This window comes from Lepidochelys kempii, chromosome 9 (assembly GCF_965140285.1).
Source record: "Lepidochelys kempii isolate rLepKem1 chromosome 9, rLepKem1.hap1, whole genome shotgun sequence".
Taxonomy (NCBI): Eukaryota; Metazoa; Chordata; order Testudines; family Cheloniidae; genus Lepidochelys; species Lepidochelys kempii.
The window spans coordinates 53,186,713-53,330,891 of NC_136388.1; the positions used below are offsets into that span (position 1 = coordinate 53,186,713).

Sequence of the window (144,179 nt, forward strand, 5' to 3'; positions counted from 1 at the left end):
GCAGCCGTGCCTTCAGAAGGTCAATGTAAATAAACTGTCTTGCAGCCTGCCAGCAGATTACCCTGTCGGGCCGTGGGGGGGGCCGCAGGTTGCCCACCACCACTTAGCAGGTGCAAAGTGCTGCTGAGCAGGGAAGGAGTTAAAATAGGTGTGTTTAAGCATGACAAGACAGTCTATTATAATCAGTGTGATCTCTAGTCATCAGCAATGCCCAAGAAAACCAAGTTGAGGGCCTTGTGTGAGAGTTGTGCGCTAAGGTGAGACTGGAAAAGAATCACTCTGTCCCAGGGAGAGGATCAGGGATGGAAAGTAAAGCAGAAAAAAACATTCTTTGGATAACAATCCAAACACTGTTCTTTTTCCCTGGTGCTCAGGAGCTCGCAGGAACAGAGCCCAATCACATTTCCAGTAGGCGATGCTGACTGTTTCAATGACACAGCACACTCTGCCACAGAGATGAGAGGGGCGAATGGAAATTCTCCAGCTGAGAACAATGATGGTGAAAATAGAGAAGTGACAATTAATTACTTGGACTGCTCACGACATGTCCTGAGGGCTCGCTAACCTTTCCTGGGTTGCTTTAAGCCTTTATGCCCAGCCCAGAACTCATCCTCATATTCTGGCATTGAATACACTTCCCCGTCCTATCAGAACCACATCTTTCTCATGCAGACGTGCAGTGTTATACCAGTCAGCACTCGGGGGCTTAAAACCATGAGGCCGAGACAGCAGAAGGCAGAGTGTAATGTGACAGTGATCATCTGCTTTAGGAGTGACATCAATAACAGTTGCTCATGTTTCCAACAGCTCACGTGGAGGCAGGAAAGACAGTTGAAACACAGAAACACTCTAGCTTCACAGGTGAGACTTTTGTATCCTGAATCGGAGACTCTCTCATGCATTTTACTGTCCTGGGTCCCCAGGCCCCTGAGCAGAGGGGTATATTTCTGCATTGTAGAAGTATTGTTCACTGTGATGCAACAGTATCCTGCTGGTCTGTGAGAAGTTGGAGATGCCCACCTGTCATCCCCATGGCAACCAAGGGATGCACATTCCAGGCAAGCTCTGGATGGAATTTAACAGCTTGCTGAGTTCATTCTAGAGATGGAAGTCTATGTGGCTGCACATTAATTGGCTGTTCAGAGCTGAAATCTGAATCAAGATGTCTGATTACTCTGATTCACGGGCTGTAAGTCTGTAGGTGGAATTAGCACCAAAAGAGTGAGTGGTTGCTCTGACACGTTGGCTGCTGAACCAGCTGACTGGGTGTTCCAATGTGGTAACAACATGTCTGAGAATATGCACAGGTTTGGTTGGAGCAAAATGCTTCAGAGTTTTGGACTAAGCCCATGAACCTTGACAAACACCACTGATGTAGGAAGAGTTAGATACACCATGTTTGGCAGGTAGGGATTGTTTGGTTATCTGTTGGTATTTTGAGTACACCAGCAGTGTTCCACATGAGGGAAGCGGAGATGTTGGAAGGAATTGATGATGCTACAGGTTCTGATGATGATGTTCTGGTCTGAAGTGAAACCTGAGAGTATCATGCTATTAGTCTATGAGAGGTTCTGACTGGCACTAGAAAAGAATTTTAAATGTAATAAGGAAAAATGCTGTCAAGGCTAATTCCCCACTCTGGCACTTTGAGTGCAGAAGGTGGGGGCCTGCGAGGATTCTAAAAATGAATACCAGCCACTCCAGGCTTGCATTAAACTCCCAAAGTTACAGCTTTTCTCTGACCTTGGATTGGTAGATGCTGCCACCACTCAAGTGCAGAACCCCTTTGAGAGCCCAGGAAGGCGCAATTGAGAATTCCTTCCTGTGCGGTACCCTCAAGCCCTTTCACCCGCCTCCGGGGAAGAGCTGAGAAAGAAAAAAAAAAAAGGAAATCAGCTGTTGCCACCAGCTAATTAAACAACATGTGCACAAACCTCTTAGGACACAAAAATCCAATTCTGTTCTTAAAGAAGGTAAATTTTATTAATAAAAAAAAGAAAGAAAATACATCTGGAAACTTAGGATATTGCTAGATTTTAAAAGAGCAACTACAAGGATTAAGCACCAAGAATAGCTTTCTTGAGGTTCAGCTTAAAGGTTACAAGCAAAACAAAAGCACCTGGGTTAGCACAGATGAATCCACAAGCCATAACGAAATAAAAGGGATAAACCTAATTGCGTCTTCCTAGACATTTCCTGATCTACTTACATGTCTGGGGTTTTAAATGAGTAGTTTCTAGGTATGATACTGATGATTTTTTCATGCCTGGCCCAAGCTTCTTACAGCATAGCTGCTGCCCTGTCTGCCTCTCCTCGGGAGAACAACAACAGACAGACAAAAGGGAAGTCTTATTTCAATTTTAAAAAGTTCTAGTCGTCCCATTGGCTCTTTTGGCCAGGTGCCGACTCCCTTCCTTTTACCTATGCACAGCAATGAGACTTTTTAACCCTTTACAGGTAGAGCAATTAGAAAACAGCTACTAAGAGAGATTTTATAGTCACTGGCTGGCTGGGTGTCCATAAAAGGGAGCTACCCACCTCCCTTCATTTACCACAAATGCCATTTAGCAAAATTAAAAGGCTCAGATGCTTGGGGCAGGATTGTGCCTTTAGGTCCTGGCCTGCAGTGGGACAGTGCAGAGCCGGACTACCCATAAGAAGAGCTCAGGGAGGGATTCCCCTTCAGGAGGCTCTTATTTCCCCAGCTCCCTGGCACCAACAGGACTTCAAGGGCTGTGCTTTGGGATGATGCGGCCTGTTTCCTCCTTCTCACCCTGTGTGCCCTTCCAGCCACAGGGGTCTGTGTGTGTGTGGAGGCAGGCAGTAAATACCGTGCTGCCGTTCTGCCTCTCATGGATAAATATCCCTTTCTGCTCCCTTTGGAATAAATACCGTCCCACCTTTCTGCCCCCTTGGGTGATGTGTGAGCCAACAACATTTTCTCTTGCCTTGAAAAACATAACTGTGTTTGGTTGGATTAGCAGGTGCAAAGTGCTGCTGAGCAGGGAAGGAGTTAAAAATATGTGTTGTGTTCAAGCATCACAAATCAGTTATAAGAACGTAAGAATAGCCCTTCTGGGTCAGACCAAAGGTCCATCTAGCTCAGTATCCTGTCTTCTGACAGTGGCCAGTACCAGGTGCCCCAGAGGGAATGAACAAAACAGGTAATCATCAAGTGATCCATCCCCTATCGCTCATTCCCAGCTTTTGGCAAACAGAGGCTAGGGACACCATTCCTGCCCGTCCTGGCTAATAGCCATTGATGGACTTATCCTCCATGAATTTATCTAGTACTTTTTTTAACTCTGTTATGGTCTTGGCCTTCACAACATCCTCCAGCAAGGAGTTCCACAGGTTGACTGTGCCCTGTGTGAAGAAATACATCCTTTTATTTCTTTTAAATCTGCTGCCTATTAATTTCATTTGGTGACCCCTAGTTCTTGTGTTATAAGAAGTAGTAAACAACACTTCCTTATCTCCTTTCTCTACACCAGTCATGATTTAATAGACCTCAATCATATCTCCCCTTAGCCGTCTCTTTTCCAAACTGAAAAGTCCCAGTCTTATTAATCTCTCCACATACAGAAGCCATTCCATACCCCTAAACTTTTGATGCCCTTTTCTGAACCTTTTCCAATTCAAATATATCTTTTTTGTGATGGGGCGACCACATCTGCACACAGTATTCAAGATGTGGGTGTACATGGATTTATATAGAGGCATCATGATATTTTCTGTCCTATTATCTATCCCTTTCTTAAATATTCCCAGCATTCTGTTCATTTTTTTGACTGCCGCTGCACATTGAGTGGTTTCTTTCAGAGAACTATCCACAATGACTCCAAGATCTCTTTCTTGAGTGGTTACAGCTAATGTAGACCCCCATAATTTTATATGTATAGTTGGGATTATGCTTTCCACTGTGCATTACTTTGCATTTATCAACATTGAATTTCATCTGCCATTTTGTTGCCCAGTCACCCAGTTTTGTGAGATCCTTTTGTAGCTCTTCACAGTCTGCCTAGGACGTAACTATCTTTAGTAATTTTTTATCATCTGCAAATTTTGCCAAGTCACTGTTTACCCCTTTTTCCAGATCATTTATGAATATGTTGAATAGGACTAGTGCCTGAACAGACCCCTGGGGGACACCACTATTTACCTCACTCCATTCTGAAAACTGACCATTTATACTTACCCTTTGTTTCCTATCTTTTAACCAGTTACCAGTCCATGAGAGCATCTTCCCTCTTATCCCATGGCAGTTTACTTTGCGTAAGAGCCTTTGGTGAGGGAACTGGGAGAAGAGGTAAATACGCTGGAGGATAGGGATAGGATACAGAGGGACCTAGACAAATTAGAGGATTGGGCCAAAAGAAATCTGATGAGGTTCAACAAGGACAAGTGCAGAGTCCTGCACTTAGGATGGAAGAGTCCAATGCACCACTATAGACTAGGGACCGAATGGCTCGGAAGCAGTTCTGCACAAAAGGACCTAGGGTTACAGTGGACAAGAAGCTGGATATGAGTCAACAGTGTGCCCTTGTTGCCAAGAAGGCCAATGGCATTTTGGGATGTATAAGTAGGGACATTGCCAGCAGATCGAGGGACGTGATCATTCCTCCCTATTCGACACTGGTGAGGCCTCATCTGGAGTACTGTGTCCAGTTTTGGGCCCCACACTAGAAGAAGGATGTGGAAAAATTGGAAAGAGTCCAGCGGAGGGCAACAAAAATGATTAGGGGACTGGAACACATGAGTTATGAGGAGAGGCTGAGGGAACTGGGGATGTTTAGTCTACGGAAGAGAAGAATGAGGGGGGATTTGATAGCTGCTTTCAACTACCTGAAAGGGGGTTCCAAAGAGGATGGCTCTAGACTGTTCTCAGTGGTAGCAGATGACAGAACGAGGAGTAATGGTCTCAAGTTGCAGTGGGGGAGATTTAGGTTGGATATTAGGAAAGACTTTTTCACTGGGAGGGTGGTGAAACACTGGAATGCGTTACCTAGGGAGGTGGTGGAATCTCCTTCCTTAGAAGTTTTTAAGGTCAGGCTTGACAAAGCCCTGGCTGGGATGATTTAATTGGGGATCGGTCCTGCTTTGAGCAGGGGGTTGAACTAAATGACCTCCTGAGGTCCCTTCCAACCCTGATATTCTATGATCTTGTCAAAGGCTTTCTGAAAATCTAAGTACACTATATCCACTGGATCCCTTGGTCCACATGCTTGTTGACCCCCTCAAAGAATTCTAGTAGATTGGTGAGGCATGATTTCCCTTTTACTAAAACCATGTTGACTCTTCTTCAACAAATTATGTTCATCTATATGTCTGACAATATTGTTCTTTATTATAGTTTCAACCAGTTTGCCCAGTACTGAAGTCAAGCTTACAGGCCTGTAATTTCCGGGATCACCTCTGGAGCCCTTTTTAAAAATCAGCGTCACATTAGCTATCCTCCAGTCATCTGGTACAGAAGCTGACTTAAATGATAGGTTACAGACTACAGTTAGTAGTTCTGCAATTTCACATTTATAATCAGTGTGATCTGTAATAGGTATGATCTCTAGCATCAGCAATGCCCAAGAAAACCAAGTTGAGGACCCTGTGGGTGATGTGTGTCCCTGGGGACACTTGGAGTGTGCAGTCCTTGCGTGCTTGAATACCAATTTGTACCAAAAGTGGTGTCTCATTTCCACCTGAATTAGGTCATCAAGCTTTCCATGGTGTCCTGAAACCTCATTCTCACCTGGGAGATAGTAGATTTTATATACTAAAGTTTAAAGGATTGCAAGATCGTACCTGGGCAGGACTTAGACATATAGGAATTCATCTAGACCAGTGGTGGGCAACCTGCGGCATGTGGGCCGCACGTGGCCTGTCAGGGTGTTCCGCTGGTGGGCCGCAAGACAGTTTGTTTACATTGACCTTCCACAGGCATGGCCGCCCACAACTTCCAGTGGCCACAGTTCACTGTTCGCGGCCAGTGGGAACCATGGGAAGCAGTGGCCAGCATATCCCTGCAGCCTGTACTGCTTCCTGCAGTTCCCATTGGCTGGGAACAGTGAACCATGGCCACTGGGAGCTGCGGGCAGCTGTGCCTTCAGACAGTCAATGTAAACAAACTGCCTCGCAGCACACCAGTGGATCACCCTGACGGGCTGAAGCTTGCCCATGACTGATCTAGAACCTGTAACCTTTCAGGGTTCAGTACATGGTGACTGCCATTTCCACTCATCTCTCAAAGAGACCATGCTGTGCATTGCCACAAGCTATGGGTTAGTGAGGGTGACAATACCTGAGAGTTCCCTCTACTAGAGCTAATGAGGCACTGACAACATGCCTCAGGAAAATCTCCATTTTGGAGATCCACAGGGCTGCGTCCTGGAGTTCTGTTCACACACCACTGCTCTCTCAGCTTGGCATCCAGATCTTATGTTTGCCCTGGGAGAACGTTTAGTTGGAACTGCTCAACCCACATTCCTGGGTTTATATTTCTTGCTGTACTCCAGTAAGTGGGAGCTACGCAAAGAGCAGCTCAAAGAAGAAAGTCAGGTTCCTTACTGGTCACTAGTGCTTCCAGAATGTTACTTCTGCAGCTCATAAAGTGTGCTCAAAGAGCAGCCCATCCAATGGTCTGGGTGCCCTGGACCGACTTACAAAGATACCCTGAAATAAGCAGATCTGTCTTCACGCTACCCACCCTCCTCCTCAGATTTCTATTCTCACAGGAATCTTGGCTCAGTTCTACTAAACCCAAATTGACTCCACAAAGCCCTTTCATAACCTGAGCATTCAGTGCCATGGCGGAACACTAGGGCAATCCCAGCAGCCACTGGTCTTCCTGATGGTCTGGCCTGGGAAAGCACCTCTGACAAGTGCAAATGTCCAGAGGCAATGCTCTTAAAAAACGACAGTTGTTGGGGAGTAACCTTCCCTTCGTGTCCAAGCTGCATTGTAGGGATAAAGAAAAGGAGTACTTGTGGCACCTTAGAGACTAACCAATTTATTAGAGCATAAGCTTTCGTGAGCTACAGCTCACTTCATCAGATGCATATCGTGGAAACTGCAGCAGGCTTTATATATACACAGAGAATATGAACCAATACCTCCTCCCACCCCACTGTCCTGCTGGTAATAGCTTATCTAAAGTGATCATCAAGTTGGGCCATTTCCAGCACAAATCCAGGTTTTCTCACCCTCCACCCCCCCACACAAATTCACTCTCCTTCACCAGCAGGAGAGTGAATTTGTGTGGGGGGGTGGAGGGTGAGAAAACCTGGATTTGTGCTGGAAATGGCCCACCTGATGATCACTTTAGATAAGCTATTACCAGCAGGACAGTGGGGTGGGAGGAGGTATTGGTTCATATTCTCTGTGTATATATAAAGCCTGCTGCAGTTTCCACGATATGCATCTGATGAAGTGAGCTGTAGCTCACGAAAGCTTATGCTCTAATAAATTGGTTAGTCTCTAAGGTGCCACAAGTACTCCTTTTCTTTTTGCGAATACAGACTAACACGGCTGTTACTCTGAAACCTGAATTGTAGGGATAAGTTCCCTTCCCCAGTGATTATAAAGGACTAGTAACATAGGCCAATGAGACAAGAAAAGCTTTGCAGAGTGTCCTGAAGGTCAACAGATCCACTCTTTGGCACACAAGGGGGAAGAAAATCCAAATGCTGACAACCATTCATGGCAAATGTCCTGCCAACAGACCCCTCCCTCGCTTTTATAGAAAGAGGTCTCGAGTTGCAGCCACCTGAGTATGAGCTCTGGAGAAAAGAGATCCCTCATGTGGGAACCGCTGTCCCTGTGCTAGTCATCCTGCACACTTAGTAACCAGCTGCTTCTGCACAAAGAGGAGAAATAACATCTATCATAAAGCAACAAAAATGGCAGGGGGTGGGTAGAATGGATGTGTTTTAAAAGAAAAATCATATGCCCCATATCCCAGCTCTTTGCCTCAGGAAGGTTCCTCTACTGATGCTGTACTTTGAATTCTCCCTTTGTCAAGACACACAGGATTTGCCCTAGCTGATCAGACAACACCACAGTGAAGTCAGTGAGTTAGGTGCCTTCATAACTTTAAGAATCTGAGCCCCTGTTACTAGCGATTTTCATTGCCCTTTTTTGGGCCTTCTCAGTCTTGACTGTATGTCCCTACAGGTGACAGCTGAGGGCATTACCAGCACTTTGTATAATGTCATGTTATGTTTGATTCCGGTAAAGTCTATGCCCATCGCTGTGTTTATTTGTGGTGTTTCGGCCATTTCATTTAGCTCAGTGTAAATGAACAATCCTCATTGTCTTTCTGCAACCTAAATATGGCCTGATCGCTTTTCACAATAATATCCCAGCCATCAATTAGATCCCTGGTTGCGTGGATACCAGGAAACTGAATACAGGAGTTTATAGTTCAGTGGCAAGTTCTGCTGCGTCTTAAATCATAAAGCACAGCTGCTGACACAGCAGAAGCTGCAAAATGAATGAAACATTTGACCAATCCATGGAGTGGTAGCTTATGAAAGGGGAATAAATTCAATGTGTTGCAATTCAGTTAGAGGGCGAAAGAAAGGACAAGCAGGCCAAAGGACTCCATTACAGTATCATAGAATCTCAGGGTTGGAAGGGACCGAGGTCATCTAGTCCAACCAACCCCCTGCTCAAAGCAAGACCAATCCCCAATTTTTGCCCCAAATGGCCCCCTCAAGGATTGAACTCACAACCCTGGGTTTAGCAGACCAATGCTCAAACCACTGAGCTATCCCTTCCTCATTGGAATGTCTAATGCAGTGGGAACACACTTGGAAGCTTTAACTGCCCAAAATCAGACAGCTACCACAATTTCAATGAGCTGCTGAATGCAGCAGCTAACAAGAGGGGAATTCAAGATCCAGAGCCTGGATTTCCAAACGTGAGTAGTGATTTCCAGTGCTGTGATTTTGGGGTCTGACTTTTCAGAGGGCAGGTACACAACAGCACTTTCTGAAAGTCAAGCCCCTCTAAGGTCTCTCACAGTGAGCCCCCAAAAACTGAGGGCTCAAAGTCATCAGGGTCAGATTTTAAAAAGTATTCAGATGCCTAAAGGTTCAGATAGGCACCTCGTGGGATTTTCAAAAACATGGCAGCACTGAATTCCCACTGATTTCAGTCTTTTATCAATGTCTCAGATCTGTGGCAGAATGGATCTTCCCACCATGCGTAATGCCAGTACCATCACATACTTGCTAGAGCCAGAAGTCTTGTAGAGGGCCCAGATTATTCTGCATTTTCTTCAAAAACACTGGTCTGTAGTTTTATTTTATATTTAGTGGGATTTAATAATATAATTCTCACTATGTATATATTCTCTCTCTCTCTCTCTCTCTCTCTCTCACACTCAATGGTACAGTCTTACTTGTACCCTGGCCACTGATCCATCACCCTGAGACTTATTCTTACATTTTAAACCCTTGATCAACTTCAAAGAGTTGCTTTATTTTTAAATCAACCTGGCAGTAACCTCCTCCTCCCCCAAGATGTGAAAGTTCTGCCTCCAGATAACACCTGCCTGTGGCCCAGGATAAGGGGCTGGAATTAGTCCTGGGCCAGTGCCAGGTTTTTTATGCATAAAAGTGTCATGGCCTAAAGATCTCCCAACCCTACCGGACTAGAGACAGGCACTTTACACCAATGGGAAGAAGAAAAGATGTGGTTCTTAAATGAGTTAAATTGCTACATGCTCATACATTAGGAAGCCAGAAGGGACCGTTTTGATCTTCCAGTCTGCTCTCCTGCATAGCACAGGCCAGAGAACTTCACACAGGGATTACTACCTCAAGCCCATCTCTGGTGACTGAGCCAGAACATCTGTTTTAGATAGACAGCCCATCCTGATTTAAAGATTCCAGGTGATGAAGAGACCAACACATCTCTTGGTAAGTTCTTCCATTGAGCATGGGCTGCTGCCCCAGTGCTACATGGGGGAGTGCACATAAAAGCAAAGGGGATGGACAGGGAGGCACAAATGTGTTGAGCTGCCCGGATACACAAGAAGAGGCAAGCAACTCTGCCCTATATGACGGTCCAAAAATGAGTGGGGAGGGTTCCATGGAACTTTTCACTGGAAAGCCTGACAACCAACATTTTCTGTCTGAAAACGGAAACATTTGAATTTGACCATTTTGAAGGAATGCAGACACTTCCCACGAATATATTCATTTAGTCAAAAGCCCAAATTTTCTGTTGAAAATACATTTGGATGGAAACATTTCGAATATCCCTATTCAAGATGTCAGAGAGGAGCTGTAGTGATAATTCTGCCGACTGATAGGAAGAGGTCAGTGACAATGGGAGACGACAACAGCCAGCTCAGACGTATCAAAGTCACTGCTTGAAGGAATAAAAACTACCACTAACCTCGCCACGCGCAGAGCCAAAACCCCAGCTCTTCTCCCAGCCTTCCCCACAATAGAGTTCGCATTCCCACAGACTCATTCGTTAAAAAGAGAAAATCCTGAACCCCATTCTTCTGGAAAGGAAGGAATGGAGAGAGAGAACACTGTTGTTTTTCCAGAGACAGGAGGTGCTTACATATTACAGTGAGGAGGGCCTTCTCTGGATTTAGATAGATGGGTATAGAACTCCCCTTGGGATAGTGCAACTCCAGTGCCCACTTCTGAGGCTAGAGTCTGAATCTTACAATCTAGCCCTAAGAAGATGAGGGTCAGCAGCAACTGAAAAACAAAAAGCACCAGGACACCAGGTGGTGGAGGCTTTTAGGAAGGGTGCATGGGGTTTAACTTAAATTTGTATTGCAGGTTAGCTATCTCAATCAACTTAAACTATACTGAAAAAAGCAACTCCTAAACTAAAATGGGTGCCACACAGGGGTTTGCACCAGATTAACTAGATCGGTTTAAATCCATACCTTAGTTTAAATCAGTGCAACTTTCTAATGTAGACAAAGCCTTAATCTAGTACCAAAAGGGGTTTCCCCTCTAATTATTAATGAATCATTGCCCATTCAGTTGGGGCTGTCTAATGGGATTGCCAGAAGAAGGCTGTTTGGAGGAGGGATTTGAAGGAGAGGTTTGTGTCACTAGAATATGGAGGTCCAAGCGTCAGGTGCAGTGTGGAAGAAAGCATGGAGATAAGAATGTGAGAGAGTGAGGAGGCTTGAGATGCTGACGGAGTGAAGGGAGCTGTTGGGGAGGAGTATAGGCCAGAGCCAAGTTTTATGCAGTATAGAAGGCAAGAACGAGGAGCTTCAGACGGCCCAGATAAGGGGTATAGATGTGGAGAGCCAGGGGATGCAAGAAGTGGGGTGAGATATGCAGAGTAGATGGTGAGGAAGATGATGATTATACCAGGTGTATTTTGCCTGGGCAGTAGGGGGACATGGTGATGTTCAAGAAGGCCAGAGAGGAGAATTCTGTTATAGTCTAGAGGAGAAAGGACCAAGGCTTGGGTGAGGGATTTAGACAGCAAAATGGAGAAGAAAGGGTGCTTGCAGGGATGCTGTGCAGGAAAAAAGCACTGGGACCGACAGCCTAGATGTGGTGGCAGAGGGGAGAGTGGAGAAGGGCTCCAAAATGGTGGCACCAGCTGAGAGGAGGACAATGGAGCTGCTAGAATGATGGACACAGGAGAGTTTCATTAACTCAGGGGACCTGACACACAGATGGGTGAGCCCCTGAAGAACTGGAGGCTCTGTTTGCCTGAGCCTCCAGAACTTTGAGTTCTTTTATGAATCCCCCATGCCCTTCTTCTCCTTCCTTCCAGCCGTAACGCCTCACTGGATAGGTCATCAGCAGGGACTGCATTTAAGACCTCTGAATCTAAAACCAATGCTGCTGCTGCTTGAGCTAAAGAGCTGATTCCCCCAGGGGGAAACGATAGCATACTTATGTGGTCCAGACACCAGAGCAGGCAAAGACCCACATAGCATACTGTGTTAAGGTGGGTTACAAAGCAATAGCCCTAAAACCATCTGTTCCTTCCCATGAGACCCCTTGCCCTGACCCATGACTGCTCCTCTGCTAGCAGGGAGGCTCCAAATTGGAACTGAAGTATTGAGCATGGGAGTGTGGGCATCAGAACAGCTCAGGAATATTGCAAGCAGTGTACATGTGGATTACGAAGGGGGCAGCGGCAAAGCTGGGCAGAGGCAGCATGCACAGAGCCACGCATGCTGTTTCTGGATCTGCTGAGCAGAGGCATCCCGCTGGGTTCGCAGGGAAGGTTGGCTGCCTATTGGCTACCTGTGCCTTGGCAGAAGCTCACAGTAGGGGCTGTAGATCAGGGGGGTGGGAGGTGTACCTGTGTGCACTCCGCCAACACCAGTCAGCAGTACTAGCTCCCTGTCTATAGATTAAGGAGCAGTAAATTTACCCCAGAATCATTGGAGGGGAAAAAACCACTTGGCAAAAATTCCAACAGCAATTAGAGCTAGTGACACCAAAAAGTAAACACCATTAGACATAGCTTTATCCCCTGTGTCAGTAGCATGGGCTGGCGTCAGCATGATGAATGAGTACTGCAAGCGCGCAAAACTGTGTAACTGTGCCGGAGAGAGTCCGTCAACCCACAGGTGTTAACATTCCCCTGAGGCCACCAGCCAAACATCCCTCAGCTGGCAGCTCTGTGACAGGATGGAAGCCCAAGATAAAATTAGAAAGGATTTCTAATCCAGCATCTTGTACAAATGGTAGGGGCCAGCTAAACTGGGTTGCTGTTAATTGCTAAACCAGACCGCTGTACTCCCTCTCCTACCCTCTTTGTGTGCTATGAAACTTTCAGCTGAGGCAGGATTTTTGCTGCTAGTGTTTTCTGTCACCTACAGATTTCAGAGACCATGTCCTTCATGCCGATTGGTGGGGAGATCCATTTGTTGCCTCTCAAGGAGTGTCTGTTTTTTTCAGGGCAGACCTCTCTTTATTTATTTATTAGTGTTATTTATTAATTTGTTCGCGTTATTTATTAATCAGTTTTGGAAGCGCTATTCCCCCTGAAAATGGCTGTTATGGCCCACTTTACACCTTCATCCCAGGACACAAAGTCACAGGCTTTTGTTCACAATTGCACACCTTCCTCATCGCTCCTTTTGTTAGTTTTTATTTCTAAGCCATTGATTTGGGGTTTTTTTAGCCATGTTTTAAAGTTTCCACTTTGGGTGTGGCAGAGGAGAATCAGAGAGGCATCCTTTTAAAGAACCTGCAAGTGTTGCAGAATGAATTCCCTCTAGCGTAAGAGTGCTGGTAGGGGGATTTGAGGGTAGACAAGTGCTTAAATCTGAAAGGGCAGAGAGAGGTGAAGGGGGAGAGGAACGCTTGTCCTGAAACTAGAACTCTCCTTCTGAAATGTGGCTCCTTACTCAGATTTAGGAAGTGGATCCCTGCTGGGATTTCCTTTCAAAGGTGACTTGTAATCTGTTCATTAGGTTAGATTTTGGCAGGGTAGTAATGGTGCATTTGAGCAGGGTCGGGCACATGTTATTTGTGTGTGTGCAGAGTTCGTTTTGGGTGAGGGGGAGCATTTGCCTTTCCAAGATTGGAAAATAAACACTGCCAGTTCTGCAGCAGCAGCAGCAGCAGGTCTGGGTGAGGAAGGAAGCGGTGGCAATGCTCTGATGGGTACCATGGAGTTTAAAAAAGACGCCAGTGCAGTAACAATTGAGATGCTTCTCATAGTTCGCCCTCAGAAGAGGAAGACAGTGCACAGGGTGCAGACAGACAGACAGATGGAAATCAGTGCCTCGCACCACATCCAAGGTAAAGCAATATCTGCAGTTGTTCAAGTGGAGGGGTGCAGCTGCAATGCATGCAGAGCCAAGCTGCAAGTGATTTGTAGAATGAGAGGTGAACCATCAGCTCTCAGGAAAGAACAACGGGTTTTTTGGCTTTCTTTTGTGCCCCCCTAACTTAAAGACATGCAATGAAAACCCAAACCTGCAAACTCCCCTCTAAAATTTTCCAGTTTTAACTTAGTTTCGTTGATCCTGTCTAACGAACAAGAGCCTCTGCATGTTGCATACCACACACTGCAGGTGACTCAGGGTGCAGCACCTGTGTGGCACACCCATGGAGCGGCATGTGGCTATTATTCCGAGGACCGTGTTTAAACAAGCCCTATTACAATGGAACATTTTATATAGTGTGAGACACTGCCAAAGGGTTTCCAAAAATGCATTAGATTTACAAGGCAAAGCAGTGAGCAGGTTAAACTGACTGTGCTTCAGTTATTTAATCCCAAATTGGTGGCTATCACAAAACGATACATAGGGCAACATGGTTTTATTTTAGTGTGTGTGTGTGTGAGCATGTGCATACTTTGTCTGCAAAGAATATCACCATGAGCCATTTATAGCTACAGTTTGTGACAATCCCCTTGGCCTATCTCCTGTCCCTTCAGGGGATCTTCCATGCTCTTTTTGGAACCCTGGAAATCATGGGCTATTTGCAGACAACGGAGAGAACCCCCCTCTCACTGCAAAACTGAAAAGAGAAAACACTCCATTGCTGCAATCTGGTTTAATCCCAGATTTTAACTGTATTTCAGATGCTGGTGATTGGGGCTATATAGATACAGAAAAAAAGACAGGAAAAGGTGGATGATCTGGCTAATCTAATCTTTAGCTATAGTTGATTTCTGTCTACTTCATGCCTACACCAGCACCAATGTCTCCAACTCCTTTTCAGCCTTCTCCTACAGAGCTGGTGGGGGTGAGATGAGTTTGGACATTTTGAAAACATTTTCATTTGAATGTTTCAAAAAGGACCAAATTTCAAAAAAATTTACTGCTTTTTTACTGAGAAGTCTCAATTTTCCAAAGATCTTTGGTTCTGAAATTGTTTTCCCAGTTTGCTTTCTTCTTTCTTCCCCCTTTTTTCCTCACTAAAACAATAACTGAAAATGTTTTCAGTTTTCATTGCGGGGAGATGGAAGATATTGAAAAATGAAACCATTTCATTTTATTTAAAAGGGCCATTTTTGACTAAAACATTTTCCGGCAAGTACAATTACCCCTGAATTGTCTGCCCACCTCAAGCAGCAATGCTATGCCCCAGAAGGATTTGCTCTGCAAAATTACAGCAAAATCAGCTCTCCAAGCCATTTTGGCTTGAACCATTGTAGGCAGGCAAAGGGAGTTAGAAAGGCTCAGGAGTTCTGGGGACACAAACAGGAGGAGGGGAGACTGAGCATGGAAAGCAGTGTTATGTGGAGGAACAGGGGTCAATGGATAGGTGGCAGGAAGAGGGGGAAGGGATAGGTATCAACTGTTCAGGGTAGAAATTCCGGGAGCTAATTACTCCTGGCTCTAGCTGTCTCCCATGAGAGGGTAATAGCTGGATAACTTCTTTCTATGGACTCTCTTGTATTTAGATTAATGGTGCTACTGGAGGGAGTATTTGGGTAGTGGATAGACCTGGTAGAAAATGCCCATTTATTTTTTGTTGGCTATTTAAAAATTGAGTGTGGTTTATTTCTCCAAATAACCCTAAAAATGGGGAAAAAAATTCAATGAAAACTTGCCATAGAAAGCTGAAAAGTTTCAGGGCTTTGAACATTCATTCTGGTAAAACTTTTGTTTTTGAAAACTACATTTTTGCCGAAACCCAAAACATTTTACCAACATTATTTCAGTTTTCAATTTTCATTTTTTGTTGATAAACTGCAAATTTTCGATCCAAATGAAAATCTTTCTTTTTTTGTTGAAAATATTAAAAAATGTTGACCAACTCTACTGGCATATCTCTCCTTCATAAACAATGTCATAGCCTCTAAGAAGCAGTGTTGCCTAAGAGATACAGCTCTGGGCTGGAACTCAGGAGACCTAGATTCCATTCCTGGCTCTGCCCCTGGCCTGCTAGGTGACCTTGGGCAAGTTGCTTCATCACTCCGTGACTCAGTTTCCCCAGTCTCTAAAATGGGGATAATGATACTGACCTCCTTTGTAAAGTACTTTGGGGTCTATGGATGAAGAGCTAGTTAGTATCAGTAGTAGTGTTCCCCTGCTGCTGATCTCTAAAGTGCTTTAAAACTTACTTTCAGGGTGAGCCACCATGAACCATCATGATTTTCAAACTTTTCCAGTGAGAGATTCTCCTTGGACAGCCTTGCAACATGTTACTTTGGGAGGGGATTTGTCTAATATTTAAATGAAAACACAGCGTAATCAGGAAGAGTTTGGGAACTAAAATAGGGCCATGGCTGGGAAAAATAGACTTCCTCTTGAAGTCAGTGGATTTACATCAGGGATGAATATAGTCCAAAATATTAAAAATGTGATTCACCATTCCCATTGCAATTGACTGTGATGTCATAAATTACTCTTTGATTGCAGGAGTAAGTAGAAAAGGAGTCTGAGTTTGGAGGACAAAAGCAGAAATAGCAAAGGAAAATTTTGGACTGGCATTTTTCAAAGAAACTTTTTCCATTCTCATGGGTCAACAGTTATTCTTTGAATCCTCCTGGGTAAATAATGCCTAGCTGAGTGATGTGTCATCATCATGGAGTTGGTCCTGTCTCAGCTAAGTCTACAGAAATTTTATTTTTGTCTTCAGTGGGAACAGGAGTGGGTCTGATGTGATCTTCCCACTAGCTGGTATCGAACATGCTGCCCAGTACCCATGAATTATATTGTCTGACTCTCATGCCCATGCTTGTCATTATGTAGGTTTTCAAAGTGATGGAAATGAAAGTGACAGATCGCAGCAACCCAGAGGGAATGGCCTTCCTGGTACGTTGTCTTCTCTGCCGTCCATTTTGTATGTGAGAACGTAGGGCAAGTGATAGTGAGGGCATCGTAGAGCTGGCTGGAGCCAGGCAGAGTGCGTGGAGATGCTTTGCAGGCTGCCAATGCACAGCTATGGCTCTGCACACTAACAATGTGCTTGTCACAGCCCGTTCCGTTCCAGGCCTTATTGTGTCTGGCTGATGTGCACAGGGAGGCTCCATTCAGACATGGGTCTCCCTGTGCTCACGCATAATGGGGGAGAATACCACTTTCCTATCTCTAGCTATCAGCAGGAGCCAGTGGAGGTCAGGGTGTGTGTGTGCATGCGCCGGGAATATGGTGGGATGGCTAGGTGCTGGGCACACTACTGCATACATACATCATAGTTATCATATATGTAACCCTGCCTCAGCATGGGGGGATGGACTAGGCGAGCTCTGGAGGTCCCCTCCAGCCCTACATTTCTCTGATTGTATTATCATAACCAATAAAGAATCCTCCTGAAAGCTAACACAGCCTGAGGCAGTATTAACAGTCACACAGAGCTCTTAGCTTACCCAGGATCCGTGTAGTTCATGGTGCGTGGAGGTAGAAAACGCTGTCCTATTAAGAAGGTGACTCCCTCCTCACTTCAACCCCTAATGGAACAGTTGGGTGCAAATCCAAACTTTCCAGTCCGGTGCACAATTGTTTTTGGCATGAGGAACAATCTGTCCCCTAGTCCTGAGCTTCCTTATAGCTCAGCCAATCCACTTCTTATCTGACCTATGCCCCCTCCCACTAATCCGACTCAAAGCCTTTCTTAAGAGGATACCACCAGCTGTACAAAACCATGCCCTGGATTTGTTAGGGAACATAAGCAGCCCCTAGGGAATGAGCTCAGGCCACCAACCTCATTTTTCCTGTATGAAAACATAATTTGGTCTCTAGTGAAGAAAGGCAAGTGAAAGAAACAGAGTTTTGCTTCCACAGAATTACTAATAACCCCTATATGAAAATCCTGTATGTTACTGATGCATTGCTTAATGTGAGTCCTGATCCAGCTCCCACTGCAATCAATGGGAGCAGATTCAGCCTATAGACAGTAAGCAAGCAAGCAATATCTTGTGGCAAGGTACTGTCAGTAAGTGTCTTTGACTATACCAGACACACAGATGGCAAATAAGAAAAGCAGATAAATATTAATATCTTTAGAGCCTTAACATGCTCTTCCTTCATGCCTGAGAGGGTTTTCAACGACAGCTACGTAGTGGAGATCAGGCAATTCACCAGGACTAGAAGGGTGAATTAATTACCCAACACACAGAGTTAACTGAAGTACCTCTAATAGTTCAGTGCAAATCTGAGTATCAATACATTTTCCTCTAGCCCTGCCTTCAGGACACAAGATGAGTCCTCTTGAAGATAATTTAGAGCTTGGCTACACTTGCGAGTTAGAGCGCATTAAAGCAGCCCCGGGCACCCTAGCTCACTCCCCGTCTACACTGGCAAGGCATGTAGAGCGCTCTGACTCCACATCTAGAGCGCTCCTGGTACTCCACCTTGGCGAGAAAATTAACACTTGTTGCGTGGTGGCTGAAACGCCCGGGTGTCAGTGTGAACAAGGTGTTGCATTACTGCACTCTGATCAGCCTCCAGAAATGTCCCGTAATCCCCTTAAGTCAAGCGGCCACTCTTGTCATTGTTTTGAACTCACCTAGGAATGCAGATATGCTCTTTGAAAGCTCCATTTCTGACAGCCTACTCCGAGACAAAGCAAGCCGTTACTGTGGAATGCTGTGTGAGAGAGAGAGAGAGAGGCGGGGAGGAGGGGGAGGTCTGCTGCTGTCTGAACTTACAAGACAGCACGCTGACATACTTTCAGCCCCCCCAAAAACCCACTCTCTCTCCCCCCACATACACAGAACACACTCCCTGTCACACTCCATCCCCCGCCCCTATTTGAAAAGCACGTTGCAGTCAATTGTATACTGGTATAGCTGCCCATAATGCACCGCTCCCAATGCCACTGCAAGTGTCGCAAATGTGGCCACGCCAGTGCGCTTGAACCTGTCAGTGTGGACAGATTGCAGCGCTTTCCCGACTGCGCTCTACGAAGGCTGGTTTAACTCAAAGCACTCTAAATCTGCAAGTATAGCCATATGCTCAGACTGATGCCCTCAGACGGATGCCAAAAGGAATAGCCAGCTCTTAATGCACCAGCACCAAAGGGGTTAATAAATTCCCTTTAATCAGCCACATTCCTGTCTTTATGAGGACTCTGACACCATGGAGCAGCTGGTGCTGCTGCAATATTTACAAACGGTATGACATTAACTGAGATTGAGCCACATTAAAAAAACCCACACTGCTGCCGCATACAGTGCATCAAAATCTCATAATTCACGGGCCTGATCCATGTCAGCTGTGAATTACAAAAAGTATCTGCAAAAAGAAAAGGAGTACTTGTGGCACCTTAGAGACTAACCAATTTATTTGAGCATGAGCTTTTGTGAGCTACAGCTCTGATGTAGCTTCTCTCACCCAGCTTCTCTGGGACACAGATCCCATGACACTTTCTGAAAAAAAGTAAGGGATAACCCCAGCGTCATGGCCAACGTTCATCCTCAGTGAATCGGGTTCTAATGTCCAAGTCTATATGCGAGATATTGCTCAGTGTTAAATGGCATTTGCTGACTGTGCTAGCTTAATGTCATTGCAGCCCTGTGGGATAGATTAATGTTATTTAGTACCATGTGTATGACCACATCACCTAGGGGCTGCAACTGAGATCAGGGTCTATTCTGCTCAGTGCTGTATACACACACGATGAGAGACAGTCCCTGCCCCACAGAATTTATAATCTACACAAACAAAAGGAAAAGAGGTTACTCAACGTTATACAGCTGGGAACAGAATGCAGGTCTCCTGACACCCAGTCCAGGTCCTTACCACTAAACTAATGTTTTTCAAGAGATGGGGTGTGGCCCTCAGAGAGCTCATGAAAGGCAATCGGGGTCACAAGACATTCAAAACTTTATCTCAATCTGAAGCAAAGAAAATCTCACTCCCCACTCCCTGCACACCTTTTCCATTTCAAGGTCACGTATTTTCTGTCAACCTACTGAAACACTCACATACTAATTACTGATAAATGTTTTACTCATATAGTAAATGTAAGAGGGTAGTGCAAATTTTTGACTTCAAATATGAGGTTGCCAATCTGAAAAGGTTGAGAAACACTGAACTAGACTATTTATGCAAGTATGATACATTTCAGTAAAACGGAATTCAGTTGATGCCAGCCATGCCTCTCCAGAGAGTTCTCCCTCCTTCCTTACTTCCTCAGCCAGGGTCTTGCCACCAATGCCTGAATTGCATGGACTATTCCCAACTAGTACTCCCTTGTTCACTCCGCTTGCATTTGAAGCCCAGGAACTGCTTCACACAGCACATATTGAGCTCTGCTGTATCAATTTGCTTTACAAGCTATAAAAGCTATAGAATAGAATCTCAGTGCCATTTAGCTCATTGGTGCTCCACATTTATAGATTTAACCTGGTTCTGTGGTTGGTGCTCCGTTGCTGTAGGATGAGAAAATTCCATTTTATTCTAATCACGGGGATGTTTTCTTCATATGAACAGGCCAGCCAGTTCAGATGCAGCCTGACGAGCAGGCACCAGTCATTACTTCCTACACCAACGAAGGTAGGTGGTAAGCCATTGAACACTGATTTTCTGTAGCAATGCAGCATTCATCTCTTATTTATGCTCGTATGAGAGAAAACTTGCCCAGAACATCACCACAGCAAGAGACAAATCTGAGATTTTTTTATAATCTGACTGCAAAGGATGAAGAGTCACTGGACAATTCTTTCAAGAATCTTGGGCCTGGTCTACAATTTAAAGTTTTACCAGTATTGCTGTTGATTAAGGGTGTGGCTTTTTTTTTTAACCTGACATAGCTAAGCTGGTGTAGATGGCTTTATACTGACATAGTATAGATGACTTTATATTGACATAACTGTACTTATACCAATATGGCTAATGCTGCTTCCCCAAACCAGCATAAGCTATACTGGTATAAGCCCTTTCATACCATTTTAACTGCATCCCCACGAGAGGCTTTTGTCGGTAGAACTATATTGGCAAAACTCCACCAGCAGAACCCTCCTAGTGTAGAGCAGACCTTGAGAGAACATGGAAAGTAACAAGAGTTTGTCCGTTGGTTCAAATTATTTCTTTACATTTTATAATGGGGCCATCTTAGGTTTGATTCATCCTGTATATCTGTACTATACTAAAATTGATATTTAAAGCCTTCTTGGTCCTTAAAAAAGTAGGTCTTGATTAGGGATGATGATGTTAATAAATAATGCATAATAGTAGTAATAATAATAATAATAAATCACAAAAACTTCAGAGACTTTCATTCCATTGGTTTTCAAAATTGATTTTTTGCTTTTTAAAACTTTCTGTGGAATTTTTGTATCAACTTTTTTTTGGTTTCCAAAGTGGGTTATTTTTGCAAATAAGCATTTCTAGTATAGCTATGCTAGCACAGTGCTCCTAGTGAGGACACTGCTCAGACCAACCAAGTGCAGCTTTGCTGGTAGAATTCATTCCACCACATGCCACCTTCCAAGCAAAATAAGCTATACTGGCAAAAGTACAGCTGTCTACACGAAGGGCTTTTGTTGCCACACCTCTTCACACCCCTGATGGACAAAATAAGCTATGTCAGCAACGTTTCTAGTGTAACTCTGGCCTAAATTTTGAGTGTTGAGCCCCGAGGTCACAATATTGCATGAACAGTACAGTATAATACCCACGTTGCAGATAAATGCTTTCCTGCAAGGTCATTATTGTAACATTATTGATTTTCATAGATCCCAAGGCCAGAGGGGACCATTGTGATCATCTTGTTTGACTTTCTGTTCAGCACAGGCCAGAGAACTTCCCCCAAATAATTCCTAGAACAGAGCTTTTAGAAAAACATCCAATCTTGATATAAAAATTGGCAGTGATGGACAGGCCACCATAACCTTGGTAAATTGTTCCAATGGTTAATTACTCTCATTGTTAACATTTACACCATATTTCCAGTCTGAATGTGTCTAGCTTCAACTTCCAGCCATTGGATCATCTTAGACCTTTCTCTGCTAGACAGAAGATTCCATTATTAAAATATTTGTTCCCCATGTAGCTACTTACAGACTGTGATCCAGTTACCCCTAAATCTTCTCTTTGTTAAGCTAAATAGATTGAGCTCCTTGAGTCTATCATCAAGGCATGTTTTCTACTCCTTTAATCATTCTCATGGCTCTTCTCTGAACCCTCTCCAGTTTATCAACATCCTTCTTGAATAGTGAGCACCAGAACTGGGCACAGTATTCCAGCAGCAGTCACACCAGTGCCAAATACAGACGTAAAATTAGCTCTCCGCTCCCACTTGAGATTCCCCTGTTTATGCCTCCCAGGATTGCATTAGCTCTTTTGGCGAGTCTCATATTGGTGGCTCATGTCCTTTTCAGTCACTGCTTCCCAGACAGTTTCCCCCATCCTGTAAGTATGGCCTACATTCTTTTTTCCCAGATGTATACTTTTGCATTTAGCTGTATGGAAACATATTGTTTGCTTGTGCCCAGTTTACCAAGCATTCCAGATCGCTCTAAGTCAGTGACCTGCCCTCTTCATTATTTACCACTCCCCCAATTTTTGTGTCATCCGCAAATTTTATCAGCGACGATTTTAATGTTTTCTTCCAGGTCATTGATAAAAACGTTAAACAGAGTAGAGTCACGACCTGATCCCTGTGGGACCCTTCTAGGAACACACCCGTTCGATGATGATTCCCTTTTCACAACTACATTCTGAGTCCTTAGTTAGCCAGTTTTTAATCCATTTAATCCTGAAGAAGAGCTCTGTGTAGCTCAAAAGTTTGTCTCTTTCACCACCAGAAGATGGTCCAATAAAAGATATTACCTCACCCACTTCGTCTTTCTAATATCCTGGGACCAACATGGCTACAACAACCCTGCAGATGTTAATTTAATATAATTCTAGTTTTTTAATCAAAATGTTGTGCGGTATCAAGTCAAACACACAACAATATTTTCAAACCAAGCTATGCACTCTTAGAATTCTGACTCAGTTTCCAATTCATTGTTAAGGGGAGAGAGGCTGGGGAATGTTTTAATATCTGTTGCACAGGAATCTGAAGTGCATAAGATCATTTTTTATTTGCTTATTTCACTGTTTTGCCACTTATTCTGTCCATAGTGCTGCAAACCCGTACACTTCATTTAAAAATAACAGAACAAATATATCTTCATGGAAGGCATGTGGACAAATCGTTTGCACTGAGGCACCAGCCCACTAAAGATATTCTGGTTTTCAAACAGAGAAGAAACAGGCAGAGGAAGGAAAGTTAGACAAGGGGGATGTTAAGGTAGAAAGGAAGAAATGGAGGCCCTATGAGTTAGTTTAGTATTGGTACAATATTAATGAATGTGGTTTGCACTTGGAAAAGTAATTTTTGATATTTTCAGTCTTATATGTTTTCACTTGCTAGTTGCTTTTTCATTCCTTGCCCACTTCTGACTCTTTGTTCATTGCAGGAACTCATGTGACTGTCGAGGTACATCCTAGAAATACCACCCCACAGCTGTTCAAGAAATTCTCCCTTGGGAAAGGTACATCACTTTTTTAAAACATTTGGGCCAGCTAAAATATGGCATATCAGCTGCACTAGAGAGCAGGGAGAAGAGGAGCTCATTTGGTTACCACAGTGTTAAACCTGTTAGCTTGTTGTCTGTGTATATCAATGATGAAAGTAACGGAAAGGTGACACTGCTCAAAGTGTGATTTTCCAAAGTTCATAACTCAGTCAAATCCAAACTAATGGTCACAGGAACACCCAATGACTGTTCCCCTCAATAACCACTACTTCCATGCCACATTTAAGCTTCCAACCACCAGCTGCTTTATAACTTAAAAAATAATTTTTAAAAAGATATTATAAGTGTATGGTTCCCTTTTCAAATCCCTCCTTCTTAAAAATGGATTAACCTAAACCATTTTTACTTACATTTAAAACAAAACAAAGTTTCAGCTTTGAAGACCAAATGGGAAATTGCAGCCCAATAGTTGAAAGTTTCAGAAAGTTATACATAACCCAGAACAGGAGGATTGAAGTGGAAAGGCCTATACAAATGTAGCTAGATCAGCCACTCCCACTACAATCAATCTCAAGCATTCCTATGTGATTCCTATGCATTCCCCTTGGCAGGACTGTTGCGTAGTGCTGCTGGTGCAGAATGGCATCTGTGTTTTGGCCCCAGAGGTGGCTGCATTTTAGTAGTGGGCAAAGTGATTTCTGTAGTCAGACACTATCACATTTTACCCTTATTTACACTCTTTGAAGCCAGCAGATCATTGAGGCTGGAAGGGTGTACATGAATTTTGAACACTCCGGATAAACCATTTTGGAATTCTTCAAGAAAAGAACTATTGAAACGTAAGGCACCATTCCTGTTGTAGTACCCAATAGCAAATAAAATGGTAATCCAAGTCCATCTGTTCAATATTTTCCCAGCTCACAGAACAGACACAGGCTGACCTAGACTCAGTTAAAGAGAGGAACAGATGCACTTTTTCCTGACTGGAAGTAGCCTTGATAGAGAGAAAGCTACAGTGTCCAGCACCCTCTACATTCTGATCAATGTAACAGCATTAACTGGGCTGTTCAGGACAGTGTGCCTGGGTGGCAGCCTCCATGAGGAAAGGAGAAAATGCACAGTGTGTCTGTGGCTTGAACCCACTGAGTACAAATTAAGACATTCCATGGGCTTTAATAGGAATGGGATGGAGCCCGTGGTGCTCGCAGAGCTGTTTAGGCACAGGGAGAGGTTGCTGGGATGACGAGTAGAGTTTTCTTCCACTGGTAACTCTTGACTAATTCTGTCTGGGGGTTATTGCAGGAGTCTGCAAGCTGCCCAGTCTGACAGGCCTGGATAACAAAGGTGAGGCTGCTTGGTTACAGCGTATTTTGTGAGAGTGGAAACACTAGTCCAGCTTCAGTGGAGTTGCTCCAGCCATAAGTTTGGCCCAACATCTACCATGATGGGGCCTGCCTTCTTGGGGCAATGGAGAGGCTGCCAGCAGCTGAGTTCAGATGATGACTGCGCTACTCAGAGGTGGACGTGTGCCCAGACTCCCTGCTGTGCAGATGATGGTTGTGCTCTGCCAGCTCTTGAGTCTTGTATCAAGAGGAGCAGTTGGTAGTGAGAACAAAATCCTTTTCTTTGTGGAGGTGGGGCCTCGTCCAGAACTACAGATATCTCACATTTGGTGACCTTCTGGAGGCTGCATCACCCCTAAAACATGCTCCAGCTGATCTGTAGCTCACTCTGGGAAGATATCATTTAATAACTGTGCTGCAGGTGTTAACACAAGATAAGATCTCTCTGGAACACAGACTTGAATTTCTTCTATACAGTAAGTGATTTGGCTGGCTCACTGGCAAGATGGAGCACAATGTTCCCAGCCTTCAGCCTACAATAGAAGATATCTGACTGTGAATGTGCTGTCTGGTACCTTCATGATCATAGGACTGGTGGGAGGGGAAGCTCTCTTTACTCATCTCTATCTTGTGCTGCTTCCATCTACCTCCCTCATGGGCTGTATGCAACATGATATGAACCATAGTGCTAAGGACAAGGAAATAAAAGCCTGTCTTTCAACCCTCCATGTATTTCACATAGACACACTACCTTTCTCTACCCTTTTGTACTTCTCTGCTGTTTATCTTACCTCAATTTTGGCAACCTTCTAGGTTTTCAAGAGAACAGGAAGAGCAGAATGCCCCTGCCTGGTGGAAAAGACCTGCATGGTAACTATCCGCTGTATTGCGGCTTTCTTTGCTTAGCACAGCATAGTTTCCTCACTGCAGTGAGCACCCCCAACGGGACACAGATTCACTTTTAGAAATAGGACTCATGCTGATCACAAAAATGATGTGGCACTGGCTAAAAACAACTATATCTAAGTACATTGACAGCAAATGAATGATTTCATTTCTGTCACTCTAAATATGCTTTGTACGCTGTATTGTCTGGGATTCAAAGTCAGGATGGTTTGGTGGATGTCAAGCGTGTTTTAGACAGACTGCATGTGCAACATAACTGAGAAGTCTGCTTTGCAAATGGGCCTGCTACACATTTCTAACTGCCAACGTAGTAGTTTCAGACTACATGAGTTATTGTGGATTTGGTGTCTGTGGGGAGCCTTTGCAGCTATAACCTGACAAAGACGAAAACTGATAACCAATTTTAAAAACCCATTTGGCTCCCAAAAGGCAAGAAGTAATTTTCAGAGCTGAATAGAATAAGAACCTTTCAAATGTGTAAATCTGCTTTATCTCTCTTTAGGTCACTGTAATAGCCCCTTTTCAGTGAAAACCTAGATAAACAAACAAGCCTGTTAGAGAAACAGATGTTGTTCCCTCCCACACTGTTTTAGGCAAATCTGGCCCAGTAGGTAACAGAAGATGCCTGTTGCTTGTGATTGGATTGGCTGGCTGGCTCTCCCATTACAATGAAGGCTGTTGAACTAAATCTGGGGGAATATTGAGGAATCCAGGCTCAGAGATTTCTGCTCACTTAACTGGCCAGTGACGGCGGGGCTTCTGAGAACAGAGATGCTTCCATTAACCAGATCCAGCGTGGGAGCACACTTTCCACTAAGGATGAGGAAACCAATTTACTTCTTAGCCTTAAACCAGAGCCAAAGAGGAGACCCGCCCCAGTTCCCCAAAGGACTAGAGACTAGTCCACTAAGGGGTCTCACTGAGTTCTACTTGGGGCCATCCTTTTGAAGGGTGGTCTTATGGCCTATGCAGGAGTCAAAGGTTGCAGCAAACAAGCCAATGTCTGAGATAGCAGCTGTCCCAACCTTAGGAGTGTCGATACTAGGACCTGAACAGAGCACTTTAGCAGCAGGTGAAGCTGTATCTCCTCACTATCTCCTAATGCAGGAGAGGTTGTACTCACACATCACCTCACAGAAGGCAGCCTGTTCTGGCAGCCCCTGCATGTCTGGGATGGCCTGGGGACTGTCATTCCTGCCTCCCGTTGATGGTGCTCCTGCAGATGGGAGCTAATAAATGCTCTGTATGTAACCACTCTTGTCTGCTCAATGTGGTGCTCTATCCCCCTCTAGTGGTGCCTAGGCCACAGATAGCGATTGATCAGACTGCTTCAGGCAGGCTTTAAGAGCTGCGTATTGCAGTAAAGGCTCATGCTTCTGTGATCCTGAGTCACAGGTTCAATCCTTGCTATTGACAGATGACCCTCACCTCCAGCGGCATAGCAGTACATATAGTGTAACAGTTCCACATCCCTGGTTCTCCACTTGGTTGGTAACATAACTTAGTCTTTCTTCATGCCACTGCAGCTGGGTGCCGTGAGGTTACCAACCCTTACACTTTAAGCAGTTCCCTTGCTATTTATTGGCACTCAGAATTCAAACAATAAAAATTTAAACTCTAATTATCTTTTTTATTCCCCCTTCCCTCTTGCCTCCCTGCAATTTAACAGCCATAAAGCAATATCTGGAAGAATCTCTTAATCCCAGCATCGCAAAGGGCATGATTCTTGTAGCTCTGACTTGCTAGAATGGCCTGCTAAGTGGTGGTTGCAGGAAAAAAAAAGATTTTTGTTCACTATTCAAATGAATTTTGGGGTGCTATCCATTGAATAAGTGATTATGTGTGGAATATGCAATCAGATATATATACTTGGTGAAATAAGGGGGGAAATATTAGAATAATTCATTTGAAAGTATTACAGTATTCATCACATAAATTTAGGGCAATTTTATTTCCTTTTCCCTGCTGAGTAGAATCTTAAATCTCAGTCCTGCAAAGCTTATATGTATCAGTGAATTTACTCACAGCAGTAACCTCATTGATTTCACTGGCACTGCTTCCATGAGTAAAGTTACTCCTGTGCTTTGCAGGATCAGAGCCTTTATCAGTCAAATAGTGCCATATATTTTACTGAGACTACTTGAGGACTATGGAGCTTGCTCTTGGTGAATACTATTTGACCAGCTCTAGGTCTGATATTCTAGTGTTATCAGTTTGGCACCTGTTGGAGATCAGACCCTATTTTTACTGTCAGATTTTTCTGTGCAGTTTACGTTGTGCAAAATATGCAAAGAGGAACTCCCAGCTCAGACATGCACAGTGCAGATCTGACTGTCTTGGATGGGAGGAACTGATAAAGCAGATACCTACAGACCAGAAGGGTCCTATTCAAATGTCATCTGATGCACAAACATCAAATTCAGTCACCGGATGGGAAACTCTGCTGATAGCTCTTGCTCTGATGTTTGGCCAGTTACAAAGCCTCTCCTTTCTGGAATGATTGTTCCATGTTTGTTTCCAGCATATCCATGGGACAAATCCAGTCTGAAATCCATGACATTAGACCTGCAGCAATTTGAGAAACTGGATGCCTATGCATCAAAGGTACGTCTCATTTAACTCAGTCTTCCTACAAGACCACACTGTCTTCAGTCATTCAGGAGTTCGCTCCCTCCCTGGAAGACTGAGGTGCTCCATAGGGGAATGAGGTGATGATGTCCTTCATTTTGACCTAGGCTTTCAGAATGTCTGCCCCAAAACTACACTGAAAATACCTTTCCCTGGCCATTTCAACTGGGAAATAGCCTATTCAGGAAAAAAGCATGACCAAAAATATCTGTCACTATCAATGTGGACTTACAGCTTTGAATTTCCACTGATGACTCATCTGAAGCTCAAGTTTAAAAAAAAACACACAGCTGCTTTGTTAAGAGATAATAGAAATCAGAGTGTGTGCAGGGGATGATGGGGAATACTAGTGGTGATATATGACTATTGGCTCTTGCAACAAACAGTGACATCGATGAAGATTTTGTGTGTGTGTGTGTAGATCTAAAAGCAAAATATGCTTTGTGAAGGAGGTGATAAGCATAGATGCATCAATACTGTACTTTGGTTGGTAAGGGTAGCTATTCTGTGATGAAAAGGTGATCTTTGCCTTGAAGATTAAACATGTCTGGCCCACAATAATCCTAATCTGTGTTGCCTTTAAAAGGAACTAGTCTCATGAGCATTGGAGTCCCTCACCAAGACAGCTTCCAGTAAGTTGGGGAATGAGCAAACTCAAAAGGCAGTTGTTACAGAGCAGGTACTGGTACTGCCCATCAAGAAACGCAGAAATGATCAGAGGCGCTGCCAAACATGCAGAAACAAAAGAAATGTCATAGAGGGGCCCCTATTACTTCAACAGGAAGGTAGAAACCCTTTAGTATTTTCTCACTTGAACCCTCTAATCTTACTCTGTACAAAAACAGGTGAGTGTTAAGAACAGCATAGAGGAACTGGTGAAAGCCCTGCTCCGAGAAGCCCGGACTGATCTGGAGAAGGTCAGAGCTGTTTGGATGTGGATATGCCATCACATAGGTAGGCCGAGGTCCTGGACTCCCACAGCATTTGGCAGACAATGCTGCTGCTGTCACTCTCATTATATTGTGATTGCATGTTGTGAGTAGGTTTGTAGGGGGCACATGGGGCAGGGGAGGAGAAGGGGAGCCCACAATTCATTCTGGATAAATAAAGTCTGCTGTCAGTATCCAGAACTTTATTGAGAGGTTATCTTGCTATCTATACGTCTGTACTTCCTCTCCCATCCCTGCCAGTTTCCACCAGGGTGGTGTGTCAATGATTTCCTCCTATGTGACAAGCCTGAGTTTCCACCTGATTTGTTCAGACATGCCACAGCACAAGTCCCCACCATGCCAGTGACTGCAGCGTCAAAAATGCTAGGTTGTAACATCAATAAGACCATGATTGTGACATGTAGCCTCTCCCCTGTTGCCAGCCAGCTCTGCTAGCTCACACACATTTATTTTGAGGGGCAGGGGGAAAAGGGAGAGAGAAAAGCCATGATCTCACACTGTGCCTGCCCCACCCTACTAGGGGCTGCAGTTCTGCCTGACCTTTACGTGGACCACACAAGTGGGTTTGTGTGGGGCTGGAAGCTCTTTACACACTGCACCACCAGGTATGGGCTGGGCAGACTCTGGCCTTGAACAAATAAGGCAGATGACTGCCATTTACAAGCAATGGGCTCCTCTGTTTTTTCATATGCACAAGTGGGTAGAGACATGCAGAAGAGAGCATGCATGCTCAGCAAGGTGTGATAAATATTCTTTTTCAGCTACTTTCTATAACATGCGTGTGATTCTTTAAGTGTTTAATTTGCCAGGAAGCTAAGTCCTGAGTCTGCAAACCATCTCTGACCCTGCAAAGCACACAAACGATCCTTACCTGCACAACTTCATTGAAGTCAGTGGCACTAGTTGCCTGCAAGATTACGCATATGCAGGATCAGGGCCCAAGAGAAGGGCATGTTTAACTCCCTCTCTCTCACCCAGACTTATAGACCGAATGTATTCTTCTACCGAAAGCATGTAACTAAAAACCTCAGCGTGAAGCCTGTTCATACTGGAACACAGAATTTCCAGTAAAAGTCTGTTTCTGGCAACAAATGAGCTGCAGCTACCCATGCCAAGAAGTGAACGTTCCCAGAGCGGGAGTTTCCCAGTCCTCAGAGGTGCAAAGTAGATTTACCACTGGTACAAAAAAACTGCCCAATACAGTGGAACCTCAGAGTTACAAACACCAGAGTTATAAGCTGACCAGTCAACCACACACCTCATTTTGAACTGGAAGTACACAATTAGGTAGCAGGACACAAACACACACACACGAGCAAATACAGTATTGTATTAAACTACTAAAAAAAAATTAAAGGGAAAGCAGCATTTTTCTTCTATATAGTAAAGTTTCAAAGCTGTATTAAATCAATGTTCAGTTGTAAATTTTTAAAACCACCACCATAACATTTTGTTCGGCGTTATGAACAACCTTCATTCCCAAGGTGTTCGTAACTCTGAGGTTCGACTGGACTGAACATGCCTTAAAACAAGGAAAAACATTTTCCTCAACTCCACCTGAATTACATTTTAAAATATACATTGTAGATTTGTGCAGTCAACCACCACCATGATAAATAATGGAGCTGCCAACCCCACTTGTTCAAAAATTATGAGTCAAACCCTAGAAAGACATGAGATTGGCTTACAAATCAAGACATTTAAAATAGAGAGGGGGAGGCCCCCCTAGTTTGTGAAGTTTTAGGGCATGGCTACACTGGAAACTTCAAAGTGCTGTCAAGGCAGCGCTCCCATGGCAGCACTTTGAAGTGCGAGTGTGGTTGCGTGCGAGGTCTGGGAGAGAGGTCTCCCAGCGCTCCTGGTAATCCACCTCTGGTAATCCACCTCCGAGCGCAGCTCCCTAGTGCTTGGAGCTTGTCTACACTAGCGCTTTAAACGCTCTGACTTGCTGCGCTCAGGGGGGTGATTTTTCACACCCCTGAGACAGCAAGTTAGAAGACTATAAAATGTAAGTGTAGACAAGCCCTTACAGGGCCAGCTCCTCTGCCATCTATTATCTAGAGAGGCACTACAGGGTTCTTTTTCATCTCTCTCTGCAGCCTCTCAAACTTCAATCCAAGTGGCTTTAGGTTTTACCAGTACTGCCTCTGGGGCTTCAACTGCCTCGGGCTTCCCCCAGCTCAGGACAACCTAGCTCTGGCCCCAGGCTTCCATGTCCCCATCATCCCAGGCTTTTTCCTGGCTCAGAACCCTCTGGTTCTGGCTCAAGGCCTCCCAGACTTCTTGCTGCCTTTGGTCCAAAAGATAAAACTCCCAGCTACCTCTCCAGGGTCTCATCCCTGGCCTTTTCCCCACTGCCCTGTGCTCCTTCCCAGGTGCATTTGATCACCAATTATGCTGCCACCCTGTTGCCTAATTGGGCTCAGTCTCCTAGAGACCCCAGTGAATCAGTGTGGGGTTCATACACCCCCATTATATTCACTCTTAGATGACATGCCTGTTATTTATTCATGAAATGCTTAAAATAAGCAATGTAACAGAGAAACTGAGTCATGCTACCACAACGCATTCCAGTGGGCCTCTAATAATTCAGGCACCTATTTAATTGACGTTTATGTTTATACATACCTATGCCAATTAAAAACATACAGTATGGAGATGGAATAGTTGTATTTGATCATAAAGTCTATCCTCCTAAAAGTGTATGAAAACATATCACATGTTGAACAAATACCATAATTTAGTAAAAGATGAGGATTCTTCTGTATAACAAGGAGGCCGCTGGGAAGAGAAGGATTATAAGGTTTTGCATTAATCTCTCTGTTCTGAGGTTCATTGTAGGACAAAACTAAAAAATGCTCTTATAACTGAAGATCCCATCAGAACAACTTGCTTGATTTATAATACCTGGGAATCCATTTATTCCCATTCACATTCTTAGGATATCTCTGATGCACTGTTATGTGCTATTCCCACCACCCTGTTTCACAGCTCTTTGTTCCAGTTCCCTTTCCATCCTCCCTGGTGATGGGCATGCAGGAGGGCAGACACTCTGACTTCCCCTTTGCAAACAATGGATTACAATTTGGAACCAGGAATTTAAGTTCTGGCTAGTAGATGACCTTTGGATTGGCACATTTCATTCCTCTAAAGGAGATCTTTAGAGCAGCTGTTACAAACTGTGTCATGGTCTGGGCCACATTTTAAAAAAGAGAACGTCTCCTGAACATCTCGCCTCCCATCCATGTGTATCATCCCTCTAGAAAAAAGCACTGCATGTATTTTTAGCTGTGTCATCTCATGCACTTCAGCAGCTGGAAACAAGGAGCCAGCACCATGTGACCATCTTTCTCTATGTATCCCAACAGCCAGTGCTCCGCAGATCACTAAGGGGCCTTTGGAAATCACTACTCTAGAGCTTCCCTTCTCTCATGCCCTCAGGAGCAGACTTAAAGGCAATTATATTAATGGAGTCTTTCAGATGAAAGTCAAGTTGCAGCATTTCATCACTCTGTGCAGGACTCACAGGCTCTCTTCTCCTGAACAACATTCAAGGAAGGAGGAATGTTACATGAGTGCTGATGGCACCCTTAACCCTTTGTCAGAAAAATATGTTCATATTTTATAAAGACTTATGGCCATAGTCAAGGTTACTAGGTATTCAAATTAACTTTCCTGGGCCACTTTCTCTAGCTCTGCCTGGAATAAACCCTGGTTTGTTTCATTTTTTGTATTTATTTTGAAAATAATATTTCCTGCAGCTCAAACTATAAAGTCCCCGCCCACATTTAGCTCTGAGCGAATCATTGATTTTACAGTTGGGTGACTGAAGCAAAACGAAAAAAAATGGTTCATTTTGAACCAAAACTAACATTTTTCAGGCTGAAAAGAAAACAAAAAAACAAAAGGGAAAAAAAACCAAATGAAACAAAATAATTTAAAAAATGTTGGGGGGAGGGATTAGTTTATTTTTTGTTTTTTGATCCCTAACTAATTGGTTTCAGTGTTTCATTTCTTTTGAGTGTTTTTTAAATTATATATAAACTTCTAAACAAAACATCTTTCAACACATTTGTTTCAAAATGATTCAAATGAACTATTTTGACTTTTTAAAAAAATTATTTTGGGAGGGCAAAAATTTGCCAAATTTGACCCAAATTCATTAATAGTTTTGGTGCCATGGAAAGGTGACAATTACCCAGTTCTACCCACATTGATGTGTGATGCACTCACAACAAACTGTTCCATGTTTTTCATTGATTAGATACTTTCAAGGATTTTTCTCTGATATTGAGGACTTTACATTTTACCCTTTACTGCCATGATCCTGCAATTGGGGATGGATCCTTAAGGAGACACACTGGCTCTGCACAGAAATAAGTGTCTGCCCATTTGGATCTGACTGAAGAATCAGAGCCTAGGTTTGCAACTTAGTTCCTTAGGAGATGCATGCAGAGAGAACCCAAAGCAGACATTTACAGAGGAAACATCTTCGTACAGCTCCTAATACAGATCATTTCTCTTTGTTTGTGCTTCTTGGAGATGAAAATGATCCAAACATTTTCTATTGCTCGTCAATCCCTTTGCCCCAGGCTTTTGGAGGACCTTTATTTTGTCTTCATTTCTCTAGAATACGATGTTGTGGGCTTCCATAACAAAGCCCAGAGGTCTTGTGAGCCAAAGGACGTCCTTCGCACTGGGAAGAGCGTTTGTGCAGGGTACGCTGGGCTCTTTCAACAAATGTGCAGGTAAATAAGATCACAAACGTTCAACCCCCGGGAGAGTTAATACTGTCATCTCTGTGCCTACTCTATCTCCCTTTACATCACCTAAAATGACTTTAAACAGGACTTGAAACTTTCTCTTTCAGACTATGCTGTGGAACAACAGCAAGTCCTCAAAAGGTCAATTTTGATTTCCCTACCCCCCACCCCCCACCATAATTTACTTTGTGCCATCTGCTGAGCTTCGCATTGCATTAACATAATGGCAGATGAATACATGGAGATAATTTAGTTAGAAGAGGCTGTGGTTTTTTTTCTTGGAGTAGCTGTGTATCTGAAGGTTAAAAGAATGGCAAGGCTGAAATACTGAAGAACATTATCTGCAACCAACTCACATGCAAGAGGTAGTCATTGAAGCCCAGGCTTAAGCTTTTCCAATATTCTCTGCAAAACGCCCCACACCTAAACCAGAATAATAATACCCAGCTCTTATATAATGCTTTTCATCAGTAGATCTCGAAGCACTTTACAAAGGAGGTCAGTATCATTACCCCATTTTGCAGATGTGTTGTAATTTCATGACCACATCTGTTCACCTTCCGCATGCCAGTAGCCCTGTTGACTTCAATGAGTGAGCAGGGTTTGGCTCTCAAAGGATTTAGAATAGGGCTTGACAACCAATTATATATCCAGCTCATGTAAAAGGAGGCTCATTTCATTGCAGAAACTATAAATTCCTTTAGTATGAATGAAGCACAAATTGCTTCTCCAGTGCACTTCTCCATCCCCAGTAGAGAAAGGATACAGCTCTTGTATAAAGTAAACCCTGGGAATCACTGCTGATGCCCCAAATGTTTGTAATAGTTTGGTTTCATGAACTAATGATGGTGATAAGAAATTAATTTTGCACTTAGCAGAAACCTGGGCTACCAAGGTCCCTTTCCAAATGGAGCCCCTTCCATCAACTTCTTGACACACTGACTCCCATTTTATATAAGCCTGGGAAAATCAGATTTTAATTGGCACATATCAGTAATTACTGACTTCTCTCCCCACCCAAGAGCCACCGGAAGCATATTCCCATTAGTAACTGAAGTTTACTGTGAGGGAAACTGACATTTTAAAAATATTCTGTAAGATGCTTATGTGGAGAATGCCTGTAGCCAACAACTCAGTGTTCCGGGTATCTATTCTGCTTTTTAAAAGAAAATATTAAAATTACGAATTGATAATCAACTATGATTTTATAATTGCATTTTATGTAACAGTTATTGCTAGATTTTCCAAATGTAATTAGAAAAATGTACTGAGAAACAAACCCTTTTGTTTATTAATAATTAATATTCCCAAGGGTATTTGTATTATTCACACTCTCCACTCATCTACTCACTACTGAAACATTTCCACACAGATTCCTCATTCTGTGATTTTACAAAACCCCCAGGCATCCAGTCTGTTTTGTCTTTATCAAATACCAACCAGATATTGGCCCAGTACACTCTCCTCCTGACAGACAATTGTTACCTCCTTTCACTCACGTGGCTAGCCAAAAATTTGGTGTTTTATAGATTGTTCCAGTTAGGAGAAATTGGTAATAGGTATTTTTTGATGCAATTTTGTTTATTTACAAAGAATGTACGAGGTCCCATTTCCTTGAACACAGCTGAGGGAAAGAAAAAATAAATAAAACAAAACCAGTTTCTTTGCTGGCTGTTCCAAGCCTAAAAGCTTTTTCTCTTAGCTTTCTTAGTCTCAAGGTCACATTATCAGCCTTCTGTTACTGTCTGCTTGGCTTTCTCTCCCTGCTTCAGCTTGTGCCCTCTCTCAGACACACACACACACACACACACGCAAAACCATACTCTTGGGGGAATTCTGCGCTACTGCATGTGCGCATAATTAGTGAGCCACATATATTTTAAATTTTTTGCACAGAAAAAAAGCTTCTGCCAAAATGTTGCTGCAGTTCCGCCCTTTGCCCACCAGGTGGCGATAGAACAAAGCAGCCCCACCCGGCCAGCCAGGGAAGAGAAAGAGCCTGCCGTCTTTGCAGCCCGTGTCAGGCCAGGTCAGGGGCTATGGGGAGACAGACAGTATGGGGCTGCTGGAGGGTGGAGGTCAGACAGGGGCTCATAAGGGCTAGTGGGAGAAGACAGACTGGGGCAGGGGATGAATGGGAGTTGAGGCGCAAGGCCATGGGGGGGGGAAGAGAGGCGCAGGGCCACATGGTGATGGATGCAGAGCTACATAGGGACACGAGAGTGGCTGGTGGGGGCTCAGAGACACATGGAGACAGGAGGAAGGGGTACAGGGACACATAGGGACAGGGGGAGGGGTACAGGGCCAAATGGGGATGGGGGGAGTGGGTGTCTTAGTGGGGGTGGAGGGACACATGTGGATGGGGAAGATATGCCTGACTGAATGGGCGAGGCTAGGGGTCAGCCAGGGTCTGCATGGGGGAAGCTCCCTAACCATCCCTTCCCGCCCCTGAAAAAAACCTGTTCCATACTTTTCCCACCCATAACCAACAAACCGCAAAGTTCACACCCAGGCTCATTCCCAGCAATTTACTTCCCTCTCCCTCAGCTCCTTCATTACCCCTGACTCCCCCAAGCCCTTGCTCTGCTTCTCAGGGGTGCGGGAAATACAGCTGCATATTGTAGTTTAAATGAATTATCACTCACCGTTCTGTATTAATATGCCTAGTAAAGAATCTATTTGTCAAAAAAACATTTCCCGAATCTTTTTTGTTGTCTGTATTGTTACAGACATATTTGCTGATAGATATTTTGAAATAAATGACCAAAAATAATTGAAACTGGTGTGATTATATTGTGTTATTTTGACAAATAAAATATGCAGAATTTTAAAATATTGTGCGCAGAATTTTTAATTTAATTTTTATTGCAGAATTTTTAGTTTTTTGGCGCAGAATTCCCCCAGGAGTAAAACCAGCTCCACCAATCAAAGGCCTAGCCCCTATATTTGAAACCTGTTGGGCCACATGATTCAGCTTCTATTCAGCTTTTGCATGTGTCTGTGTTTTGGATGCTACTGCTATTGTTTCAGCCACCTAATCGTAATGGTTTCTTTACATTTATCCTGAATGCAAGACAGAGGCCATGCCCAACCTACAAGGATTAACTCAACCCATAATACATTTCCTCTGTTTCTGTTGCCAGACAAAGACATTCCATTCTAGAAAGAGGACCTAATTTCCTCATCTTACTCTCCTTGTACACAATTCAGGTAGTCTTTAACTATGAAGGCAGTAGGGAAAGAGCAGAACTCCTGGTTTTGGATGTTTCAAGGGCCACATTTTTCAAAAATGAGGACCTAAAATTAGTCTCTTAAATCCATATTGAAGCAACCGTAATGAATGAACTGAGCACCACACAATTCCCATTCATGTCACTGATTGATCCTCAGTCGCTTCAGTGCCAGTGTGGACAAGGGTTCAAGGCACAAATGATGGGTGGATCTCTCTTCAGCTGGCAAACCTCCTATGACTGACCAGATGAGAGTCCCGTAGCAAGGGAAGGCCATTAATGAAGACCAGGGCATTTTTAGGAGGTTGGTATTGGGAGGTCAGCACCGAAATCAAACATTTTTGGAAATGAATGTAAACATGAGTTTTTACAAATACTTGAGCAATATTAAATTATCCAAAATTGGCTTATCAGGTGGCAGTCAGCAAAATGCAATGGCTTGTTTTCTGGGACCACTGTAACCCCATTGACAGGTTTCAGAGTAGCAGCCGTGTTAGTCTGTATTCACAAAAAGAAAAGGAGTACTTGTGGCACCTTAGAGACTAACCAATTTATTTGAGCATAAGCTTTCGGGAGCTACAGCTCACTTCATCAAATGCATCCGATGAAGTGAGCTGTAGCTCCCGAAAGCTTATGCTCAAATAAATTGGTTAGTCTCTAAGGTGCCACAAGTACTCCTTTTCTTTTTGTGACCCCATTGTTTGTGATGGTGAGATAAATCAGCTTAGGACAGCCTTAGCATGGACATGGGACCTGACTCAACATGGCTAGTATTAATATACACAAGCATTTGCACTTCCCAGGTTTCAATACAATAAATTTTCAGCCGAACTGACTGGAGTCTCCAGTGTAGACTTGATCATAGAGTGCCCTCATGCAGGCATTATGGGTTTGAGTACATGCAGGCACCCAACTGGCCTTCTCCTGTTGCTTTCTACCTTTTCCATAGTCAATTGTCCTATCATTTTAGTCTCTAATATGGAATCCCCTTCCCCCTAAGTGCCATGTACCATTGCTGTTGTCCTTCTCTGGAACATTTCTCTCCCCTCTGACCCACCCACCCTCTTTTTTTTATGATGAGTTCACCGAAACTGAGCCCAGAATTGAAGGGAAGGATGTGCCATTCAGATACATAAAGGCAGTGTAACATTCTCCATATTAGTCCGCATGTTCTTTATCTTCTTTTTAACAAAGGCCAGCATCTTTTATTGCTTTTAATTATCTCTGTGCATTGAGCAGATTTTTCACTGAACTTACAATGATAGCATCACCACATGCAATCAGCTTAATCATTTCTTCCAATCCACGTTACATTGCACTTAATGTCATCATCCACCATCATGTGGTCCAGTCTTCTAGCTTTGTTGGGTATTTCTTGAGTTCCTCACACTTCTCCCTATTACTCTGAACAATTTACTTTATTTGTATAGCATTTAGATGACAAATGTAAGAAACCCTGTTTAGTTCATCTTCCTGCTAGTACAGGGTTGTTCCTATATTTTATATTCAGCCAGCACTTCGCCAAGTCCATTGTTAAAGGACTCTAGCAGTAGTGCATCTACCACTTCCCTTGGGAATCGCAAATAAATTCTAGTTTCTCTCACCCTTGGGATAGTTTTACTAATTTCATCCTAAATGGGATTGCAGGGGTGGTAATTTTGGGCAGAATATGACCCTTGGCATTCTGTTTAGATATGTTAAATGCTGGGATTTTCAGAGAGCTTACAGGAATTAGATACCCAACTCACCTAGACTACTTGGCAATTCCTATCTTCAATCTTCCTTCAAGTCAATGGGCCAGCTCCTGATCTCAGTTACACTGGTGTAAATCCAAGCTATCTCCATTCACATCAACAGAGCTACTCCAGATTTACTGACGTGAAACAGAGCAGAATTTGGCTCACAGGTGATCAAAGATTGGCAAAGACATTGTAGGTCACTTTGTTTGGCCTTCTGCACCATCAATAAGGTTTCTGATATAATTCTCCCTCTAGTCTTGATCAGCCTGTTGATTAATACTTCCACTGACAGGCCATCCCTCATTATCTCTATTTTATGGTCTATCCCATGCCAGGCTTAAGCACATGTTTAAGAAATGTTTACTCATGTGTACCCTGAATTTTATCTTCGTTTTTTTCTTTGAAGGCCTTTAATCTTGATCACCCTATTTCACAGATAATATAAAGAAGTCTCTGCCCTTTAATGTGTTTATATAGTGGTAGCATGTCACACCTCATCTCTCCTTTCTCCTCAGACTACCTAATTTGAGCTCCTTCACTGGCTCTCAATTCATCACACTCCATTTTTAGTACCACTGCAGTCTCTGATCCTTCCCTAAAACAGTATCTTCCTCTTAGGGCCTGATACAAAGCCTACTGAAGTCGATAGCATCCTGGGGTCCATGAGTGGGGCTCCTATGCACAACCACAACACAAATAATACATAACAATCCAAATTAAGGTTTTACTAGACCGATGTGTAAAACTGCCTTATTACCACCCTAATGTTACAGGAGATTTCTTTATAGATCAAAGAATGCCTCTACTTTTTTGTGGAGCAGCAGCACACTGTGAACTCACAGCCGGTGCGTCAGTTGTCCACCTTAAATTTCTTTACATCACCTGCTACTATCCAAATATCCATCCGTCATTGTGTAGCTCTCCTTCTTTCTGCCATATGAATCCCTTTGCATCTCACCGAGTTAAATTCACATTCCACAGATAATCTTGTTTCTAAAATACAAATAATTTATTGCTTTAAGGATCTGCTCCATTTAATACAAGATTTTTCAATAAAGCAGAAAAATTTCAGTTCCAACCTATTCAGAGGACAATCTTCTGCTTAAATGAAGCAAATTTGGACAAACCATTCACAGGATTCCAATGTGTTTAGATCCTGTTTGATCTCCCATGGCACAGACACTGATTCATACAAAAATCTATTTTAATTTTATTTGCATAACAATGTCTATTCCAGTGGATGGGTTCTGTCTCATTCTGTATAAAAATAATATGAACTGATCTTTCCCCCACCACCTCCTTAATGCATTCTCAGAGAAAAACTCAAACTGTTTTGTTTTGTTTTTTTAAAACCAATTTCCCTCCATTTAGGAAAAATCTAGGATGCCTTACTGCAACATTAAAAATCTGGGATCACTTATTTCAGAGACTGATAGCCATCAATTTTCAAGATGATAATCAGTCAAGAGACCGATAGCCACCATCTTGAAAATTAATGGCTGTCTCTAATTTTGGGTAACGTTGGAAGTGACTCTAATGAGTAACAAGATGGAGGAAATTAAGCATGCTCGGTTGTCATAGTGGATGTAACACTGAACTAGAGAGAGGAATCATACAAGGAATGGAAAAAAAGATACCCTCTACTAAAATAGAATACACTGCCCAAGCCCTCAGGAAAAGGTATGGTCAGAGATCGATCTTACTCTATATCAGAAAGGCGTCAGACTGTAACACAGTTGGATCAATGATGGTACTCAGACTCCTGCTGGGAGGCTTTATCCGTCACAGCCCAGTAAAGACAATCTCTGCTTAAGTCCACTAGCCATGCAGGGCTCAACCAGAATGCATGTTTCATGACTGGAAGAAACAGAATGTATCTCCTACATGGAGATATCTGAGGGAACGCTGTCCAACCTGGGATGGTAGGATTATAACCGCAGTTCAGTTGAGCCCAAGAAGATAGACACTGCACATGAAATCAGTATTTCATCTGTGAGCAATAAGGGCATATGGGCTAACAATCAGAAGAAAGAACTAGGTGACTACAGGATTCTGGGTTATAATGCTGATGGAAACACTAATTTTCATGGTCACCCCTGTGCAGCTCCATGATTTCAACTGTATAAAAATGAAAAGGCCCCGATGAATAAGATGCTGCTTTGTAATACCCTCCTTCCCTCAGCGTTGCAGGTGTACAGTGCATGACGTTATCAGGATACTCTAAAGGGTACAGTTACAGACCCGGACAGTCCTTTACAGAGGGTTGTAACCATGCCTGGAATACAGTTTACCTTGATGGAAGGTGGCATCTGCTGGACAGCACCTGGGGAAGTGGCTCAGTTGATGATTCATGCAGCAAGTTCACCTTTCAGTATGGTACCATTTATTATTTTAACACCCAGAGCTAGGTCAACATGGGGCACAAAGAGGGCCAATGTGTGTAGCAAGGGGGTAGTGTCTGGATTCAGCTTTAGTTTAGTATTTTCTGGTTTTGGGGGGAGAAGCAGCTGCTTGTGGTTCAGTCCTTTTGTTATCTGTATTTTTAACTTATGACGAAGACACCTAAGGTAACATTTCCCAAAGCCCCTAAGTAATTTAGGAGCCTCACTCTCATTTTCCAAAATAATTTAGCCAGTTAGGAGCCTAAATCTCAATGACAGTCAGTGGGACCTAAGACTTCTAAGGGCCAAATCCTCAAAAAGTATTGAGGAGCTGAAATCAATGGGAGTTAAAGGTGCTTGAAGATATGGGCCTGTCACTTTTGCCAGCAGGACGGAGGCTGCAGGGGTAAAATTTTCAAAAGCACCTACAATTGGGCCTTTGAACAAATAAAGCTCCAGAATTCAACAACTCACCGCGGGATTATACTTGGAACTGAAGATAATCCTCGCTCTCTATTGTCCTTACATGGAGCAGATCTTGACTACCTTTTAAAAAGATGGGGTAACATGAGCAGTGAGCCATTCCCAACACCTGCTAATATATTCCCCAGATACTTACATTAAAGTATTTGGCCTTTCAAAAATGTTCAAAATTCTGCTTTTATTCTGGATTAAAATTGAAGTATATACATGTGGTTGGGTCTTTAGTTATTTCATATACTTAAATGAATGGCCAAAAAACATACTGTAAAACTAGGTTTTGTAGTAGTGTAAGCCTAATGGGAAAGCTTTAAGGTGTGCCCTGTATATTAAATCACTCAATTGTCTCAAATTCCTAAATCCTCTATTTTTTAATTAAACAGGCAATTCCAATACAATTGCCTAGTGGCAGAAGGAGAAAGCAAATGAAATATTGGGGGCTTTTTAAAAAAATTGACACTATTTCTTTTTCAAACTATCAGTCTGATTTTCAGAGGTGCTGAACACTTACAGCTGCTCCTGGGAAAAAAAAAAATTCAGACCACATACTCCTAAGAGCACTTTGCCATTAGTTTTAAAACTGGTGTAAGGTTCACCCCAAATGCAATTATAGAAGGGGCATCATTCTCAGATCTTGTATTTTGATTGAATGGTTTGAGTCTGCTTCTGAATCCTGTAGCCTGATATCCCAGATGAGTTTGCATTTTCATATATGTAAAAAGGGGCCTTGGAGCATGTTATACGAGCATCTGGAAATTAAGCCTCCAATCCTGAAAATGCTCATGCACATGCTTAACTTGATGTATAAAAACTTTCCCCCTGAAGTCAACTGGGGGCCACTTGTGCTTAAAGATAAACATGTGCATATATATCTGCAAGAGATAAGCCTTAATGTGGTGGTTTGTGGATGAGGGGGTTGAATAAAGAAACACTGCCTTGTGGACTGAAAATGGGATTTGGTTGGGAGTTTTGGGTTACACAGGCAATGTAGGAGTGGGCCCTTCTCCTCTCCCCCACTATTCACGTGGCAGCAGTCTATTTAATGAGACAATAGCAGCTGGGCATATTGCCAACAATCCACACACTGCTTTCACTTCTAGAATAGTGTTACATTTAATTTTTGAGATGCATGGCTGAAAGTTGTTACAAGTTATTAAATACTTTCCATTTTTTGCTAACCTCTTCCCTCTTGTTCCAGATATAATGAGTTTTATTTTCTTACGCACCCGGCCCTATTTATTAATAATCACTTCCCAGAAAACAGCAACTGGCAGCTCCTGAAGCCAGCTCTGACACTGAAAGAGTTTGAGAGCAACATGTCATACAAGGCTCACTTTTACAAGCTGGGCATGCTGGCTGCACATCCAGGCACGTCCATCATCCAAACAGGTAACGTCACCAAACAGAACGTCACCCAACAGGAGACATTACAGAGCACTCGTGTCTTGTACAGATCTGGATGAGTTACATTCCCCACTCACTGCTGACAAATAGGTAGCATGAGAGGCTCTCTTCCCCAGCGGGCCCAATTTTTGGCTGTTTGGGGTAAACCATAGTTACATGAGGCTAAGGGGACTACAGAAATACCCAATGAATATCATCTGCTTGCGGTTTCAATCCCAACCGTGTGAAATCAGAAATGTTATTGCAAATTCCATAGGGGCTAGTTTAAGTAGCCCAATATTAGCAGCTTTTCATAGAGTGGACTCATCACTGGCACACCCTCTCATAGTGTGGTGTAGCAGGCCCTCCTCCTTCAGCATCCCCAGCCTCTCTGGCTCTGCAATGGTCTGCCTCTTCTTGGGACTCAACCCTCCAGCCAGGTCACAGAGTCCCATCCCTTCCAGAACAGAGTACAATAAACTCAACTTAATTGAACATAGCTCTTTGTCCCTACCTAAGCTCATTCTTAGACTCATCAGCCCTTCCCCGGGCTCTGCATGTGTGGAGCAACACCTTCCAGGCTCTCTCTGGAAGCCCAGCTCCAAATTCAACAGATCTGCTCCTTCAGATTCCTTGCTGCCTCCCTGGACTTCTTCCTACTGTGGCCTTCCTTCAGTCCCTTTCCCTCACCTGGCTCTCTGTACATCTGGCTCTTTCTGGGCCTTTCCTCCATTCCGTAGCCACCAGAAAGGGACTATATAATTCTTCCCCTCTCCCTGCACCTTCTTTCTCAGATGGCTTCCTCCCTCTATTCTCATCATGCAGCCCTCCCCACAATGGGCTTCATCTTCACTTGGGCTTCGCTCACCCTCCAGGTGCCACTAGGTACATTAATTGCTCCAGTTAACTCTTTCATCACTTAGCTGTAACTCCAGCTAGAAAATAAGGGCAAGAGTTTTTAAAAAATGGGTGTCTACAGTTCCACTCCTAAATCCTTATTTACTATAAATGTCTAAATAAGCACCCTGATTTTCAGGACTGGGCACCAGCAGGTCCCTTTGGCATCAGTCATTTATTTAGGTGCTAGCTGTTAATTTAGGAGTTGAATTTTAGGGTACCCCCCCTTTTTTTTTTAAATCTTGGCCTTATTGTAGGGTTGCAAAAGTAGAACTGTCTCAAGCTGTTCAGGGGCTTCAACCAAGAGGCCAAGCACTTAGCAAGATTAAAAAGGGGAGTGGATAGTTATATGAAAGATAAAAATATCCAGAGTTGTCATAATGAATACTAACCCTCATGCTTCAGGCCTTAAATCAATCTTGAGGTACTACAGATCAGGATGAGGATAACACAGAGAGCAGATTTTCCCATCTCTTCCTATGGCGGGGCTCTCTCACCTTCCTCTAGAGCAGCTGGTGCTGGCCACTGTTGTATACTGGACTAGATTTTGGGTCTGATCCAGCCTGGCAGTTCCGGTGTCCCTAAAAGGGTGGGCAGCTTGAGTTGTAATACCAGAGTTCACACAGGCTTCCATCTTCCAAAGGATCCATGAGCACTGACCAGCTTCATCTCACTTAATATAAAATCGGATAAACAAGTGTCCCAAAACAACAACCCCATCTTGTTCCTTGGGGGGAGGGAAGGGGGACACACTGATTTGGCTAGTGGTTGACAAGTTAGATCCAGCCAACTGCAGCCCTTTCATTTCACTGATTCAGTCCTTCAGGTTATACTGTGCAGGGGTTTTATATAAACAGACTGGAGGAAACTCCTGAACAATTTCTTTTCTTTGTATTTCACAGTAAACGGAAAAGCAACTATTTCTATTGAGAGTCGTACTCCACTATTATTTACATTTAGCCTGCAGGGAACTAAGGAACATGGTTTAATGACATTAAAAAAGAATGGGATGAGGCTGGAGATTTATCCCCAGAAGACTGGGAATCACAAACTACAGGTCTTTGCCAAGCCCTGCAAAGGCTCAGAGGATCTCTACAACTGTGTGTTAGAATGCATCATAGAGTGCAACTCTGTGGACAAGAGCATGCATTTTCCAAAGGACCTATATCAACCTGTTGGACCTAGTTGGTTCACAGAGCGGAAAGGATTCCTGAGGCCATCACACCCTGACCCCATAATTCACACCAATGATGGGCGGTGTTCCATCACTTTCACACTGGGTAAAGATATAAGTGTCCTACCCTCACTGCAGTGGGATAACACTAGCTTGACCGAGGATATGAGAAGGCGGCACATCATGCAAATCCATCGAGGAAACCAAATTGAGTTTAAGATCCATCTCCCCCACGCAGGAAAGTTTGTTCTTCAAATCTATACCAAGAAGAAGTCAGATCCAGGCAACTACAATTACATCTTCAACTACCTCATCTCTTGCCCAAACACCGAAGTGAAGTGGCCAGTTTTTCCGCAGAATTATAGCAACTGGGCAGAAGGCTATGAAATACTGGAGCCACTTGCTGGGCTACTGCCAGCCAATCGCAATGTTCAGTTTAAGCTCAAGATGCATAGTATAGCAAAGGCCTTTGTTGAGGCTGAAAACACTTCTCCTCTGACCTTGAGTAAAGATGGTTACTGGGAGGGAACCTGTAATACTTCCAGCTGCACAGAGGTGCGTGTCATGGTGCAAGAGAATGCCAATCACAATTTCTACTCAAACATCCTGAAATACAAAGTAGATACCCAGTAAACCATTCTCCCATTCTTTTCATCATCATGCACAAAACAACAAAATTTCAACATGTCCAAAACCCACATCATTTTGTGTGCCCATTAGCTCCCTCCACCAAATCTATTAATCCAACAAATATGGAGCAACATTCAGGTATCTTTGGAAGAGCTAATGCAATACTACAAGATCAAAACTAGCAAAAATCTGTAATGGTTACAAAGGGAGCAACTGCTGTACGGAATTCAAATTTATTACAGACACTGTTAGGTGATACCTTCCAGAGAAATGGGTTGAGGGAAGCGATTGACTTTTTATGTCCACAGTTCATTAACATATCAGCAGTAACTGTTGGTTTCTGAATTATTGTTTTTCACCAAAAACATTTATCAGGGTTACTCCGAGAAGAATCTGAATAGTCATGGGATAGAGAAAGGAAGCACCTTATGCTTTCACAATAGGACTCTGCAGTAGTTTAAGACTCTTTAAACCAGGGTTCCTGTGTATCTCTAGCATAGTAGCAAAATTCTTAAGGGGAAGAGATGTGCTACTGAAAGAAGATACACTAAGTGAAGGCTTTCTTGTGCATTTCATTGTCTTACAAATTTACATGATACTGCGAAATGACTGTTTTTACACTAGATCTTCAATTCAATAAATACATTAATTTTTACCTTATTACTTGGATGTTTGAGTTGTAAACACTTTTGCTATAGAGTGGTAACTCGGCTCTATCTAGCACACTACAGTTCTTTTATTTCAACCACAAAAGGAGCTTTCTGCCATACGGGAGGTTACAGTTAAACTGGGAATGTTAGTTCTCAAAGCCAACATTTAAAAATAACCCAACCTGTCTGTCCAAGATAGACTTGCTGAATATGATGGGAAAGCTGGAGTATTGCCATAACAAGAGTAATCTGTGGAACTTTGGCTCTATAGAAACACACATTATTGCTAATATCCTATAGGAACCATAATTTTGATAGATGTCCTATTCATAGAGGAACTTCCATGCAGAAGGCAAGAGGAATAGTCTGGTTGGTCTCACTTTTAATAGCTGATGAAAAAAAATTTTTTAAAAAGCACCCCACAAAATACACTTCACTTTCATGAAAATGTCAGTGTGCATATACTTCAGTATATTCCAAGGGGTAGCATTTTGTTTTAACTTGATTTTTTTTCCCCCAAAACAACGAAGTTATAATTTCTTATTCTATTTCTTGCACTCATGGAACAATCTGAGCTCCTTCTGTTGGCAAAAATATTGTTGGGCAATTCCTTTTCCAGAATGCCAGTGAAAGCAGTGCTTGGGGGGACTGCGTGCACTGTGCTGTGGTGAAGGGACTCCGTGCAGCATCCAGGAGCAAAGTAAAGCTGCCCTCAAACAGTCTACTGTCCCTGGCCTATGGCAGGTCTGGGTGGACTGCCAGCTGCTCCCCATAGAAATGCTACTGGTGCTAATCCTAGCCAGCAGGGAGCAGATTCCCTGGAGCGCAGAGTACATAACACAGCAGGGATGCAGACAGAAGAAAGGGAAACCCAGGGGTATTCTGTTTGCTCTGACGAGCTCTGTGAAGGATGAGCCAAGACTCCTATGACACCATCAGTGTGGGCCGAGGAATACCTTTTCCCTTGGACCACAGCTTTCAGCTGGAGAAGGTCACAAGGTTTGACAGAGCCCTCTTGATTTCATAGAAGTGGATCCTTGCAGTGTTTCAGCTTCACCCCATTGGGTGAACTGTTACCTCTCCAGCTGGCCTTCAGCCGTGGGGAATTTCAACATCTGAAATGACTAGTTTGGCATATTCCCTTACACATGTTCCATCCAATAACAGTGGCATCAGAATCCAATATGGCCAGAGTTGGGAGTTGCCAGTGGGAGATAGGAGCACAGTAGCCTCTCGAGTGTAATTCCAAGGGTCAGTCCTACAGCCTGCTATCATTCCCAGCAAGTACTCCTGCTCAGGGTCCAGCAGCCAGCCCCATGCCTCTACAGACCAGGCCAACACATAGCTACACACTGCTCCCAGAAGCCTATGCTTGCCCCCAAGGTCTAACCTTAGAAAAACCCCTGCAAATGCCGAGAGGGAGACAAGGCTCTGGCTCCTCTTCCCTAAAATCTGCTTGTCACAAGAAAGTCCCTAGACCTTCACCCAACAGATAAGGTGGCAGGGGGAAGAGAGTTGGAACTGGGGCAGGAGAAGCCCGAATTATTCATATAACAGATGCTCAGAGAGCAATAGCAGTAAGAAGAAATTGCCCTAAAGTAAAAGTAGTTTCTTTGTACACATTCCCCATCACCTATCACGATAACAGTCTCCAGGACTCATTTTGTCCCCTAGGCTACAGGATACTGTTATTACCCTCAATACAACCAGTCAATTTGTTTTAGTCTCTCTCTCTCTCTGTGTGTACACCCCCACTCCTTGGATTAAGTAGACACATGACCTAGATGCAATATCACACATGGATAACGAACAATCTACTGTACATCTGATGCCCTCTCACATATCTGGTAAGACCACCATTAAAAGTCTTGCCAAGATGGCAACCTTTCCCTTTCACGTGGTGCAGACTAGAAATCAAGGCACGACTCACTACAAATTGGGTTCCACATACAGTATTGTTTTTAATTAAACAGAAGGCAAACGTCTGGCTCAGCCTTGCAACTGTGTAAGAAATTCTTTGGTGTTATTAAAAAGGATGAGTTCAAAGACAAAAAAAACCCTCCAGCTTCATTAATTATAAAACTGCTAAGACCAAGTAATTATTCCGAGGGGATGTTCAACATTCAGAAGGCATAAATGAATGCACGGAAACCCTGCAGCCCCAGATAAAAGTGCCATAAAGCCTGGACTCGCTGTGCCATCTCCCTCCAGGATAAACAACCCTATTCCTCCTCCTCACAAAACGACAGGTACACTTTACAGTTTTATAGCGCACATTATTGATACATCAACTCTTCCCACCAATTCAAATGGACTATTATCCTTCAGTCTGAAAGGGGACTGGGAGAGTTTCTGTAACCCTGTGCCATGCAGAGGAGTAATTACTCTGAGCTAAGAATTCACATTGCCAGCTGTTATTTGCTAATGTCAGAGGTCTCATCCTTTTTGATATTGGTAAATTATTCTACACACATACAAGTGAAGAACTTTGATAACTGCCTCTCAGCTCCTCCATTTATCAATTATTATAGCTAATTGCTTCAATAATGGCCCAAATGTAATAGCGTATTTAGGCAGAGTGGATTTGATTTAAATCAAATTGATTTAAATCACCAAATCATGATTTAAATCAATTTGATTTAAATCACTAGTCAGGAAGACTCGATTTAATCATGGATTTCTACATAAAAGTGCATTGTTGGTTGTTATAACCTTAATATATACTCTTCACAACTCAGAGATTGATGTAGGTTTCATTTTTAGAAGGTACACAATATACATTTTTAAACAGCGATTTATTTTGAAAACTTTTCAGATTAGTTTTACAGCTGTATCAGAAAATGAATGATTGCTTGGTTATTCATTTACCAATGGTAATTGAAGCAGATATTTATGAAGTCATTGGGAGGTGAACTATCTCCAATTCAACAGGTTAATCATTAATATTCGGAGGATTTTCTTGCCATGCTGTATTAGGAGGAGATCACCACCAGACAGACATGTAAATGGCTTTATTTAACTAAAACAACAAGGTTAAGTATTCTGGATTTTTTTCTTCAACAGCAAACATATTTTATATACATATAATATATATAATAAGAATTAGAATTTATAATCCCTATTCCATGGTGAGATATCTTTGAGCTATAATGTATCTTAATTAAAACTATCTTTAGATTGCTTTTTGAGGAAAAAATTATCAAAAAAATCTGATTTAAATTAAAAAAAAATCAGATTTTATTTAAAAAAAATCATTGATTTTTATCCAGCTTGTATTTAGGTGCATGGGATGTTGATGGAATAGTATTTTCATGCCTTTTATTACAGTGCAAGCAAATGGCATATTGCCTTTGATATCCCCAAATGAGTAGGGATAGCTGTCATCTTGCTTTGTTTTGAGCAGTATATTGGCTTCATATCTCAGAATGTGGCTGTATAACCTGACCTGATGCAACTGGGGTGATTGCTCCTTTCATGGCACAGTCTGTCTGTTAAGTTTCTTTCCTCTCTACTTACCACCCACAGCCTCCATAATTGGGCATGTTTAGTGTTGCTCATCTGCAACCATCATCTACTTCAGGATTTACCAAGTTTTGCTAATCATAGGGCAAACTCCTGGCACCTATTGGAGTCAATGGGAGTTTTGCCACTGACTAGATAATGGCCAGGATTCCATCACCCTAATGTTTATATACTCCAGTTCATGGAAGCCTTGAGATCCTTTGCTATTGTTGCCCCTTTGGCCTGAGTGGTTAGCCGATATATAGGGCCTTGTTGAATTGTTTTCATTGACCTACCTCTGCTCCAATTGAAGTCAGAACCAGAGGAGAGTCAGACCATCACTATGCATGCTGGAAAATCCTGCCACCACAGTGTGACTTCAGGCCCGATATGTTATATGGGAAAGGGAGTGTCCATAATAAATATCACATTGAAAAAAAGGGCACTAGGTCCCATTGTGTGACAGAACAGACTCTGGAATGGCTCTAGAACCATCATTCACATTTATCAAGGACAGCTGGTGGGACCCACAAATCCTCCACATTTTGAAATTCCCCAGGCACATGAGGAGAGCTCTCAAAGATGCACTGACTTATAGTTGACGGGAGGGGAGGAGAGTGGGTGAGGCAAAAGCTTCCAACAACAGAATATAATCGCCTTTGTTTCGACAGGCATTACTTACCACCTTCACTGGATGGTCTGGATCAATGGAGCTGATTATCACTTACGGCAAGTCTTCATGGGGTCTGTGATTTCAGGTCTTGTCAGCGTGTAAAACTGATGAACAGTTGTGAAAAACTAATAAGGACAGAGAGAAACAGGGAGTGGCAAATGTGGGGATGGAGATGCTAATACAGCACAGTGTACATTTTAAATCAGACTGCATTTATCAGTCAAGCTATGCAGCAGGGTGCGGAGTAGTGTGAATCAATGCCCACCTGGACCATGCTCAGGGAACCCACAGCCTTGCCAAGGAGGGACAGGATGAACATGAGGGGAATGGAGTCTGAGCAGCAGGAAAAGGAAGCACAACAAAGGAGCAGGAGGAAAGACAATGGCCAGGATCTAGGGAGTTAGGTGTGCAACTCACATTGACTTTCAATGGCAACTGGGAACCTAACTCCCCTAGGGATCTTTGAATCTCTCACCTAATATATAACAGGGGCATAAAATTCTTTCTGATTGGTCAGCTGACAATTTATTACAATAACTTTGACTCAGTGGCCTATTCATTGTGAGGACTCTTACTGGAGCCATGTGGCAGCATTAGCTCACCACCTTGTCACGTGACTGGGTTAGCCAATGCGGTCCACTTTATAAATGAGGCTAGTACATAAAACAAAGGAGCTGGTGAGGATAGATTAGGAATTCATTCTTTATCAACAACAAAAGCATCAAGCTTGGTCTCCAATCTGTTCCCTTAGATGTGACAGAACACACACTGAAAACAGTCAAGGACAAGTGCCTTAAAATGTACTCCTCCTGTCAGAATGAAACGACTTCTGAGAAGCTATCTGGCACACTGACCTGACTCCTAAAACCACTCTTACAATTCCCACCAGCTGCTCAGTGCTCTCTAAAACAGCTGTTGTACAAATATAGTGGCTCTCATTCATGTGTGTTTATCCCTTACACTCTACTTCACCTTCTGTTCCCACTGCTCCTTTTTTATATCCATCACCATAGTGAGAATTCTGCCACCTTTCCTTTCTTTGTTTTCTGCTTGTGTATTTTGCTGCTTCAGTATCTGTGGAAGCAATTTAAGAGCAAGATGGAATCGTATGGAAATGAACAGCACAGCACGCAAGCAGCCAGGTGTAGGAGTTGCATGAAGCTCCAGGAAATATTTACCAACAGTACACTAGGAGACGAGAGCCTCATTTGGAAAGTGTTTTCTCCCCCACTTAGGCCTGCTGTGTACCTTGTTTTTTGAAAAGAGCATAACAACCTCTTGGAAGCAGATGGTCAGATTAATTCCCTGGAGATGGTATACAAATGAAAACTCACTGGCTGAAAGATTTACTTTGTGCCTTTTTTTTTTGGGAGGGGGGGAATGAGAATGGGAAAAGGGATTTTTCCTGTTTTGCTTTTATTTATCTTTTTTATAGATATAAAAATAGTTTTAAATAAATAGTTTACACTGGAATTTGCTCCGGGAAGACATCACAATCTCCATGACAGTGAACACACACACACACACGCACACAGTCTCTCCTAGAACAGAGACCTCTAGCCTCCTGAGCCAGTGTTTCAGATGGAGATGTACTTTCACCAGCACAATCACTCCCGCCAGGCAAAGTGTTTTGCTCCAGAGACGAGCACAATTTCCTTGGTTTCCACACTGCTAATTCAGCTTGGGGAATGAGGAGACTTCTTTCCTGCAAGCTCTGAGTTATATTAGGTTCATGGGTACCTCCCCCTCAGTTTGATGTGGTTTAATTAAACCAGTCTTCAAATCCACAGACCTTGAAGAACTGTTACTTCTGGTGTGTGAACTGTTTCACTGTCCTTTCGCTCTCCCTTTTCAGTTCCTCAATGTGAGCATCTAAGCGTTCCAGGATGCGCTGAGATCTCACTTCTTCCTCCTCCAAAAACCTTGCTGCTATTGAGCCAATCGGAGCTGTAGGCAGGGGGCACTAAAGGAAAACAGAGATGTTAACAGGGCTCATGGGCACAGAAATAAACTGCAGCCGGAGGCTTCAACACATGCAATATTCTGGCATTTGACTGTGAGGGGAAAAACAGTGCATTTAATTCAAGTGAAACTGTACTGAACCACAAGCAGTTTCTACATGTTGAGAGAACCTAGAATCTAAGTTATGTCATTATTGACCTTTATTGAGGTAGCAGATTAAGAATCTTAAAAGGTCAGCTGGAAACAGCGACGTTCTAAAAGTAAGGCCCCGGGCGGCTAAGTTAACAAATGACTTAGAAGCAGAAGCCCCATTGGAAGACCTATAGCTGGGATGTCTGCTCTTAAGTCCCTTGCCACACAGCAAGGGGCTAGATTCTGAATCAGAAAGGGACAAGGCCCTCAGGACGCCGCAAAAAGCCAGAAGTAATAGGAAATCAATAATGCAGAGATTGGGTGTGCTTCCAGCCTGTCTGTCACAGTAAAAGAGTGCCAGCCTGAAGGTCAGCAAAAACAGGATTCCAGCCATACTTTCAAAAGGTACAGCACTACATGAGCTGGGCCAAGTCAGGCACCGGGGTCTCATGCTTAGACAAGTCACTGATACAACAATACAGTCCTATTTTGCTAGTTGTGGGGCACACAGGGAGAGATACTGACTCTCCAGGTAGCTTCAGCCAGGCTCCAACAGCAGTGAAAAATCCCATAACACTATCTTGGCGCATGTAACTGCTCTTCATAACAAGGAATTCGCATATCCAGGGCTGGGTGGGAGCTACTATTGCATGGAAAATGACTTCCACAGTTACCTACCCGACCACTGCACTTCTAGGGGGAATCCTGGTCCCTGGGAAGTCAGTGGTAAAATTCCTGTTGACTTCAATGGAGCAAGGATTTCATACTCAGTGCTGAACTTTCTACACAGCTTTAGGGTAACTCAAGACTATGAAAGAGGTTATATAAAACCACTGTCTAATGCAAGTCTGAATCATTACAATGGTTTTATTACGTGAGTTTAGCCACCTTTTCCCGTCCATATTACTCACCCACCCGCCGCTGCCTGTCTCTTGCTACTGCGGGAATGAGTTTCTGAGCAGACTATGAAGTCCCTGCTTTCTGTTAGGTAATGTTCAAGGAGGCAGTACGGGTTTGTGATGCACAATTCCCATGTAGCTGGGAGGAATGTGCTGAGCTCCCATCACACTCCTATTCAGCCAGCCCTTGTTGATAAATTGCCATGTGTTCTTTCAAATAAAAAGAGAAGCTGGTTCTGCCACTCACTTGCTTCCCCCAGACAGCTCACCCCCTGAAAGGGGGACATTTCGAAGCTAAGTTTTAAACTACATTAAAAATGAGGGGAGACTTTCAGAGAAGGGAATGTTGGGGGAAGGGAAGGGGAGGTAAAATATGAGATCAGGAAGGAGCTGTTGTCCATCAGGGAAAGCCTGCCTTCAATTTCTTGGTAAGAGAAGACAACTGGGTGAAATCTAAGAGGCTTTCTCTGTATGTGGAAATCACCAAGACAGAAAATCCTGGCCTTTCACGGATATGCAGGGGCTAGTCTCATCCAGTTTACTGCCACTTCTCCAATCACCGTTTTTTGGGGGTTTTTTTGGTGACAAATGCTGCCTGCTGGCAACCTCCCTTTCTCTACTAATGCTGTAGGGGAGTGATCTACCAGGGGCAGCCCTTTAAGAGCCATAAAATGGTGACAAATTACAGTGTGTGGGTTGCAGAGAACCAAAAAACCCCATGTGCCCTCCAATCAGTACTAGGAAAAATATGTGAACTAATTGCCTACCTCAGAAACTTGATTTCATCCCCCCCATCCCCTATATTTTCAGCATAGCAGTTTTTCCTCTCCTACAAAATATTAAATGTCTGAGCCAAGTTTCACCAAACAGATACTGATACAGAATATTTAATAACTGAAGCAGGTTGCTTCCGTCAGTTGGTACACAACTCCAGTATCAAGGGAGAAGTTCACTACAGGCTGAACCAACTCGGAGTTTAGAATTCGTATTTCAGCAGAAAGTCTTGCCCCAAAGTGTTCTGGGAAATAATCTTATTCCAAACCGTCATTCTAGTTATTAGAGTATTCATCATCCCAGTACTATTAGTTTTCCTGGCTTTGGGTTACAATGTACCTCTACGTGCACACACAGTATAGTGGTGTTTAAAAGGTGGTCTCTGAAACCTGCTTATATTTGTCATATAAGAGAATAGAGAATCCTGACTATATCCCTTCTCTCTGAACAGTGACCAACAGCTCCTATATTACTACTTACCAAGGGCACAAGTTCTCTCCGTTGACTGGAGACTGACTTCCTGGATGTATCGTCAGTGAAATCTTGTTTTCCATCCAGCACAGGGGACAAAGGGTCTGTTCCTGGCAGCGAGTCAGAGGACAGGGATTCCTTAGAGCTGCTCCTACTGACATGGGGGTTCGATCCGCCTGATGCATCTGACACAGCGCCCATCCCAGGCAACACATGGTGGGCTTTCAGATTCTGGATCTCCCCTTTGTAGTGCTGAATGGTCTTTTCAAGCCTGGCCTGCAGTTTCCTTTTTTCTTCCTCATGTTTGTGCTGCAGCTCCTGGGTTCTTCTGGAGAGCAGGACAGAAAGCATAAATCTAAAATCAGGATAGTTTGGCTCTGTTTTACAGATCTTATGCAAGGGCTTTTTCTTGGAAAAGTTCAGAGAGGTTAGTCCTCACTTTCTTAATAGGCTTGGCGATTCAAACTGGCTGCTATCACTTGTTTTCACAAGGCCCCAGAAGTACATCCAGTCTCCAGGGAATTCACAACACCACTTATTCTATTGTTCTAGTCATTTGAAGTATTACAGTCTGTGGCACATCCTATTACGACCACAGCTTCCTGTACCACAGCTAATTCCTCCACAAAAACCAGTACAAGTTAACTGAGGAGAATGCATGCATGCTTCGAATATGTGCTAATTTTGCTACACAAAAGCAGCTAAGCATAGCAGCAATAAAGAGCACCAGTAAGGGCATGTCTACACAGCCTTCAACGGTGAGTTAGCAGTAAAGGGAAATCATGTCTTACTAATCTATTAGAGTTCTTTGAAGGGGTCTACAAACATGTGGACAAGGGGGATCCAGTGGACATAGTGTACTTAGATTTCCAGAAAGCCTTTGACAAGGTCCCTCACCAAAGGCTCTTACGTAAATTAAGTTGTCATGGGATAAGAGGGAAGATCCTTTCCATAGATTGAGAACTGGTTGAAAGACAGGGAACAAAGGGTAGGAATAAATGGTAAATTTTCAGACTGGAGAGGGGTAACTAGTGGGGTTCCCCAAGGGTCACTCCTAGGACCAATCCTATTCAACTTATCTGGAGAAACGGGTAAACAGTGAGGTGGCAAAGTCTGCAGATGATACTAACCTGCTCAAGATAGTTAAGACCAAAGCAGACTGTGAAGGACTTCAAATAGATCTCACAAAACTAAATGACACTTTACAGGGTATTCAGATTCAAAACACAGAGGATCCCCCTCTGGGCAAAACCTTAAAGTTACAGAAAACAGGAATAAACCTCCCTCTTAACACAAGAAAAATTCACATAAAACAAAAAGATAAACTAATCCGCCTTGCCTGGGCTGGATGGACCTTTGGTCTGACCCAGTATGGCCATTCTTATGTTCTTATGAAGGTGCAGCTTGGGCTCTGAAGTCCAGCCCCATTCCCTAGACTTCAGAGCCCGAGGTTGCACAGTCAAAGCGCAGTCTAAAAAGTTACTTTTAGACTGCTAGTGCAAGCCCCACTAATCCAATTCTGTCAACCCAGGCTGGGAGCCCCACTGTCAAATCCAAAATGCTGTGGAGACGTAGCCTAAGATGCCAGCTAGCACTGCAGAACAAAGATAACAGGGACTAAAAGCTATTGCTCCATTTAAAGCACAACAGCAAATTCCAGAATGGTCTTGTGTCAGAGTTTTGGGGTAGATATTCTGTACAAATGTGGCATCAGAAATCTATTCGTGTGCCTTCGACTTTCCTTTGTAATAGAACAAAAAACTGTCCCCATGCCATGCTCTCACCTGCATTCTGTATCCTTGATCTCAGTCACTTTGCTTTGCATTTGCTGCACGATGCTCTCATACTTGTCCCGACAGACCTGAGTGGAGAGCTCTAACTTCGCTCTAGTCTCTGCCAAGTTCTTCTGCAGTTGCTGGTTCTCAGACTCTAATTTATTTAGTGCTGTGGTGTAGCTTTCTTGAATGTCTGTTACATGGACATCTTTTGCCTAACAAAGGGAGAGATGTTGAAGTCAATCCAAACTTGTATTTTTCAGGATTTTTACAGAGATAATCTAGATCCAGAGCACAGATAAACCACGTTCTTCCTAGAACATATTCTAGGAGTCCCATTTTAAGGAGTGAAATTTCCAGGCTTTTTACTAGCAATACCACCTCCAGAGGGTAAATCAACTGCTGCTCTCTTATTGAGTCTGCAACCAGACAGAATGAGCTAAACAAGCAGAGATGTGAATTTCCTTCATTCATCTCACTGAGAGTGAACTTACAAGCCAAATTTGGGAGTCACTTAACTGCTAAATGACTCCTCAGGCACACCCAAACAAGTGTTTGCGCACTGGTGCGGCTAGATGTACTAGGCACCTTCCATTTATTTGAATGGGCTTTACATAGGGAATGACTTCTTTCCTGCTGCAGCAAAGTGGCAAAGTAAGGACTTGGGACTGACAAACCTAGAATTCTGCCTCCAAGAACATATTATAGACAAAAGAAACTCCCTCTGTGCAACCCCTCCCCTCCACACACACACGTAACATAGCCAACGCCAGGTCTGTGGGCATGAGCAGAAATGTATATAGTTCTGAAATACGACTTCCAATCTTTTCTCTGAGTTTCACACATTAATTACTTACGTTGTTAAGCCATTCAAAAGCAGGAATGGGTTGTTTGTACACAACTATAGTGATTCAGTTTTTGACATCTAGTTCTCTCCCTGCCCCCTTTTCTAACTGGGGAAAGGAAATTTCTATTTCCCAACTGTTTTTCCTCTATAGACTTTCCCCTTCTTTCTTTTTGTCCATTCACAGACAACCCCAAAGCTGTACCTTGGAAAAAGTTCAGAGACCACCAGTTAAGTCTTCAACTTGCTGATAGGCTTGGTAATTCAAACTGGCTGCTATCACCGTCTATTCCATTCTATTCGGGTTCTTACGATGCCCTTATGTCCACAGTATCTCAGCACTATCTAGTTGTGCATTAATCAATGAGACTAACATCTGTCACATGTGATTTGTTCTCTTTCTCATCCTCTACCCAGGTAGGAGAATTGTGTATGCAGCATACAATTGTGTGTTGGTGGGGTTGTCAGGGTTGGTGTTTTTTTTTGAAGAGGTCTGTGAGACTCTGGGTTTATATTAAAGAAAGCAGGTTGGACATGTGTGCCTAGCACTTCAATGGGAAATGGTGAGGTTTGGGATGGTCTTTAGTTCCTGGGAGTCTCAGACTGGCCCCGGAGAAAACTATTTCTCTTGCACAAACTGCAGACTTCCGACAACTTAGTACGTTTTAGAGCTGGTTGAAAAACAAACATTTGTATTCTCCATAAATAAATAAAATGCCCCAGAAATATCTTCCCTCGGAATGTTTCTGCTACTTCATTTTAGTGTCACTGATTTTACTTTCCTGTGCATTGCACAGGTGGGGAGTAACCCAGGCTGAAAGGATGTTTTGCTCTGAGAAGTCTCTGCATTAGTGACCAGTATATTCCACCCTTTATGCTAAGCCCCATCTTTCTCTCCCTCCCTATTATTCAGAACTGCCACCCACAGCGACATCTAGTGGTAGCAGCAAGTCAAATAGATTTTCTGTAAATTTACATGTTTTTCAATGCCACATTCCACCAGTGCCTACTGACTAAAGAGAGGGGGGAAAGTCTACCAAATTCCCTCTCACCAGGAAGTAAAATGTATTTTCAGTGCAGTAGCTGCAAGAGCCAGAGTACTTATAGCTCTCAAACTTGTGGAGGAGGCACCAGGGATTTATAGTTAGACTCTTGAATCTGCTCAGAGCTTGAAGGCAAGCTGATAAAAACATGGCATGTACTACAATGTGATGACAGGAGACAGCAGGAGCCAGTGGCTAGGGCACTGAACCAGGGATTGGGAGTCCTGGGTTCTATCCCCAGCTCTGCCACTGGTCTGATGGGTGACCTTGAGTAAGTCACCTCCTCCTTCTGTGCCTCAGTTTCTCCACCTGTGGATAATGTAACAGGGATAATGAAATCAACCTCCTTTCTCAAGTCCTTTGAAATCTACTGATGAAAAGTGCTGTATAAGAGCAAGCTATCATCATAATCTCTGGGTCTCACTTTCCTCAACTGTACAATGGAAGGGAATGATGCTTACCCAGTTTTATCAAGCACTTGGCAGCCTAGGTGTGGAAGGCGATATAAGCACTACTACTATTGCTACCATACAGCCCACCACCAGGACACTAGGTCATCTGAATTGCTATTCCACATTCCATACCCCCAACACACTAGACTCCACCTTCTGCAACATCTCAGAGAGGTGACGGTTCTCCAGCCTCAGGGTTTCCAAATGAACCAGAATCACCTGAGAAGACAGGATGAACACAAATAACTAATCAAAGACCTACATGCTATCTTTTCCCACTTTTAGCTCAAATGCTAATGTAGCTTAGGAAGAAAGTTCTGAGTTGTAGTCCCCACTAAGTTTGCAATGGCACCTGTACAACTTATTTAGTATACACAGTTCAAGCCATCCTATTTTCACATTGGTTTGTAGGATTTTATTGCCCGAGTCTAATTAATGTAAGAGATCTCAAATTGAATTCACAGAATCATAGAAATGAAGGACTGGAAGGGACCTTGAAAAGTCATCAAGTCGAGCCACCTGCACTGAGGCAGGACCAAGTAAATCTTGACCAGGAGTTTGTCCAGCCTGTTCTTAAAACTCTCCAATAATGAGGATGTTATAACTTCCTTTGAAAGCCTATTCCAGAGCTTAATTACCCTAATAGTTAGAAAGTTATTCATAATATCTAACCTAAATCTCCCTTGCTGCAGATTAAGCCTATTACTTCTCATCCTACCTTCAGAGGATATGGAGAACAATCAATCACATTCTCTTTATAAAAGCCCTTAACGTATTAAGGCTGTTAATCAGGTCCCACTCAGTCTTCTTTTCTCAAGAATAAACATGCCCAGTTTTGTTGACTTTTCCTCGATAGTCCAGATTTTCTAAACCTTTTATCACATTTGTTGCTCTCCTCTGGACTCTCTCCAATTTGTCCACATGTTTCCTAAAGTTTGGTGCCCTGAACTGGACACAAAAAGAAAAGGAGTACTTGTGGCACCTGGACACAGTTACTCTAGTTGAGGCTTCACCAATACAAGCAGAGCAGGACAATTACCTGCCATGTCTTACATTATGACGCTCCTGTTAATACACCCCAGAATGACATTAGTCTCTTTTGCAACTGCATCACACTATTGACTCATTCAGTTTGTGATCCCCTATAATCCCCTGATCCTTTTCAGCAGTATTACCACCTAGTCAGTTATTCCACTTTATAGTAATATCATCTGGACCACAATTCCCTGGTTTGTTTATGAAAATATCACGTGGAACTGTGTCAAAAGCCTTACGAAAATCAAGAGGTATCACTTCTACTGCTTCCTCTCTATCCGTCAGGCTAATAACCCAGTCAAAGAAGGAAATTAGGTTGGTTTGGCATGATTTGTTCTTGATAAATCCATGCTGACTATTCCTTATAACCCTGTTATCCTCCAGGTGCTTGCAAACTGATTGTTTAATTATTTGTTCCAGTATCTTGCAAGGTATCAAAGTTCACTGGGTCCTCTTTGTTCCCCCTTTTAAAGATAGGTACTATGTTTGCCCTTCTCCAGCCCTCTGGGATCTCACCTGACCTTCAGGAGTTATCAAAAGGGAATTTCTAACTGTTCTGAGATTGCTTCAGCTAGCTCCCTAAGTACCCTACGATGAATTTAATCAGGCTCTGCCAACTTGAATACATCTACCTTATCTAAATATTCTTTAACCTGTTCTCTCCCTATTTTGGCTTGTGTTCCTTCCCCCTTGTTAACATTAATTGTGCTGAATATCTGAAGCAAAATAGTCATTAAACACCTCAACTTTCTTGATGTTGCTTCTTAGCTCTCCTTCCCCTCTAAGTAAAGGACCTAGTTTCCTTCATCTTTATCTTGCTCCTCATGTATTTATAGAGCCTCTTCTTATTGCCTATTATGTCCTTTGCAAGGTGTAACTCATTCTGTGCTTTAGCCTTTCTGATTTTGTCTCTCCTTGCTTGTGATTTTCTTTTGTACTTCTCCTAAGCAATTCATCCATGTTTCCACTTTTTGTGGGATTCTTTGTTGATTTTCAGGTCATTACAGAGCTCCTTATGGAGCCATATTGGCCTCTTAATATTCTTCCTATCTTTCCTTCGCACTAAGATAATTTGCATGGAGATCAAAATATGGATGGTTACTAAGAGGGGCTCCAGTTTGGATGGGATCACGAAGCCTTCCTCTGGTAATCCTCATTTGCTCATAATCTCCAGATCTACCTCAATGAACAGACTGACTTTCCAGAGACAGCAGCACCATTCTGCTCTTGTTTTAAGAGTCTCTAAATTGAGCTGAAAGCTGCTGCTACTTTGGTACCACATGGAACAATAAGTTGGTTCACCTTGATCAAGCAGAGATTGTCAAGAGTTCCTCTTTGCTCAAGGAAAGCTTCTCTACCCCTTTCCTTCCACACAGCTGACAGCCTAGGATAATGCCAGAGCTCCATAGACAGCTACAATAGGATCCTCCTCACCCAAATCAAACTCAGAAATTTTCTACACCCCTTTTAGAAGGAAAGACGAGTAATGGCTACAGGTTTGGTTAGGAAAGCAAGAGGCTGTGGGGGACACAACAAGGTTAGACAGCTTCCCTGGGAGGCTCTCCAGTCCCTTGCTTTGATCATGCCAGTCTCTGGATCCCACGGCTAAAAACACAAGAGGGAAGGAAAGCATTAGCTTAGCTGAAATACAGGACTCTGTGCTGCAACCCTCAGGGCCCCAAGGGCTGTGGATCAGAGGAAGAGCCTTCAGTCATTTTTACCCTGTGCTCCACAGCTTTTCTCTCTGCTCTTTCAATCTCCATTCTCATTCGTTGCTCCATGTCAGAAGTGGACCCGCTGGACGAGGCGATAGCAATGTCACGCTGGTGCAGCACCTGTGTCAACTGGGAGATCTCCTTTTTCATCCCTTCTAGCTCACTGCTATGAGTTTGTTCAGCCTGAGACAGCTGCTCCTTCAGCTGGAGAGAGATATGTATGAACCACCCATGGATTTTTAAAGGACAAACAGCAAGAAAGCAGATGTGCTGACACATGAGTTATGTATAATTTTAGCACTGGCTGGTGCAGAGCTCTATGCAAGCTTCCTCGGAATCTTCTGTTAACATACTTCAATCCTGACTTATAACAAACTAACTATCTCATCCCTTTGGTGGTCTTCTGCTTCCCCAGTTATCCGTTGGGGTAAGAAGTGGGTTGTGAATAAGTACCCACTGCAGAGCTTAAGCCCGTCAAAAGGGCTGAACACTCACACCCCTCATTGATAGCAGCTGTGAACACTTAAACCTTCTGAAAATCAGCCCACAGATCTCAACCTATCTATAAAGTGCCATATCTGTAGTAGAGATGTAAATATCCGTTTAAAAAGTTAACCATTTAAACAATTAAAATTATGTCATGTAATCAGCCCCGGGGTTGGGGGTTAATGGTTAGGATCAGTTAACCGGTAAGACTAATGCTTACCAGTTAACCGTTCAGTATTTTACATCCCTAATCTGACCTATTTCTACAGCACCACAGTCTGTCTATCTAGATACCACACAGCACTCATCACTGTAGTATCTCACGGCCTCCCAAGTACTTAAACATAGAAATAATAGGACCACCACTTTCTCTTTCCTCTTCCCCAGCCTGTGGAGCTGTTTGTGTGTGTAAGTAAATAGGCATGTCTAAGATGAGGTGTCTGTGTATGTGAAGAGCTACATAGAAGAAATGAGATTTCCAGTACGGTCTGAAAGGGGTGTGGTGACTATCCCTTACTTCTTGGTGGGAACAAAGTCTGTAGGCTAGCTCCTGCTCCTGGGAAAGTTCTGTCTGTCACACTGACAAGCCTAACCCCAGTGGCATACTGTTTCACCCTCCCAGCAGGATGTTGCTGTTAAGGTCATAGTTGCGGGGGGGGGGGGGCGGGGAGATCTCTCAGGTTGCTAGGACCAATCCCATGGAGGGATAACCCAAATATGAGCGGTGTATTCCATGGGGAGCCAGTGCCAAGGGCAGAGCACTAGGGTGATGCGTTCACTGCAGACGGCTGCTGTGTTCTGGGCTAGCATATGGCTGTGTACCTAGATATCTAGACGGATACAAACTCACTCATTACACTTACTACCCTAAAACATGTTCAGATCCAGATCTCAAGAAGTGAAATGGGAAGCACATTATACCACTGGGCCTGCTAGATATCACCTCCTCATCTCAATTCCTTCTACTTTTGCGAATCTGCTGTCATAACCAGGGTCAGAATCGCTCTAAACACATCCCCTCTCAGGAAGGAATCTACAACCCCACATATATGGACAGGATATACGACAGTTAGCCTCACACTAATGTCAAAAAACAGCCACAGTTCTCTGGGTGTTACTTTCTGCACAGAACTATACCACATTTTCCTACCTATAGTAAAATGGAAAAAAAGGTTACCTACCTCTCATAACTGGTGTTGCTCATGTCCTTTCCAATAGGTGCACGCGCACCACGTGCACGATCATCAGAAGGGTTTTCCCCTAGCGGTACCCGTCGGGTCGGCTATGGATATCCCTGGAGTGGCGCCTTCATGGCGGCGTATATAGCTCCCTGCCAACCCGCCACCTTCTCAGTTCCTTCTTGCTGGAATACTCGGACAGAGGGGAGGCATGTGGGATTTGGAATGAACATGAGCAACACATCTCAAAGAACAAACACTTACGAGAGGTAGGTAACCATTTTTTCTTCTTCGAGTGATTGCTCATGTGCATTCCAATAGGTGACCTCCAAGCAGTTTTCCTGGAGGAGAAGTTCTTCCTGAGTTCGCTTGGTTGCTGGATGCAGGACTGCCCTGCCGAAGGCTGCATCGTCCCTCGCCTGTTAGGTGATGGCGTAATGCAACGTGAAGATGTGGATGGAAGACCGTATTGCTGCCTTGCATGTATCCTGGATAGGGACCTGTTCCAGGAATGCTGCGGATGAAGCCTGTGCTCTTGTGGAGTGCGCCATCAGCGAAGGGGCTGGAATCTTAGCCAGGTCGTAGCACGTCCTGATACAGGACGTGATCCACGATGAAATGCACTGGGACAAGATTGGAAGCCCCTTCATTCTCTGTGATTGCAATAAAGAGCCGTGGTGACTTATGAAATGCCTCTGTGCCCTCAGTGTAGAATGCTAGGGCACGACTGACATCCAGGGAATGGAGCATTTGCTCTCTGTTACTAGCATGGGGCTTAGGGAAGAACACAGGCAAAAATGTCCTAGTTCACATGAAACTGGGAGACTATCTTTGGTAGAAACATGGGGTGAGGGCGTAACAGCATCTTGTCTTTATAAAAGACTGTATAGGGAGGCTCGGAAGTCAGCGCTCTGAGCTCGGAGACCCTTCTAGCCAAGGTTATGGCTACCTTCCAGGAAAGGTAGGACATAGGGCAGGTCACCATGGGCTCGAAAGGCGGCCTCATGAGTGCAGACAGGACCAGGTTGAGGTCCCACTGGGGAATGGGCCGTTGCACCTGGGGATAAAGTCTGTCCAAGTCTTTGAGAAACTGGCCCACCATGGGATTGCTGAAGATTGACCTACCTGCTGCTCCCAGGTGGAAGGCAGAAATGGCAGCCAGGTGTACCCTGAGAGATTATATTGCCAACCCCTGCTGCTTGAGGTATAGTAGGTAGTCCAAAACAAAGGGAATTGGCGCTTGCTGTGGAGGGCTGCCCCTCTGCAGAGACCAGATATGTGGCATGCGTGGAGGGTTTCCTACTTCCCAGCAGGTCTTCCCTCACTGGGTCCGAACACTGAAGCTCAAGCAGATTCAACCATGGAGTTTCCACACCGTGTGGTGGAGGGACTCCAGGTTTGAGTGTTGCAGGCGGCCATGGTCCTGTGTAATGAGGGTCGGGCGCACAAGAAGGGCTTGTGGTCTGTCCACTGAGAGGTTCAACAGCATGGTGAATCAGTGCTGGTGGGGTCACGCTGGCACTATGAGGATCAAGGAAGCCCCTTCCTGGCGAGTCTTGAGGAGGACTTTGTGTATGAGAGGGAAGAGCGGGAACGTGTACAGCAGGTGACTCGTCCACAAAAGGTGAAAGGCGTCCGTGATGGATCCTGGGCTGTGGTTCAGAAACTAGCAGAACCGCTGGCACTTCCTGTTGCTCCGCATCGTGAACAGTTTACGTGGGGAAAGCCCCATCTCTGGAAAATCGTATGCACGATGTCCAGCCTGAGGGACCATTCGTGATTGTGAAACGCCCAGCTGAGGCAATCGGCCAGCTCATTTTGTACAGGCTGACATATGCCCCAACAGTTTCATGCAATTTCTGGCCATCATTGTGGGGAAATCGGTGAAGTTTTTCAATAATGTCCCTGAGTCCTTGAAAATGCAGCTCGGGCAGGAATGCCCTGGCCTGCATGGAGTCCAAGAGAGCTCCTATGAATTCTATTCTCTGCATCAGGACTAGTGTAGATTTGGGCACATTCAACATGAGGCCCAGCCTGAGGAAGGTGGCCCGAGACAGAGAGACATGCTTCACAGCCTGTGCTTGCAACTTGGCCTTCATGAGCCAGTCGTCCGCCACACACTTCATGGATACCCAGGAGGGGCACCGAAAGCCCAAATGGGAGCACCCTGAACTAGTAGTGCTGGCCACTGACCATAAAGTAAAGAAACCGTCTGTGGGCCGGAATAATGGAAATATGAAAGTACGTATCTTTCAAGTCAAGGGTGGCATACCAGTCCCCTGGATCCAGGGAAGGAATGATGGAGGCCAGAGAGACCATGCGAAACTTTCTTCCGGCAGCTCACGGAAGCTACTAGATCGCATGCCCTGATTCTCATGGGTGACTTTAATTTTCCTGATATCTGCTGGGAGAGCAATACAGCGGTGCATAGACAATCCAGGAAGTTTTTGGAAAGCGTAGGGGACAATTTCCTGGCGCAAGTGCTAGAGGAGCCAACTAGGGGGGGTGCTTTTCTTGACCTGCTGCTCACAAACCGGGTAGAATTAGTGGGGGAAGCAAAAGTGGATGGGAATCTGGGAGGCAGTGACCATGAGTTGGTTGAGTTCAGGATCCTGACGCAGGGAACAAAGGTAAGCAGCAGGATACGGACCCTGGACTTCAGGAAAGCAGACTTCGACTCCCTCAGGGAACGGATGGCCAGGATCCCCTGGGGGACTAACTTGATGGGGAAAGGAGTCCAGGAGAGCTGGCTGTATTTCAAGGAATCCCTGTTGAGGTTACAGGGACAAACCATCCCGATGAGTCGAAAGAATAGTAAATATGGCAGGCGACCAACTTGGCTTAATGGTGAAATCCTAGCGGATCTTAAACATAAAAAAGAAGCTTACAAGAAGTGGAAGGTTGGACATATGACCAGGGAAGAGTATAAAAATATTGCTCGGGCATGTAGGAATGTTATCAGGAGGGCCAAATCGCACCTGGAGCTGCAGCTAGCCAGAGATGTCAAGAGTAACAAGAAGGGTTTCTTCAGGTATGTTGGCAACAAGAAGAAAGCCAAGGAATGTGTGGGCCCCTTACTGAATGAGGGAGGCAACCTAGTGACAGAGGATGTGGAAAAAGCTAATGTACTCAATGCTTTTTTTGCCTCTGTTTTCACTAACAAGGTCAGCTCCCAGACTGCTGCGCTGGGCATCACAAAATGCGGAAGAGATGGCCAGCCCTCTGTGGAGATAGAGGCGGTTAGGGACTATTTAGAAAAGCTGGACGTGCACAAGTCCATGGGGCCGGACGAGTTGCATCCGAGAGTGCTGAAGGAATTGGCGGCTGTGATTGCAGAGCCACTGGCCATTATATTTGAAAACTCGTGGCGAACCGGGGAAGTCCCGGATGACTGGAAAAAGGCTAATGTAGTGCCAATCTTTAAAAAAGGGAAGAAGGAAGATCCTGGGAACTACAGGCCAGTCAGCCTCACCTCAGTCCCTGGAAAAATCATGGAGCAGGTCCTCAAAGAATCAATCCTGAAGCACTTGCATGAGAGGAAAGTGATCAGGAACAGCCAGCATGGATTCACCAAGGGAAGGTCATGCCTGACTAATCTAATCGCCTTTTATGATGAGATTACTGGTTCTGTGGATGAAGGGAAAGCAGTGGATGTATTGTTTCTTGACTTTAGCAAAGCTTTTGACACGGTCTCCCACAGTATTCTTGTCAGCAAGTTAAGGAAGTATGGGCTGGATGAATGCACTATAAGGTGGGTAGAAAGCTGGCTAAATTGTCGGGCTCAACGGGTAGTGATCAATGGCTCCATGTCTAGTTGGCAGCCGGTATCAAGTGGAGTGCCCCAAGGGTCGGTCCTGGGGCCGGTTTTATTCAATATCTTCATAAATGATCTGGAGGATGGTGTGGATTGCACTCTCAGCAAATTTGCGGATGATACTAAACTGGGAGGAGTGGTAGATACGCTGGAGGGGAGGGATAGGATACAGAAGGACCTAGACCAATTGGAAGATTGGGCCAAAAGGAATCTGATGAGGTTCAATAAGGATAAGTGCAGGGTCCTGCACTTAGGACGGAAGAACCCAATGCACAGCTACAGACTAGGGACCGAATGGCTAGGCAGCAGTTCTGCAGAAAAGGACCTAGGGGTGACAGTGGACGAGAAGCTGGATATGAGTCAGCAGTGTGCCCTTGTTGCCAAGAAGGCCAATGGCATTTTGGGATGTATAAGTAGGGGCATAGCGAGCAGATCGAGGGACGTGATCGTTCCCCTCTATTCGACATTGGTGAGGCCTCATCTGGAGTACTGTGTCCAGTTTTGGGCCCCACACTTCAAGAAGGATGTGGATAAATTGGAGAGAGTCCAGCGAAGGGCAACAAAAATGATTAGGGGACTGGAACACATGACTTATGAGGAGAGGCTGAGGGAGCTGGGATTGTTTAGCCTGCAGAAGAGAAGAATGAGGGGGGATTTGATAGCTGCTTTCAACTACCTGAAAGGGGGTTCCAAAGAGGATGGATCTAGACTGTTCTCAATGGTAGCAGATGACAGAACGAGGAGTAATGGTCTCAAGTTGCAGTGGGGGAGGTTTAGATTGGATATTAGGAAAAACTTTTTCACTAAGAGGGTGGTGAAACACTGGAATGTGTTACCTAGGGAGGTGGTAGAATCTCCTTCCTTAGAGGTTTTTAAGGTCAGGCTTGACAAAGCCCTGGCTGGGATGATTTAACTGGGAATTGGTCCTGCTTTGAGCAGGGGGTTGGACTAGATGACCTTCTGGGGTCCCTTCCAACCCTGATATTCTATGATTCTATGATTCTAACTTTACTTTCCTTATGAATTTGTTACGGTCTCGCAGAGCCAAAATAGACCAGAGCCCACCCTTGGCCTTGGGGATGGAGAAATAGCGGGAGTAGTCCCAAACTACTGAGGAACCTCCTCTATTGCCCAAGAGAGAGGGGTGATTGCACTTCTTGCAGGAGTAGTTCGTGAGAAGGGTCCCTGTAGAGGGACAAGGAAGGGGGGTAGGAGGGAATAGAATTGGACAAAATATCCCACGTCCACCGTGCTTAGAACCCAGTGATCTGATGTGATCTGAGACCAAGCACAGTAGAAGTGAGAGTAAATTCACGAAGAGGGGGTAAGGATCCGAGCTCGGTACTGGTGCTCTGTCCTCGGGCGCATCTTCAAAAGTTTGGCTTTGGGCCCGGGGGGGGCTGTTTGGAAGAACCCTGGCCTGGGCCTGAGGAGGACTGACGGGCATCTCCTATGATTCCTGACCCTGTCTCCAGCACAAGTCTCGCCTCAGGGGCCCAGAATAGAAGCGGGATGGGGGCTGAGACTTAAATGGCTTTCTTTGGGATGCAGGGGTCTGGATTCCCAAAGACTTTAGAGTCGCCCATGAGCCCTTAAGACTGTTCAAGCAAGAGTCCGTATTTTGGACAAACAAGCCTGCACAGTCAAAGGATAGGTCCTGGATGGTGTTCTGGACCTCCGGTGGTATCCCGGACACCTGCTGCCACGCGCTGTGTCTCATTGTAACGGTGGAGGCCATAGTCCGAGCCGCCAAGTCTGCCACGTCTAACGCAGCCTGGATGGAGGATCTTGGGACCACTCTGCCCTCTTCGAGAAGCACATCAAATTCCTTGTGCGAGAAAGCCGGGAGCAACTCCTGAAACTTTGTTAAAGTGCTCCAGGAATTGAAAGCATAGTGGCTGAGTACCACTTGCTGGTTGGCCACTCGAAGCTGGAGCCCCACAGTCAAGTAGACCTTTCAGCCGAAAAAGTCCAGCTGCTTAGCATCCCGTGACTTTGGACCGGCACCTGGCTGCCCCATCACTCCTTATGGTTTGCCACTTTGACCACTAGAGTCCCTGGGTTGGTGGGTGGGTGAAGACGTGTTCATACCCTTTCTGCGGCACAAAATAATGTCTCCCCACCCCCTTAGCAGTGGGTGGTATAGGGGCCAGACTCTGCCAGAGCACCCTAGTAGCATTCTGGATAGTTCTTATCAGGGACACAGCCACACTAGATGGACCCTCCAGGGCAAGGATGTCCACCATCGGGTCCGACTCCTCTGTGACCTCCTCTGCCTGGAGGTTTAGGGCCACCCTCCTAAGGTGGTCCTGGTATCCCCTGGTGTCCACTGCTGGCAGGGTGGTGGCGCTGCCTGCCACCGCCTAGTCTGGCGAGGAGGAGGAGGAGGTCCGTGGGACCAGGTCTTCCTGCCCTTCTGGCTCCCTGGAGGCTGGGTCAGGTGTGTCAGTCCCTCCGTGACTGGAGGTGGCTCCAGTACAACTGGTGGTACTGGTTCGGGTGCTGCTCCTAAGCGTGACAGCCCAGAGTCCTTGTCTCATGCAGGATCCTCCGGAGCCCTGGGTGTGTGATGAGACACGGACATTGCTGAGGATGGGGCACAGGGTGCAGATGTCATCAATGCAGCCCTGGAGCCCTGAGCCTGATGATTGGCCCTTTTGGACTGCTTGGGCCTTTGTACTCGGCCCTGCCACTGGGGTGGCCAGGATACCACCGGTACCGACGAGTCCACAACTCTGCAGTGCCAGGACCACAAGTGGTACTGGCTGCATCAGGAGACAGAAAACTCAGCCTCCGACTTGGAAGAGTACTCTGAGCCCGACCACAAGGAGAGAGAGCCTGATGGTGCCAGGGAGCGGTACCGGGGTAATGGGTAGAGGAGCTGTAACATCATGGGCTTGCTGTGATGATGAACACGGGCCAGTGCCACCATCACTGCCATGAAGGATGCCGGAGATGGTGCCACATGGAGCACCGTCATAGATGCCACAGATGGTGCCGTTGTCAGTGCCGCTGACAGTGCCTGAACTTGAGCCGGCATCTGCAGCGGTGCCGTCGCTCACATCTGCGGGGCCGGGACTGCGCCGTCATGGCAATAAGGTCCCACATTGCCTTGTAGGCATCCAGTGTGGAGGGAAGGTCGAGCTCTTCAGGAGGATTTGGAGGAATCCACCAGCACTGAACTCGACGGACCTCTGATCGGGGCCAGAATCAATGGTGCCAGGTCTTGAGAGCCAAGCCGTGGGTGTCCTGCCACAGGATGCACCCCGCTGGAATCCCCTTGCGGCTTCTTACCAGAGGGAACGACCCCCATCCGCCTTCTTTTTCTTATGAGGCACTGGGGACTGTAAGCGGTGAAGAGGTCTTTCCTCGGTGCACTGAGGCTGGGGCGCTGCACACTGACGATGCCGGTGACATTTCCAGTACCGGCTGAGGGCAGAGGGCCAACTCCATCAGGAAGAGCTTTAAATGATAGTCCTGCTCTCTCTTAGTCCTGGGTCTAAAGCTCCTGCAAATTGGTCACTTGTCTGTCTGATGACCTTCTCCTAGGCACTTAACACAAGCAGCGTGTGATCACCTCTGGGCATAGGTTTCGTACACCTCTCGCATGCCTTAAACTCCTGTGACTGAGGCATGCCCCGGTGCCTGGGGAAAACCAGGGTGGGGGGGAGCCCCTCAAAGTAAGCTTAACTACTATACAACTATTGATTAACTATTTACAAATAAGAAAAGGGAACCACTAGGTAGCCATTTGAGAATGCAAGAGACTGAGCTGCTACAACGACCATCACTGGCAGTAAGACCGACCTGAGCAGGCAGCGGGTCGGCAGGGACCTATATACACCGCCATGAAGGCGCCACTCCAGGGGTCTCCACAGCTGACCTGACAGGTACCGCTAGGGGAAAACCCTTCTGACGATCATGCACACAGTGCGTGCACACACCTATTGGAATGCAATGATCAATCACTCGAAGACGAACTGCTATGTCAGTGAGGCCCTTCCATTGCTTATTTCCTTCAGCCATCCACTGCCACTTTTAAAAGCACAGACCAAGACTACGCTCTTCCACTCAAGGTTAAAAAAAAAAAAAGACATAAGGGAAAGTTGCGTGTGGGATCCTCAGTTCTCTCCCACCCCTTCATTCTGAGCAACCATTTCCCCCACAACATACTCTGTTCCTTCATCCCTTTCTTTGCTTTGCTAATACAGAGCACACAGAGTTGTTGTGGGCAACTGTGCTAGTTAGTCCTCAAACCTCGCTCCCACTCTAAGACTCAGGGGTCTTACCTTTTTAATCTCAGCCTTGGCCAGGCAGTGGTGTTCTTCCGTCACCCGCAGCTCTTTGCACTTCTCTGTCAGCTCCTTGCTCAGCTGTATACACCTGGCATTTATGGCTCCCAGGCTGGGGGCAGAAACAAAGAAACAAATCACAATTTAAAAACACCCCCCATGAGCCACAATGCAGGTTATCTCAGGAAACCAGCATTCACACATCTATCCTCTCTACCGAAGTCATTTTGACAGACCAAGACTACTGCAATCTTTTCTGATTAGATACAGCCATTTCTCTTTTCCTTACCAAAGGAAAGTTACCAACTTCCCTTGTAAACCGGGGATCTTCTCTACAGATCCATCAGTGGAGAAATTCAATCACAGTTTTTACTCAGAACAGGAAAGATGAGATGTAGCTCTCAGCAGCTGACTGGCTATTTAGTTTAACAAAGATTTCCCTCTCCACTACAAAGGAAAATGACATGTCTAAGCATACTAAAGAAAATATTTTTTAAAACTTAAAAAGGTATATTTAACAAACAAACAAACCAACCCTAACATCCCACTGTGGTAAGATTTTAGACTCAGATTTCTATGGACTCTTAAAATACTAGTGGTTTGGACGATTTTACTGTGGTTAACAGTGCTGGTGAATAAGACATTATATATGCCATATTGTCTGTGTGTGACTGAATTTTGAAGTTGTCCTCTACCTGCCCTCAAGACGAGCCACCTCTGACTGTAGGTTCTTTTCATTCTTCTGTGCAAGATCCAACTGCAGGAGTACGTGCTCCAGCTCTGGGAACTCCTGTGACAGCCATTTCTCACGCAGGTGTTCTTCCAGTGACCTATGCACAAACACAGGACCATCCGAGAAGGCCTTAGTCTCTTGACACACCTCATCCCCCTGTGTATTGATATAAGAACAGTGATATTTTCTATTCTCTGACAACACAAGGCAGTCCAATAAAAGACATTACCTCACCCATCTCGTCTCTACTCTAGCTCTACAAAATCCACCAAGATGTAATGCTATAATGTGGCATCTGTGGATATTCTGGATGCCCCAAGCATCTCATCCTGATGACAGGCCCATGTTTGAATTCAGTCAGATTATGACAGGCCGCCATCAAATTAGTAAAAAACCAACACAACTGGGCAATTTCAATCCCACTGGCAGATGCTCAGTAATCCCTGCTGCAGGGAAAGGCATAGCTGCTAGATCTCTGTGTATACTTCAGTGTCTCTCTCCACCAGTATCAAGGCAGAAAGCGGCTGATGCCTTTGCCACAATCATTATAACCTTGCTGAAGCCTTGACCCTATGCCCTTAAAGTTAATGGGACCTTTGCACTGACTTCAATGAGCACATTTAGTGGCCAAAGGATGTTTTCTCTCTCCACTACTCACCTGAAATGCACGAAAAGGGAATCAAACCACAATTCACTGACTCAGGAAACCTACCAGAGAGCCAAGGCTGAACCCCTCTGTATTTACAATACTTCTTCGCTGTTTGGATGCCGACTGCTTTTGAAGCAAATGAAGAACAGGCACCCTTACCTTACAGTGTCCCCCTACAGCATACTAACAGCCATGAGCTCAGACTCCAAGCATACAGAAAGAGCTCCACAGGCTCAGAGAGTCACTTAAGGTCACAGATCTACATTGAGTGGGGTGATGGCCAACCACATTTAGATGCCAAGGATCAGACCTGGTAAGGAGCTCCTTGCTGTGCAGGGTTTCAGTTACGCTGGCCAGCTCCTTATGTAACTGCTCCTGATGCATCTTTGAGCTCTTAATGAAATCCTCCTGGGACTGCAGAGTGACTCTCAGCTCCAACTTCTCCTCTTGTAATACCTACAAGAGAGGAAATGGAAGTTACTGTTGCAGGAATGGACAGAATCAGTTTAGTATAGTTGGGCTGGAAATGAATTGTATTTTCAGATGCCAAAAGAAGCATTAGATGGGTAATGGGCTCACAATGCCACATGGGTACAAAGCTGGCCTCACGGCCAGCTTGGAGCCTCACACAAAGGCATTGATGGAAGGGTGGGAGATCTCCAGGGTGACTGTACCTCCCAGGTGATAATCGCATCTTGAGATGGTAAGGGAATGCACTGAACTACCCCCAGCACCCTCCATGGACAGCTCTCACTGCTACTTCTCACAAACCTCCAGCATTTTCTTAGAATGCCCCAGCTCCTCTTGGACTCTTTGGTGATCCTCCAGAATCTTCTGATTGGCTCCAGTCAAGTCATCCACTCTCATGTTAAGCCTCTCCACCTCCAGCTCATTGGCACAGATGGTATCATTGGCTCGCTCCAGCTTGCTGGTTAAATGCTGGATTTCCGATTGGCTGGCCAGTTGCACAGATTCCAGCATCTGCTTCCGATTGGTGAGCTGAGTCTGCTGACAGAGGTTGTTGCTGTGTTATAGCTAAATTACATATAAAGAGAGGTGAAATAAACAGATTCGAAGCTTCATGAAGGCTCCACACCGATACTTCTCGATGCAACATGCCATTTTCTCTGAAAGCAGTGCTGCCCTTCAGGGAACAACAGGAGGTGCTGCGTCAGGATTGTACATAGGTGAGGCCTTTGAGGTGGGGAGAAGAAAGGAATTGACGGCATCCTTATGATTCCAAAAGAGGTTCTGAGGGCATCTAAAGAAAGAGAATCTCTGAAGCAGACAACCCACACTGCCCAAGAGATTGAACAAACAGTAAAGCGGCCTAAGTTCCCTGTCCATCAACCTAGGGGTTAGATCTAGCCAGAGGACAAAGTGGAAGCAGATTTGGAAATACCATATATGAACTACAAAGCCAGGCAAATCTGTTAATCCCACATGGAGACAAGGAGCAACTCCTGACAGATGGAAAAGGAATCAAATAGAAATTAGAAACTGGAGTGACGGCAACAGCCAGTCATGTTCTGTTTCATGCAGTGAATCTCCGGTACTAGAAGCTTGCTAGAACACTCACTTTCTTGAGATTTGAAGGTTTTATTGTTTTAAATGTAAATTAGAGAAAGGAATAGAATACTTACATTAAACATATCACTGACAAACAATACCTTCCCTATTATTTGCAGACTGACATAATTTAAAAAAATGAGTAATGTCATATGCCTCTAAGAACATTCACTTTCTGAACACCTTTTTTATGTAGTGCCCAATATACGCAGTGTTGTCATTACCCTTGCAAACAATACACAAACCTGGATCACAAGGACCAATGGCTATGAAAGTAAAAGCATGTGGTTGCCCGAGATGGCCCAATAAACCAACATGCCAGACTGGCTGAATTCATGGACAGTTTCTGCAATAAATGGAAAGCCTGAAAGTAAAAGTTAAGACCCACAAAGGAAAGGCCTAGCCATAATCTCCTATGGTGCCATGTAGGAGGCCCAGTTTTGGTTGCCAGCCTTTAGTTTATTAGGCTGGCAGGGATGGAGGGAAGGCACTCCTCACTGGGCAAGAGAAAGCCACGGTCTACTCCAGAGTAACCTGCACAGTTACAGTGACAAAATGGAATCCAGTCGTCCTTAGCTGGAAAAATGGCACCCCTGACTAATGGGTTGGGTGGGGGCAAGAGTGTGCATGGGATCTGCAGATCTCATCCAAGCCTTTGTCAGAAAAAAACAAAACCAGAAAATGCTGTCAGGATGTGTTTGTGACAGGTTTTATTTTTTAAGGTTGAGATTTCCAACGCAGTCATGAGGATTTAGGCTTCCATCACATTTGCCAATAAAGGTGAGCTTAAGTCCCCGAGACTGCTTTGGAAATTGCAACGTAAATGTCCCATTTTTCTGCTACACTGTGATCTAACACACTGGCCAGTGCTCCAAGGACACGTCTCTCCTTGGAAGACTGAAATAGCAAGGAGAGAGACAGCAGCGGTGAGACCTTCTGCTCAAAGGCCCACTCGGCATTTGTGGATCTGCTAGTGTTGGCCCCTCATAAAGCGCCATTAGTGCCAACTCCAATCCTGTCAACACAAACTGCAAAACTCCTCCTTGCCAGAGCTTCCACTCAGCAGCAATTCAGGTGCCCATTAAGTGAAAAGCTCCCAACAAGAGCTTATCATCAGCATTTGCTGTAATTGTGTCAGTGTAAGCATCTTCACAGCTGGGGTCTCGGTCAGCTCATCAGACTGCTGCAGCAGCATTAGCTCGGGAATGGATTAACTTTTCAGGAACAACAGCACCATTCTGCTCCTGTTTTAAGAGCCTCAAAAACAGAGCTAGAAACTGCTGTTGCTTTGCTACCGTGTGGCAAATGCCTTTTGTACGACAAGACTATTTTCAAAGAGCAACTTCTGTATAGCTGCAGCTACACAGCTGAGGATTGGCAGGTACATAGCTTTGAACAGGACGTGACAAAAGTTATTTTAAAGCGTCATGTCCTGTAATCTCCCCCCCACTCCCAGAAACCCTCATCTTACTATCTTCCCCCTCCTAATATTTATGAGTGAGATTGAGTGTACGGGAGCCATGGGGAAGGTTTAGCCAGCCTCCATTAACAGACTTCAGATCTTTCACTGCTTGTACTGTATAGATGAGTTTACTCCATTAGGACTGATAAAGTCATTTCAGTTGCGATCTGAAGTGGATTCACACTTGAGGGATTTCATTAGCTCGTCACTGCAAACAAACAACTTTCAGCGCACATTAATTGTACCTGAATGAGCTCAGATTGCTCTGTCAAAGCCTTCCTCTGGGCCTCCAGTGACGCCACCTGTTGCTGGTAAAGCAACCGCTGCTTCTCCCAGTCTAGAGATTTCTGACGGAATTCCTGCAAGGATGATTGAGATGACCTGGAATTTACCACCCATTTGGTTGTCAAGATCATCCCCTCCCAACTCTCACTAACATTCTTTCTCCTGCCACTGTATACTCGTGAGCCTTCCTCCACAGCAGGGAAACCATTAGCCAGTCATTTGATGCACTGACTCAGCATTAAAAAGTCCCTCACACTGTGCTGTGGCATTGCTCTCTCTGAGTTAAAACCTTCATGTCAATTACTGCTACTTACAGATGTTGAGTGCTGATTCATGACCAGCTCTACAGATTTGCTGTCAGAGCATTAACAATTCTACTTCCCTGTAACTTTACAAGAAAAGGTTGCTACTGAACTCACTAAGTTTGCAAGTATGAAGTAACAATAATTCTTAACCCAGAAATCAGACACTGCCTCATAGAGGTGTTTTGGGGAGACTCGTTACCAACTTCTAAGTGGTGCTATCAAAGATGAAAGAATATGGCTGGTCTCATCATGGTAGTAAGATTAAAGACAAGCTGGACTTGGAAAACACTCATGCAGAGAATTTCCTCCAAACTCTGTGGTAACAACCCCATCGTGCTTGAATTTTCTACCTTTACATACTGTCTTGTCCTTAAAACATCCACTCACCTTTGATTTAATCCAGGATAACAATATCATCATTTATTAACTGTATTAAAATAGCAGCAGGCCCCAAAAGAGATTGGGCACCATTGTGCTAAGGCGATAAAAATATGTTTACCAGTAATCATATGTTTCTTTTTACATTTTCAAACAGTTCTCCCCTACTCTCCACACACACACACACACACCTGTGACAGCTTGCCCCGCTCTTTTATAAAATCCTGGCGGACACAATTAAACTCACATGCGATCCCAATTAAACTGGGCAGCATCATGGAGAGGACCAGTGCAGAAATGGCCTTTGCTACACAAGAGCACAAGGACAGCGAATGCAGGGGTGAGTGGACTGAGTATTTGCACTCACAGTCCACTTGCTTATTAAACATTCAGAGTTGCTACTGAACCTGAAACAAGTCAGTTTGGTTTGTATGAACAATGGCCATGGCTTCTATTATCCACACACCTCTATCTTCTTAGTCAATCTGCTCACTTCGGACCGGTCATCCCCGTGGCTCTTGGGACCCTCCCTAGCTTCTTTCAGTTGTTTCTTCTGCAGCTTCTCATAGCTTCTCTTCAGCCTGCCTAGCTGCAAGGAAGTCAGTGCAATTTTTGATAATGCTGGTCAAGGTCACAGTACATTAAATTAATGAAGCATTCTGAAGGAAGGGACATAAAGTCATTTTATAGAGATACTCCCTCAAACCAAGACCATCCGGTTGGCAGAAGAAGATTTCTACCTGTATAATAAACAAAAAGTACTATATGTACTCCATAATGTATCAAAATATGCTGGATTGTGCCACAGTGGTTTGCCGTGGGGTGGATCAGCAGCAGCAGAAATTGAACCTGGGTCTTATGGACTTAAGGCAGGAGCCCCTACTGCCCGAGCTAAAATACATAATACCCAGCTCTGTCAGCCAAGGCTGTACCAGGCTCATAAACTTCTGTCTGTGCCCACCCAGCACCAGAGGGAGACAAAGTACCTTGCTGAGCAGATATGGGTTACAGAAACATGGAGTGACAGCACCCAAAGAAAAACAGAACACTGTGAGGCTTGACTACGAACCGATCAAGGATGTAGGTGAAAGACATTCATGAAATTCCAGTGTATGCGATACAACAGCCACTCATCTTGTCATACTGGTTGCTTAGCTAGGTCATAAATTTCCCCACTGACTGGAGAAAGATAAGGAAGAACGTCACCCATGTCTACTGCTAGAATTCTAATTTTATTAAAAAACTTGAATAATAAATACTTTGCATTTAAATAGCATCTTTGATCAAATATTTTGAACTTAAACAGAGCATTTGCCACCTGATTAGATAATTTCTTTACAAACACTGACAAAATAAAGCTCTTAACATCCTGTGAATTGGGGAAATATCTCCATTTTACAGATGGATAAAATGAGGCACAGAGTGGGTTCGTGACTTGCCCATGGTTCTAAAAGAAACACATGAACAGAGCCAGGAAGTGAACCTAAATCTCATCATTCCCAGTCCTGTGCTTTACCCACAAAGCCATGCTTCCTTTCAGAAGAGGATCTCCTGATTCAGCAAAGTGATTAAACGCTTTGCGGAACAGGAATGGACTTACGCACACATTTAAAATTAAGCACATACTTATGCGCTTTGCTGAGTGGGAGCCAGAAAGCTTTACAAATATAGATTTAGCCTTGCAACATCTCTGTGATTTATAGATTATATAGTATCAACTATCACATTTATAATGATGGGTGACTTGGGGCAGGGGGAGGTTGTGAGGCTTTCCTACAGACACAAAGCAAGCAGTTTGGGGATTAGACCCCAGGATTCCTCAGTCTCCTGTTCTAACCCCCACCACATTATCCCTTTTTGAGTTCAATACTAATGCGCCTCAGTCTTGACCCACACCACAGTTGCGATTCCAGTCCTGAGCTTTAAGACAGATCTGTTAATGCACTTCAGTCTGGCCTAGCAGCATCTCTACTATTCCAGTGGGGACATTTCCTGAACAAAGACTGTTCATCATGCTGAAATGTAAGGGGGTTTTAAATGAGGAAAGATGTCTTCTGCACACTAAATTGAGACTACCAAATTAATTATACTTATGACCTACAGTAAGCAGGAACTGAGCCCAATCCTCCAGAGATAATGCACTGCTACCCTCTCCTGGCATTTAGCTCCACACTACTGACAAGCCAATGGAAACAGAAGTAATCATTAAGGCACTTACATGAAATACTGTCAGCCCACCCGCAGAAAATCTCAGCATCTGTTACATTACAGTGGGCATGACATCCTTTGTGGAATGAAGAGTGTGGAACTCTTTTTAAAAGTCTTTGTCAAGTAAATTTAGTGATATCATCATGCCTGGGAGAATGGAGTCACCTTCAAAGAACAAGAATACAGGCAGAACCAGTAGTAACCCCCCCCCACACCCCATTCTGCCAATCTCCTTCAGCCCTGGCCTCGAGGGTCAGGCTCTATGCTGATTCAACAGCTAGAATTTCCCCTGAGATATCAACAAGAATATCAACAGGCATGCTGGTCTCAGGAATGTGGATACCCATTCACTGGTAAAAGGACTGAGATCAACTGACTACACACTAGCCTCTGAAAAGCCACCAGAATAATGATATTCCGTCACTACCAAATTGAACCCATTTTACATGGCAGGTGCACACAGACCACCATAATGGGCGGCAGGATAAAATCCTAAAATAAGGAGATACAGAAATTTTGTAGGAGACCGTAAAACACAGAGTATTTTTGATCTACAAGGACATGACGTAGACTCCATAGCAATTTTAAGGAGGAGGTTGGTATCCTTGGCTCAATTCAAATCCCCCGACACATGCCCATGCACTGGTGGAGTCAGTATACCACGCGGTGGATGGTTGCCACCTTCTCTCGGCCACCATGACTGTACTTCCAGAGGGAGGTATATATCTGCCGCAGGAAAAGTCATCATCTCATGTTTATTTCACATGAAAAAGGCCAGCTGCAGAGCTGTGCTTTCTTTAAATTTCATGCTATGCTGGGAGAGCAACAAAGCAACATAAGCACAAGCATAGGGGTGTCTGGGGTGAGAGAAGACAGGAAACCTTGGCTGTAAACTTCTGCCGCTTTTTAACACACCTGAAAGTAGCCACAATAAGGGCTAGTCTATGCTTGAAACATTACAGCTGCGCAGTTATAGTGCTTCAGGGTAGCCACTCACTACAACGACAGGAGGGATTCTCCCATTGCCATAGTTAATCCACCTTGCCAAGAGTCAATAGTTAGGGCGATGGAAGAATTCTTCTGTCAGCTGATCACTGTCTATGGCAGGGGTTAGTTTGGTTTAACTACACTGCTCAGGGGTGAGGATTTTTCCACACCCCTATGCGACATAGCTGGGTCGACTTAACTTTAGAGTGTGGACCTGACTTCAGTTTACAGCAAGTATTTCCACTTTCACAGTAATCTTTGGAATGAGATGAAGAGTGCTATATAAATGTAAAATATTATTTTGTTGCTAATCAATCCTCTTGTTTTGGCACACAGTGGGGAAGGGAGGATTAAGAAAATCACAGCATTCAAAAGGACAGTGACAAAATGAAACATTTAATCTATCAGACCACAAGGCATAGACTGGGGTTTCAACACCAAATCTCATCTTTCTGAAACCCACCTCTTCTTGAAACTTCTTCAGCTGCTGTTCATACTCCACAACCATGCCTTGTTGGACTTGCTCAGTGTGTTCTAACTGCTGGCGCAACCTACCGACCTAAAGAAAGAGTTAAAACACAGCACAGTGACTATCAGCACAGAAGCAGCAGACTCAACACAGCTGGCTGTCTCACCAGTAGATGTGGAAATTGAAGGATTACTGTATTTTAATTTCATAGTATATATTACATACATAAACACACATTATAGTATAAGTGGTAGCAACTGTTACAATTAAGGTCCTGGTACAAGAAATGCTATTGTCCTACTGGTTTCAATGGGGTTACTCACCAAGCATCAGTTTAAGTGTGTGCTTAACTCTTTGCCGGATTTGACCTACATTTGCAGAATTGCTTCCATTTCAACCCCTTGTTTTCAGCCAGTTTTCTAAAATTTGCATCTTTGGGGCTGAAATTTGCCAAACTCAGTTTACGCCAAAAGGTCGGGGGGAGGGGGGCAGATGTGACTGATCAGAAATGCGGATTATCATTTCAAACTATTTGTCAGCAACAAAGACAGCCACCTCCGCTGTTTCATCTGCAGGGAGTAAGAAGAAATTCTTCAAATTCTATATGCAGGGAGGGGAGAAGAGAGGAATAAAAGAAAACAGGCTTCAAAACAGGCAAATGGGAGATTATTCCTCCTTTAAAGGCTTTTTTTTTAAAAAAAAAAACAAAAAACTCATTTTCCTTCTTCCTCACATCCTTTCCCCTTCTCGGAACTCTAGGGCAGAGACCTGTCTAATTGTATGTCTGAAAAGCAACAACAACAAAAAAGATTTGGGCAATGTAAAATATATATATATATATATATTTTTTTACAAACACATCTCAGCATAAGAAATGTATAGTTTGTCTCTGGTGATAGGGAATCTCTCAAAAGTTTTCAGTGAAATAAAAAACTGGTAAAAGTGTGATCATGACCCATACAAAGAAACTTCATTCAAACTGGTTGTGAATACTGGTGGCCTGATACAAAATAACTGTATTCTGGACATGCTAATCCTAATACTTACCCTGTCAATCATTAATATCTAGAGAAGAGAGTAGGGCACTAAAAAATAAATTCCCAACACATTACCAATATAAGCTACCCGACTCTCTTTTTTCTCCTGCTCATTGTCTTGTTAACCTAGATTCTACACCAGATCTACTAGTAGTTATATACATACTTAGGTGTAGTTTAGGGGCCATAGAAATACCTCTAGTTCCACGGTGACAAAGGCACCCAAAACACAATTTATATACTCAGTCACAAACAAGTTTTGTGATGAAGGTGCAAATTCCAGTCCCAACATGTTAAAACTTGAATGCCTTCCCCACATCCCTGGAGTGCAACTAACACGCTACTTATGGGGAGGGCAATGTGCTAACAAGGAACAAACAGGACAAAGAAGCTGTACAATGTGAGGCAAGATTTTAAAATAAATGAAGTACAGCTAAAGGTCAGAGACAGTCCCACAGCCCACCACAGTCCTCTTGATCTCCTAGCACTCAAGAGAAGGTGCAACATTGCTCCTTGTAAAATGAGTTAAGTTTAATATCATTATAAACACAGACCACAGAAGCTTTGCTACTTGATCTATATGTACAGTACTGACACAGGAATTTGTTACATATACTTTTGAAACCCCACAAAACTAATGCCACAGCCCTCAAAAAACAAATCAGTTTGGAAACACTGGATCATCACTTGGTGCAGTTTAGCAATTAGCTTTCTCATTACCCTTGTGATTGGAAGTATTCAGTTTGCTTATGACTTCTGTGACCAGATAAGGTGTTTCTAGGATCTCACAAGGGACTTTGAGAGTCCAGGCTGGTTTCTTGAAACGGGAAGTTCGGCACCCAGTTTCCATTGAATAACACTGCGAGTTAGGCAACTCATTCCTTTGCCAATGACAGGTAGTCCGCAGTTGTGAAGCAGGGTTCCTGCTTTCCCTGACACAGGGTTAACAGACCTGACATGTTACACATTTACATTTTTTCATTGAAGTCTTCACCACTTAATCTCTGAGCTTTAATCAATAAAACACCAACAAAAAACAAGATGCTTCTGACAAAACAGTAACTGAGGTGAATACATTTTTGTGCAGAGACAATGAACATTAATGAAAATTTATGCTGGCTCTTGTATATTCTATATTGACGGACAACGTGCACAGGAATATCACTGAATGTTAGACAGAGTGAGCCTGGGGCTGTACCTCCTTGTGTTTCTCATCCAACAGAGTCCTGACAGAGGAAAGCTCTTGATCTCGGATCTCCAAGCAGGTCTCCAGAGCCTGGGTCTGCCCTTCCCATTCAGACTTCTTATGAGCCACCATGATATCGATCTGCTTCATCAGCTCCTGCAGCTCTGCCTCGCAGGACGTTAAGAACCCTCTGCTGGCAAGAAGACAGCTTGCTAAAACCGCACAGTAGACAAAAGAGCTACTGAACCTAGCCCAACAAGAGTACTTCTTCCCTCCACTCTCATACACCCCCCTCACCCATGATGATGGGCATCTCCACCAAAACAGGCTAACTGAACTCCTTGACTACAGCGGGAGCAGGGGTAGGCACAGTAAATAGGGCAATATATTAAAATGTGTAACATTCCCTCATCAAGGAAAGCCATAAGTAGAGAATTATTTAACATTGTGGCAGCTAAACAGGCAGTCTAGTATAGCTCAGAATCACAGGGGGTTCCTCACCTACATGCTAGAACTACCATGTTGACGTATGCTTTGTTTGTGTACTAAACTAAAAAGAGCACTCAAACATTAGAGACCAGAACCCTAGCTGGTATAAATCAGCCATAGCTCCAACTGAAGCCACTGGACACACTGATTTGCATTAGCTAAGGATCCTACAATAAACGCACATATAGTACTTTGCACTTCTAAACAAAATTACTGATTTATTTTACCCCCCATCTGTTCAGGTCAAGACACTAGCCAAGGGGTAGAATTTTCAAAAGCGCTTAGCACGGCCTAACTTTGATCCATTGAAGTCAAAGGTTTCTGTGAAGTTTTACCACAGACTTCAGTGGGAGCAGAATTAGGCCAATGCTGAGCACTTTTGAAAATCTCAACCAGGACAAATGGCCTATACAATTTAAACTAAAGGCAAAACCTCTCTTTATTTAATCACAGGAGCACAAAAAGCATCTATAAATAGAGTAACTCCTCACTTAAAGTCATCCCAGTTAACATTGTTTCGTTGCTGATCAATTAGAGAACGTGCTCATTTAAAGTTGTGCAATGCTCCCTTATAACGTTATTTGGCAGCCGCCTGCTTTGTCCACTGCTTGCAGAAAGAGCAGCCCATTGGAGCTACCTGGTGGGGGCTTGGAACCAGGTTGCACAGGCAGCCCCCCATCAGCTCCCCACTCCCCTAAGTTCCCTATGCAGCAGCCGCCCAGCAGGCTATCAATTGCCGGCAGTTCAGCTGTCCCTCCCCCACACTGCCATGTGCTGCTCCTGCCCTCTGCCTTGGAGCTGCTCCCAGGAGCTTCCTGCTTGCTGTGCAAGGGGGGGGGGGAGGAAAGGGGTGCTAATGTGAGAGTGTTCCCCTCCCCTCTGCTCCTTACCCCATTTCCATAGAGCAGGGGCGAGACAACAGGGCTCAGGACAGAGGGAGCTTGCTGGCAGCAGCTATTGTCTCAACTTGCTGATCTACTTAAAAAGGCAATGTACTTAGAGTGGGGTCAGCGTACTTAAAGGGGCAATGCGCATCTCTCTCTCACACACTGTGTGTCTCTGTCTCTCTCTGCCATGCTGTCTCCCCTCCCTCCATTCGTTCTGCCTTGTAGAGTGTGAGGCTATATTAACAACATGTTAACCCCTGACGGCTCAGCTGACTGCTAGTTTATCATTTAGCAGTAAGGCATTCCCTGGGAAATATCTCACCCTCTGACTTCTACACCTCAACAAAGCTTCACAATCATCATTGCTGTGTACAGTATTAAATTGTTTGTTTAAAACTTATACTGTGTGTGTGTATACACACACACACACGCAGTCTTTTGTCTGGCGAAAAAATTTTCCTGGAACCTAGCCCCCGCATTTACATTAATTCTTATAGGGAAATTGTATTCGCTTCACATTTTTTTGCTTAAAGTAGCATTTTTCAGGAACATAACTGCATTACCCAAGTGTCAAAACACAGAGATTAGTACAGTAACTCCTTGCTTAACGTGTAGTTAACTGAATGGGATTTTCATATTTTGTAATTTAAAAACAAAACACGACTTTGTTCCTATGACACACTGTATCTCAAAATAGCACCCATATTCACCAGTGTATATGATTATATGTTTTGTGGAAAGTGCCTTGTGAGGTATCATTTAAGAAGTCTTGATCTGTTTAACATTAATGTTCTGTTGAATCATATGTACTATCATTGTATCTGAAGTTATGCTATGTGTGTTTTACTGAAACATGTGAGGTTGGAAGACACCCACAGCCAGCCCTTCGTTCGCAACAAAGAAGCAGCTATCACTAGCCAGACAGGTGTTGACGGCCCATCAACACCTATCTACTCTGCAAAAGACTTCTCAGAGAGGGCACCTATGCAACGAGGGCTGCCTAACCCCCATGTCACTTCAAGGATCTTTCTAGCAGCTGGAAGAAAGTATAAAAAGGAGGGACAATGACATCACCTGGCCTCTCTCCTCCCCCATCTCAATACTTGGAAGATTGTCTAGAAGACAAAGATTTTGAACTGGGGAGACTAGTCCCAGGCTAGGAAGGGAATTCACACTATGTATTAAGAGCTGTAAACTGCCTAGAACATCTAGTGGAGTGAGAAACTGCTTGATTCAAATCTTGCTCAGTGTGTAGAATTTAGACTGCTAACTTATTTTTATTTCTTATGTAACCAGCTTTGGTCTCTATGCCTGCTACTTATAATCACTTACAATCTATCTTCCTGTAGTTAATAAATCTGCTTTATATTTTATCTAAAACAATGTGTTTTCAGTTGAAGTGCTTGGGGCATCTCAGCTCAGGTTAACAACGGCTGTTGCACATCTACTACCCTTTGCAGGAGTGGCGAACTAATTAATGAGTTTGCACCATCCAGGAGAGTCTTGAGCACTGTAAGACAGTATATTTCTGGGGTGCAAGGATGGGAGCTGGGGTGCTTGGCTGGTGCCTTTCTGTGTGATTCATGAGTGGCTTGGAGAGCATTCATGCAATTTAGCTGGGTGTGAGTCTCCACATGCCGACAGCTGAGTAACCATAGCACCTGTAGGAACTAGCTGCTTGTCACTGGCATAGCATTGAGAGAGACAGTCCAGGCTGGAGAGTTAAGGGGTACAACGGTCCCACGGGATCCTCGGGAAACAGCCTGAAACTATCACAGTCCCCAAGCAGAAATTTTTTTGAACAGAGTTCCAATCATCAGAGAAATCTTACAGCCAATTTATCAACTCCTGAAAATAGAGGATTATCACATAAATGCTGACAAACACCTAAGTGAAGCAGGGTGGATAATGCCACCATAATTAAGAATAAAACATCTCCAGTCTACTGGCGAGAGTTTGCTCCCTAGACATGCTGAAATTTCAACTTTGGGGCAGTAATCACTGAACCCAAATCAACTAATTTCTCTGAAACCTTACAAGCTGCTAAGCTTGGGACAATATTAAATCTTGCAAGATGGAGCCCAAGAGAGACGTGAACTCCATACTGATCTTTACCCCCTTAATTTGCTTGTCAAATAGGAAGGACTGAAAAGAAATGGAAATCAATAGGTCAAGGGATTGAAATTCCTCTGTCTCCCTGGAGTATCCGTAAACTTCAGAACTTGACAGCTTTGCTATAGGGAATCATAGAATCATAGAATATCAGGGTTGGAAGGGATCTAAGGAGGTCATCTAGTCCAACCCCCTGCTCAAAGCAGAACCAATCCCCAATTTTTGCCCGGATCCCTAAATGGCCCCCTCAAGGATCGAACTCATCAAGGATTGAACTCACAACCCTGGGTTTAGCAGGCCAATGCTCAAACCAGGGGGAAGCTGAGGGAAGGCTACTCATTCTTAAAGGAGCCAACCTCACAGTTCAGTTTGAAGTTCACCCTGTCCTGTGAGTTGACCAAACATTAAGCAGTAATTATGGTCCTTAAGAACATTTCCCACTCAGTGAGAGTAGCTGTACAATTCATATCCAAGTTCTGAAACCATTACTTGGCAAAGAGATAGTCTTTGCCACCTTTGGAGTTGGGGCACAATCTGGCAAAAGGAATATAAAAGTGGCACACGCCGTTGAGGCAAGGGGAACAATTACTTTCATGTCCCATTTGCTCAACTGACAAGAAAAAAAGATGCTCGTTCAACTGCCAGCGCTGCTGACTCAACCCAGGATCTGAAGCGGGCAAGGTTCTGCAGGGGGTCAACGTGCCGGAGGTCAGACCAGATGATCATAACGGTCCCTTCTGACCTTAAATTCTATGAGTCATGATGTTTTTATCCTGGCTGCAGTAGGATTCTGCAACTGGAACTTAGTTAAGATCTGTTGATGTTGTGGGAGCCAAGAGAGAATGTGGCTCGCTCTCCTATAGCCACATGCAGTGCTAGCCGTATTTCTGACAGTAAAGTAAGCAGACTGGAATAGATCCACAGAGTAAGGTGGTGCCATTTTTGCGTATTCACTTTTATGACCATAACTGCACTTAGCAGTAGAATAACTTGTAAGAAGGCTGAAAAATAGAACAGAGATTTTGCAAAAGGATAATAGTACAGAAATGCCAGCTATTAAGACAACAAAGGCTTGTAGCCAGGAACTATTTGGAAAAGCAATTCACTATGGCCTTGATCCTGCTCCAGTTGAAGTTAATGATATACGATCAGGCCCTACTGGCCAAATCCTGAAGACCTTACTCAAACATAACACCCTTTACAGCTCCGAGCACAGAGGTGGGCAAACTCCTGCCTGGCCCCTTAGCTCTTGGCCCGGGTGGTTAGCCCCCGGCCTCTCCCCCGCAGCCTCAGCTCACTGTGCTGCCGGCGCAATGCTCTGGGCGGCAGGGCTGCAAGTTCCTGGGGAAGCACAGCTGCAAAGTCTGGCCTGACACGGTGCTCTGTGCTGCGTGGCAGTGCGGCTGTAGCACTGCCAGCCACCGGTGCTCCAGTCAGGGGGGTGTGAATAGAGGGCATGGGAGTTCAAAGGGGTGGGCAGGGGTGTGGACAGGGGTCAGGGCGGTCAGAGGGCGGGAAACAGGGGGGTTGAATGGGGGCAGGGGTTCCGGGGGGCAGTCAGGAAGGAGAGGGGGGATTGGATGGGGTGGCGGGGGGTAGTCAGGGGCAGGGGGCAGTGGATGGGGCAGGAGTCCTGGGGGTGCCGTCAGGGGACAGGGGCGGTTGGATGGGGTAGGAGTCCGGGGTGGGGGTGGGGGCCTTCAGATAGGGATCAGGGGCTGGACCACGCCTGGCTGTTTGGGGAGGCACAGCCTCCCCTAACCAGCCCGCCATACAATTTTGGAAACCCGATGTGGCCCTCAGGCCAAAAAGTTTGCCCGCCCCTGTCCTAGCATAATGGGTCCCGGTCCCTATCTGTAGTTCCTAGCTGTTACAATAAGCAAAGGAGATTTTGTCTGACTAAGGAGCAAACCAAAGGACTGTAGGATTTGAACTGATATAAAAGTGAAGCTGCATGAGTTTGAGAGAGCATTGTAAATGGTGGTATACATACCCTCCATGCCCTTGTCTTTGCATTCTCTCCAGCAAAGCCTCCATCACCAAGTCACGTCCTCTTTGGCAGCTGGGAAAGCAAACAAAGCAGAGATCATGCCATGGCAATTCATCAGCCAGTGTAGTCCCTCCACAGCTGACTGGAGAACATGATAGAAGTCTAGGAGGCAGGGAAGGTGAAGAATTACACAATTTACAGTGTGTGCATGGGAATAACAGGGAGAACAGTTATCATTTCAATGAGCTTACAAGCCAAACGTGGGCCAGATAAAGCAGCAAAACAAACCTCATTACAATAAGAGTCAGAATTACTTCTCACTCCTCACCATTGGCTGGTTGATACAATAGTCTGATCCAGTGAATACAATGCTTCAACAGTGGAGGTGAAATACATATTCAGAATGAGAACATTAGTGGTCTGGTTAATCCAACTGGTAAGGATATACTGGACTTTGAGGGATTTTCCCTCTCTAGGGCAGAGAAGTGATGAGACATAAGAATTACCTGACTGGATCAGCACCAAGGTCCATTCGGTCTACTGTCCAGTCTCTGACAGTGGCCAACACCAGCTACTTCAGATGAAGGGTATAAGAACCCCACAGTAGGCAGATGTGGGATAACCTGTCCCCACATTAGGTCTTACCCTGCTGTCTGACACCTGGTCTACACATAAACCAGGGGTCCCAAACTCAAATTACCACGAGGGCCACATGAAAACTAGTATATTGGCTAAGGGCCGCATCACGGAAACCTTTTTCATACAATACAAAAGCACAGTCAAATAGGAAAAAAAAAAAATGAACAATTACAGCTAAGTGAGACCTGTGGAATCCTGCTGAACATATCATGGCTCACCTGCCCCGTCAGCTACTTTGGAGGCACCAAGAGGGATTTGATTTGAAAGGGAAAATAGAGAGCCTCGGCAAGACACTTGGTTCTCATCTCCTGAGTCTAGGATTTAAAGCCAAACTGATGTTACATGATATGAGTTTGCTGGTCTCAGCTAAGGCTCTGGTGGTCAAGTCTCTTGTGACTCCTGTCTGTTGATTTAAAGGTAGTCTAGAGCTTTGGGGCCAGAGGTATGGCAGCATGTCCCTAAGCTCTGAACATGTGGGCTGGGGCTAAAGGCAAAGAGTACACTAGGTTCCACAAGGTGATGTTCTGTTGTAACTGTTCATGTGGGGGAAGAACCTCCAAGTTCATGTACACCAGGGGTTCTCAACCTGGGGATCGGGTCACGAGGTCATTACATGGGGGCGGGGGTCGCAATCTGTCAACCTCCACCCCAAACCTCACTTGCCTCCAACATTTATAATGGTGTTAAATATATTAAACAATGTGTTTAATTTATTGGGGGGGGGGGGTCACACTCAGAGGCTTGCGATGTGAAAGGGGTCACCAGTAAAAAAAGTTTGAGATCCACTGATGTACACAAAAGAATGAAAATGTTGAAGGGGCAGGCAGCAGCCAGCTGCAGTTTGTAGGCAGGGAGCATGTGGGGGAGGTTTAGATTGGATATTAGGAAAAACTTTTTCACTAAGAGGGTGGTGAAACACTGGAATGTGTTACCTAGGGAGGTGGTAGAATCTCCTTCCTTAGAGGTTTTTAAGGTCAGGCTTGACAAAGCCCTGGCTGGGATGATTTAACTGGGAATTGGTCCTGCTTTGAGCAGGGGGTTGGACTAGATGACCTTCTGGGGTCCCTTCCAACCCTGATATTCTATGATTCTATGTGCAGGTTGTGAGCACATGCCTTGTAACAGGAGGCGCTGTCCTGAGAGTGTGGGGGATAGAGGCACATTGACCTGATTCAAGTAAACAAAACCATGCAACCCCCACCCTAAAGAGAACTTCCCATCCAAATCGCCCATCCAGCAGCACTGCAAACCTTCCACCTTCGGCAAACAGCAGCCAAAGCAGAATGCCAAACCACCTCACTCAAACGACAAAATACACCCCCTCCTCACCCCTATTCCAACCCCTTCCCCAAATCCCTGCCCTGGCCCCGCCTCCTCCTCTGAGCACACCACGTTCCTGCTCCTCTCCCCCACGCCTCCCCACCGAGCGTGCAAACAAACGTTTGGCAGTGGGAAGCACTGGGAGGTAGGCGGAGGATTGGGGATGCAGTGCGCTCATAGGGGGAGGAGGAGGAGATGAGCTTGGCTGCCGGTGGGTGCAGAGCACCCACTAATTTTTCCCTGTGGGTGCTCCAGCCCTGGAGCACCCACGGAGTCAGTGCCTACGGCGGGCCACAGGAAATAACTCTGTGAGCCGCATGTTTGAGACCCCTGACCTAGACCTAGCTGAATCACTCAGAGCTGTGAAAAATTTTGCATCCTGAGCACTGTTGCTAGGTCAACCTAGTTTTCTGTGTAGATGCAGCTGGGTTACAGGAGTCTTCTGTCAACCTAGCTACTGCCTCTCAGAGAGTTGGAAAACCCTTCCATCAATGTAGGAAGGTCTACACTACTGCACTACAGCTGCAGCATGGTAGTTGTGCCACTGTAGCAGCTATAGTGTAGACATACACCAATAGAAACTGGATTAAACCCTCAAGCATTAGGCTTAATATCCCTTCCAGACTGCACTGCTACTTGTCAATCTCTTAACATTGTGCAAAATAAAACAAACAAAAACTGATGTTGCTTATACCAATGATTTTTTAAAACATTCTTCTGGTGTCTCTAAGCTATGAAAATAAGAACTGTTGATTTACATTTGCAGTACCTTACTTTGGTCAACCATGCCATCATTTCCACCAGTACCACCAAAAAGACTCAGCTCACACTTTCCTGAAGCAACTTGCAGTGTTGCCAACTCTCATTATTTTTGTCAGGAGTCTCATGATAATTATAGTTTTCCTTAAAGCCCCATCTCCTGGAGTCAAGTGGATATGTTATGATTTCAGCCTTCATTCTTAAAGAAAAAGTAAGTTTCTAGCCCTTGTGGCTGTGGAGAGAGCTTCAAAATGTGACCCCAGTGCACCCTAAAGGCTCAAAAAGCAGAAAGCAAATAAAAAGAACCCCAAATCTATTATTTTAGATAATCTCATTATTTTAAAGATGTTAAATCTCATGATTTTGGTGATCCTGCCTCGTGACTTTTGGACATTTGGGGTTGGCAATACTGCAATTACAGATAACTTACTTAAATTTAGATGCTGAACCTTGAGAACAATCTGAGTTCTCACACAGTAGCTCCTGTCAGGAGAGTTTGAAGAATGAGTGTTGTGTGCAGAATTAACTAAGAGGTTTTACTGTCATAGGAAACTGGAAAACATCCTCCTCTGCTTCCACTTAGCTCCCTAGAATAGATTATATCACACAAGGTAGCTTCACATACCCGCCAGGAGCCCTGATTTGGATGGAACAATCCTAGATGTAGAGTTTTGGCCAATGCCCCAGGATTGTTCATTGCTGCTGCATGAAGTTTGTTTATTTAATACTGGATTCTCAACATTAAAGCCTGCAGTGCTGATCTTGTAGGAGACAGACAGCTGACTGTCCACCCCCCTGCTATAGGCGTGCGCACCGGATGTGCTGGGCAGAGCTCTGGGGGGGCTGGGCTGCGTGCTCCCGCAGGGCAGCACGTCTGGCTCCGTGCTGAGCCAAATGCTGCTACGAGCCTCATGGTTAGGATAAGGGGCGCTTATCAGCTTAACAGGATAAGGGCGGGGGCAGTCAAGGGACAGGGAGCAGGAGGGGTTGGATACATAGCTGGCAAGATGGGCTGTGGTGATCATGCTCCACAGTTCGACAACATGAGGTGGGGCGCTCTCACCTCAGGGGCAGCTCCCCCCTCCCCGGCGTCCCTGCGTGCTGGGGAGAGTCACGGCTGAAGCAGGGCAGTTCCACAGGCTGCCTCTGTCCCCCACCCCAGAGCGGACCCGGTTCCCAGCTCATTGGCCAGGAACCTGGCCAATGGGAGTTATGGGGGGGTGGCGGTGCCAAAGCTGCCTGACCGCGCCTCCCCAGCAGGGAGGGGGAGGAAGCTGCAGGCAGAGAGAGCAGCAGGAATCTGTCACTGTCAGACACAGATGGCGGGGGGGGGGGGGCATTGTGGGGGCAGACAAACAGATGGAGCCGGGGACAGGAGGAAGAAGCAGTGATGGGCATCCTGGGGCTGGTATAAAATACACAGTCCAGAGGGGGCTTCCTGGGGGGCTGGGGGGGGCTTATAGCAATAGTCCCTTCCCACGCAGACCAGACCCGGGCTGCAGCTGGCTCTGTCCATCACTCCTCCCCACCCCAAAGAGACCCACACAACCCTCTGCCTCCCTGGAAGATCCCCACCAGCCCTGTGCCTCCATCACCCCTCTCCAGAAAGCCCCCCACTTTGTGCCTCCAGGGACAGCTCCCCTCCCCCTGCTCCCTACAATCTTCCCCTTTGCCTTCCCCCTCCAACCCCCAGATCATTGGCCAAGAGGCTCCCAGACTGTTGACCACCAAGGCCAACAGGAGCTGCACCTGAGGCAGGGGACCTGCTTGCAGATGCAGACCTGCCCAGCTGTGGCTCCAGAGCACGGGGAGGGGGAGCCACAGATGAGCAAACCCCGGTCATCATCATCACAGGCACAGCAATTCTCTGGATATTTAATTTCACTGAGGCAAGTAATTTAATCTACTCTTCCTTTCCAGACAGTTTGTGGCTTTTCTTGTAAGAAAACTTACAGTTTCTTTGCAAAGAAGTCCAGTTATACTTTTTCACTTGAGAAGTATATTTTCTGGTTGTTCATAAGCTCATTTATTTTGTTAACTCAGTTTCATAGGGAATTTTAAACGTCACTTGAATTGTAACTTTTTTTCCGTTGCTCCAAAAACACATGGAAGATGTGCAGATTTTTATTTCTGTGGCCAAACCATGTAAAAATGTAAATGTCAGAGCTAGAAAAGCTCTGCAAGGGTATGGGTCCCTCAGGAAATTGTCCTCAAGTCATTCATTCTTCTGGGCATTCCATTCTATTGTTCCCTCTTACAGTGATAGAGATCAGTGTCTGCACCCACAGGGGAGATGAAGAAAACTGGGCCAACCCTGCAGCCACTCTGCCTCTAACCTTGTTCTCTGTCTGCTTCCTCTACCAGCCGCTTTGGTCTCCTTGGGATTCCCCCTACCATTACTCCCTCTGGGTCTTCTTTCTCTGGAGCTTCTCATGAAGTAAAGTTGTCATTACAGGTTCTTATCTCTAATGTATTTAATTTTGATGTATTTATTAAGTGTTAATTAATGCACTATGGGAGTCCCGCTTCAGCCCTCGGTATAAATTGATCCTCTTCTTTCCATACGTTTTGCCCATAGGGCAGCCCTAGGGCAGCCAGCAATAACAGCTGCACCTTTGCAATGGGGTGAAGGAAGAGATGAGATCCCTATTTATGTGATTTGCAAGAAGTGTTATCATTACTCAGGGTACCAAATGTGTTTAAATGATATAGGTGCCTTGTAAAATCCCAAAACAAGATCACTTTCATTTCTCATATAATAATCTCATATACAGTATACACACATTTTTCATTAATTCTATGTGTTGATTTTATTGTTCTTATTCATTTTTATTAACTAGGTTACTGGGTTTTTTTCAGTGTGGAAAATTGTGTGCTAAATGTTCGCCTTTAAAAATAAATAAATAAATAAAATTCCTTGGGTGCACACCTTAATTAAATGTGCTGCGCACGCCTATGCCCCCTGCTAACTTCAGGTGAAAAGCAGACAGCAAGATAGGGAAAGCAGTCAGGAGCAATCATTCACCAGCCTCCCACCCTGACCAATACAATGGCAGCATCAACTCCATCCCCACTCATTAAGCTGCAGTGAAAAGGGATGGCCCACCACTCTGAGGAACAAGGGCTCCAATCAACTGGTGGTGGAAGGAAAAAAATGGGACAGGAAAAACATCAAAGGGCAGATATGGAAAGAAACAAGGTTTCTCCCTAGAGGAGAAAGAGGAAGGAGATATGCCCCAGTTGCCAGGAAATGTGCCTACTGGCCTTCGCTACAGGTGCCAGTATAGACCACCTGCCTCTAGAAAGAGGGAGTGAGTATGTCTGTGGGTGAGGAACAGGCTGCTGCCCCCTTTCTCCCCTGCCAAGAAAATAACCACAGTTTGATCCATTGGGGAGGAAGGTCACAGGCCCTCCATTGGTACCTTCTCTAAATACCGGAAAACTTGCAGTCTCTAGTCTCGCGAGTCTCTAGGTATTTTTGCAATGTCAGTCTGGCATTCAGTAAAGATAATGCAGAGGCACCAGTTTTGAATCCCCAATAACTAAGATATTCCTACTGAAACTAACAATGGATCCAATGCCCATCTCTTCCTCTGGAAGATTTTATTTCCTGACTTTCCCTTCACATTCTTCCTCAAACATTGGCAACTGTGTCAGTATGGAGTGAACCCCAGCTTGGGCTCTGATGTGACCAGTACTCTGGCAACAACTCTTGTTGGGAGCTCTGCTGGAGAAGTGCAAGGTCCCCTTTCACACCATATCAGTAGATGAGCAGCAGAGAGCTCACCTACTGAATGCTGGGAGAGGCACTGGTGGAAGTCTTTTGATGGCTCCATTTGCCTCAGGATAGGGTTGCTCGAGGCTTTCAATCTAAAACTGAATGAGGTTGATGATAGTAGCGATGACGACTCTAGCTCTTCAGCTCTGAATGCACGCATATAGAAGAAAATGGCATAGACAGTGATTAGCCACAACAGTTTTTATTCCATTGTGAAGATAAATTAAAACTTTGTAAGTGTAAACTTTGGACTAATTCATAGATATTACCCAGACCTGTGCTAAGTCAAGTGCCACTCTTTTCTTAACCTATGTGTTATATAATTTTAACATTAGCTTTAATAAATTTTTTATATCTCTTTTGAAGTACTGGTACATCAACAGAATTCATCATAGGGTCCTGAAGGTCAGCAAGGAAGGGATCAAAGTAAGCAAGCTTTTGAGAACCACATACTCTTCCCAACAAATCTTAATTCTAGACTGCCTACGGACCTACTTCATTGTTTCCACAGCCTGATGAAGAGAGTACTATGCTTATTATTTCCTTGAAAGGTCATTGTCAGCTTCAGAACTATTTGTTTGCTTGCCTTTATCATCTGTCTGCAGTTAGAATCAGGCTTTTGCCAATTCTGAGGTTGAGGTTTCTTTGCTAGTTGTCATGAATAAAAGAGGCAACATGCTCGACAGTGCCTTATGTGCTGGTTTCTGTGCCCCAGCAAGATGGCATAGCTGTGCTCATGCATTTCATTGGAAATCTAGCTCTTGTATTTCTGATCCTTACAGGAAATGTGACACTACCAGCACTGAGACCTTCTGCCGTGTATTAATATTATGTATTGCAAATGTAAGTAAACTGTGCTTTTTAAAAAGTATCTCCTGTTTTTGTTATATATGTAAGGACAGTTGCCTTCTCAAGCCACCAGACTGCAAGCAATCCCTTCTCATCCAGCTCCATGAGGGCTCCCACAGACAGCTCCCTACCTCATCCTCTTGAGGCTTTGAAGTGGAGAGGGAAACCAATGTACAAGCATAGTGCATCAGCTTGTACATGTTTCCTCCCCACATCAAAGCCTCAAGTCACTGCTCCTCCAGCTTCTTTAACACACACCCATGCAAACTTCTGGTATAGCCTACCCCAACTCCACACACTCACTTCTCATTGCTATTCCTCCCCCACATCCCCAATCCATGTCCATCCTATCACCTTACACTTTAACCCTAATCCATGTTCATCCTATTACTTTACGCTCCCATACAAACCCTGACACACTGCTTGTCACAATGCCAGACTTCCAAGCATATAGACTCAAAACTTTTTTTTTTTTTTTTTTTTTTAAGTGACACCTTAGATTCTGGAGAACAATTCCACAGCAAGCTGTGGATTCATAGATTCCAAGGTCACAATGGACCATTGTGATCATATACTCTCACCTCCTGGATAACACAGACCAGAGAACTGCCCCAAAATAATTCTTAGATTCTACCATCACAGATGAGGCCCGGACTTATAAACTAACAACAGGTAGCCATCAAGGTTGCTATTGGTTCAAGAAAACGTGGGGTGGCCTCCCCTCCAATCGCAACAGCTTGCAAAGTCCATTAGTTTTATCTTAAAAATAAATGGAAAATACATATTTCTTGAAAACAAAACAAAATTCCAACTCCATAATTAAGGAGCCCATAATAACAAAATTAGTGTGTTTCAATGACAGATGGAAAAGAACCTTCAAGCATCTTCCCACCCCCTCTCAGCAGTGGTCCTGGATTTGTGCTTAGAAAAGTTTATTGATGCTGAAAGCATTTGTATTGACCTGCCACAAGTGTTTTCAGCCTTGAGAGGTAACGAGATGCTGGACCTTATAATTACACCATATCACATTGCTTGTTTTTTTTTTCTGTTCTAACACTTGATATGGTTCTAGTAGCAGATAACTTACAAACACTACAGAGTGCAATTCCAAGCTTGCAGATGGTATAATGCTAGAAATTAATGCTTTAACAATGCAAGATGGCAGCTGCTAAAATACCCTCAGACTTTAAGACCTTAACATTCAGCAAAATGCTTAAGCAGAAGCCCAACTGTAAGTGCAAATAGTCCCACTGAAGTGAAATTTAGACCTATGCTCGAGTACCTTGTTGCATTGTGGCCTATTTGAGGAAAAACTCAAAATGATATTCAGAATGATGTGATCTTAAATTGTAATATCTCCTGTGATACATTGGGTCCTTTGATGGACACCTAGCCAACCAGTTAGCCGTAAAATCCCGCTTGGTCTGTTCTCTGCCTGCTTTATCTGTAAAGGGTTAACAAGCCCACAGATAAAAGAAAAGGAGTGGGCACCTGACCAAAACAGCAAATGGGAAGGTAGAACTTTTTAAAATTGGGGAAAAAAAACTTTACCTTTGTCCGGTGTTCTCTGGGCTGCAGGGATAGAGCAGCAATGCTATAAGCAGGAATGCTGTGTAAAGTTTGAACCAAGTATGAAAAATTATCTTCCATACCTAGAAGGAATCATTTGGATAGGAAACGTTCAGATAAATGAGATCAGGTTTATTCTTTATTTTGGCTTGTGGATCTCCTCTGTGCTAACCCCAGATGCTTTTGTTTGCTAGTAACCTTTAAGCTGAATCCCAAGAAGCTATTTTGGGTGCTTCATTTTTGGAAATTGCTCTTTTAAGATCTAGCAAAAGCCTAAGTTCCAGATGTATTTTCTTTCTTTTTGTTTTAATAAAATTTACCTTTTTTAAGAATGATTTGGATTTTTGTGTCCTAATAGATTTGTGCATATGCTGTTTGATTAATTGGTGGCCACAGCTCATTTCCTTTTTTTTCTTTCTCAGCTCTTCCCGGGGGGTGGGGGGGGAGGCAGGTGAAAGGGCTTGAGGGTACCCCACAGGGAGCAATTCCCAAGTGTTCCTTCCTGCGTCCAAGGGTTTTTTTTGCATTTGGGTGGGGCAGCATTTACCAAGCCAAGGTCAGAGAGAAGCTGTAACCTTGGGAGTTTAATACAAGCCTGGAGTTGCAAGTATTAATTTTTAGAATCCTTGCGAGTCCCCACTTTCTGCACACGGAGTGACAGAGTGGGGATTCAACCTGGACATCTCCTGACTTGAATGGACTAGAAATGAAAGATTTTTACCACTGAAGGGATGGGTTTTTTTCTCACAGCTTGCCAATGGCATAAAATAGTCTTCATTTTTAGCCTCCTGAGTTGTAAGACATCAGACCTTAAAATGGTATTTATTAAAGCAGGTTCTGCAATGTGCCCTGAAATTCAGCCAACTGGGGCAAGCATGGAGGAACAGACAGCTGCTCCACTGAGAATCCTCGGCCTCTAGTAAACAAATTAACAAAATCAATCTCAACTTTTAGGTAAAACCCAAGGACAGAAATAAGTCTTTAAAAGGCCAGTCTACCACTGGGATATTGAACTGTTATTCTGAACCATTGCCTACATTGAGTCTCCATGAACCAGAGCTGAAAATGGTTTAAGTGTTAGTGTTACACAACTTGGTGCATAATGCATTTTTACATCTGCCTCTGAAGCATCTGTTATCAGGCACTGTCAGAGACCACACTAGATGGAAGATGGACTGAAAAGGTGTTTCTGTTAAGGGACCTCCCAGGTTCCTCAGGGTTTGATATAAATAGTAATAACAAAATATGGAATAAGAATTATTAGAAGCAACTAGTTTTCACTTCTGAAAAGTGCCCCTTCCCTACAGTACTGTTCACTGGGGGAGCAGTGGGATTCTGACAGAGATAAAGGGAAAATGTGGCACTGACAGACCAAGTCTCTCACACCCCATCATTCACGGAAACACTCAGAAAACCATAAAGATTTCTACTTGCTAAGGATCTGCCACTTGAAGGCTTGGAACAACAGACCTGTGCATGGCTATCTGTGACTGTCACTGCAGGTACAAGGCCACTGTAATCAGAGGTGTGATTGCAGCACACATAAACATATCCAAGCTAAATTTGATCTAGATAACACGGGTACCAATAGCAGTGATGCTGGGGAAGCATGTACTAGCTACCCAGCATCCCGTGAGAGCACGTATAGCCTGTGTGCTGCTGTGAGGATAAGACTCACACCTCCGCTAGGCTCCAGCTAATCCAGAAGCCAGGAACTGGTCTGGTGGCTCTCAGGGAGGTATATAACCTCACAGGAGGAAAATCAACTCAGTTATCCCAATGTCACTCCAGGGCTTAGAACTTTCTCCTGCCTGATGGTGGCAACAGACTCCCCAAGTCTCAACCTGCTCCAGCCTTGTTCCAAGCCCGCTCTGGACTTCTGATACTGGCTCTGACTACCACAGCTCCAACTGCTAGGCCTAACCATCCCCATAAAGGTTTCTGAGAGCTGGGGCTTCACTGCCATTGGTACCTATGCTAGCCAGAATAAAGCTAAATTGGGTACACCTACATGGGTGCTGCAATTACATCTGAAGCATAGACATGCATTATGACTGACAGTAGAATAAGTGAATGTGTCCGAGTGTCTCCCCAGCTTATTGCTCTCCTCTAATATCACAGTCCACCACAAGGCAGGAAGTAGGGCTAGTGACAGGGCACCAGCAGCAGCACCAAGGGTGGGAGTGCCCCATCTACTATCCCTACCCCCAAACTCTCCCACCAGCAGCTGCTGCTCAGAACTCAGCTCCAATTCCAGATCCAGAAACTGAGTGGTTGGGGCAGGTACCGACTCCTGAAACTAATCCAAAGTCACCAGTGAGTCCCAGCCAAGACAGGGCCACAGCCACCGGGGCGCTCATTTTGTCTCCATTGCAGAAGTGGCACATTTGCACACTGAGGTAGCCAACTTGTAATTCAGAAAGATGCTGTAAGCGGTACTTCGCCTGGCTCCCCCAAGGGGGGAAGAGACCCACGACACATCCCCACTAGGCTCTCACAGCGAGAGAAGATTCTTACTTTGATCTCACGTTGACGCTCTTGATGTACAAACACAGATGTTCTGCAGTGAAGACTCAGCCCCAATAGGGTCAGGGGACAGAGCCCTGCGGGAACAGTCACAGCTGGACACCCAGCTACAATCACCTCATCCCACAGAGCCCCACAGGGACGGCCACAGCCAGAGACAAGGCTACAGAACCTTATCACACGGAGACACGCACAGCCAGGTACAGTTGGAGACACACACCCAGTGTGACCCAGCCCCGCAGGGACAGTCACAGCTGGACGAAAAGCTACAGCCACCTGGTCATGCAGTCAGACTGTCACAGCCGAATACAGTCAGACATGGACAGACACCGCTGGACACCAGTCTACAATTACCTCACCACACACAGCCAGGTACAACCAGACCCAGCTCCACAGGGACAGCCACGACCGGACACCAGGCTACAGCCACCTGGTCACCCAGGGACAGTCAGACACTCGCAGTCAGAGCCAGTCACGCTCCCCCCAGCCCAGCCCAGCCCGGCCGAACCGTTACCTCTGGGGCCGGCCGCTCTCTCCTCGGCGGACTCGCACCTCCCGCTCTCTATGGTTCCCGTGGCCTAGCGCCGCCGGTCACGTGGTTTCCTCCTCGGACTGCTGGCGGGAGACGGCGCGCGCGCAGGCTGTCAGGTACGGGGGCTAGGCCCGGACGTCGGGGGGAAAGGCTCCTTGGCGGTCCGAAGGGTGCGGTAAAATGCTGGGCCCCGCTGCCGCCGCAGCCCCTCAGCCCCGGGGGAGCCGAGACCTCTAACACAACCCGGGACCAGGGGTGGGGGCGGGGCTGTGTTGCCACTGCTTATGCTTGGCGGTTGAGCATGCGCATTGACCGCGCGGAGGCCGCTGCCCGGAAAGCTCGAGCCCCCTCCCTGAGTCGGGACGGGGGCAAAGAGGATGAGCGGGGGCGGATCCTGTGTAGAGGCTGCCCCTCCCCCCCGTCAGTGCGTCTCCATGGGAGCTGTGGGGGTGAAGCCCATTCCCTGGGCGTCCAGGCTGCGCGCCGCCACCCACCGCTGCCCCAGGCTGGGGTCGCTCTCTGGCAGCCTGACCTCTAGCCACCGCCCTGCCCTGGCGCGTGCCTCGCCTGACACCTGCTGCAAGGAACAGGGCTGTTTCATGTGTAAGCTGTGGGAAAGCAGCAGCCGGGCAGCTACGTGCATCTGCTCTGGCACAAACCTCCTAGTTCCATCTGTGCTTTAGTTTTAAATAAATAATGTTGGCTATGCCTGGCTGTCACACAACCCAGCCATCATCCTCTGGCAGATTGCTTGTAGGCATTGCAGCAGCGGTGTCTGGAGATAGTATTTGAAGGAGAGAGTAGTAATGCACTTCTCACACGCAACCCCTGAGATTACTATGGTTGATGAGGCTTGGAGAAGATTCTCCTTTTTCCTCTATTTTATTAGTCTCCTTCATTTGTGCCACTGCCTTTGACAGTATTTTGTGAAGCATCACTTTCATTGTCTTCATGGTGCACACCTCTCCCCACACTCTGCAAAAGGGTGTTTGCCAGTTATGGCAGCAGATCCATGATCGAAAGTAAACAGGCAACAAGCAGTAGGCAGGTATTTGTGTGCAGAGAGGAGTAGGCCATCCTAAAGATGGTTCTAAATATTTTTGGGGGGATGGTCACTATACCTGAAGCTGGATAAATGAAAACACGAGCAGAAATATCCTTAACTGTTTTTTTATAAAGGAATTTTAAATCTATTGGAGACACAATTTTAGATGGTACTCTGTCAGGAAACAAAATTTGTTTACAATAAGGTTTGACAGTGACCCTTTAAGGATGAGATTGTTATAGTGCAATTTTAAACCCCTTTTTGAATAGGGAAGGAAACTAAGTTTGTCACATGAACAAAAACTGAATTGGTAGAGAAAGAAATGTCGTATTCAAGCTTCTCACAGGGCAATACAAACAATAACTATGAAAACCAACTTGGCCATGCCGTACTGACTGTAAAAAAATATTAAGCTATTTAATAAAGGGATCAAGGCCAGAGCAAGCATAGAGTTAAGCTTAATCTTTTGGGGGGTCTGGATATCACAAACAACATCTGCTTTATATCACAGATCTATCTGTATGTGAATTGCACAAAGATGGACAGTGAGGTTCAGAGGGATGGAAGAATCCTGGATTTGATTGATGATGCATGGAGAGAAGATAAATTACCATATGAGGATGTAGCAATACCATTGGTAGGTGAATACTATAGGCTGCTGATAAGCCGGATGTTTCTACCCTCTTTAACCTCTTAACAGAGGCATGGCATAGCAAATGTGTCTTACAGTTCTGCCAGTTGTATAAATGATGCTCCCACAACCCAGGGGCCAGCTTCCCATTTATTTTGTGGGGGATTTCGTCCTGCTGTCTCATATCTTTCGGTGGCTAGAAGAACAAGTGCTTCTCTCCCTGCAGTCAACTGCCTCTCTTTGGAAGGAGAAAATGCTTTCCCCTACTCCTGACCAGTTATCTATTTCTTTGGATGGTGGAATGCTTCTTCCCATTATCCCCTTATTGCCTGGCCTGTTCTACACTACGAGGTTAGGTCGAATTTACCCACGTTGGGTCAATTTTATAATGAATGCATCCACACAACCAACCCCATTCCCCCGACCTAAAGGGCTCTTAAAAAATCAACTGCTGTACTCCTCCCTGACGAGGGGAGTAGCGCTAAAATCGACCTTCCTGGGTCTAATTTGGGGTAGCGTAGACACAGCGCTGTGCAATTCGATAGTATTGGCCTCCAGGAGCTATCCCGGAGTACAGGGCAGACATAAGTGATGCTTTTTCTCCCTGATACACTTCAGTTTGGCATGGCAGGTGATCAGCCAGGTGATAGCAGTATGCCGAGAGCTGGCTAGTCACATGATGCTGGCTACTCTTTATTTCCAGCTACTAAAATGCCATTAAAATAAGACAAAATAGGTTAAATATTTTCCTATTACTTTTGCATGAAAGCAATTGCTGTAGTTGGTACAAGGATGGTATGTAATCATGAAGGTGTCTGTGATATGATCTCTATTAAAATGTATCCACACCAGGGGTACCCTCTAAGCTGTGTGCTTGGATACATCCATTGTTGGCAGGTCTCGGCTCACAGAGGTACTGCTACATAGGGCACATTTTCTTAGAGTTTCCACCTCCACCACCACCCCCTGTGCTTCTACTGCCACTAGTCCAGAGATGGGTGAAGGGGTCTCAATCTTCCCCAGCTACTTCTGGTATCACCGGTCTATGGGGCGGGGTTCCAGGACTCTCCTCTTCCTCAGCTCTTTCAAGTGCTATGCAGCCGGCTGGAGGGGAGGTGGGAGGACTCACAGTCTTCCCGGTCCCTCCTTCACTTCCACTACTGCAAGCCAAGGGAGGAAAAGGGATAACTCCTCCTAGGCTCATTCAGCAACTATTTTTGGTCTATCACAGACCACTTAATGGTACATCAGGATGTTCACAGCCCCTTGTCCTTAGGCACAGACACAGCCTTGTCATTCATGGAAACCCCTCATTTAAACCCAGTAAGCCTTTAGATTGTAGTCCTTAATTAACTCATTAAAGGCCTTCCTGTGCCACTCTATTTTGATGGGCTCGAGGTTGCCTTTTATGTTGAGACACTTCCATCCAGCAGTGATTTTAGCTCGCTGAGTAAGTGTACTTCAGGCTTTTGTACCTACTCTTACCTTTTGCCAAGATTCTGTCTTAGGGCAGTGATGGGCTCCCAAATTGTAGGCCTCTCATGCTAGACTTCTTCCCTCCCACATCCATGTACCCAAAACCTGCAAGGCCTCTCTTCATTCTTTCAGTATGCAAAGTTCTTGAGGTTACTTGAAGGGAATTACTTTCTGTGTCAGTCCACCTGACTTTCTGGATTTATTTGACATCACTGCTCCAGAGGGTATTGTCACTAAAGGACCATGCTGGGATAGCTGTCTGGTTACATTTTATGTTACTTTGAAGCTTGAAGCCTAAAGGCCCATCTCAGGGTCAGCTGGGTCACAGGTGAGGCAGCCTATGCCACCTGCCTTAGGACAGTCAGTGTCTGTTGCAGACATATGCATAGCAACTCACTATCTTCACTTAGTTCTGCTGTTTGTATTCAGGCTTTAGGAAAGAATCCTACCTCCATCTTGCTGATCTGTGATTATGTTTTTGAGACATGGAAGCCCAGACTCTCCAAGCTGTTAGAGTTTACTGGGATGTGCCTCATTAAACTGGCTAAATAGAGAAACAGCTTTGGTGCTGGTGTTTGTCTTATTGTCGGTTCAGTAGATAGTTCATAGAATATCTTCCCTCCCCGCAAAAAGACCCCCCAAAAGTGACTATGTACTTTCAGAGATTGAGAATTGTGCATACAGACAGTATCTGCAGAGGAGGAAGAGTTACTTGCAGCATACTTCTGAGGTGTCCTGGTCCTGTGGGCACTCTTACTTAACAGTAGAGAGGGGCCTGGGTGTGGACCTGAAGGCCCTCTGAGGCCTCAGGAGGACTGAGCCATTGTCAGAGATTGGATGTTAGCAGGCTATAAAACTAGCATGGCTGCTGTGGGGTATTCCTTCATTCAACAAAGTCAAGCAGGAGCTGACTTGAAAGTTGGTGTCGTTTAGAGTCATGGGCAGTACGTGACCCCACTTGAGTCCTGACCCACTTTGAACTTGAGTCCTGACCCACTACTTCTGCCTTTAGTGTCTGATCCAAAGCCCATTGAAAAGAATTAAAAGACTCCCAGTGACTTCAACAGGCTTTGGATCAGGACCAGTGAACAAAATCCTAGAGTTTGAGGAGTTCTGTTTGTCTCATGCTAGGAGTCCCAAGACCCAGGAGTGAGAATAACACATTCTCTAGCAATTGCATAGTTATAACAACACTTAGAGCAGGGGTCAGCAACCTTCCAGAAGTGGTGTGCCGAGTCTTCATTTATTCACTCTAATTTAAGGACTTCTTATAAGTCTATAATATATAAATAAACTATTGTTGTATGCAAAGTAAATAAGGTTTTTAAAATGTTTAAGAAGCTTCATTTAAAATTAAATTAAAATGCAGAGCCCCCTGGACCGGTGACCAGGACCCGGCAGTGTGAGTGCCACTGAAAATCAGCTTGCATGCTGCCTTGGCACGCATGCCATAGGTTGCCTACCCCTGACTTAGAGAATAAAGTTTAAAAGAAAAACAAAACAGTAAACCATTGCTCGTCCTGACAGCTTGTCTGTTCATCAGTTTTCTGTAACTAAAGCAAACTTTATAAGTGCTTTCCAGTTTTCTATCTGGCACTAACACTGCCTCACCTCCTTTAGGTCACTGACCTCAACTTCGAGACCGAGTGCTTATTTTGCTATTTTGTTACCTTCTGTAGGACAGTAAAGAGATAATTTGATAAAATGTCTTATTTAAAATTCTGAAATGGAATACCTATATATTTGGACTTCATTGCTGGAGAAAGATTGCAAACAAGCAATAGAATATTTGCACTGATATTTATGTATCTGATATTTACCAGACATTACAATCATTTATTTTGCTGCGTGTGTACTACTTGGGTCCACCAGCCGCCAAGATAGGAAACTAATTCACTTCTAAAACTAAGCACAGAATTCTTGTGGAAAATGGAATGCCCATATTTGGGCTTGTTGATATTTTTAAGGGGAGCAGTATGTACAGTACATGTCCTTCTGATGCTCCATCCAGTCTTAGTTGTGGATCTGTGTATTTATCAGTATGAAGTGATACTAACCTGCTCCTGTTATGGTGCTTTGTAAGTATAGAATGCATTGTACCATTTTGTGTTCTCAGAATGAGCTTCCTGAACCAGAACAAGATAATGGCGGCACAACAGAGTCAGTAAAAGAACAAGAAATGAAATGGACAGACTTGGCTTTGCAATATCTGCATGAAAACGTTCCGCCAACAGGAAACTAGAGAATCAGAGTTATGTCATGGGATGGTTTCAATACAAGAAGATGTTTTCCAGCAGATCTTCACCATCTCCTGTCCAACTGCTTAAGAAGGAATCAAAACCTTTAAAAACCTTCTAGTCTCAAACAGAAGCAAAATAGTTTAAAAGGCCCTATGTAACCAATGTAAAATAACTGACATTCTAAAGCTGCGGGGAGGTAGCAGAGTGCTTTTTCACTTACACAAAAATATTTGGAGTCCTGTTGTGTTGACAACTTCTTTATAAGTTCATCTTAATTGTCTTTTGCATATGATCAAAGAGGTAGTTATCACTGCCTGAAAGCTGATCATTGATCTCAGAAGTGATTCAGTGAATATTTGTGGTCGCTTTGATGTTTTATAGACCCAAAGCTATTCTTTTATGTTTTGGTGCTGCTGTTAGAGATCATGGTGCAAAACCTGAGCAATTATGAACCAACTTTTACTGCCTTTAACTTGTTTGTGACACAGGAAGGTTGTTTTGGGACCGAGAGAAAGATTAATTAACAGGGTCTGAAAGGGACTGAAATTTGTCTGTAAACACAAATGAGCATGGGAAAGAAATTCTTTATACAGTAAGCAGTCTTGGAGTTTGCCTAGTCTGGTTGGAGCACATTTCCAACACAGACATCCTGTGGTATGTTTGCTAACCATACTGTAAAAGAGCACAATTTATATTAAAAGGCTTTGTTAGTGTTGACTCAAAGTAATTGCCCTTTTATGTATGTTCATGAATTATGTGGAAAGTATTGCTGACCTCAATTCAATTCCCGTGAACAGGTGTCCACACCATTCTTGGCACCCTTATTAACAGTCTCAGGTAGGACTGTGAGTAAACTGTCATCTCAGCCATAGAGATGGTGCCTGCAGAAAAGGATGGAGACATGTTTATTTTAAAGCGTGGTCATTGAGATAAGCAGCTGAAATGCCCATTGAAATCAATAAGAGTTGTAACTGCTTACTCCAGGGTTGAATTTGGCTCATCACGAGAATACCAGCCAACAATAGGCATACACTTAACATTAGCAGAAGTATGCCTAGCAATAGATACACACACAATTAAAACTGATATTACATACAAAAACTACATTAAGAGAATGGTTTCAGAGTAGCAGCCGTGTTAGTCTGTATCCGCAAAAAGAACAGGAGGACTTGTGGCTCCTTAGAGACGAACAAATTTATTTGAGCATAAGCTTTCGTGAGCTACAGCATGCATCCGATGAAGTGAGCTGTAGCTCACGAAAGCTTATGCTCAAATAAATTTGTTCGTCTCTAAGGAGCCACAAGTACTCCTTTTCTTTTTATTAAGGGAATGTTATAGTTGCAAAGTCAAACGTGAAAGTTAGGAAATGCCAGAATAAAGGTTCCTTGTGTAACCTTAATTCTGCCCCCCTTTGCATACTTACTATGAATGGTGTGATTCTACTTTTTCTACAGGTCCCTGCATTATTCAGAACACAGAATCAACAGGGCACCAAGATTGAATTAGGGTTGTGCAGCTGACACTGCATTTGGGGCTTCATAGGAGACCTCATGACTGATGTTGTGCAGGAACTGCATGCATTGGCTACTCTGACAGTACAGTAATCTCTCCCCAACCACCTTTTATCCACCAATGGGGCTATGCTGGCAGGCCCTCTGGTGGAGGGGAATTTGTGGGTAACTTGTGCCATTGCAACTGCCTTCTAGATAGACTTCCCGCTTCTGGGCACAGTCTGTACCTGTGTAACCTAGGACTTACTCTAGCCCATAGTGTAATTTCTTCATATTTTGCTGTAGCAAATATGCTCAGAGTCTTGGCCCTGCTGAAATGAAATATTTTCTCTTGGCTAGAAACTTTAACCTAATTTAAATATGAAGATGTAGGAAAGCCGAAATCTTTTTAGAAACAGCAGAATAATTATATGTAAAGACCAGGAAAACAAGAGCAACCAGATATGGATAGTGCTTGGTGCAGGGATTGTATTTTCATTGTCTGTGTGTATAGCACAGTGGGCCCCAATCGTGTGAAGCCTCTAGGCACTCCTGCAGTACATATAATAGAAAAGTTTGATTAAAACAACACTGACAGCCACTGTAGACGTGTTATTACTTATTAGCTTTCCTTTCAGTATCAGTGATTATGATTTAAGTACATCACTGTGATTTAAGAAACAAGTTCAATCAAGCTACATTTAAACCAAGCTAGCCTCTTGAAATCCAGCAGGGGGAGAAGAAGGACCTTCCTTTGTAATGTCTGGACAGCATTCAACATGCTGTTCAGCTGATGCCCTGGTTAACAGACTATAGCCAGTAGAGGGCACAGAAGCAATGATTTGCTTATTTATCTCAAGACCTGACACTTATTTAAGGGTATGTCTACACTACAGAAATAGGTTGAATTTATAGAAGTCAATTTTTTAGGAAGTGATTTTATACAGTAGATTGTGTGTGACCCCACTAAGCACATTAAGTCAACGGAGTGCATCCACAGTACCAAGGCTAGCGTTGACTTTCGGAACATTGCACTGTGAGTAGCTATCCCACAGTTCCCGCAGTCTCCGCCACCCATTGGAATTCTGGGTTAAGCACCCAATGCCTGGTGGGGCAAAAACATTGTCGCAGGTGATTTTGGGTACATGTTGTCAGTCGCCGCTCCCTCCGTGAAAGCAACGGCAGACAATCGTTTCGCGCCTTTTTTCCGTGCGGACGCCATATTGCTTTCAGCAGACGGTGCAGTAGGACTGCTAACCATCGTCATCGAACCACCGCTTCCGCTGCAACTCTGCTCTCCTGGTGCCATGAATCCACCTCGCAGGTCCTCTATATGACAGTCGTCATCCACCACTTCTGCTGCAACTCTGCTCTCCTGCTCTTGTTTCTCCATACCATGGCAAGCATGCAGCCCGCTCAGCTCACCGATACCGCTGCTGTTGTGTCCTGGTGCTGCTGGCAACAGATGGTGCAGTAGGTCTCCAAAACTGGTCATCCAACCACCGCTTCCGCTGCAACTCTGCTGTCTTGATAGTGAATTTCTCCATGTTGGCTGTCATGGGCTCCCACTTCCGCTGCAACTCTGCTCTCCTGCTCTGATGAATCCACCTCACAGGTCCTCTTGTCTTTCTCTATAAATATTTGTTCTAGTGGCACCCGTCATCAGCCACCGCTTCTGCTGCAACTCTGCTCTCCTGCAGATGCCATACCACGGCAAGCATGGAGCCCGCTCAGATCACCGTGGCAGTTATGAGCATTGTAAACACCTTGCACATTATCCTGCAGTATGTTTAGAACAAGAACCTGCAAAGGCAGGCGAGGAGGCGATGGCAGCGCGGTGACGAGAGTGATGAGGACATGGACATAGACTTCTCTCAAAGTATGGGCCCCGGCAGTTTGGACATCCTGGTGGCAATGGGGCAGGCTCATGCTGTGGAATGCCGATTCTGGGCCCACGAAACAAGCACAGACTGGTGGGATCACATAGTGTTGCAGGTCTGGGATGACTCCTAGGGGCTGCGAAATTTTTGCATGCCTTAGGGCACTTTCATGGAACTTTGTGATTTGCTTTCCCCTGCCCTGAAGCACAAGAATACCAAGATGAGAGCAGCCCTCACAGTTCACAAGCAAGTGGCAATAGCCCTCTGGAAGCTTGCAACGTCAGACAGCTACTGGTCAGTTGGGAATCAATTTGGAGTGGGCAAATCTACTGTGGGGGCTGCTATGATCCAAGCAGCCGACGCAATCACTGAGCTGCTGCTATCAAGGGTTGTGACTCTGGGAAATGTGCAGGTCATAATGGATGGCTTTGCTGCAATGAGATTCCCTAAATGTGGTGGGGCGAAAGATGGAACGCATATCCCTATCTTGGGACCGGAGCACCAAGGCACCCAGTACATAAACCACAAGGGGTACTTTTCAAGGGTGCTGCAAGCACTGGTGGATCACAAGGGACGTTTCACCAACATCAACGTGGGATGGCTGGGAAAGGTACATGATACTCGCATCTTCAGGAACTCTGGTCTGTGGGAGTGGCTGCAGCAAGGGACGTACTTTCCAGACCAGAAAATAACCGTTGGGAATGTTGAAATGCCTATAGTTATCCTTGGGGACCCAGCCTACTCCTTAATGCCATGGTTCATGAAGCCATACACAGGCACCCTGGACAGTAGCCAGGAGCTGTTCAACCATAGGCTGAGCAAGTGCAGAATGGCGGTAGAATGTGCATTTGGACGTTTAAAAGCGCGCTGGCACAGTTTACTGACTCAGTTAGACCTCAGTGAAACCAGTATTCCCATTGTTATTACTGCTTGCTGTGTGGTCCACAATATCTGTGAGAGTAAGGGGGAGATATTTATGGCGGGGTGGGGAGGGAGGTTGAGGCAAATCGCCTGGCCGCTGATTATGTGCAGCCAGACACCAGGGCGATTAGAAGAGCACAGGAGGGCGCGCTACGCATCAGAGAAGCTTTGAAAACCAGTTTCTTGGCTGACCAGGCCACGGTGTGACAGTTCTGTTTGGTTCTCCTTGATGAAAACCTGGCCCCTTGGTTCACCCTACTTCCCTGTAAGCCAACCGCCCTCCCCTCCCCCTTCGATCACCGCTTGCAGAGGCAATAAAGTCGTTGTTTCAAATTCATGCATTCTTTATTTTTTCATCACACAAATAGGGGGACAACTGCCAAGGTAGCCCAGGAGGGGTAGGGGAGGAGGGAAGCACCGAGTGGGGTGGTGGAGGAGGGGAGGAGGGAAGGACAAGGCCACACTGCACTTCAAAACTTATTGAATGCCAGCCTTCTGTTGCTTGGGCAGTCCTCTGGGGTGGAGTGGTTGGGTGCCCGGAGCTGCTCTTCCCTCCTCCCCCGCCCCACATTCTTGGGCGTCTGGGTGAGGAGGCTATGGAACTTGGGGAGGAGAGTGGTTGGTTACATAGGGGCTGCAGCGGCGGTCTGTGCTTCTGCTGCCTTTCCTGTAGCTGAACCATACGCCGGAGCATATCAGTTTGATCCTCGAGTAGCCTCAGCATTGCATCCTGCTTCCTCTCATCATGCTGCCACCACCTCTCCACTCGTGTGTCCCTCCTGTCCTCGCTTTCATTTTGTGCTTTCCTGGACTCTGACATTGCTTGCCTCCATGCATTTTGCTGAGCTCTTTCAGTGCGGGAAGACTGCATGAGCTCAGAGAACATTTCATCACGAGTGGGTTTTTTTCATCTTCTTATCTGTGCTAGCCTCTGGGACGGAGATGATAGGGGGAGCGTTGAAACATTTGCAGCTGCGGGAGGAAAACAAGAGAGAGTAGTATTTAAAAAGACACATTTTAAAGAACAATGGGTAGACTTTTTCACAGTGAACCAAGCTGTTAACATTATATAGTACATGTGCTTTCGGTTATATTGAGGGGCTGCTGGTTTGGTTTGAGAGATCACACACGCAGTGCCGGGCAACAGACTTTGGCTTGCAGGCAACCATTGTAAGCCACAGTCTTTTGGCTTCTTTAACCTTCATGACATGTGGGAATGGTTTCAAACAGCAGTGCCCTCATTTCCCATACCAAGCACCCGTTGGGTTGGCCATTTAAAATGGGTTGGCCATTTAAAAGGAGGGACTGTGGTTTTCAGGTTAATGTGCAGCACAAACCCAGCTAAACCCCCCCACACACCCAATTCCCTAGGATGATCGCTTCACCCCTCCCCCCACCACGTGGCTAACAGTGGGGATGATTTCTGTTCAGCCACAGGCAAACAGCCCAGCAGGAACAGCCACCTCTGAATGGCCCCTTAATAAAATTCCCCTATTTCAACCAGGTGACCATGAATGATATCACTCTCCTGAGGATAACGCAGAGAGATAAAGAACGGATGTTGCTTGAATGCCAGCAAACACCAGGACCATACGCTGCCATGCTTTGTTATGCAATGATTCCAGACTATGTGCTACTGGCCTGGCGTGGTAAAGTGTCCTACCATGGAGGACAGAATAAGGCTGCCATCCCCAGAAACCTTTTGCAAAGGCTTTGGGAGTACCTCGAGGAGAGCTTCATGGAGATGTCCCTGGAGGATTTCCGCTCCATCCCCAGACACTTTAAAAGACTTTTCCAGTAGCTGTACTGGCCGCGAATGCATCCCAAGCCTTCAGGGCAAATTAATCATTAAACACGCTTGCTTTTAAACCATATATTATATTTACAAAGGTACACTCACCAGAGGTGCCTTCTCCACCTTCAAGGTCCGGGAGCCCGCTTTGGGAGGGTTCGAAGGGTATTGGATCCTGGGTGATAAAACAGTTCCTGGCTGTCAGGGAGAACAGTTTCATCCTCCTCCTCATCCCCTAAATCCTTATCCCTGTTGCTTGAGACTCCCCCCTTGCAGGAGTCCACGTGCAGGGGTGGGGCAGTGGTAGGGGCACCCCTTAGAATTGCATGCAGCTCATCATAGAAGTGGCATGTCTGGGACTCTGACCCAGAGCGGCTGTTTGCCTCTCTGGTTCTCTGGTAGGCTTGCCTGAGCTCCTTAATTTTCACACAGCACTGCTGCCAGTCACTGTTATAGCCTCTGTCCTTCATGCCCTTGGAGATTTTTTCAAATATTTTGGCATTTCATCTTTTGGAACGGAGTTCTGATAGCACGGATTCATCTCCCCATACAGCGATCAGATCCGATACCTCCCGTTCAGTCCATGCTGGAGCTCTTTTGCGTTTCTGGGACTCCATGGTCACCTCTGCTGATGAGCTCTGCATGGTCACCTGTGGCACGCTGGCCAAACAGGAAATGAAATTCAGAAGCCCCCGGGCTTTTCCTGTCTACCTGGCCAGTGCATCTGAATTGAGAGTGCTGTCCAGAGCAGCCACAATGGAGCATTCTGGGATAGCTCCCAGAGGCCAATACCGTCGAATTGCGTTCACACTAACCCAAATTCGACCCGGCGATGTTGATTTTAGCGCTAATCCCCTCATCGCGGAGGAGTACAGAAATCTATTTTAAGAGCCCTTTAAGTCAACAAAAATGGCTTCGTCCTGTGAATGGGTGCAGGGTTAAATCGATCTAACGCTACTAAATTCGACCTAAACTCGTAGTGTAGACCAGAGCTTAGACTCTATGGGTATGTTTAAACTGCACAAAAAAATCCAGTGGCAGCAAGTTTCAGAGCCCAGGTCAAACAGAAGTGTAGACATTCATGCTCAGGTTGGAGCCAGGGCTCAGAAACCTGCAGAGTGGTGTGGGTTTCAGAACCTGGGCTCCAGCCCGAGCAGAAACATCTGCTATTGTTAGCCCTGCAGCGCAAGCCCACATCAGTTGGCATGGGCTCTGAGACTCGCTGCCATGCAGGTTTTTTTGCAGTGTAGACATAGGAAAGGCTGAAACCTTCTAAGGGTTTTATGAGGCTTATGGCTTCTGAGACGCTTATTCAAATCAGTTATTCTGTCCTGTGATTTTTGCCTATATAGCACATTTGAAATGAATTCTTGTTAGTCATTTTTGCTAGGGAAACGAAGGGAGGCTCATGAGTCTTTTTAATATGGCTGCCTAAGCATGGATGTAAGCTTTCTCTGTTCTGCTCTGCCAAATCGAGCATCATCTGCTGCCCACCACTGTTTCTGTGCTGGCCTATCTTGAGCACAAATTGCTAATTGAGCGAATATACAGAAGTCTACAAAAATAAGTCTCCAAAAAAAGAATGGGTCCCAAGGCCACAATGCTAGTAAGGAAGGAAGGGTGGTCTGATGGCTAAGGCACTGCACTGGAACTCAGGAGATGTAGGTGCTCTTTCTGGTTCTACCACAGACTTCCTGTTTGCTATTCAGCAAATGTGCCTCGGTTTCCTTTCTGTAAAATTGGGATGATAATACTTCCCTACCTCACAAGGCCATTGAGGGTAAATGTTTGATGAGGCATTTATACTATGGCAAAGAACTCTATGGGCAAATAAATGATACCAATAGGATTAATGCAGCTGGGAAACTGATCAGAAGTCAATATGAACTGGTTACTGATCTATACAGGCTAATGGATTGGTTCTAGATATGTGAATGCAACTAGTATGGATTCATCTGATCTGATACCATTAGCACTAAAACATCAATAACCATCTAAAAATGTATTAGAACCTTCATCCTCTTATTAGATTGAAAAAATATTTTTTTACTTAGAGTTAGCTTCAGAAGTCCTAGCCATACCTTACCTGAATACTCAAAACCCTTAATTTTAACTGTCTTATGTGCATAATTAAAGGTGAGTGGGGGGGGGTTATGAATAAATGTTAATCAGTTTGGTAGGGAAAAGCTGCATTACAGTACATATGACAAAGCTTAATATAAAATATGTGCATTTCAATACTGCACTGTAATGCAGTGGGACTCACCACCACCGCGCCTCCTGCTGGCCGTGCTGGGAATTAGCTCTTGGTTGCCAGTGCACCTTCCTCTAGTGGTGTCTCACCGCCGTCACTTCTGCTCCACCTGTAAAAGCTGTGTCACTCCCTGAACCGCAGCATCCTCTTCTGGGCACAGCCCTGCAGCTGTGCCCCACTCCACTTTCTCCCCATTTCTGGGGGAACCAGCTGTCTCTAATCCATCCGCTTGCCTCTGTGCCCTACTGCGGCCTTCAGTCTAGCCCCTCGCATTAAGGGGTAAACTGCAATTTGAATACAGGCCACCACCTCTGTTGCAAGTGGGGGGAAAAAAGGGATGGGGGAAGGCCCACCCACTACTCCAAGCCCCGACCCAGGGACCCTATAGCTGGCAGCCACGTGCTGCCACTTCTCCAACTCCCGCCACCTGTTTTCCTGGGGCACTTTCCTGTAGCCCTAGCACCCTTTGTATCAGGGGCTTCAGCCTGGCAGTCCTCAGGCTGGAGCTCCCTATTGCTCTCCTGACCCTGCCCAGTACTGAGCTATCCAAGGTACTCCTCTAAGCCCTGGTCTACACTAGGACTTTAGGTCGAATTTAGCAGCATTAAATCGATGTAAACCTGCACCCGTCCACACGATGAAGCCCTTTATTTCGACTTAAAGGGCTCTTAAAATCGATTTCCTTACTCCACCCCTGACAAGTGGAGTAGTGCTTAAATCGGCCTTGCCGGCTCGAATTTGGGGTACTGTGGTACAATTCGGCGGTATTGGCCTCCGGGAGCTATCCCAGAGTGCTCCATTGTGACCGCTCTGGACAGCACTCTCAACTCAGATGCACTGGCCAGGTAGACAGGAAAAGAACCACGAACTTTTGAATCTCATTTCCTGTTTGGCCAGCGTGGCAAGCTGCAGGTGACCATGCAGAGCTCATCAGCAGAGGTGACCATGATGGAGTCCCAGAATCGCAAAAGAGCTCCAGCATGGACCGAACGGGAGGTACGGGATCTGATCGCTGTATGGGGAGAGGAATCCGTGCTATCAGAACTCCGTTCCAGTTTTCGAAATGCCAAAACCTTTGTCAAAATCTCCCAGGGCATGAAGGACAGAAGCCATAACAGGGACCCGAAGCAGTGCCGCGTGAAACTGAAGGAGCTGAGGCAAGCCTACCAGAAAACCAGAGAGGTGAACGGCCGCTCCGGGTCAGAGCCCCAAACATGCCGCTTCTATGATGAGCTGCATGCCATTATAGGGGGTTCAGCCACCACTACCCCAGCCGTGTTGTTTGACTCCTTCAATGGAGATGGAGGCAATATGGAAGCAGGTTTTGGGGACGAAGAAGATGATGATGAGGAGGAGGTTGTAGATAGCTCACGGCAAGCAAGCGGAGAAACTGGTTTTCCCGACAGCCAGGAACTGTTTCTCACCCTGGACCTGGAGCTAGTACCCTCCGAACCCACCCAAGGCTGCCTCCTGGACCTGGCAGGCAGAGAAGGGACCTCCGGTGAGTGTACTTTTTAAAATACTATACATGGTTTAAAAGCAAGCATGTGAAAGGATTACTTTGCCCTGGCATTCGCGGCTCTCCTGGATGTACTCCCAAAGCCTTTGCAAAAGGTTTCTGGGAAGGGCAGCCTTATTGCGTCCTTCATTGTAGGACACTTTACCACTCCAGGCCAGTAACACGTACTCGGGAATCATTGTACAACAAAGCATTGCAGTGTATGTTTGCTGGCGTTCAAACAACATACGTTCTTTATCTCTCTGTGTTATCCTCAGGAGAGTGAGATATAATTCATGGTCACCTGGTTGAAATAGAGTGCTTTTCTTCAGGGGACACTCAGAAGAGCCCATTCCTGCTGGGCTGTTTGCCTGTGGCTAAACAGAAATGTTCCCCGCTGTTAGCCACAGGGAGGGGGGAGGGTTGAGGGGGTAGCCACGCGGTGGGGGGAGGCAAAATGCGACCTTGTAACGAAAGCACATGTGCTATGTATGTAATGTTAACAGCAAGGTTTACCCTGAAAGAGTGTAGCCACTGTTTTATAAAATGTGTCTTTTTAAATACCGCTGTCCCTTTTTTTTTCTCCACCAGCTGCATGTGTTTCAATGATCACAGGATCTTCTCCTTCCCAGAGGCTAGTGAAGCTTAGAAAGAAAAAAAACACACTCGAGGTGAAATGTTCTCCGAGCTCATGCTGTCCTCCCACACTGACAGAGCACAGACGAATGCGTGGAGGCAAATAATGTCAGAGTGCAGGAAAGCACAAAATGACCGGGAGGAGAGGTGGTGGGCTGAAGAGAGTAAGTGGTGGGCTGAAGAGAGTAAGTGGCAGGCTGAAGACAGGGCTGAAGCTCAAATGTGGCAGCAGCGCGATGAGAGGAGGCAGGATTCAATGCGGAGGCTGCTGGAGGACCAAACCAGTATGCTCCAGTGTATGGTTGAGCTGCAGCAAAGGCAGCTGGAGCACAGACTGCCACTACAGCCCCTGTGTAACCAACCGCCCTCCTCCCCAAGTTCCATAGCCTCCACACCGAGACGCCCAAGAATCCAGTGGGGGGGCCACCGGCCAACCAGCCACTCCACCACAGAGGATTGCCCAAAAAAACGAAGGCTGGCATTCAATAAATTTTAGTTGTAAACTTTTAAAGTGCTGTGTGGCATTTTCCTTCCCTCCTCCACCACCCCTCCTGGGCTACCTTGGTAGTTATCCCCCTATTTGTGTGATGAATTAATAAAGAATGCATGAATGTGAAGCAACAATGACTTTATTGCCTCTGCAAGCGGTGATGGAAGGGAGGAGGGGAGGATGGTTAGCTTACAGGGAAGTAGAGTGAACCAAGGGGCGGGGGGTTTCATCAAGGAGAAACAAACAGAACTTTCACACCGTAGCCTGGCCAGTCATGAAACTGGTTTTCAAAGCTTCTCTGATGCGTACCACGCCCTCCTGTGCTCTTCTAACTGCCCTGGTGTCTAGCTGCCCATAACCAGCAGCCAGGCGATTTGCCTCAACCTCCCACCCCGCCATAAACGTCTCCCCCTTACTCTCACAGATATTGTGGAGCACACAGCAAGCAGTAATAACAGTGGGAATATTGGTTTTGCTGAGGTCTAAGCGAGTCAGTAAACTGCGCCAGCGTGCCTTTAAACGTCCAAATGCACATTCTACCACCATTCTGCACTTGCTCAGCCTGTAGTTGAACAGCTCCTGACTACTGTCCAGGCTGCCTGTGTACGGCTTCATGAGCCATGGCATTAAGGGGTAGGCTGGGTCCCCAAGGATACATATAGGCATTTCAACATCCCCAACAGTTATTTTCTGGTCTGGGAATAAAGTCCTTTCCTGCAGCTTTTGAAACAGACCAGAGTTCCTGAAGATGCAAGCGTCATGTACCTTTCCCGGCCATCCCACGTTGATGTTGGTGAAACGTCCCTTGTGATCCACCAGAGCTTGTAGCACTATTGAAAAGTACCCCTTGTGGTTTATGTACTCACCGGCTTGGTGCTTCGGTGCCAAGATAGGGATATGGGTTCCGTCTATGGCCCCACCACAGTTAGGGAATCCCATTGCAGCAAAGCCATCCACTATGACCTGCACATTTCCCAGGGTCACTACCCTTGATATCAGCAGATCTTTGATTGCGTGGGCTACTTGCATCACAGCAGCCCCAACAGTAGATTTGCCCACTCCAAATTGATTCCCAACTGACCGGTAGCTGTCTGGCGTTGCAAGCTTCCACAGGGCTATCGCCACTCACTTCTCAACTGTGAGGGCTGCTCTCATCTTGGTATTCATACGCCTCAGGGCAGGGGAAAGCAAGTCACAAAGTTCCATGAAAGTGCCCTAACGCATGCGAAAGTTTCGCAGCTACTGGGAATCGTCCCAGACCTGCAACACTATGCGGTCCCACCAGTCTGTGCTTGTTTCCCGAGCCCAGAATCGGCGTTGCACAGCATGAACCTGCCCCATTAGCACCATGATGCATGCATTGGCAGGGCCCATGCTTTCAGAGAAATCTGTGTCCATGTCCTGATCACTCATGTGACCGCGCTAACATCGCCTCCTCGCCCGGTATCGCTTTGCCAGGTTCTGGTGCTGCATATACTGCTGGATAATGCGTGTGGTGTTTAATGTGCTCCTAATTGCCAAAGTGAGCTGAGCGGCCTCCATGCTTGCCTTGGTATGGCGTCCGCACAGAAAAAAGGCGCGGAACAATTGTCTGCCGTTGCTCTGATGGAGGGAGGGGCGACTGATGACACGGCTTACAGGGTTGGCTTCAGGGAGCTAAAATCAACAAAGGGGGTGGCTTTACATCAAGGAGTATTTCAGGCAGGACTTCACGGAGGGTTCCAATAAGAAATGGTGCACCTAAGTTATTGTTCTTATTGGAACAAGGAGGTTAGCCTGGCCTCTGATTGATACATGCCTAGATTTACCTCGCTGCACCTTCTCTGTGAGTGACTGCAGTGTGACCTAGAGGAATGAGTCCCCTAGACGGGGGAGGAGGCAAATGAGTACAAAACAAATCTGGTCTATTTCTTGTTTTGATCCACTCCATCTATCTTTTACATCTTTGGCTGGCAGCAGACGGTGCAGAAGGACTGCATGCCATCCACATCTCATGGCTACTCAGCAGAAGATGGTACAGTACGACTGCTAGCCATCCTCATCTCTTCCTGCCCGGCAGAAGATGGTACAATACGACTGCTAGCCATCCTCATCTCTTGCCTGCCCAGCAGAAGATGGTACAGTACGACTGCTAGCAATCCGTATCGCCTGCCTGCTCACCATAAGACGGTTCATTAGGACTGACTGCAGGACTAAAGAGAATGACCTGGTCAAGTCACTCCAAATTTAGTCCCTGCGCCCATGTCTGCCCAGGCGCTCCCAGCCGACGTGGCCAGGAGCACCTCGGACACGACGAGGACGGCTACCAGTCGTACTGCACCGTCTGCTGCCAGAAGGCAATGGGTTGCTGCTACTGTGTAGCAATGCCGTACCACGTCTGCCAGCACCCAGGAGACATACGGTGATGGTTACCTGAGCGGGCTCCATGCTTGCCGTGGTATGGCGTCTGCACAGGTAACTCAGGAAAAAAGGCGTGAAACGATTGTCTGCCCTTGCTTTCACGGAGGGAGGGAGGGAAGGGGGGCCTGACGATATGTACCCAGAACCACCCGCGACAATGTTTTAGCCCCATCAGGCATTGGGATCTCAACCCAGAATTCCAATGGGCAGCGGAGACTGCGGGAACTGTGGGATAGCTATCCACAGTGCAACGCTCCAGAAGTCGACTCTAGCCTCGGTACTGTGGAAGCACTCCGCCGAGTTAATGCACTTAATGCACTTAGAGCATTTTCTGTGGGGACACACACATTCGAATATATAAACCGATTTCTAAAAAACCGACTTCTATAAATTCGACCTTATTCCATAGTGTAGACATACCCTTAGGCACCCAGACTTTCTCCCTTGCACTCCAGAGAGAGGCTGTTCCTGCTGTGTTTGAGCAGCCCTTCTTATATGGCCCTCCCTGGCCCTGATTGGCTGCTCCAACAAACCTTCTCCTGATTGGCTCTCTACAAGCCCTCAACCCATTGGTTGGGTTTTGCACAGCCTTCCTGAGGGCTGCTTTAACCCTCCATCTACCTGTGTGGGGCAGCCGCCTCACCACATGCACCACTGGAGTCAATTGGAGTTTGACTAAGGATTTTGTCAGAATCAGGCAGAATATCCCCTTTTGTTTGTTTTATAAATCGGGAATAAATACGGGTGCCCAGCTTCCATACTCTATGTCCTTTGTTAGTTTAAACCATCTTAATCGTATCTTCTGTTATTCATCTCCATTCTAAACTTAACCATCTCACTCTTTTCAATCCCTCCTCATATGGAAGTTTTCCTATGCCTCTAATCATCTTGATATCCCTTCCATTTCTGCTACATACTTTATTTTAAAGGAAAATAATAACTATAAATATATTCAAAATGGGCTATACTTTATAATACAGCGACTGTAGGGAAAGTGTAAAGAAGCTGTTGCTGAAGAACCAGATTCTATTTTCTCTGGATCTAAATCTACTTTACATTGCACTTATAGTATAATTGCACATTGGTTATGCTTTTCAGACCCTGTAATTAACATAACTGAAGGTTAACTTCATAACTTGATCCTTTATTATCCTTTTTATTTCCATACTTGGTACATTATAGTGTAATTTCTCTAAAGTTATCCCTTTTGATACATGTAACTACTACAGGATCCTATAACTAGACAGTAAAATACATGACTGAACTACCCCCAGAACTTCATAGTTAATACATGTATTTTTAGAATCCAGGTACATTATCTATGCTTCACAACCAAAATTATACCTTCAGACTAATTTCAGTGTAAATGCAATGTACTTAATGTACCTGGATTTTAAAGCTACATGTTTTAAACTAACAGGGTATTAAATAATTCCATTATGTATTTAGACTGAGATATATGAATGATTGATAGTTACAGATATCAGAAAGCACAACTATACTGTAATTACTCTGTAATTAAAATCACTGTATTATAAAGTACATCCAAATTGCCTTCTGTGTTGCAAACTCTCCACCACAGTGCCAAAATAAAAAACTGTTAGCCAAAAATAATTAATATTTCAACTGAGCCACAACAAGGCATGGATTAATAGGCTATTGATGTTTCTGTGTGGCTGAAATGTATCCTTACAAAGTATCCATGGTGCACACCACTAGCCAACTAATATATACCTTGTTGTGGCCTTACAGGTGCTATCTTGGCCAGCAGTACCAGTCTCAGCAACATACTTTTCTGATGGAGGCACACTCCTCAGTTATGAATCTTCAGAATTTTGGCAGGAGGCAGGTGATCCTACCATTAAATCCTACCACCTGATTAAATTTGGCAACAGAGCTACCTCCTATTTAGCATCTAGCAAGCTTTTCTGCCCATCTTATACATTCTTTTCTGGGTAACATATGAACTACATCAAATTGGATATTGTGTTATAAAATAAGCTGGAAGAAAAGGTATTTTATTTTTAACCCTACATGAGTCTGGAGCCAAATCCTGTTTGCTTGACTTCCATGGCCTTAATTGAGTACAGCACTTAAAGTACATGCTGAACTTTGAGTAGATGAGTAAGCACAATCCTACTTAGCAAAGCAGTTAAGCACATGCTTAAGTCTCATTGAAGCCAATGGAACTTAAGCGTGCTGAATTAAGCATGTGTTTCATTAATGTGTCCATGCCTCTAACATCCCTGGTGGTATAGTCTCTAAGTGTTGGCAGTTGTGCTTTACTGCTGCGACATGCAAATACAAACCATGACAGCACATTACAAGAGCTAGGATGACATTCCTTTGAGAAGGCTCTGCTTTCTCTTGTTATAGTCCTGCTGCCCTTGTCCTCTAGTGAGTGTCCCAGACAGCAAGCTACACCTCGTGACCAAGTGTCACTCCAGGGAAAGTGTAAAGAAGCTGTTACTGAAGAACCAGATTCTATTTTCTCTGGATCTGAATCTACATAACATTGATTTAATTCACATCTCAACTGGGGAAGGCCAATATTAGTTCATGCCCACCGCCTTATCTTGGCACTAATAATCCCTTTTGTATTCCCTGTTCCATTAGGTCCATCATTGTGTCATTTTGCATCCAGATCAGAGGGCAAGATTACCACAACCACCTCTTTGGGTCAATGCCAACTTATGGACTGACCAAGAAGGTGAACTGTAAAAGCAGAACAAGGGGCTGGACCACCTATAAGATATTAACAGTACTATTCCCTAGATTTAGTAGTAGCAGATGCTGCAGAGGGAGGGGTTCATTGATCAGTTGGAAGTCACACTTCTAGGACCTGTGGAATCAGGGCTTGGAGTTCTGTCTCAAACATTGTTTTCCTTCAAATGCATCATGTTGCACAGTTGCCATATGATAGCACCACTTTTCTTACCCATCTCCATTCCAGCTGGAGAGCCTCATGAGTGGGGAAAGTGATCATCAGCCCCAGCAGATACCCAGTTAAACAGTATGCTGTTCAGTGGGGCACCTATGGAGCAAAAAGGGTTAGGCTAGGCACCCCTAAGCAAGAGTAAAAGCAAAGCACGCAGCCCGAGTCCCCTAATCCAATTTTGAGAACAGAAGGGGAAGTTCCAGCTGCATTAATTTTCCCAAAAACACCCACATAGAGACAGTGTCATCAGCAAGGAAATCACCATCCACTATGTCGATGCAGCAAACCACAGTCACTGCAGCAATGAAAGAAATGGGGAAAGCCTAATGTCAAGCAGGGAGATGGGGAAAGGGAATGGTCCCTGTCTTTTCTCCCTTTCCTCATCTAACTTTCATTCTCCCCTCTGTCTTTACCCAGTGCTTAGATTTGGTTTGTATTTCTGGAGATAATTTAGGGAGCAAGCTGTCACTGGCGAATCAGAAATCTTGGAATTTTAATGCATACCATCTGGAGTGCTTGCTCGTGTTGGAATGTTAGCATGATGTGGTAATTCCTGCGTATACGCGGGGGAGATGAGAAGGGGGGAGGTGTGCTGTGGATTCCTGTCACCCTAAAACAACACTCACAATCCAAACAACTACACTGCTCCCAACAAGGGAGCCAAATTGATGCTGGAGTGTGAGTGTGCTGGGTTTGGGGAAGGGCAGAGATGTATTCCTGCTCTTCTTCCTCCTTTTGGAGGGGGGACATTCTTTTCCAAGGAGACCTTGAGACATGGGGTTGTGCTAGGCCCTCCGCTAGCTCGCATGGAATCTGCGTCGCCATGGAAACTGGCTGCCAGAATAGCAACAAACAGAGGCAGAGGAATTTCAGCATCCTTGGCCAGGCCTCACTGGAACAAGAATGCCTCTCATTTAAAAAGGGGAAAATAAAGGCTTGTGTAAGGAGCACACAGGGGGCAGCAGCGCTCCTCATAAACATCACTGACTCCTTCTGGAGCCTAAAGCAGCCATGAAAATGGAAAGAAAATTCTTGCCCTATTTACTCTCGCCCCAGCTTAATGAACCTATGTATCTTCTATAAGGCTTGACACAAGGACATCTGCAAAGAGAAATGGTTTAAAGTGGGACTCTCATCTTGAGTCAAAAATCTCTCTTGTCTCTAGATTGTCTCTAAAACCTTACCAAAGATACCTATGTATTACTATCATCTGTCAGAACTTTTCCTGAGTACCCTTTGTCATGACCTCATTTATTCCCATAGCAGCAGATTATGATGTCAGAACCAAAGGTTCCTGAAACATAGGTAGAGAGAGCAGGAAAGAAAAAGAACAATAATTAGTGGAGGAATTGGTGCTTGCACTGATCTTTGAACTTGTGAAGCACTATAAACGGTAAGTGCTATGCATTGTTATAAGATTACATTTTCCATCATTAGTGCGTTGTTGTGGAGTCAGGCCCATCCAGAGAGAAGACACAGTTCCAAAGACTTTGGATGTAAAAACGTAAGTTTGTTCTTCATTACCATGCTATTCCAGTGCGGGGCCCCACACAACTCAGCCAATTCTCTTTAGTCCTCCCTTGCAACTGCCATGCTATTTCATACGCAGTTTCTTCCCAATCAGGTGATGTAATGTGCCAGGTGATGTAATGGATTTAGGGTATGGACAAAAGCAAAGGATGGATAAGGCCGAGAGACTAGCTAGCTCACTTCACCTGTGAGTGAAAAACAATCAGAACAGGGGTCTCCAGAGTTGAAAGGGGAGTGCATGTAGCCACTAAATATGCATTACATCTCCTCCTTTCCTACCAATTGCTTTGGCAGATAATCATGGCATAATCAAATTGAACCAGCCATTTCATGGGGAAGGCATGATTATTCACTGACTTCTTGATACAGTCTGGCTGCTGTGTCATGCACTGGGAAATCCTGACATTTGATATCAAGGTTACATGAAATAAATACATATTAAAAGGAACAAGAAATTGAGATATCAAGAATCCAAATTCATGTAAAAACTTGACATGAAAATACCCTAATTACTCAAGATCTGCAGCCTATCCAAGGCCTTTTGTGATTGACAATGGTCACTGTTCTAACACTGAACCTCCTCACTATGCAACTCCCCCAGGGTTTCTATCCCTGACCACTTCTTGTGTATGTATGCCATTATATTTAACCACCTGCTTCCTGGTTTCAACATTATCAGTTCTCAACAGTGATACCTACATTTATACCCTCTTCACTAGTTCATCCCTTTTTTCGTTTTCTGCCTGTCTCAGCCTCTTCGTTTCCTAGTCTCCAGTGAGTCAGAATCAGATATTTAGTGGGGACAGTGCTGTTCTATCAGTGCCCTGGTAAACTGTTATGACTATCTGTTGTTCAATGCCACTGAGAGAATGGCTCTTAAACACCTTCTGCCTGTGCATCATAATTACAGTTCACCTTGGTGTACAGATCACCTGTGACAGATGAAACGTTTGGGGAATGCGGGTTGCAGTTATTGTGGTTTGAAGCCAATTGTGCAGGAGAGAGCATATTTAAAATTGCATGTCATGGCTGTTTGCTCAGCAGACTGGCCGTGAAGGGTGTTTTGTTTTCCAGTAATGAGTTGGGGATGTTACTGTTGTCTCTGTTTTTATTATGGCATTTCATTCTTTCATGTGTTATTGCAAAAAATATTAAAGTGAGGAATCTGCTCTGAACGTGACTGTGTAAAAATGGCATTGTGGCATCTCTGTAATGGCTTCTTCACAGTCCCAGATCAAATTTGCTAAGTGCAAGTGAAACAATGTTTTTTCTGACTTCCAGTCCTGGAAATTCAACATGCGATCTGCAAAACAAGCTTGGCTTCTTTCCTTCTCAAATATTATCATCACCAATAAAGTTTCCACAGGCCAAATTAGGCTCTCACTTACACTTGTGCAACCCAAATATTTTCAAATGATCACCTCAGAGATATTTGTGCAATCCCATTGCCATCAGTTGAACTGGAGTTTAGGAAACTATTCTCTTGATGATGCACGGGAAGGAATTGAATCCAGCCCACTCTCTTGCAGCTGTATTGGCTCTGTAAAGCTAGCAGGAATAAAAAAACAATCAGAACTGATTGTTCTCATTAAAATCAGCAGATGTGACTGAATATACCCAAGGAGCAGCTAGAAGGAGTAAGAAAATGCACATTTACAGTCATTTCTCAGACCAGAAGTGCACTTTAAGGGCACAAGCCCGTAAATTGCGGAGCATTGATCTGGCAATGCATTTAAGCACATGCTTAACATTAATCACATGAGTATCCCAATTGAAGTCAATGAGGCTGAGGATTGAGACTGAAAGAGAGCAAGATACATTGTCACAAGGCCAGCATGTGGCAGTTTCCCAAAAAGGAGCAAGCAGCAACCTGTGCACCTATCTGCAGGCTGTGCACACAGTAATGTTTGAACTAAATCATTATGCTTCAATTTAGCTCTTAAATTAACTTACTGGGAAAGTTGAAATGAAATGTAATGCTCTTCAAACCTATACATACGCAGCAGGCACAGATTACTGATACGTACAGTAGCAGATAGTATGGTGTGAGGGAATATACTGGCAGTAGAATCTAAAACTAAATAGTATTCACTGGGACAAATTTATAATGAAAGCGTTAATTTGCAAACAATTTCCAAACTGACATCAGTAACTGCTGATAAGTGAAGAAAGACACCAAAGAGATATAAAATAATAATGAAAAGCATTTGATTTATTAAGAGGCAAACAATAATTTAGGCCCCAGTTCCACAAACAAATCCATGCAGGCAGACCCCATTGAATTCAGTTGCAGGGGTTCTACCGCAGTGCATGGCAGAATACATGCTGATGGCAGCGGGAGGTTTGCACAGAGATGAAGGCGAGATTATAACCTTTATGTAACATCTAAACTTTGCAACATTTATGGCAGCATCTGTGGGCCCCCTTCCATTAATATTGGGGCCTCATTGTGCTGGGCACTGCAGAAAAGAGACAACCCCCGCCCTGAAAACTGAGATCAGGCATTGTGTCAACTCACACAACAGTGACCCTTCTCTGACTTAGAATAATAGAATATTAGGGTTGGAAGAGACCTCAGGGGCCATCTAGTCCAATCCCCTGCTCAAAGCGGGACCAATCTCCAACTAAATCATCCCAGCCAAGGCTTTGTCAAGCTGGGCCTTAAAAACCTCTAAGGATGGAGATTCCATCATCTCCCTAGGTAACCCATTCCAGTGTTTCACCGCCTTCCTGAGGAGCCAGGCTGATAGCTTCCAAAGAGATTCCCATCTAAAACTTAGCCAAAGGGTAGGGTGACCATACATCCCATTTTGGCTGGGACAGTTCCTTTTTTAAGCCCAGTCCTGTCCGTCTTGACTTTTTTGGCAAAAGTGGGCATTTGTCCCATTTGGTCTTACCAACTTGATAAATTGGCAAGAGCAAACGGGACAAATGCCCACTTTTGTCAAAAAAGTGGGGTGTAGAGGAATGTGTGGGGGTGCAAGTGGCGATGCCAGCCCAGCATGGGGGGTTGGGAGGCAGGGTTTGAGCAACCAGTGACCCCAGCCTTGTGAGGGGTGAGGCAGACAGGGTTCCAGCAAGTAGTGACCCCAGCCTCACGCAGGGACAGGCAGGGCTTGGGCAAGCAGCTTGGGCCAGCCCCATGCAGTGTCCCGTTTTCCCTTTGGGAAATATGGTCACACTACCAAAGGGATGCTGGCCACCATATCGGGAGGAGGTGGGAGTGCCTTTAGGGTTCCCTGGGGGCTGTGGATGATCCTCTCCCCAAGAATGACTTTTCATGTATGGTTCAGGTTCTCCTTACCAGTACTCAGTGCTGACCGCTAATAAGACAGTTAAATCCTTGAGTTCAGGTTTCAATCCTTCCATGTGCTTCAAGTGTCTTAATCTCGGCTGCTTGGGGAATTTTTATCCCATGGATCCTTTGGTATGTTTGGAATGTTTGCTTTTCCTACTGTGTGCGAGACACTCCTGTAAAAACAAGAGCTTCCTGCTTGCCTCGTAAATCTTTTCTTTGATTGGCAGAGCCCCCTTCAATGATTAATAATAGGGGAAGATGGAGCCTGACACCACAGCGAAACCTGCTCTGTAAAAATACCCAACACACTGAGGCAACAGACCTGAGAGAGGGGCAAAGATATCTGATTAGTAAACTGGCACTTCTCCAGCCTCTGTCAGGGATACACATGGATTGACGCTGTCCTTCAGCTGGCATCTGAGAGGGAAAGAAACAGACGGAAATTCCAGCAAGCTAAGGAAATGTAGCAGAGAGAGCCAGGACATCAGAGGCCTGTTCTTTCACACCATCAGAATCATGACTAAAAGACACCACTACACATGATATGTTCACTTTTTGGAGAGTCTAGTTCTTTAATGTTTTGGGTGTTGTGTGATAGTGACATATGTCAGATTTGAAAGCCCAGGAGCAATTAAAGCCTGAGCAATTTAAAAAGAGGAAATTTCTAGAATTTATGGTGTCCCTTCAGCTCCTGATTCATGTCCATGCATTCTGCTCTTCTTGCTTCATTTCCATATTCCCTTACACAACTTCCAGATGTTCCAGCCTCTTCTAGGGCCTGATCTGCAATCCTTTGATGTCAGTGGAAAGACTCCAATTGACTTTATGTCAAGTCCCTGCTGATTTCATCACTGGTACTTCATTTCCGCTGCCAGAGTCTTTCCCCACCACCTCCCCTTGCCAGCACCTCCCCACTCCATAGTGAAAGACTCCAGCAGTGGGGAGCTGCTGGAACTTTTCCCTGCTGTCTTCTCCCTGCCAGAACCTTTCACTGCCATGCTACACATACCTTACACACCACCACCAGTAGAGACAAGGCCATAGACAGTTCTGCTCTGCAACACAAGGGTTAATATTCATATGGATGTTGACACTTCTAAGGGGAGAGGGGTCGGGCATTACCAATTAGTCAGAGTTTAAACTATGAACCCACAGTCCCTGAGATCAGCCAGTTAATTCTACTAAAACTCAGGCAGGTGGGGCATGATCCAATACCAATGAATTCAAGGGAAAGACTCCCACTGGCTTCAGTGGGTGTTGAAATAGACCCATATATATATATATACACACACACACAGAGACACTAGATGGTGGGTATACCAGAAATATGCAGGCAGATAATAATAGGGTGAAATCCTGACCCTGTTGACATCAATAGGAGTTTTGCCGTTGTCTTCAGTGATTTCTCTCATAGTCTCTTTTCTCTGCCACTCCAATTTCTTTTGTCCTGGTTGTTCTGCCATTCCTTCATGTGGCTAACAGGGATGTGCAATTAAATCCTTGGGGGAGTAAATGGGGATTCCCTCTGAATAAAACCGGGTCTTTCCCACTGCAATCAAACAGTTTGAGGTTACTGTTTGTTTTCTAATGTTACACTTCCATGATCTTTTGTCTTTACTGTAGACCAGTGGTTCTCAACCAGGGATATGTGTACCCCATGCAGAGGTCTCCCAGGTGGTACATCATCTCATCTAGATATTTGCCTACATGGCTACATGAAAAGCACTAGTGAAGTCAGTACAAACTAAAATTTCATACAGACAATGACTTGTTTATGCTGCTCTATATACTATATCAATGGGGACCACAATTTATTTTATAATTATATGGTAAAAATGAGAAAGTGAGCTATGATACTTTTGTATATTTATGTCTGATTTTGTAAGCAAGTAGTTTTTAAGTGAGGTGAAACTTGGGGGATACACAAGACAAATCAGCCTCCTGAAAGGGGTACAGTAGTCTGGAAAGGTTGAGAATTACTGCTGTAGATGGATATGACTCCAGAGGGGACCCTTTCTGAAAGGAGAGGTATCCCCTCTTCTCCACCTCAGAAGGTGTAATGGAAGGTGGCTACTCTCCTGAGTTGGGCAGCAGACTCCCTGGAGTTTCCCCTCTAGTTTCCATCTCCTGGCTTCAGTGGGAATCTCCACATTAGGTGCCCCAGCATTTTTAGCTACACATCAGGTCATCTACACCTGCTTCAAGACTCCTTTGCACTGCCAGCATTGTGTAAAGAGGCCTTAGTGCAAATGAGAATTGGGTCCATTATTTACAGAACCCTGTTCTCAACATTCCAATGTTGCATGTTTTCCCAGTACTACAAACGATACCATCATGCATGCTGACGTAACGCTCATGCCATACATGTCTTTGGGTCTCATTCCATGGAAGCCTGCCAGTCATTGTGGAGCATCCTGGTTTCTGTTCTCCCTGGGTTGCCATGCAGAAGGTAGAAAGCATTGCTGTGTTGCATTGCTGTAATAAGGTCCCAACAGAGTGAAAGATTCTTTCCAGCATATAAAAAAATCTTGTGGTCAAATAAAAATGTTCCCATTCAGCACTGGCAGCCCATCTCCTTATGTAGTCCCTTGTGTCCATTCCAGGAATGCAGATGGCAGAGAATGAGGTTAGAAAGCTCTGAGGGTTTGAGTCATTTTTTCCTTCTAGGAAACAGAGCCTGCAATTTGTTTTCAAGAACTAAAAGAGCCTGAGATTGCTGCCATGGCTCTGCTGACCAGCCCAGTCAGCATTACTAGGGGAAGTAGCCCTGAAGATAGGAAGGGAACAAAGCAGGCCAGCACTGCTGATATAAAAGAATTAAAAAATCCCAATTTCAAAAAGAAGCAGGCATCTAGCGGAGGGATCCCGAGTGCCCAACAAGCCCCGGGAAAGCAGTGCTCCAGGACAAACTGCCTGCCATTGTTTGTCCTCTCAGCTTACAAATTGGTGCTAACACATGAGTACACCTATCCTTCCAGACCCACTCCCTTGTTATATATGTCCTGGCGATTGATGAGCACCTGGGAAAAGCCATGGGGGAGGGGTTATCCCCCTTACATGTTTTCTCTGTAATGCTGGGATGGCTGGCCAGGGCACCAGTTTACAATCTATCATGAGCCCATTGGCAGAGCATGCTCCTTCTTGCCGGAGTCTCCTGCCCTTAACCCCTGGCTTGCCCTTCAATGCTCATCATGGTTGGTGAGAGGAATGTGTGTTTTTCAAGCACCTATGTTAGTTGGAGGGAAGGGGCTGCAAAGAACTGCAGACAGCTCTCACCTCTCTGCACCGCACCCCGTCACCCCCACACCCACCAACACTGGGTCAAAGCCATCCCTGGCACTGATGGAGCTCAAAGAAGCTGTAGCTGGGTGCTCAGTGGCTGTTCACCTGCACAGCTCCACTCTCTGCATGCACATGCACACAAATGCATACACACATGGACACAGGTTTGGCTGGCAATGGACTTGCTTGGGGACATGAATCTGTGCAATACATTTATTCCTTTGTCCCTATTATCTTCCCTGGTCCATGTCCCATCATACAAGATGATGAGATGCCACTTCACCACATGCCATCAGCACCGATGTTGACACACAAGCACCAGACCTGGTGAGCTTTCCTTCTAGTCTGATCTCTAACTACCAAGCCTGAGCCAGTATCCTCCCAGAGACTTGCGCTTTCACAACAGCCCTATACGATAGGACTTCTAAGCCAGGAACTTCACAAAGGCCTTTTCTTGTCAGTAACCTAGCAAATCCTATCAGCTCACAGACACCTGCATCCTAACATAAGCCCAGCGAACTAGAGGTACTGATCTAGTAACACTCACAAAGCCTTGTGCTTTGGTTTTGGACCAGCAAGCTGTAGGTGGTGTGTTAGTGACCTCACAGCAGCCTGTTCCTGGACATTAGACCAGCCAACAAGGGCAGCTAACCATTAGAGCAGAGGATTTCACAGACTCTTCTACATTGACATCAGACCAATGACCCAAGACCTGAACCTGTGTCTTGACATCAGCCCCCCAGTTAAAACTGCTGATCCAGAGACTTAAAAAAAATAAGTCTTCCCATCAGTCCAGCAAGCTAGAGGTGCTGATCCAGTGAGCTCATGCAGGCCTGGACCTTTATGTCAGCCTAGAAATCCAGTGATGGTGAGGCAATAATCTCTGAATGGCCTATGTTTTATGGCCTCATCCCAGCAAGCTAGAGGCCCTGAGCCTCTCATCTCCAGGGACCCAAGCTGTGGCATCAGCCCTGGAGGCTAGACAGAAGAACCATACATCTCAGAGAAATGTATGACCTGAAATAAGTTCATCAAGCTCAAGTGGCTGAGCCAGTGGTCTCTCAGCAGCCTGTCCCTTGACATCAAACTAGCCAACTAGATGTGCTGATCCACAGACCTCATGGAGTCCTGGACCTTCACATAAAACCAGCAAGCTCAAGGAGCTTCTCCAATGGTCTCACCAAGGCCTCGACTTTGATGTAAGCCCAGAAGAAGTGCTGAGCCACTAACCTTCACAAAGGCCTGTGCCCAGAGCTAGTAACCTTAATAGATCCCTGAGTCTTGACATTAGACTAGCATGCTAAACTACTTATCTGTGACCAGAGACATGTGTCGTGGCATCAACCCAGCAAGCTGGAGGTGTTGATACAATGACCTCACCAAGGCTTGTTCCCAGCAGTCTAGAAGTGCTGAGCCAGTTACCTCTCCAAAGTCTGTCCTTTGGCATCAGCCCAGTACAACAAAGGAATCAAAGAATCATAGAATATCAGGTTTGGAAGGGACCTCAGGAGGTCATCGAGTCCAAACCCCTGCTCAAAGCAACTAAATCATCCCTGCCAGTGCTTTGTCAAGCCTGACCTTAAAAACCTCTAGAGAAGGAGATTCCACCACCTCCCTAGGTAACCCATTCCAGTGCTTCACCACCTCCTGGTGAAAAAGTTTTTCCTAATATCCAACCTAAATGGCTGCAACTGCAACTTGAGACCGTTACTCCTCGTTCTGTCATCTGGTACCACTGAGAACATTCTAGATGCGGGCAAACTTTTTGACCTGAGGGCCACACTAGCCTCCCGGGCCGGGAGCTCAGGGGCCGGGCAGGAGGGTCCCGCGGGCTGGATGTGGCCCACAGGCCATAGTTTGCTCCCCTCTGTTTTAGATCCATTCTCTTTTGAACTCCCTTTTAAGTAGTTGAAAGCAGCTATCAAATCCCCCCTCATTCTTCTCTTCTGCAGACTAAGCTGAGCTATGTACTTCAGGGAAGCCTGCGTCTGGCCATTATCACTGTCAAGCAGAAGGGCTCAGCCAGTAACCTCCCCGTGCGGTCTGTGACCGGTCATCAGCACCCCAAGGTGAAGAGTCTGGTCAGGGGTTGCAGTGAGGGGGAGGGAATGGGAGCACAGACCCTCCTCCTCTACTGTCTTGGGCTTGACAGAGCTCAGCTCTCCCGGAGTTCTGTCTCCTTCTCCTCCTCCCACCTCTTCATTGACTGAGGAAATGACTTACCAGGAGAGAATATGAAGAGGGAGCAGCAGGAGGAGCTGGCACCTGGCTGGGGAAATTCAGTTTGGGCTAGCTTTTCCCAACGGTGAGTGAGGGGAGAAGAATTGCCTCAGCTGGGGGTCCCCTCTCTCCCTTCTGTCTCCTACAGAATGGGGGGTGGGGGACGGGATTGGGAGCACAAGGCATATTTCCCTACATTGCTCTTCACTGTGTGTGTCTGGGTATGTGCTACGTCCCGTCACACAAGAAGATACAATGACACACCACCACGTGGCATCAACCCCCACGATGACACCAAAAATGATGAGCTACTCTCCTACTTTGATCTCCGTTGCCCACTGCTGAGACAGTGCTCCCTTCCCTCCACCAGCTGGGGACCACTCAAAGAATTAAAATGAGGGAGGGCTACCAATCAGCACCCATGCCAACACCCCTCCTACCACATGAGTTCAAAGATAAGTCAAGGGGGCAGCTTCTCCTCCATATCACATTGAGTTAGGTTTAAACCTGATTATTAATTTCAATAGCCTCTCTCATAGCATAGCGGTGGCCCCAAAATTCTATGTTTGACTATAAAGGTTGCCCAAAGTCTGTCTTTGTTTTCAATGAGAGAAGGGGTGGTAGGAAGGGATTTTTTACAGGATATCTTGGCTGCTTGGGGATATCATGGAAGATATCAGTTTTAAAGGAGTGGTCGATTATTGTGAAATACATTTAGAGAGACGGGTTGAAAAAAGGGAATATAGCCAATGCAGGATGCCCTTTTATTGGCAGAAAGGATGTTGTTTGACTGAGTGTCAGGAGATCAAAGGGAGAGCAGAAAGGGGCAGGGGAAAATGAGGATTTAATGGTAGAGGACATTAAAGGTGGCAAAATTGGCAGGCGTGATGTCCCTGTGGGGTAGTAGAGATCTTTTCAACAGATTCTTTTCACTTGGAGATGGCAAGGGAGATAGATGTGGGGAGCGAGGGGGGAGCTGGGCATCTGCATTAAAGCTGGAGTAAGTGTCATCAGTGCTCATTCTCTCCCAAAGGGCTAATCTTGTTAAAGGAATACATTGATTGCGTACCACTGCCATGGAAGAGAGAGGCAGCAGCTGGCCATGCCTTCCCTGCCCCTCGCTCTCCCCCTTTTGTTTTTCAGACATGGTTTGGTGCACTCCAAGAACTGTACCTTTGATGTATTGCTTAACCTCTCCCCTATCTGAACTTCATCTAAATGACTCTTTGTTGGCACTTATCTCTTTTTTTGCAAGAAGCACTTACTTCTGCCTCAGCCAACCACAAAAGGAAGTGCTCAATGGCTGAGCGGGTTATAAAGCACTGTAAGTGTCATCAGGGCTTTGAAGAATTCTTCCCTGTAATGAGCAAAGTGATAAGACACCATTTATAATACAGCCTTTACAATCAGGGTTTCAGGCTGGAGGAATTTTTTTTCCTTCCTTTTCATCTTCCTTAGCCAAAGATTAGCTCAGAATCTAACTCACACATTATACATTCCCCATCTGCTCGATCTATCTGAATTGTCTTTATGATTTGACAGGGAGTTAAACATCTGTTGCCACCTAAAACTATCAGGTCAAATGCATCTTTAGTGTAACTCCAGTGGACTATGAATTTGGCACATTTTAATGAGAACTCCTCTGATACATCTGTCCTGTCTTTGTCTTCCCCACAATGTTTATTAGTCAGACACTGCAATAAAACTAGTTCCCTATTTCTAAGAATTCATTGGCTGTCGCAGTTTATTCTGCCCCTGAAGTCTATCTTCTGTTTGAGACCACACAACTCATTTCTATGCAGATGTTTATGAAATTGCAGAGAGGGATATGACTTCAGATGGGGACTGAGCAGGGGGAGTTGATGACACCTTGGTAATAAAATCCTATTTTCATGCAAATGTCCCAAATAATAAAAATACAGAGAGATGGAATATAAGGAAATATACGATGCATCAACCAAATTATTTCCATAGCAGTCCAGCTCCTCTGGGGTCGTGCAGCTCAGCTGCTTTGTGCCAGCAGATTATGGCCCTAAAGACAGTTTAGCTGGTCAGGGGAGTATCATATCACCCCAGTGGAGGGGAAGACCCTATGAGGTAGAGGCAGTTTTGCAACTCTTAAAGCACCACACTCCGGCTGCTGTGATATGGGGTGTGGCCAGTGTAAAGGGGGAATGACACCATGGACCCCTGGCTGCCTTAGTCTCTTAGGGGCCAGTGGCAGGCTGCTCTAAATAACACAGCTGGGTCGCATGAGTCCTTTGAGCTGCACTGTGCACTCCCCATCTATAGCCCAGGGTCCAGGCCCAGGAGATTATCAGGGTTTTTTTGGCGGCATCAGTGGATCTTTAAGTGCTGTACAACATCAGATGTTATGCATGTAGCACGAAAGCCTTTCACAGAGGAAATCTGGAGAACACACTTCACTTCCAAACGCACGTCCGCTTCACCAGGGTGCAGTACCAGCCCATTTTTGAGTAAAAATGTTTCAACTTGGGAAATTGGGAATTTTCATTCAAAACCTAAATAATCCTGGAAAATTTTCATAAAAAGTAAAAGATTTTCCAAATCTCAAAAATGCTGGGAAGTTTTCATAAAAAGTAATAAGTAAAATATTTGCGCTTCTTTTAAATTTCCCTCAAAATGCTTTCAATTTGATTGGTGAATATTTGTCACATGATTTTTATAAATGGGCTATGCTGCTCTCCTATTGGTGGTGCTTCAACATACTATATCATGACGGCACAAGTGAAGTGACAAGTGCTCACACATGCACTCACAAAAAACCAACCTCAGCAACAGCTGGCTGACAGGTAATGAGGAGATAGTTATCAAATTTATCTTCTAGGTAAGGTTTCTTCCAATAATTAAATATATTACTATGATTAGTTTCTTGATCTTTCATTAAATATCTAAAATTTTGTATTTCATGCTTGCAGTTGCACAGAGAATGTGAACCAGAGCGTTCGGCTGATCATAAATTTGTAACAGCACCTTCCTCCAGGCAAATATTAAATATCTTTGCCTACTGTGTTAGGTAATAATATATAATATGTTCCCTTCTTTGATTTAAATATAAATTGAAATATACATAGAATCATAGAATCATAGAATATCAGGGTTGGAAGGGACCCCAGAAGGTCATCTAGTCCAACCCCCTGCTCGAAGCAGGACCAATTCCCAGTTAAATCATCCCAGCCAGGGCTTTGTCAAGCCTGACCTTAAAAACCTCTAAGGAAGGAGATTCTACCACCTCCCTAGGTAACGCATTCCAGTGTTTCACCACCCTCTTAGTGAAAAAGTTTTTCCTAATATCCAATCTAAACCTCCCCCACTGCAACTTGAGACCATTACTCCTCGTTCTGTCATCTGCTACCATTGAGAACAGTCTAGAGCCATCCTCTTTGGAACCCCCTTTCAGGTAGTTGAAAGCAGCTATCAAATCCCCCCTCATTCATGATACTAATTATCGCATTCCAATATTTCAGAGATCTCTTTCCATTTTTTATCTAACGTAAAAAATTAATAAAGAGACTGGTAAGTCTGGTGAGAAGAGGAAGAGGACTGCAGGAGTAGACAAAGATCTGTCCACGTCGAAATGAAAACAACGGGATAGCACCCCCAACACAGTATTGAAGACTCGGGGTGAACTTCCACCAAAAGAGAAGCCATCTACATTCAAAAAAGCCTTTCAAGACTCATTGCTTCAAGAAGTTAAATACAAAGACTGGCTGCAGAAAGTAGAAAACAATCGTTTTTTAGCTTATTGCAAATGTTGTGGTGTAAAAATCCAGGCAGGTACTAGTGAGTTAGATAAGCATGCTAATGGTAAAAAACATAAATAAAAGGTTGAGACAGTATCTAATACAAAGAAAATTGACAATATGTTTAATAAACAAGATTGTGAAATTAAAAAAGCATGAAAATTTGAAGAGCAAGTTAAAGATGCAGAGATTAGAATGGCCTGTTACTTTGCTGAACATATCTGTATTCAACCTGGAGAACACTTGACTGAAGTAGTTAAAAAATGTTTCCCTGATTCCAAAATTGCTGAGGCTGTAACATTAAAGAAAGATAAATGTACTGCTATAATTAGCAATGTTTTAGCAAACTGAGACTGAGGAACTTGTAGAAAAATTGAAAGTTAATGAATTTAGTGTATTTGTGGATGAATCTACTTCAGGGAATAAATGTCCCGCAGTTGTTGTTCAGTATGTTAATCGATCCAATGGCAAAATTACCTCACAATTGTTAGAATTATTAGAACTTGATGCCAAAAATTGCACTGCAGAGGGGATTTACACTACTTTTAAAGAGTCTGTGATGGAGACAAATATTCCTTTGAATAATGTTTTAGGTGTAGTCTGTGATGGAGGTAGTGTAATGATCTGGCCAAAGAACTCATTTTTCTCTAAACTGAGAGAAGATGTTCCGCAGGTAGTTTTAGTCAGGTGCATTTGCCACACATCAGCTCTGATTTCTAGTTCTGCTGCATCCAATGAAGTGAGCTGTACCTCACGAAAGCTCATGCTCAAATAAATTGGTTAGTCTCTAAGGTGCCACAAGTACTCCTTTTCTTTTTGCGAATACAGACTAACACGGCTGCTACTCTGAATCCTTGGGTATAATATATATTATATAGTTATTAAAAACACACATATTACATTCCTTTGAGATTCTGAAATAAAAAACTTTATCTGGGAATTTTTCACCAGATTTGGGAAATTTTTAGTGCTAGGTTGGGAAAAGTTGGCATCATGATATAGAAGCACTGCCCCAGGGAGGGAGACAGACACAGGCTGCTCCCTGTGGAGCCTGCTGCCAAACCAGGGGACTCCCTGGAACAAGGGAAACCTGACCCAGAGGAAGGACTCGGGCTACCAGGACCGCCAGCTGCAGAGTACCCCGAGGAACCGGAGGAGCCGGGCAGCGACCAGGGCTACCCGCGGCTGAATACCCCGATGAGTTGGAGGAACCAAGGACCAACAGCTCAGCTGGTGTGAATCAGCAGAGCTCCACAAAGTTCACCAGAGCTGCTTCTCTTTACATCAGCTGAAGATCTGCTCCCAAGTCTCTATATATGGGAATTTCCGTACTGGATCAGGATCAGATCAGTGGTATCCACTATGTCCTTCTAGTTTGGTATCCGCTGTCTGACAGTGGCCAGTACCAGATGCTGCCAAGGAAGGTACAAGAATTCCTGTAATGGACAATCACACAATAAAAAAGCCAACAGAGAACATTTCTTCCAAACCCCAGGCAGTTAAAGTATGATTTATGCCCTAAACCAGTGGTGGACAACCTATGGCCCATGGGCCACATGCAGCCTATCAGGGTAATCCGTTGGCTGGCTACAAGACAGTTTGCTTACATTGACCGTCCACAGACACAGCCGCCTGCAGCTCCCAGTGGCCACGGTTCGCCGTTCCCAGCCAATGGAAGTTGCGGGAAGCAGCGGCCCACACCACTTCCTGTAGCTGCCATTGGCCGGGAACGGCAAACCGCAGACACTGGGAGCTCTGGGCAGCTGTGCCTGTGGATGGTCAATGTAAACAAACCATCTTGCAGTCCGCCAGCAGACTACCCTGACGGGCTGCGTGTGGCCCGCATGCCGCAGGTTGCCCACCACTGCCCTAAACTGTGAGGGTTTATAAATCCCTTACATGTTTTTGTCCTTTCTAACGTAACTGTGGATGTTCTCATTATCTATACAAATAGCAAATCTGTTTTTCAATCCCACTCAGCTCCCAGCCTCAGTGATCTCAAGATTAGCGAGCATCACAGGTGAAGTATTTGTTGTGCTGAAAAAGTATCTCTTTTGATCAGTTTTACAGGTGTCACTTTCCAGTGTCATTGTGTGACTTCTTGTTCTTGTGTTACAAGTCAGAGTAAATGGAAACATCTGATTTTCTCTATGCCATTCACAGAATCAGAGAAATGTAGAGCTGGAAGGGTCTTTTCAGAGGTCAGCCAGTCCAGCTCCTGCACTGAGGCAGAACCATAGCTCAGTGGTTTGAGCATTGGCCTGCTAAACCCAGGGTTGTGAGTTCAATCCCTGAGGTGGTCATTTAGGGATCTGGGGCAACTATGGGGGATTGGTCCTGCTCTGAGCAGGGGGTTGGACTAGATGACCTCCTGAGGTCCCTTCCAACCCTGATATTCTATGATTCAAGTAGATTTAGACCGTCCCTGACAGGGGTTTGTCCAACCTGATCTTAAAAAGCTCCAGTGATTGGGATTTCACAGTCTCCCTTTGAAGCCTGTTCCACAGTTTAACTACCCTGAGAGTTAGAAAAATTTTCCTAATATCGAACCTAAATCTCCCTTGCTGCAGATTAAGTCCATTACTTCTTGTCCTACCTTCAGAGGACATGGAGAACATTTAATCCCCATCCTCTTTATAACAGCCCTTAACATTCTGAAAACTGTCCTTCTCAGGTCCCTGACCCTCAGTCTTCTTTTCTCAAGACTAAACATGCCCGGTTTTGTTAACCTTTCCTTACAAGGCAGATTTTCTAAACCTTTGATCATTTTTGTCTCTCTCCTCGGGACTCTCTCCAATTTGCTGAATTTTTTCTAAAGCTGAGGCCTCATCAGTGCTAAGTAGAGCGGGACAATTACCTCCCGCATCTTACAAATGACACTCCTGTTAATGCGCCCCAGAATGATAATAGCCTTTTTCACAACTGCATCACATTGTTGACCCATATTCAATTTGTGATCCACTATAACCCTCAGATCCTTCTCAGCAGTACTACCACCTATCCAGTTATTATCCATTTTGTATTTGTGCATTTGATTTTTTCCTTCCTAAGTGAAGTACTTTGCACTTGTATTTATTAAATTTCATTTTGTTGATTTCAGATCAATTCTCCAGTTTGTCAAGGTTGTTTTGAATTCTAATCCTGTCCTCTAAACTGCTTGTGACTTCTCCCAGGTTAGTGTCATCTGCAAATCTCCATTATTCAAGTCATTAATGAAAATATTTAATAAGAATACCGGACCTAGGATTGACCCCAGTAGGACCCCACTAGATACATCCTCCCAGTTTGACAGCAAACAATTGATAACTACTCTCTGAGTACAGTTGTGCACCCACTCTTTCATCCAGCTGTGCACCATTTTATAGTAATTTAATCTAAAACACATTTACTAAGTTTGCTTATAAGAATGTCATGTGGGATTGTGTCAAAAGCCTTAGTAAAATCAAGAGATATCATGTGCATTGCTTTCCCCTCTCCCCTCCTCCAATAGGCCAATAACCCTGAGAAGGAAATTAGGTTGATTTGGCATGATTTGTTCTTGACTGTTCCTTATAACCCTATATTTCTCTAGGTGCTTACAAATTGATTGCTTAATAATTAAGGCTGTCACACTACACTATAGAAACTCTAACTCAGGAACCAATGCAAGCAACAAACCTCAATGCCAACTCTGCCCACATATCTACACCAGCGACACCATCACAGGACCTAATCAGATTAGCCACACCATCACCGGTTCATTCACCTGCACGTCCACCAATGTAATATATGCCGTCATGTGCCAGCAATGCCCCTCTGCTATGTACATCGGCCAAACTGGACAGTCCCTACGTAAAAGGATAAATGGACACAAATCAGATATTAGGAATGGCAATACACAAAAACCTGTAGGAGAACACTTCAACCTCCCTGGACACACAATAGCAGATTTAAAGGTAGCCATCCTGCAGCATAAAAACTTCAGGACTAGACTTCAAAGAGAAACTGCTGAGCTTCAAAAAGAAAAGGAATACATGTGGCTTAGCGAGCTGCAGCTCACAAAAGCTTATGCTCAAATAAATTGGTTAGTCTCTAAGGTGCCACAAGTACTCCTTCTCTTTTTGCGGATACAGACTAACATGGCTGCTACTCTGAAACATGCTGAGCTTCCGTTCATTTGCAAATTTGACACCGTCAGCTCAGGATTAAACAAAGGGTATGTAGCTCAGTGGTTTGAGCATTGGCCTGCTAAACCCAGGGTTGTGAGTTCAATCCTTGAGGGGGCCATTTAGGGATCTGGGGCAAAAATTGGGGATTGGCCCTGCTTCAAGCAGGGGGTTGGACTAGATGACCTCCTGAGGTCCCTTCCAACCCTAACCTTCTATGATTCTACACTACGAAATTAGGTCGAATTTATAGAAGTCGGCTTTGTAGAAAGCGTTTTTATACAGTCGATTGTGTGTGTCCCCACACAAATGCTCTAAGTGCATGTAGTTGGCGGAGTGTGTCCACAGTACCGAGTCAACCATCGACTTCTGGAGTGTTGCACTATGGGTAGCTATCCCACAGTTCCTGCAGTCTCCGCCGCCCATTTGAATTCTGGGTAGAAATTTCAGTGCCTGATGGGGCTAAAACATTGTCACAGGTGGTTCTGGGTAAATATCATCAGGCCCCCCTTCCCTCCCTCCCTCTGTGAAAGCAAGGACAGACAATCGTCTTCTGCTGAGCACGCAGGAGATGACCATGGCTAGCGATCGTACTGCACAGTCTGCTGCCAGCAAGATGTATAAAGATAGAAGTGGATCAAAACAAGAAATAGACCAGATTTGTTTTGTATTCATTTTCTCCTCCCTCCCTCCGTGAAATCAATGGCCTGCTAAACCCAGTTTTGAGTTCTATCCTTGAGCTTTTGAGTTCTATCCTTCAGGGGGCCATTCTGTTTCTCGCAAAGCCACCCCCTTTGTTGATTTTAATTCCCTGTAAGCCAACCCTGAAAGCCATGTCGTCAGTCACCCCTCCCTCCGTCAGAGCAACGGCAGACAATCGTTCCGCGCCTTTTTTCTGTGCAGACGCCATACCACGGCAAGCATGGAGCCCGTTCAGATCACTTTGGCAGTTAGGAGCACATTAACACCACACGCATTATCCAGCAGTATATGCAGAACCAGAACCTGGCAAAGTGAAACCAGGCGAGTAGGCGACATCAACGCGGTGACGAAACTGATGAGGACATGGACACAGACTTCTCTCAAACCACGGGCCTTCGCAATGTGGGCATCATGGTGCTAATGGGGCAGGTTCATGTGGTGGAACGCCGATTCTGGGCTCGGGAAACAAGCATAGACTGGTGGGACCGCATAGCGTTGCGGGTCTGGGACGATTCCCAGTGACTGCGAAACTTTTGCATGCATAAGGGCACTTTCATGGAACTTTGTGACTTCCTTTCCCCTGCCCTGAGGCGCAAGAATACCAAGTTGAGAGGAGCCCTCACAGTTGAGAAGCGAGTGGCAATAGCCCTGTGGAAGCTTGCAATGCCAGACAGCTACCAGTCAGTCGTGAATCAATGTGGAGTGGGCAAATCTACTGTGGGGGTTGCTGTGATGCAAGTAGTCAACGCAATCAAAGATCTGCTGATATCAAGGGTAGTGACCCTGGGAAATGTGCAGGTCATAGAGGATGGCTTTGCTGCAATGGGATTCCCTAACTGTGGTGGGTCCATAGACGGAACCCATATCCCTATCTTGGCACCGGAGCACCAAGCCGGTGAGTACATAAACAGCAAGGGGCACTTTTCAATAGTGCTTCAAGCACTGGTGGATCACAAGGGATGTTTCACCAACATCAGAGTAGGATGGCCGGGAAAGGTACATGACGCTCGCATCTTCAGGAACTCTGGTCTGTTTCAAAAGCTGCAGGAAAGGACTTTATTCCCAGACCAGAAAATAACTGTTGGGGATGTTGAAATGCCTATATGTATCCTTGGGGACCCAGCCTACCCCTTAATGCCATGGCTCATGAAGCCGTACACAGGCAGCCTGGACAGTAGTCAGGAGCTGTTCAACTACAGGCTGAGCAAGTGCAGAATGGTGGTAGAATGTGCATTTGGACGTTTAAAGGCGCGCTGGCGCAGTTTACTGACTCGCTTAGACCTCAGCAAAACCAATATTCCCACTGTTATTACTGCTTGCTGTGTGCTCCACAATATCTGTGAGAGTAAGGGGGAGACGTTTATGGCGGGGTGGGAGGTTGAGGCAAATCGCCTGGCTGCTGGTTATGGGCAGCTAGACACCAGGGCAGTTAGAAGAGCACAGGAGGGCGTGGTACGCATCAGAGAAGCTTTGAAAACCAGTTTCATGACTGGCCAGGCTGTGGTGTGAAAGTTCTGTTTGTTTCTCCTTGATGAAACCCCTGCCCCTTGGTTCACTCTACTTCCCTGTAAGCTAATCACCCTCCCCTCCTCCCTTTGATCATCACTTGCAGACGCAATAAAGTCATTGTTGTTTCAAATTCTTGCATTCTTTATTAATTCATCACACAAATAGGGGGATAACTACCAAGGTAGCCAAGGAGGGGTGGTGGAGGAGAGAAGCACTGGGACGGGTGGTGGAGGAGGGAAGGACAAGGCCACACAGCACTTTAAAAGTTTAAAACTTTAAAACTTATTGAATGCCAGCCTTCTGTTGCTTGGGCAATCCTCTAGGGTGGAGTGGCTGGTTGGCCGGAGGCCCCCCCACCACATTCTTGGGCGTCTGGGTGAGGAGGCTATGGAACTTGGGGAGGAGGGCGGTTGGTTACACAGGGGCTGTAGCGGCGGTCTATGCTCCTGCTGCCTTTCCTGCAGCTTAACCATACACTGGAGAATATTAGTTTGATCCTCCAGCAGCCTCAGCATTGAATCCTGCCTCCTCTCATCACGCTGCCGCCACCTTTCAGTTTCAGCTGTCTCTTCAGCCCACCACTTACTCTCTTCAGCCCGCCACCTCTCCTCCCGGTCATTCTGTGCTTTCCTGCACTCTGACATTGTCTGCCTCCACACATTCATCTGTGCTCTGTCAGTGTGGGAGGACAGCATGAGCTCAGAGAACATTTCATCGCGAGTGTGTTTTTTTCGCCTTCTAATCTTTGCTAGCCTCTGGGAAGGAGAAGATCCTGTGATCCTTGAAACAGATGCAGCTGGTGGAGAAAAAAAAGGGACAGTGGTATTTAAAAAGACACATTGTATAGAACAGTGGGTACACTCATTCATGGTAAACCTTGCTGTTAACATTACATACATAGCACATGTGATTTCGTTACAAGGTCGCATTTTCCCTCCCCCAACTGTGTGGCTAGCCCCTCATCCCTCCCCTCTCCCCATGGCTAACAGTGGGGAACATTTCTGTTCAGCCACAAGCAAACAGCCCAGCAGGAACGGGCACCTCTGAATTTCCCCTTAAGAAAAGTATCCTATTTCAACCAGGTGACCATGAATGTTATCACTCTCCTGAGGATAACACAGAGAGATAAAGAATGGATGTTGTTTGAACGCCAGCAAACATATACTGCAATGCTTTGTTCTACAATGATTCCCGAGTACGTGCTACTGGCCTGGAGTGGTAAAGTGTCCTACCATGGTGGACGGAATAAGGCTGCCCTCCCCAGAAACATTTTGCAAAGGCTTTGGGAGTACATCCAGGAGAGCTGCGAATGCCAGGGCAAATTAATCATTAAACATGCTTGCTTTTAAACCATGTATACTATTTAAAAAGGTACACTCACCAGAGGTCCCTTCTCTGCCTGGCAGGTCTGGTAGGCAGCCTTGGGTGGGTTCGGGGGGTACTGGCTCCAGGTCCAGGGTGAGAAACAGTTCCTGGCTGTCGGGAAAACTGGTTTCTCCACTTGCTTGCTGTAAGCTATCTTCCTTGTCCCCAAAACCTGCTTCCATGTTGCCTCCATCTCCACTGAAGGAGTCAAACAACACAAGTGGGGTAGTGGTGGCTGAACCCCCTATAATGGCATGCAGCTCATCATAGAAGCGGCATGTTTGGGGCTCGGACCCGGAGCAGCTGTTCGCTTCTCTGGTTTTCTGGTAGGCTTGCCTCAGCTCCTTAAGTTTCACGCGGCACTGCTTCGGGTCCCTGT

At 45.0% G+C, this 144,179-nt stretch overlaps 3 protein-coding genes across 15 annotated transcripts; 2 read left to right on the plus strand and 1 right to left on the minus strand.

Annotated features, from left to right (window-relative positions):
- Positions 1-13,618: 13,618 nt before the first annotated feature.
- Positions 13,619-45,888, plus strand: KY (kyphoscoliosis peptidase). The gene is made up of 11 exons (XM_073358909.1): positions 13,619-13,751; positions 20,342-20,404; positions 23,317-23,391; positions 24,679-24,720; positions 25,533-25,589; positions 28,147-28,229; positions 29,099-29,207; positions 33,834-33,951; positions 41,118-41,306; positions 42,995-43,185; positions 44,979-45,888. The coding sequence occupies exons 1-11, from the start codon at positions 13,619-13,621 to the stop codon at positions 45,881-45,883; spliced, it is 1,965 nt and encodes a 654-aa protein (XP_073215010.1). The 3' UTR covers positions 45,884-45,888.
- A 3,436-nt stretch (positions 45,889-49,324) lies between these two features.
- Positions 49,325-100,691, minus strand: CEP63 (centrosomal protein 63). Of its 11 annotated transcripts, XM_073360355.2 has the most exons (16): positions 100,277-100,691; positions 88,326-88,394; positions 82,857-83,037; positions 80,616-80,711; positions 77,424-77,546; positions 76,235-76,348; positions 73,730-73,966; positions 73,269-73,414; positions 72,272-72,406; positions 71,574-71,688; positions 61,813-62,010; positions 59,189-59,275; positions 56,727-56,932; positions 54,952-55,270; positions 52,497-52,667; positions 49,325-50,829 (listed from the first exon to the last, which is right to left on the minus strand). In XM_073360355.2, exons 2-15 carry the CDS (start codon positions 88,367-88,369, stop codon positions 52,509-52,511), a joined length of 2,160 nt encoding a protein of 719 aa, XP_073216456.1. In that variant the 5' UTR covers positions 88,370-88,394; positions 100,277-100,691; the 3' UTR covers positions 49,325-50,829; positions 52,497-52,508. The 11 variants fall into 11 exon arrangements, with proteins under 11 accessions (XP_073216456.1, XP_073216458.1, XP_073216460.1 ...); XM_073360357.2 differs by lacking the exon at positions 49,325-50,829 and having other exon boundaries at positions 52,434-52,667; positions 73,730-73,963; positions 100,277-100,690; XM_073360359.2 differs by lacking the exon at positions 49,325-50,829 and having other exon boundaries at positions 52,434-52,667; positions 59,210-59,275; positions 100,277-100,690.
- Positions 99,944-106,403, plus strand: ANAPC13 (anaphase promoting complex subunit 13). Of its 3 annotated transcripts, none has more exons than XM_073360364.2 (3): positions 99,944-100,134; positions 101,851-101,976; positions 105,563-106,403. In XM_073360364.2, the coding sequence occupies exons 1-3, from the start codon at positions 100,045-100,047 to the stop codon at positions 105,686-105,688; spliced, it is 342 nt and encodes a 113-aa protein (XP_073216465.2). In that variant the 5' UTR covers positions 99,944-100,044; the 3' UTR covers positions 105,689-106,403. The 3 variants fall into 3 exon arrangements, with proteins under 3 accessions (XP_073216465.2, XP_073216466.1, XP_073216468.1); XM_073360365.2 differs by lacking the exon at positions 99,944-100,134 and adding an exon at positions 100,209-100,410; XM_073360367.2 differs by lacking the exon at positions 99,944-100,134 and adding an exon at positions 100,362-100,464.
- Positions 106,404-144,179: the final 37,776 nt, after the last annotated feature.

Coding starts and splice junctions, on each gene's coding strand:
- KY (XM_073358909.1), top strand. CDS start 13,619: ATGGAGTTTAAAAAAGACGCCAGTGCAGTAACAATTGAGATGCTTCTC. Junction 29,208..33,833: donor GTGGATATGCCATCACATAG/GTAGGCCGAGGT, acceptor TCATTTCTCTAG/AATACGATGTTGTGGGCTTC. Junction 41,307..42,994: donor TGCAGCAAGTTCACCTTTCA/GTATGGTACCAT, acceptor CTCTTGTTCCAG/ATATAATGAGTTTTATTTTC.
- CEP63 (XM_073360355.2), bottom strand. CDS start 88,369: ATGGAGGCTTTGCTGGAGAGAATGCAAAGACAAGGGCATGGAGG. Junction 72,407..73,268: donor AGCAAGGAGCTCCTTACCAG/GTCTGATCCTTG, acceptor GTTTGTGCATAG/GTCACTGGAAGAACACCTGC. Junction 59,276..61,812: donor GAAAAGCTGTGGAGCACAGG/GTAAAAATGACT, acceptor CTGTCTTCTCAG/GTGATTCTGGTTCATTTGGA.
- ANAPC13 (XM_073360364.2), top strand. CDS start 100,045: ATGCAGTCAGACTGTCACAGCCGAATACAGTCAGACATGGACAGACAC. Junction 100,135..101,850: donor ACCTCACCACACACAGCCAG/GTACAACCAGAC, acceptor TTTATATCACAG/ATCTATCTGTATGTGAATTG. Junction 101,977..105,562: donor AGGATGTAGCAATACCATTG/GTAGGTGAATAC, acceptor TTGTGTTCTCAG/AATGAGCTTCCTGAACCAGA.